The sequence below is a fragment of the Canis lupus genome, chromosome 33 (assembly GCF_011100685.1).
Source record: "Canis lupus familiaris isolate Mischka breed German Shepherd chromosome 33, alternate assembly UU_Cfam_GSD_1.0, whole genome shotgun sequence".
In the NCBI taxonomy this organism is placed as follows: Eukaryota; Metazoa; Chordata; class Mammalia; order Carnivora; family Canidae; genus Canis; species Canis lupus.
In genome coordinates this window covers 3,494,519-3,638,697 of record NC_049254.1, presented here as the reverse complement: position 1 = coordinate 3,638,697, position 144,179 = coordinate 3,494,519, and positions in this window count along the sequence as shown.

Here is a 144,179-nt window from a genome sequence, read left to right as displayed (position 1 = left end):
CAAAATTTCACTTGAAAGCTCAAAGTTTATTATCACTGACAAGTGCTGCCATTTTTTAAGCAACAGATTTATTTTGTTCATTTTCAAAAAAAAAAAAAAAAAGAAATCTGCCAAATAGAAAGCCTGGAAAGGCATTATTATCACTCATTCTTTCAAGTAAAAAATGATACTTCATGGAAACAAAACAAAAAAGTTCATCCGAGAACACGGATCATAAAACAAATATTTTTTATTCTCGGCAATCATAGTTTTAATACAATAACTCAAGGGATATTAAAAATAGGTGTGCTTAGGTTGAGATTTAATAAAATAATAATTTTACTGCTTCCCAAAACATATTTTATTTTAAGTAAAAGTTTTAAAGTAATTTTAAATAATTTTTTTTAACTGAACATGTGGCATTAAAGAATACAATGACTGCTAGGACACTTAATTATCCCCCACTTGATTTGTCCATGGCACCAGCTTTTAATCTACTATTGTTTATGCCTCATCAAGGCAAATGGCAACAAAATAAAAAGGGCACATATGTTTCTTTGAAGGTAGTGTGATGAGACACCTGGACTAGACTCACCATTTTGCATTAAAAGATTTCTTAGGTTCCATGCTCTACTTACATAACCAGAAACTCTGAGCTTGCTAAAAATTCATATTCCTTACTGGATGTGCCTATAATTAGTGTCTTATGCTTATAACTCTGGCTGGCTTGTAGGAAGATGATCTTTATTCTGGCGTCCTGCTATTTTGGAAGGCAGTGAGGAGTATCATGAAGGAGGAAACAAGAGGGCAGGAAAGGTAGGAGCTCTTATTACAACTGTCTCCTTCTTCATCCCAGTATCCTTAGAATTTAGACTTTAAGAAGCTTAAGGGTAGCAGGTTTAAAGTGTTCAGACATATCTTTTCACTGCTCAAGAAACTAAGTGTAGTTCTTGGTGCTGAGCATGTCCTGTTGTGTCAGATATCACTGACAAAGTTGTTGCTTCCCTGCTTTCTCTCTCTCTCTCTCTCTCTCTCTCTTTCTCTTTCTCCCCTTCCTGATCTCCAATTGTTATCAGAATGCAAGGTTTCTGGGTACTATACAAGAGAGATGTCCCTAGATACTATTCAGTTTTCCCTAAATATTCTGGAATACCTTAAACTATTTCTACTAAAAAGATCCCAAAGTGAGGGATGCCTGGGTGGCTCAGTGGTTGAGCGTCTGCCTTTGGCTTGGGGAGTGATCCCTGGGTCCTGGGATTGAGTCTTCTCCCGTGGGGAGCCTTCTTCTACCCTCTGCCTATGTCTCTGCCTGTTTCTCCTGAATAAATAAATAAAATCTTAAAAAAAAAAAGAATATCCCAAAGTGACTAGGTTTCTGGTTTACTAAAATCTACTCTCACCAGACTTTCCATCTTTAACATTCTTGGTTAATGTCCACAGGAAGACTCATTTTATGTCTCTACCCTTGATTATCCCCATATTATTTTTACTTGACACACAAAAAAACTGTCATTGCCTTTTATACAGAGATCTTCCTTTCAGTGAGGCCATTTTCCAACTCTTTTGTCATTATGCTCTCTGCTGCCACCATATTAGTCTATGGTGTGGTGTATGGTTAGGGTTTTTGTTTGTTTGTTTGAGTTTTTGAGTTTTTATTTTTTCCTTTGGTCTCCTGGCTTTTTCCTAACCCTTTCCTTTCTCCTACACTGGCCAGCTTGGGCCTTCTCTCCAAGTCATCGCCATAGAAAGGGGTGTGTGCCCAGGCCCTCTGTCTGCCTGTAGCATGCATTCAAGGACAGAGCTCAGGTCTGCAGACTGGGTTGGCGCCTCCTCTGCCTCAGGAGCGTGGGAGCTGGGAAAGGGGTTTTTAAGAAATAAAGGAAAAAGATAATAAAGTCTTTGGCAGTTTCCACCTCTCAGATCCTCGAAGGTTAATAAGGTTTTGAACATCTAGAGTCATTAGGAATGACTCCTTGCCAGCCATGGCAGAGACAGGCCTGCTGAGAGCAGGGGCCCTCCCAGTCTCTGGGCTGCCACCACCCCAGGAGGGCCTTGACTTACAGAGGCCCAGGCCAGAGGCTGCAGAAATCTGAGGCAGCCATCATCAAGAAGCCCCTCTCAGGGGCCAGAACTCCTTTGCCAGCGTCGATTCAAGTTGGGACTGCATAACGAAAGCAGTTGCAGTTTTATTTTTTTTATAGCTTTTTTTCCAAAAATGATTTGTAGTTGTGTGTGAAGCACCTTGCCCTGATGGGTGTGCTCTACAGTAAAAACCAAATCTAACATAAAAAGCCCCTGTGTCCTCAACCTCTTTGCTAACTAGAATTTCTGCCTTCTTACATAATGCTTACATTACCATTCTTCTTTGACTGCTTCATGGCCTCTTCTTATCTTTCTCAAGTCAGACTCATTTACACCCAGGGTTTTAAAAATAGCCCATGAGCTAATGCTGAGCCCAAACATGGTTCTTGATTTCTAGGACCATATACCCAACCACAATATCCAATGCTCAGATAATCATTACCCTCGGAAACTTGCTGTACATCACCATGATTAGACTGGGTTAGATGTCATTTATGTATTCATTTGCTCATTCAGCACAGATACACTAAGTACTTACTTTCAGCTATGTCTTATGCTAAGAGATAAGGAAATAAGACCCATTGCACTCATAGGTTTATTGCAGTGTTGATAATGATTTCTATGTAAAGAACTAATTTCAACATAGTGTTACAGAACTATGAAAGATCAAAGATGGGTATGGAGAGAACTCTAAGTTCATGACACATAGAACATTTAATTACATCTGAACAGATCAAAAGAGTTTTATGGAGAAGAATGGATCTTGAGCCGTATCATAAAAGATTAACAGGTTGTAGCCAGATGGATGGAGGTGGGGGGAATGTGGAATCACAGAAAGTGTTTAAACTGCCATTGTCATATCATGAGTAAGATTCCATCCTTGTACTTATTAAGATGTATTTACTCACTCTTCCCTCCTTTGACAGAGACTGAACTTTTGTTTTTTATTTTTTTTAAAGATTTATTTATTCATTTATGATAGACATAGAGAGAGAGAGAGAGAGAATGAGAGAGAGGCAGAGACACAGGAGGAGGGAGAAGCAGGCTCCATGCAGGGAGCCCGACGCCGGACTCGATCCCGGGTCTCCAGGATCGCGCCCTGGGCCAAAGTCAGGCACTAAACCGCTGAGCCACCCAGGGATCCCCTGAACTTTTGTTTTTTAATCCCCATGTGTGGCACAAAATCTGACATAGATTAGGCATCACATAAATGTTTGTAATGAACTAGTGACTTCTGGCAGTTTCTGAAAGCTTTTAATAGAAGAGCCAGCACCAAAATCTAAGCCTCATTACCTCAGTTGGTTTTTTTAAAAAAAAAGTTATATTGTACTTTCTACATTTGCTAGGCTACTGATAAAAAATATGTGACATTAGTGTTAACCGTCTTCTTATTTGGCCTTTAAATGGAGGTTTACAAACTTCTACCAGTAGATGAGTGCCAGAGATTTTGCCCTAGTGGAATTTAATATATTCTTTGCTACACCTTCGAATTAATTATTTATGAAATTGTCATGAGAAAGATGGAAGTTACACTCCAAAAGAGAATTTTTATCATTGATGGGAGCCTCTTCTCCCTTAACGAAAATCTGTAATATAAAGCATTACATGTAATATTTTCCAATCACATTTTTAGATGCATTTACAAACATTTATGAGTATAATGCTCTTCAGCTTTTTGAATCAGTTTCTTTGTTCCATGCCTGCTCTCATAAATGGTTTTCATTTATTCTCTGTCATGTACCTTTGGCTTGTGGTGATATTTATAATGAGTCAATCAGCAAAGGTGACTGACTGAATTGATTTATGCCAGATGGACTTATCCCCTTCACATATAAATGGCATGAACTCCATAAATCTAAGTTCTAAAGGTGTTACCCAGCTTTAATGAAAGCAGAGACATTCACCCAAGAGGAGTGAGCAATGACTTTCCCCTCTGTTCCTTTAACCTGTAAAGAGCAAGAAGAGTTCTAATATGTAGCCGACACAATTTTCTGTTATTTCCTGGTCGCCATCTGTTTTATATGGCTTACATGTTTTAAACTTTTGAATTTATAAATATTTCTCAGAATTATTAATATTACAGACTCTCATAAATTAATTAGTAGATATGAATAATATGACTAACAGTCATTGCATAGCTGCTTTATACCATGTATTGAGGTAAGGGATTTGAAATTTCTTTTATTCTTCAAAAGAACCTTTTATAGCAAGTAGTAAAATAGCCAATATCATTTAGCATTTGAAAAAACAAAAGCATTAGGGAAGTCAAGTTAGTTACTCAGTCATACCATAGGTAAGGACTGGAGCAAGGATTTCAAACTTTGCAGTCTAACTCCAGAGCCCAAGCTTTAAGCACTATATTACATGACCTCTTGTCTGTTACAGTCAGGACACTTCATGGATTTCTAAGAATCTTATATTCTAAACTGAAAAAAGTAAAATATAATTTAATATATATTGTTTAAGAGGAAAAAAGCATATACATTTAAAAGTTCAAATAATTACTGGAATAAAAAAATGTGCCCATTATCAGCAGAAATGGAATTAGAAAAATACTAAAATAATCTAGGCAAGAGATGAAAAGGAAGTATCAAAACAATGAAGTTATCTGGAAGTTGGTTGGAAATATGAGTCTCATGAAGATACTCATTCTTTTTTTTTTTTTTTTTTTTTTTTTTTTATGATAGGCACACAGTGAGAGAGAGAGAGGCAGAGACACAGGCAGAGGGAGAAGCAGGCTCCATGCACCGGGAGCCTGACGTGGGATTCGATCCCGGGTCTCCAGGATCGCGCCCTGGGCCAAAGGCAGGCGCTAAACCTCTGCGCCACCCAGGGATCCCGAATATACTCATTCTTGTAACAAATAAGTATGACTTGCTAAGTTTAATTTTGCTTTCTGTCTAAGAAATGTTAATAACTGGAAATAATTAAAATGATGTTTAATCATGGCTGTCAGCTTTGAGAATCTCTTCCTTGTAGCCATGTCTCATAAATCAGTTAAATGAGAAAAAAGAGACAGTCTGACTCGAGGAATCTTAGGGAATATTATCAGCAGCATGTTGCAAAGTATTCACATTCATGAAAATATTATATATGAATCTTTTATTTATTACAGTAACATTTGTCTTCCACAACTACTCATTACTATCTTGCTATAACAACTCATTAGCCCTAATATTTCATAGTTATTGAAATTCAAAATGTATATATGTTCAAAATAGGAAAATTCTGATGTTTGTCTTTTGGGGATTATGAGCAATTTTCTAGTACTTCTTAATGAAGCACCCTCTAAAATAGCACTTAAAATGTCCTGAGTTGTCATCTTGCTTTTAAATGCTTCTGAAAGCTAGTTACGTTATTTTAAGGTCATACATATTTTCCCTAATTTTAGCATATACAATGAAAAAGAAAAATTATCAGTTTTTAGCCCTTTTCTTGTTATAGAGTCTTTAACAAATGCTAATATAGAATACGAACATGTTTTAAGACCAGGGCTACCACATATAGCTATACAACTTGTGCAGTTCATAACTCTACAAGATGCCACTCAAAGCAGCATCCATGTGCCAGCCCCACAGTAGATGGAATATTAGAAATAAGGCACCAGTTAGGAAATTCATACTTGGAGAAAAGAAGAAGAAAATGACATATTTAATGTGCTTACACACATCAGATTCAAACTTTAATTCTCTTAGAATCTGGGGGTTTACGTAATGACTCTTGGTCTCCTTAATGCTAACATAGATTTTTGTCAAATGGAGTACCTATTCAGGGACATAGACCCATGCCAGCCTTTAATTCTCAAGATGTGCAATATATCTACATAGATAACCTAGGAGAGTGAGGGAATTATAAAATATATTATATTCCAGAGGAGTGGTTGATACTTATGAGTGTGTTTTATTCCTATACTTTGAACAATAAGTAATAGTTCCCTCTTATTTTTTATGCCCTCAATTAGATACAATGGTAATGAAAAGAGCTTTATATTTGATTAGGAAAATATTAAAAACTATGAGTCTTTCCATTTAAATTCCACTAGAGCAGCTAGTGAAAAATAAAACAAAAATCTTTGTAAATAGCTGCCCTTCTAATTATTTGAAAATATCTAGAGCTATCTTCAACATTTACAAAATGCTTTAATAATCAAGCAGTCACATATCTCAGAGCTCAAGAGGGATATAAACTGTAAACATTACTTACTTCATGAATATGAATACAAAATGAATACTTCATTTTGACCAGAATAAATATAAGTTATTCTAATGGCTACTTAAGTAAGACCAAATAATTACATGACATCTGAATTTGCGTCTGTCAGGCATTCATTTATGCCCTTTACACTAATGTTTATTTAATGCTTGATTGTCTGTTGTTGCTATTTTACTTGAGAACATAAGCTCAGTATTAAAAGGGCCATTTTAGACTAGTATAAAAGTGTTTTAATAATGTGGATAATGGGGTTTTACTATTATTGATTTGAATAAATACATTTTGGAGGTAATAAAATACCTTCATTACAAGAAAAAATGGTATGTAGTTAATTATATTACATATTTTTCTTATTTCTATTATACCTTATCATTAAAAAACAAAAATTCTCAGCACAGAGAATTTAAAATTAAGGCAATTCTGATTTCGAAAAACATTTATGCCAAAAAACTTTATTAATTTGCTGCATATCTCTTCTAGTTTCAGCATCTTGGGTAAATTCACTGGGGGTTCTACATAGAGAAGAGAGAGAAAAAGCATCAAGAAAGACAAATGTGTCCTCATTTGGCAACTTTAAATAATACATGTCAAAATAATATGGTCTGATAAAGATATTCACACAATGTGATGGGAATCAAGAAAGGTGGCATTACATTAAAATTACAGAGTCAAGGCAGGATTTGAAGAATAGATAGAAATATGAAGAATAGAAGTTGGATTCAAAGAATGAATTGAAGTTAGTGTCAGGTGAAGATGTGTGGAAGAGAGCTGAAACAATGGAGGATGAGAGGCCAAAGAGTTTTAATTAGTCAGATGCAATGGTGTGTGCCAACACTGCTATGAAACTTGGAACCGTGGGTCTGTATCACATATGTAGGAACTATGAAGCTAGGGAGATAGTTGTATTAGGCTTAGAGTTCTTGGTTGAATTTTAGAACAATCGTTCTAATTGCAGTGATGAGGATGAAGTAGGGGAAGGTTCAAAGGCAATTAGATGTAAAGATTCAGGGGGATGTTAAATACAGTATCTCAGATAAGGAACAGTGAGGTTCTGGACTAAGATACTGGCATTCATAGTAATAAGGCCAAGAACTAATTTGAAAAGTAGAATCAACAGGACTCTTCTTTCAACAGAGATTAAAGAAGCAAGAGAAAAGATGGCTAATAGAGCAGAGTCACCAAGAACATAGGAGGGCATGGACTCCAAATAAAAACTAGGAATTATCAAATCAATTGATTGATATCTAAGGCAAGTGAAATGTATAATGGAGTAAATCCTAAGAAGCGGAGTGGAAAAGTAAAGGAAATTTCATTAGTATCTTTCATTTTCTTAGTTAAGTCGATGGCAAAACTAATCCATTGCAGTCAAAGAGGGATGAGAAAAGGTGTTAAAGGTGATTGGTAATTGTGTAGAATTACTGATAAAAGTAGTGGGAGAAGGAAATAATTGGGGATTGCTGAATACTCTTTAAGTCTCACAACTAAAAAAAATTAATTTGTATATTTTATTTTTGTCTACTTTTCAAAAACATGTGGTTTAGTGCTGAGTAATAACTAATCTAAATGTGACCAATTGTCATGGGTTGCAGAAAGGAGGAGGAGTGGTTACTGGATTCAAAGAAGCTCAGGAATTTTAAAGGTAGAGTTTTGGATAAGTCATAAAGTAGATATTTACTTATAATCTAAGGGAATCATTAACTCATAAAAGTGGGGTTTTTTTGGTATTTGTAGTATATTATACGTTATGAAAACATGAGAAAATATGGATTCCTTCAAGAAATTTAAAATCCTATGAGGAATATACTATATACTTATCAAAGACAACATGAGAAGTTATATATCAAAGACAACATTTGAAGTTATAGTAGTAATTTATGTTATTGCAGTCATATCTAAAGTATTTGGCAATTCACTTTACTTTTTAGGCAGTGTTGCCTTTATTGATAGAACCACATTTCTCCTATCATAATACATATATATGCATATTATATGTAGAGATATATATTTTGATTTGCCAAGTCATCCTGCAATGAGATACAATATTGCTGATATTTTATATTGACATGATAGAGAATGATTTTGAGTAACTGTATTTCTGTACTGCGCATAACTATGGCTAAAAGTTGAATCTTTCTACTCTCAATGAATAGAAGGAATTACTACTAAGTAGTAAAGTGATTAGAATTGACTTGGAACAAACATTCTTCCAGATTCTTTATTAATACTCATCAGAAAAGAAAGATATACTGAAAACATATTTATCCTGTTTTTCATAAAATGGACCAAGATTGACTGAAATATTTCTAAATTATCATGATTATTGTTCTAGACCTGAAATTGTTCAAATAAAATATTATAATGTGAGTTCATATTCTGAGTACACTGTGCATTTGATTACATGGTCAGTTTTAAATAATACTTATACTGCAAAGAATAGTAGAAGAAATAGAATTTGAGTAACAGAAAGGTGTCTTTATGTCAGCATTTTGCCTTGAAGTCATCATCATAGAATATGAAGTTCTAAAAGAAATCTTTTTATCTCAGAAGTAAAGAGCCTTTAGCCACATTCATAAATAATATGAGCATCCCAATACTGAGGGAAAATTCTTTCAATCAGGGCCTAAAATGTCTCCCTTAATTTGAGCAAATCTTGGCTTCCTCTTTCTGATCCTTAAAAGGGTCAAACCCAAAAGAAACATAGTATAACAAATGAAAACACTGGAAGACAAAATATTCTCTCTCTCTCTCTCTCTCTCTCTTTTTTTTTTTTTTTTTTTGATGAAATTCTCTGGAAAATGAATCACCTACGTAGCTAATCCTGTAGTGGCATGTAGCGGCCACTCAAATGTGCTGCATGACACAAAAAGGGCTTTCTTTTGATATTAGACAAACTTGGATGACTAAAAAGTTCTGTACCAGTGAAGTTTTCTTAACTTTTGAATTCACAGATATTGGGACAATCCTATATTTCAACCAGAACAAGTAGGAAGAAAGGCAAGTTATATAGGGTTAACTGCTTTCTTGTGAAGCTTTTAGAAGGATTTTATTTTAAAACAAACTTACAGAAACCCAATTTCCTAAAAACATTAAATTTCTCTGAAGAAATGATGAAGATTAAAATCAGATATGCTTGGAATGCAAAATACAATGTCCTCTTACTCCAGCACAGATGGGTTAAATTTGGGGACCTGAATGCCATTGTGGAACTTACAGTCAGATAAACTCTGGATTTGTTTATAAAGTCCAGAAACTTGAAAAATTTTAATAGGTAATTGGAGCATGTCACTGAAACAGTACAGAAATTGACATTCTCAAAGGGAGAGAAATGCTGGCTTACCATGGTCAAGCTGTAGGAAATACTTGAACATCAAGCAATACAGAAGTTCCGTTAGTGAAATAAACCACCATACTGCTCTAGAAAGAGCTGATGGCAAAATGGACTTCCAAGTCATTCATATGCTAGAATTCGTAACCTCACTTCAGTATGAAGGTAAAAAATATCTTATGTATATTTTCATAGTGGAAGAAGTATCCCCAAAGTCCATCCCCAGATAGAGTAAGGCTTAGGGTGTAAGGAAGAGCTAGGATCAAGTTCATGAGGGACCAATTTGCAAACCTGATGGCTCAAATAGCTATAAATATCACCACTGGATTCTCTCTCTTGGTAAAACTGATAAGACCCGAAAATGAGGAAATGGCAGCTCTAAATGACTCTCTCTGTGAATAAAGACATACTTATATGATCCAGATCCTAAATAAAATTGCAAACTTGGGGAGCCAAAAATGACGCGATGATGCCGTTAAGCAGACTCTGACAATGAACTCCTGGTGAGTTCAAAGAATTATTTCCCCAACCACAGTTGTGATAGTCACTAGAGTAGGGCCTCTCAAGATTTAATGTGCATGTGAATCACTAAGGGATCTTGTTAAAAATGAAGATTTTGATTGAGTAGGTCTACGATTCCACATTTCTAACCAATTCCTAGGTGATGCTGATGCTGCTGGTGTACAGAGAAAACCAAATAACATGAACGTGGTCAGAGCCAGCCTTGGCATCAAGTCGGTATCTGCAACACTTAATTGGTTTCCAGTGAAGCAGAATATGTCAGCAGTTAGACGGCTGTGATTGCTAAATCACACATTCTCTGGTATTTTAAAGATTGCAACAAGATGGAATAATATGGTACTCACCCTAGATTGCTGAGAAATATCATGGTTCAAGATAAAACCATGTTCTATTTAGCTCAACAATGGCAGCCTTTGACGTATTTGTCTTAAACACTAACGAGCTTAGCTGGGCCCCATCCCAGCTTAGTTAAGTCAGAAATTCTACACCATATTTCAATGTGAAGTCAGCTTGGGTTAATATCCAGTTGTTCTCATTCCCCTTACTAGAGCCAAACACTTAGAGGAAAAAAGAATAAAGACCCAAGACCTCATGTCTCCTCAGCAATTTTCTTTTCTCAAGTTTTAAGTTAGTGAAAGAGACTTTGGTGGGCACAGAGAGACAAGCTAACCTGGTAATGGCACAAAGAATGTCAAACAGTATGATCATCTAAGCAGAAGAGCAGAGACCTCTCAAGGACAAAATTTGAAAAATCAGACTCTACTGTCCCTTCCTTGCCCTCACCCCCCTGCCCCAGCCCACAGTAAGTTGATACACATTTACGTAAAAGAAACTGCGATAAGGATGAAAGAAAACACATTGAATTATAAACTTTTATTATCTTTCTTTACCAACTAAGGAAAACTATTTCTTTGACAGCTCTGGCTCTCTTTGGAATCCCTCACCTACAAAGAGAGATAGGTGTTAGGACAGCTGGCTGGGCTAGAGGTGTTTGTCTACATAACAAAAAATAACAAAAAATAAGGGAAGTGAACAGCACCGGAGGAGGAAGGCCAATGGGTATATCCACATAGTGGGGGGACTCGCGGCATCGTTAAATCTCTCTGTGAACTCGAATTGGCTAGACCACGCAAGCAAATTCTGGACTTACAGAATTTTTATGTGATGAGGAAAGCTTTGACTTGCTGACTAACTCACACTTGCTTTCATAAATAAGACATATTTTTTCTTAAATTAATAAACAATATTCTTTCAAGTCAAAAGTGATAACAGGATTCTAACGTGTGATTTATTCAGTTATTTTTAATGTCATAATGATAAAATGAAGTGGTATATTTTCTACAATGCAAATTTGTGAAAGCCTGTTACAATTCATATTATTATCTATAATCCACTCAATTCTAGTCATTGTATTCAAATAATTTGCTACTTCCCAATTTACATAATGTTATTAAAGATTAAATACATATAGAAGTTTTAAATTGGGCTTTCCTGGTTTAATTAGTAATCAGTCAGGTAAATGCTTGATATTTATATTTTATAGACACATTCTGAGAGTAAAAAATGAACACTTAATAAAACATTACTTTGAGTCAAATAAATGATATGTTATTAGGTTTTTTCATCTATTTTCTTAAATTAAATCTCATGTTTTTATTAATTCATTTGTTAAATTAAAAAAATCTTTTGTATGTGACTATGTCTTTGTGTAGTTTTGTGTAGAGAGAAAGACTGGCTTGCTACATATGGAATGCCTTACAAATCTACATATAAAATGTACTACTAATTTCTAATTGCAAATATGTTCTTTATTTTCTATTGTCACTTTATGCTTTAGACACCTGCTTGCTCCCTATTATTATAAAGAGTGAATTTTAATAACTATTGCTTTTTACATGTCTATTATACTCTATGCTCAGTTACTAGAAACTATCATTTGGCTCTTGCAAGTGAATAGCAATTAGAAAACTTTGGCAATTCCCTCTAAAATACCATGTAATAAGCTGCTTCTTTATTGTACTAATAAAACATCTAAAGGGATTTTTAAACACTACAACAGTTTCTTTGGAATCTGTTTAGTTGTTGCATCATATGCTGCTGTCTTATTTATCACAATGTAGGAAATTGCATGGGGAGCAGGGATTGGATGGCCAACAGAGGCAGGTTTGCCTTTAATAACTATCTTGCAAAGCATTTTATAAGGAGAAGTGATTGACATTAGATCTTCAAGACATAATTGAAACTAAACAGAGGTATATCATGAATCCAGGTAGTCAAACAGAAGAAATAATTCTTCCATGGGAAAAGTCTCAACAGACTAATGACCACACCTGTTTTTATCTTGTCTGGTACTTGTTATAATCAAAAAAGAAAATAAACTTGAATACTGTTTTTAAAAATATATATAATCTATTTAGAGTCTAACGATGCTCTATGGAAATGTTGAATCATTGTATTGTACACCTGAGACTGACATAACACTGTATGTTAACTAACTGGAATTTAACTTAAAGCTGTAAGAAAATATATAGTTAATTTAGAATACTCTACCTTGAGTTCAAACTTCTAGAGAGCATTCTAGTTGAATATTTTCTACTTTGAGAATGAATTTAAATTTTCCCACAATATTACTAGGATATGTATTTATTTATATATATTTCTCTCTAGAACTTCTATTTTAATATTTATATTCAGTTTTTAAAGCTGGGGAGGCTTAGAATCATGTAATCACACTGTATTATTTTGTAAATGATAAACCTGAGACTTTAAGACTGAAGTGACTTTCTCAAGGTCAGACAGAGACAAGAAGAAAAATATGAATTGATCCTAGATTTATTGATTGCAGATATGTTTGGTGGCATTGGAGAGCTTTCATATACAGATGCGTATGGCTGACTCTTATATTTGACCATTCCATGACTGGGTTACCAAATGTTTCCTTTGTGGAGACTGAATTAACAATACCATATTTGCTTTTTAAAACAAAGCACATATATCCTAGCCCTGAGTAAGATGATATGAAATATAACTTCATATAAAACTTATTTTGAGAATCTTAAGTATTCATTTATATTATGGAAGCATGTTAAAGCATCCCTAAAACTAGATTGTGTATTATTGAATTATAGTAATTTCCAAAGATTTTAAGTAGAATGACAGTCTTTTACCTGTCATTATTCTTTTGTTGTTACTATTAGTGTTTTCTTTGAAGCACAAGCTTATGCTTCTGGAATCTATGAATTAGCTAACAACTATATTGAAATATGCATGTGGAGAAACAAAAAATAAATCTCTCTCTCTCTCTCATACACACACACACCCCTCAAATGATCATATTAAACCATGTGTTGAGACATAACCAATATATTCTGAGTGTCAAGCTTAAGAGGTTAAATAAAATTTCAAATACTATTTCAGTTTGTATCGAGTAACTTCAATGTTCATTATCAGTGATCCATAAGCAGTACTTTTAGCTTCAGAAGTCTGTCACCACGTTAATATAATTATGCTATTATTGCTGTCAATAAAAGCTAATCATTGAAAACATTCTTGTTCAAAAAATATTCAGGCACCATTTGTATTAAAATAATGAAAATCTCCTAAGGGAACGCAATAACAGTACCTTTCTTCTATACAGAAATCAGCCAGAAGAGACTGAAATTCAAAAGGTTATCTTTGAAAGAAATAAGAATAAATTAAAAAGATATTCATGCAGTGTAAAATTTTAAAGACTAGTAAAAAAGAGTAGGATTATAACTGGTACTTTCTCATTCATCCTATCAAGGGAAAAATTCCCAACTGTAAGTGCTTTTTGTTTATTTTGTTGAAAATCACTTAGGTCTGTCCATTCTGTGATCCAGAAATAAAAGTTATTCAAATACTCAAGGGCTTTCCCACCAATTGCCTAAATGACTGTGAGTTATCTTGTTGTAGAGTAACTATTATGAAATTGTCCAAACTCAAATGGCTGCAGGGAGAGACAACATTTTATCTATGTGTAAGGTAAATTTTAAATATTGGCAGTGAAATAGACCTGGTGATTTTGTTTGTTTGTGTCATGTTTTTTGTTTGTTTGTTTGTTTTTTTTTTAATGTCAGTTAAGTGTATCATTCTATTGAAATCTGATCCAGAATGCAAAGAAGATCCATTTTATTTTTAATGTTTTTATTAGACCAATTTATTGTAAGGAGGACATTTTTCCATGCTTGTGGGTTGAGAGAATTAATGTTGTTAAAATTTCCATACTATACAAACTCTACCAAAATTACAATGGCATTTTTTTCACAAAAATATAAAAATACAGTCCTAAAGTTTCAGTGAAGCCACAAAAGATCCCAAAGAGCTATATCAATTTTGAGAAAAAAAAGAGTGAAGCCAGAGGCAACACACTTCCTGATTTCAAACTATTACAAAACTATAGTAATCAAAACAGTCTAACACTGGCATAAAAACAAGAGACGTAGATCAGTAAAACTAAAAGAAAGTTCAGGAATAAAAACCCATGCAATAATGGTTAATGAATTTATAACAAAAGAGCCAAGAACATACAATGGGTAAAGAATAAGTCTTTTCAGTAAATGGATTTAAGAAAATTGGATAGCCATATGCCAAAGAATAAAATTGGGCCACTGTATTATGCTACACACAAAAATCAACTCAAAATGGATTAAAGGCTTGAATATAAGACCTGAAGCTATACAACTCCTCAAAGAAAACATAAAAGATAAACTCCTTGAGGGCATTATACTAAGTGAAATAAGTCAGACAGAGAAAATACGATATGCTTTCCCTTATGTGTGGAATCTAAACAAAACCAAACTTGTAGCTGCAGAGTACATATCGGTGGTTCCCAGGGATGAGAGGTGGGGAGGGGGGCAGTGAAATGTCAAGGTGGTTAAAAGGCACAGCTTCCAGTTATAAGATAACTTAAGTCCTGGGAAATATGAAATACAGTATGGAAACTAAAGTGAACAATACTGCATCATATCTTTGAAAGATGCTAAGGGTGTAGGTCTTAAAAGTTCTCATCACAAGAAAAAACAGTAACTATGTGAGGTGATGGAATGTTAGCTTATAGGAATTAAAAAAAAGATGCTATGATTGCTACAATTTTAAAAGATTTATTTATTTTAGAGAGACAGAGAGAGAAAGAGCATGAGGGGAGGGGCAAAGGGAGAGGAGGGAAGGAGAGAACCCCAAACAGACTCTATGTCCAGCCTGGAGCCCCACACAGAGCTCAATCCCACCACCCTGAGATCCTGACCTGGAGTGAAACCAAGAGTTGGACACTTAGCTGACTGGGCCACCCAGCTAAAAATAGCTATGATTGCTATTTTTAACAAATAATCTTTGAACTAAGTAAATAAATGAATTAAAGAAGAGTAAGAACTATCTGAAGAATTTTATGCAGTATAATTTTTTTTCACTTAATTAAAGGAGTATGAAAATCCAACAATTCTTTTTTTTTAATTTTATTTAAATTCAATTAATTAACATATAATGTGTTATTGGTTTTTGAGACAGAGGTCAGTGACTCATTAGTCTTATAACACCCAGTGCTCATTACATCAGGTGCCCTCCTTAATGTCCATCACCCAGTTACCCCATCCCAGTCCCACCCCCTGCCTCCAGTAACCCTGAGTTTGTTTCCTATGATTGAGTCTCTTATGGTTTGTCTCCCTCTCTGATTTTATCCTGATTTTTTTCTTCCTCTATTCCCCTATGATCTTCTGTTTTGTTTCTTAATTCCATATATGAGTGAGATCATATGATAATTAATAATGTCTTTCTCTGATTGAGCTATTTCACTCAGCATAATATCCTTAGCTCCATCTACATTTTCACAAATGGCAAGATTTCTTTTCTTTCTTTCTTTCTTTCTTTCTTTCTTTCTTTCTTTCTTTCTTTCTTTCTTTCTTTCTTTCTTTCTTTTCTTTCTTTCTTTTCTTTTCTTTTCTTTTCTTTTCTTTTCTTTCTTTCTTTTCTTTCTTTTGGCTGCTGAGTAATATTCCATTGTATATATAGATCACATCTTCTTTATCCATTCATCTGGTGAAGGACATTGTGGCTCCTTCCACAGTTTGGCTATTGTGGACATTGCTGCTATAAACACCGGGGTGCAGATTCCCTTCTGGATCACTACATTTGTATCTTTGGGGTAAATCCCTAGTAGTGCAATTGCTGGATCATAGGGTAGCTCTAATTTTAACCTTTGGAGGAACCTCTACACTGTTTTCAAGAGTGGCTGCACCAGCTTACATTCCCACCAAAGGTGTAAGAGGGGAAAATCTAGCAATTCTTGATTTTTCAAATATTACTGTAGATCTATCTGATCTCTCATAATAGTTTCTAATCTCTTTTTGTAATTTCCTAATTGTTATTTAATTGTGAAAATTTTGCTTATGTATGTCAACTGAGGTACAAAGTCAAAATAATATTGTACGTAGTTGATGAAATTTTCTAGGCCTTTTTCAACACTGATACAAAGAATTGGAAAGAAGTACTAAGAAATAAAACAATTTGATTACTTTTGAAATAGGTATACCTAGTTATTTTAAAATTTGCCATTTGTCTATACTGAATTGCATATTTTCTGTTTTTATTTGTCTTTAATTTCTTCTTTCCATATTATTTCCATCCAGATCATATTATCCTAGTATATGGTGTGATGTGGACAAAAGCTTTTTTACATAGGTTTATTTATAGACTTATTTTATGGAACTACTAAAATGCAATTCAGGAAGGGAGTAGGACAAAAATTATTACATAAGTTACATTCATTCATGGAAACAGCATTCGGTTAGAATTTACAATGGAAGAAAGAACCCAAAAGTTAGTATTACCTGGAAAAATAATAATATAATTTTTCCAATGTTAGGATAGCATTATTTAAAACCACAACAATACAGTTACCAAAATAACTGAAAAACCAGCTAAGAGAAGCCTACATAAAAATGACTTTATTTTTCTAACATATTGGGGCAGCCCCGGTGGGCATAGCGGTTTAGCGCCGCCTGCAGCCCAGGGCCTGATCCTGGCAGACCCTAGGATAGAGTCCCACGTCAGGCTCCCTGCATGGAGCCTGCTTCTCCCTCTGCCTGTGTCTCTGCCTCTCTCTCTCTCTATGTCTCTATGAATAAATAAATAAAATCTTTAAAAAAATTTAAAATTTATTTTTCTAACATATTAAACACGTAACATATGAGCTCTCTAGGACTGGCTCAACTATGCCAGCAGTGACTGTAGCTCTTTTATTCTTTCTGTTTCACTATGTGAAGGATGTGTCTTCATTTGCATAATTAACCTGTCTTCACAGTCAAGTTGTTGTAGATCAAGCAACAAATCAAATTGTTCAGTGCACAACAGACACACACATCACATTAGTACATAGGTTATTTAAGGACATAATGAAATAGTATTTTATTCTTCAATATACATTCTTCAATATACAATATACATAGCTACTAAATTAAGACCATAAACACATATATAATTGGGACTAAGTACTTAATAAACAAAACAATTATGGGTGGTTGGGTTTTTTCGTTTTTTGTTTTTTCAGTATAAGTATCCTCAAAATATTACAGAGGCATTAAGAGCATCATAAATGAAGATAATTTAGAGACTTTTTCTATAAGGTCAACTTTCTACGGAAGAGTCCGGTAAGTCAAGTTTTTACTTTTTGTAGACGCAGTAGAGGCAGGCCAAAAACAGGGGAAAGTGAGGCTTGAATACTTTCCCCTCTTGGTGCTGTCAGCCAATCTCTGTATACCTCAACTTATTTTCCTATTCACATATTTTATACAATTGAGGTGAAGATCTGTTAGTAGATTTGTACAGTAAGCAAGAGAGGGACTATCTTGTGTTGCATCTGGACATACCATCATTTATCAAAGAAGATATTTTGTCACTGAAAAATAAGATAGAATTATATCAGTGGCAAAAGGATACTGTGTGTTTGAAGAAATCATAAATATTTGACTAATGACAAACACGGTTTTGTTTTATTACAGAAAAATCTGCATCAATTCATTTTAATTAGCCTGAAAATACAGTAGTTTGTATATTGAATATATCACTTGTTTGATTTTATATTGCTAAAATAAAGGAAAAGCGTTTTTAAAGATTTTATTTTTAAGTAATCTCTACACCCAACATGAGGCATAAACTCACAACCTTGAGATCAAGAGTCACATGCTCTACCGACTGAGCCAGCCAGGCACCCCAGGAAACATATTTTTATAAAGACCTAATGAAACAATCACAATAACAAGCGTGAAGTACATGATGAGCATTTGATGTTTCGGAGTTCTGGCAACTACATCACAGACCTATTCAGAAGCCTTGGCTGCCCCTCCGCAGCAGCCCATCTTTCCATTTGCTTTCATAATAGTAACTATGAGGCTTTTATTTTATTTCGTCTGCTGAGCTCAGAAAACATGTTTAACTTTCAAACATTTCAGAAAAATGCCAAGGAAAACATTTGCTATCTTCTCTCCTAGAACTATAGTGCCAAGAATTATGTAAAAGAAACATTCCATATCTGCTTTATATTTTATAAGATTAAAAAGTCCATTGTGAAACTTCATCCTGCCTATTGTTACCATAATTCACTTTTAAAGGACTTCTGCATGCAGATATGGCTATGATATCATGCCTAAAAATAGCCATTTTTGTATAAAAATTAATGTTCTCATTTATTCCAAAATGCTCTTATCTACTCTGTAGTTGCTTTTCAAGATGGGGATAATTCTTTAATGATTCAGATAAGTTTAAGCAGCCTAAATAATGTTACCTTACTTTTACATGGTGTTTTTGCATTTTTCAATGTGTTTTCTATATCTACATTCATATTTTATCATTAGTAATTTTTCATTATGAGATTTACTTACTACCCATACTTAGTTGCAAATATTTCTCATCACAAATACTTCAAAAATATGTTTTGTTAATTCAGAGTAGTCATATATTTATTAGCATTTCCTCAAGTCTTCCACCTTCTTTCAAAATGGATTAATAAAGCTGTTCCATCTCATGCAATGAATCTTAAGCTGTGGTGACTATTAAAGTGATCCAATAATAGTCTTTCACTTTTTATTTCCCATTTGTGATAGACACGACCCAGATCTCTGGCTGAACCCAGGAAAGAATATGTAGGCCTAGGTTTCCCCATTTCAAAGGTCTATTCCTTTGTGTGTGTGTGTGTGTGTGTGCCCCCTAGTGAGTTGGATTCAAGGAGGCTGGAGAATAACCTTGCACACATCAAACTTACAAGAGACACTGGTAAAAAATAGAATACCAGTAAGTGTATTTGTAGCAGCAAATATAACTAACAAATAGGTCAGCATACCGCCAACCTTCTTGCTGTCGACCAATCACCACATTCTCTTCATCTCAAAAAGCACACACACAAACACTCCATATTATCATTAGATGTTTTCTTATGAACACAGAATCACAGAAAAAAGAGTTGATTACATGGAATCAATTTTTTTTGGAATTATTTTTTTCAATATGATAATCACTTCTTCTATCAATAACCCTAATAAGGAAACAGGTATTTTCTCCTCTGCTGAACACCATAAGTTCCTAGTCTCTCTCTCTTTTTTTTTTTTTTTTAAGATAACAATGCAATGGTATGTTGGAGCTGGCTGTGATAGATCCTGGAAAGAAGATTGCTAAATATTCAGAAATTTTGCTAACTCCTTGTTAAAGCACCTTGAAAGTATCCAGGGTAGCAGTATTTAAACCATGGGAATTGTCAAATGCTGTATAGCAGAGCTTTTTCCTGATGCTCTGGGAGATCCAGTTTACCATCACCATTGGTATATTACTGTATCTATTGATTAAGCATAGCTTAAATATTTCAATACAATCAATTCTCTGACTAAAACTTGGTCATATCAATTGCATTTTGGATTTTCCTAAAATTCTGCAGGCATAGATTTATATTACTTATGATGGGTCAAATCTTTGAATTTCACAGGCCTCCAGTGTAATATGGCATGATAATTGGTTATAATTTAATTCAGAGAAGATAAACTTATCAAGTTTTTACAATCTTTAAAGATTGTATTTATTTATTCATGAGAGACACTCACAGAGAGAGAGAGAGAGAGAGAGACTGAGAGAGAGAAAGAGGCAGAGACACAGGCAGAGGGAGAAGCAGGCTCCATGCAGGGAGCCTGATGTGGGACTCATTCCAGGTCTCCAGGATCATGACCTGGGCTGAAGGCAGCACTAAACCGCTGAGCCACCTGGGCTGGCCACTTATCAAGTTTTGAGGGCATGTTGTTACCATGCATTTACTACAAAAGTCACCGAAACAAGCGATAAAACAGAACAGACTTCATCTGTCTTTGTGCAAAGATTGTAAATTACTTCCTTCTTGAACTATTGTGGTGCTTTCTATTAGCCTCTCAATTCTCTCTGTTCTGTTCAACTTTTTTTTTTTTCATGTCAGCTCTCCTGAAGTAGAATTCTGACCATGTTTCTTCCTTTTTAAAACTTGCATTTGTTTCCCCGTTGCTCACAGAACATATAACCAAACCCACATCATGGCATTCCAGGGTCCTGTGGTTTCCCCCAGTCTATACATTTGCAACTTCAATTTTTCTTGCTCTCTTTCAGAGACTGACTTAATATCTAACCATTTAACTAGCTGAATAAGTAAATAAGTCTGAGGAATATATCAAACAGGATATATTTTTTAAATATTTTATTTATTTATTCATGAGAGACAGAGAGAGAGAGAGATGCAGAGACACAGGCAGAGGGAGAAGCAGGCCCCACGCAGGGAGCCTGATGTGGGACTCGATCCCGGGTCTCCAGGGTCAGGCCCTGGGCCACCCGGGCTCACCCTGGCGTCCCAAACAGGCTATTTTCAGACACCCTCATCCTCAATGCGGCTTTGAGGTACCACATGATCTTTGCTTCCTGCTAAGATGGCTGAATTCCCAGAAGCCCTTTACTGTGATTCAAACAATGAGGCACACCGATAATTTCTTGAAAAGGCCTGAATATTCCAAATTTTCTTGAAAAGACTGGATGTTCTGTGCCTTATTTTCAAAAATCTTGTTTGAGGTTATAACGAAAGAGTGTAGAGTCACACACTCGGCTTGTCCTTTTGCCATGCATTTGACATTTGTTTCTGATTTTTAGTATCTTTTGTCATGGGGGAAACTAAGAATTTCCCCCAAATCTTCCAGTCCTGGTTATTGTTTTTAACAGATTTTCCCCCTCGCTTTCTCTCTCTCTCCTTACATTTTACCCTAAACAACAAGGGGCATCCAGGTAGAAACCTTCAGCACTGCTTAGAAGTCTCCTTCGCTTTGTATCCAAGCTGCTAGCTTTCAACACCTATTTTCCACACAACTGCAGAGCACAGTTTTGCTCGGTTTCTGCCACCTGACAGCCAAGATCTCCCCTCTTCCAGGTTGCACAAACATGGTCCTCAATTCCTTCTGGGCCCGCACCAACAGTGTCCTTAAAGCCACATCCCTACGAACGCTCCGCCCAAGGCTCTCTCTAACATGAGGTAGGCTCTCACCGCCAAGGTCCTCACCATTTTCCCCGCCTCCCCAAACTCTCCAATTCCACAGCCACTCCTGAGTGTTTAGGTGTTTGTGAAGGTGGTACCCCACTGTCAGGACCAAAAGGTGTAAGCGTTTCCTACTTCTCCATAATAAATTACCACAAACATTGTAGGTGAAGATTACACACACTTATTATCTCACGACTCCCTTAGTTCGGGGGTCCACATGTGGGTTAGCTGGCTCCTCTCTGGGGGGGTCTCACTCAGCCAGTTGCATCTTTATCTAGAAGCTGGATTGTGGAAAGATCGTCTTCTCAGCTGGCTGGACTTAGCAGGTTTCACCTCCTTGTGGTTTTCTAGCCCTGTGTTTTTTTTTTTTGGGGGGGGTAGCTATTGGTCAGAGACAACTCTCAGCTATTCGAGCATTCTTGCTTTTTGGCACATGGCCCTCTTCATAATGTCAAAGGTTTCTCCATCAAGGCTATGACGTTCTTCATAATGTCAAGGTTTCTCCAACTATGCACTGTTGCTTCAAATCTCTCAACTCTTTCCAACTTTGACCTCTAGACCTACTTTTAAAAGACTTGTCTGATTAGGTTAGTTTCACCCAGGATAATCTTCCTTTTGATCTACTTAGGATCAATTGACTTGAGACCTTAATTACATCTGCCAAACCTCTGCATATAACAAAACATGAGGGATGCCTGGGTGGCGCAGCGGTTTGGCGCCTGCCTTTGGCCCAGGGCGTGATCCTGGAGACCCGGGATCGAATCCCACGTCGGGCTCCCGGTGCATGGAGCCTGCTTCTCCCTCTGCCTGTGTCTCTGCATCTCTCTCTCTCTGTGACTATCATAGATAAATAAAAAAATAAAAATAAATAAATAAATAAATAAAAAACAACTTATCTTTAAAAAAAATAACAAAACATAAAATCAAAGGAGTGATTTCCCACTGTGTTCACAGATTGTCTCTACTCAAGGGTCTAAGGTTACACAAGGCATGCATATCAAGGGGTGGGAAAGCCGAGCCATCTTAGAATCCTGCCTATCACATAGAATTATGTGTCTCTCACAGAAGAACAAACACAATTAATGTTGCAATGTTAACTGAGGTCATATTAGTATTAATTTGCAGAAGCAAGAATTCAAATCTAGAATGCCCAACCCCAAATACCTTGATCTGATTTGTTTACGTTTTTATTTAAATTTCAGTTACTTAACCTACAGTGTAATATTAATTTCAGGTATACAATTCAGTGGTTCAATATAATACCCAGTGCTCATCACAAGTGCGCACCTTAATCCACATCATCTGTTTACCCATCCCCCCCCCCACTTCTCTCTTAGCCATCAGTTTGTTTTCATAAGAGTCTGTTTCTTGGTTTGTCTCTGTTTTTTTTTCCCTTTGCTCATTTGTTTTGTTTCTTGAATTCCACATATGAGTGAAAACATATGGTTTTTGTCCTTCCCGGACTAACTTATTTCACATAGCATAATAATGTCTACTCTACCTACGTCATTGCAGAAGGCAAGATTTCATTCTTTTTTACGGCTGAGTAACATTTCACTGCCTCTTCCTTATCTATACATTAGTCAATGGATATTTAACCTCTTTCCATAATTTGGCTGTTGTACATAATAGTGCTATAAATATCGGGGTGCATGTATCCCTTCATGTATTTTTGTATTATTTGGGTAAATACCTGGTAGTGCAATTGTAGGTCATAGGGTAGCTCTATTTTTAACTTTTTGAGGAACCTCCATACTGTTCTCCAGAATGGCTGCACCAGTTTGCATTCCCACCAACAGTGCAAGGGGTTTCCCCTCCTCCTCATCCTTGCCAACACTTGCTGTATCTTGTGTTGTTGATTTAAGTAATTCTGACAAGTGTGAGGTGATATCTCATTGTGATTTTGATTGGTATTTCCCTGAGAATGAATCATGTGGAGTATCGTTTCACGTGTCTGTTGGCCATCTGTATGTCTTCTTCAGAAAAAAGTTTATTCATGTCTTCTGCCCATATTTTATTTGGATTATTCGTTTTTTGGGGGTGTTAAGTTTTGTAAGTTCTTTATAGATCTTGGATACTAGCCCTTTATCAGATAGGCCATTTGCAAATATCTTCTCCCATTCTGTAGGTTGTCTTTTAGTTCTATTGATTGTTTTCTCACTGTGCAGAAGCTTTTTATTTTAATGGGGTCCTAGTTTATTTTTGCTTTTGTTTCCCTTGTCTCAGGAGACATATTTAGAAAGAAGGTGCTATGGCCAATGTCAAAGAAGTTATTGCCTGATTTCTCCTCTGGGATGTTTTTTTCAAAGATTTTATTTATTTATTCATGAAAGACACACAGAGAGGCAGAGAGGTAGAGGGTAGAGGGAGAAGCAGGCTCTCTGCAGGGACCTCGAAGTGGGACTCGATCCCAAGACCCAGGATCATGCCCTGAGCTGAAGACAGATGATCAACTGCTGAACTACCGAGGCATCCCTCCTCTGGGATTGTAATGGCTTCCTATCTCCCATTTAGACCTTAATCCATTTTGAATTTATTTTTGTCTATGATGTAAGAAAGTGGTCCAGTTTCATTCTTCTGCGTGTTGCTGTCCAATTTCCCCAACATCATTTGTTTAAGAGACTATCTTTTTTTCATTAGTTATTATTTCCTGATTTGTTGAAAATTAATTTACCATATAGTTGTGGGTTTGCGTCTGGATTTTCTACTCTGTTCTATTGATCTGTGAATCTATTTTTGTGATAGGACCATACTGTTTTGATCAATACAGCTTTGTACCACATCTTAAAGTCTGGAATTGTGATGCCCCTAGCTTTGCTTTTCTTTTTCAAGGTTGCTTTGGCTTTTTGGAGTCTTTTGTGATTTCATACAAATTTTAAGATTTGTTTGTTCTAGCTCTGTCAAAAATGCTGCTGGTAGTTTGAAAGGGATTGCATTAAATATGTAGATTCCCTTTGGTAACATAGACATTTTAACAATATCTGTTCCTCCAATCTATGAGTATGGAAGGTTTTTCCATTTCTTTGTGTCCTCTTCAATTTCTTTCATCAATGTTTTATAGTTTTCAGAGTACAGGTCTTTCTCCTCTTGGGTTAAGTTTATTCCTAGGTATCTTGTGGGTTTTGGTGTAATTGCAAATATAATTGATTCCTTGATTTCTCTTCCTACTGCTTCATAATTGGTATATAGAAATGCAACAGATTTCTGTACGTTGGTTTTGTGTCTTGTGACTTTACTGAATTCATTTATTAGTACTAGTAGGTCTTTGGTGGAGTCTTCTGTGTTTCTACATAGAGTATCTCATGTCATCTGCAAATAGTGAAAGCTTCATGTCATCTGCAAATAGTGAAAGCTTTAATTCTTCTTTGCTGATTTAGATGTCTTTTGTTTCTTTTAGTTGTTTGATTTCTGTGAGTAGATGTCCAGTACTATGTTAAATCAGTGGCAAAAGTGGATGTCCCTATCTTGTTCCTGACCATAGAGGAAAAGCTCTCAGCTTTACCCAAGTTAGGATGATATTAGCTGTGGGTTTTTCATAAATGGCCTTTATGATGTTGAGGTACATTCCCTCCAACCCTACTCTAACCCTACTTTGTTGGGGGTTTTCATCACGAATGGATTGGATGTCATAAATTGCTTTTTCTGGACCTATTGAAAGGATCATATAGTTCTTACACTTTCTTGTATTTTTAAAAAAAAGATTTTATTTATATATTCATAAGTGACACACAGAGAAAGGCAGAGACATAGGCAGAGGGTGACTCAGGCTCCCCACAGGAGCCTGATGCGGGAGGATCCCCGGGCCCCAGGATCATGTCCTGAGTCAAAGGCAGATGCTCAACTGGTAAGCCACCCAGGCATCCTTACTTTCTTGTATTAATGTGATGTGTCCACTGATTGATTTGTAAATATTGAACCACTCTTGCAACAGAAATAAATTCCACTTGATCATGGCGAATGATTCTTTTAATATACTGTTATATTTGGTATACTAGTATTTTATTGAGAGTTTTGCAACCATGCTTATCAGGGATATTGGATATAGTTAACTATCATTCCAAAGGTTTTTGATCTTGGGATTTGTGTATACCCCAAAGTGCATTGTTAAAAAAAAAAAACTGAAAATATTCCTGTAATGAGAAATTATATTTTATATTAAGGAATTGAAAAAATATATTGAGTTCTGATATCAATCTCTACCGACATCAGTAGAAGCATAGTGACAATCCTTAACCACAATTGCCTGATTTATTCTTGCCCCAATCATCAAAACTATGCTATTCTCTCTCCCATTCACTTTTCAGTATGCCATTATTATTTAAGACTCTCAATCTAAACTGTGTTGTGTCTGTTTAGAAACTTATAACAGTTTTAAATTACTGAATATTTAACACTGATTCATACAGAATTCTCTTTTATTTCTGTGTATGTTATTTTTATATTTGGTCCCCTTTATTAAAATGCCTCTGATTTTGTAGCTCTGTTCCCCTAACCTTATAGACTTTATTACTATATATCCTTTATTCTCTGTCTTCTTTTACACACATATTCTTCTGGGTGCTATAAGGACTGATATAAAAAAAATCTGGGAGTGATTTTTTAAAAATATTATCGGGCTGGAAGAGTCACATTATATGTTCATTATGGGCAAAAACTGATTTCTCACTTGCTATACCATATCAATATTCATGTGACACCACAAAACATCCTAAACAAACAAACAAAACAAAAAATCCTAAACAGGTAATTAATTAATGGTATTATCATTATTGACATCAATCATAATTTTATGCAAAAGGTCAATATAAATCATGATGTCATATGGTGATTACTAGTTTTTACAATAATTTAACATATAAGAATTAAACATTTGATGGTTGTTTTAGTCAACTTGAACTGCTATGACAAAATGCCATTGGCTGGGTGGCACAAACAACAGAGGTTTATTTTTCACAATTCTGAAGTCTGGGAAGTTCAAGATCAAGATGACAGCAGATTTGCTGTCTGATAAGAACCTACTTCTTGGCTTGTAGATGGCTTCCTTCTTCCCGTATCTTCACATGGAGAAAGAATACTCTGATTTGTCTTCCTCTTTTTAAAAGAGCAGCAATACCATTATGGGGACTCCACCCTCATGACCTCCTTTAATCCTAATTAATTCCCCAAAGACCCACCTTCTTATACTATTACTTTGGGAGTTAGAACCTCAACATATGAAATTGGAAAGACATAAATGTTTGGTCCATAACAATTATCATAGGGAGCGTACATATAAGAAATTGAATTGCAGTTAACCCTGAAATCTGCTGGCTGATCTGGGACTAAAACTAGACCACAGTGTTCTTCTGCTAAGGATAAATAACTTCACCGAGCAACAGATAAAAACACAAGGTTGTTCTATAAGCATGTCTGGTCACATGCAATAACAAAAACCCTTTGCAAATCACACATATGACTAAAAAACTTTTTTTTCCAGCTAATTTGTTACTTCTTTGCAGATTGCAGCTTTAACCTCACTCCATTTCTCCCATCCACTGAATGAGACTAAATCAACTGATGATAGAATTATTCTTACTTTCTGAGAGCATTCAATTCAGCAAACAAAAAGCAAAAAGCAAAAAGCAAAAAGCAAAAAAAAAAAAAACAAAAAAAAACAAAAAAAAAAACAAGACAACAACAACAAACCCACTAAAACATCACTTTTTTGAATCATCTCCAAAATTCACCTGCCACACGTTCAAATCCTTTAAAAACCAGCATGGGAGCCTCGCTCACTAATATTCCTTCCTATTCCCCACAGTGTGAAATCCTTCTTGTTACAGAAAGTATTCAACCCAATTGCATTTGGCTAACCATGTGATCCTAGTGGTCTTTAGTTGACAGACACAACACTAATAAGTAAATAATTTATTACACAGTATTATACTATACAGTGCCAAATGTAGTCCAATAGAGAAACAATTAAAGCCATTCTTATACTTTCCTTACATTGATATTATGTGAGGACAGAATTAGCCAGTTGGGAAAAGGTCATGTAAAGTGAAACAGCTTCCAGCCATTAGAAAATACCCTGCCTCATCTTTTTTTTTTTTAAATCAATGTTCATTTTAAAACAATGAATTGTCACTTTTATCATGATATAAGGCCTTAAAAATAATGAACCATATACATAATCCCCCTTTTAAGAATCATAAAATATAATGGCATAATTCAACAATTGCAACCAAGGCTATTTGAAATATATTGTCCTGTGAAAAATATTTTCTTTTTAAAATTCTAGTAGCTAAGACATTAAACTGACACAAATAAATAGCTTATTTGTCTCAAGTGTCCAAATGAACTATATAGAAAATCGATTTTGGCTAAACAAAAAACAGATGGTAAATAATGTGATTACATTAAAATGACTATGATGGTAGTCACCACATAAAAATAAGCACTAGGTTTCATTTTCTCAAGTATGAATGCTGTAGACTAGAGAAAAGAATTATCACAAGGGAATGAGAGTAAGTCTCATGTAATTTCCTTTTATTACCCTCAGAGAAACCAGCATTATCATTATCATAAGCAGATGAGTAAAATAGAGCTCTACAATAAGTCATAATAGAAGATCATTTAGAGAAAGCAGTAACATTGTCATTTTCTTTGAAATCCTTGAATGTGAATGAAAACAAAGGAGGTCTAATGAATATTTTAAATGAATAGCTTATTTAGTTACCTGAACACAAAAGATCTATTATCCAATGGCTTAATTGACTGTGTGTGTGTGTATTTTTTAACAGCCCAGCTTATTGCTATGTTGCTGCAAGCATTCTTCTGCAGACTTTAAGTTGTATTTCTGATACTTTTGATTGGAGTCTAGCTCACCAATGTCTCAGAACTCTAAGCAGAGAAATAACTATTTCTCAGTGGAAATAAATGGAACGAAATGAAAACAAGACAAAATATTGTCACAATGTTTATAAAAATATGCTTTTCCATATTCTCATAGTTGCTTAGGGGATTACTTGGGAAAATAATTTAACAAAAATTTAATTATCCTGAGCAGTCAAAAATTATCATGATATTCTTTCATATTATATTGAATTGGTAATATATTCCTACATTTCTGAACTTCTTGTTACCTTGGATTGTATCAGTTCTTTTTCATCTTTTACTTCCAAAAAAAAAAAGAGGAGAAAGAAAAATAAAATAAAAGAAGAATAATAAGGAACATAAAGAATAATGAAGTGATCCTTTACAAAAATTTAAAAATAAACTAAGCAGTAAGACTTACATAAAAAAATTAAATTACGTGCTGTATATCTTTTTCAGGCATGCAAAGCTACTATCAACAAAAGAAACAAAACACAATCTATCATTTTATTTACAATAAAAAATCTTTGCAATTAAGAAAATTCAAAACACCAAAAGAAACAAAATTTATCATCATCATTCCAGGGTGTTACCATATATCTGGTTATAATTGTGGAAGAAGGGAAGTTGGTGATGAAAATCAGAGCAAGACAAAAATGAAAAACAAAAGAAAGTTATGTCTTCACTTATAATTTGACTACATCTACTGATTCTTTGTCATTTTTTCTTTACTTAAATTACAAATCATTTACTTATTTGTTTTTGACTTCTTTTATATAAGACATGTCAAACTACTCTTTCTAAATACGTAATTTTTTCTTTGGCTACTTTTCCGGAAGAATCTTTACTTCAAATACATCAACACAACAACTTCTCTTCATACATTTTCACATCTACTTTTTTTGTGCATTTCCCATGTAAAGTCATTTCCTTTATTTTGTTATATGCTTCATAATGCCAGTTATTACTACAAAAATTTTTCTGTCTCATCTATTCTGAACATCTATTTCCCTGATTCTTTTTTGCTTCATATTATAAAAATAACATCATAACAGACCAGCTAATTATTTAACTAAACCATTGAGGGAGAAAAAAAGCTGTATTTAATACTGTCCACTCTCAAACACTCTTCAAATGTAAGTATCCTAACTTTCAAATTAATTTTTTCAGAGTTGTTTGAAGGGTAACATGGAAGTTTTTTTATAGTAAACCCCTGTAATCTATAATAAAGTTATCTATTCAGTTACAGATATAGAATAGAAATATATTTGATATACAGATTTGATATACAGATTTGATATATTTGATATACAGATTTGATATACAAATCTCTTTATGGAATATCTCTATTTGGTAGGAAGGGAAAGATATGCTAAAAGCACAAAGAGTGATTTCTTCTTCATTTTATGTATCCTTTGTAGTTTGGCTAAGAGGTTGGATCTGTAGTCTCCCATCTCCATGTTCTGGGCTGAAGGGAATAGCCACCAATTGGATTATTGCTGAGAAGGAAAAAAAAAAAAGAGCCATGGCGTTTCATGTCTGGTTCCTAAAGCTTCCACCAGGAAGAATCACATTTCATGGGTACTTACATTTTATTAACTAAAGCAATAAAGGTCTGTCTAACTTCAATGGGGGAAATATAATCCCATCACTTCCAAAAAAAAAAAAAAGATTTTGAAATATATGACATGCAGCAAATACTTAGAGCCTGATATAGTCCCTTCTATGGTTAAAAATTTCTTGATGTGAGGCAATCTAAGTACACATCTAAGAAATTTTGTTCTATACAAATCTAGATAATATGTTTAGGACATTTAACATAAAAATAGCCACTAGGATGTGACACCTGGGTGGCTCAGAGGGTTAGGTGTCCAACTCTTGGTTTCAGCTCAAGTCATGACCTGCCACAAGGTCATGATCAAGCCCTGTGTGGGGCTCTGCACTCACCAGGAAGTCTGTTTGCGATTCCCTTCCTCTTTCTCCCTCTCAGCCCCTCCTCCTCTCCTCTGTATGTTCCCTCCCTCTCTCTTTCTAAAATAAATAAGTAAATAAACAAATAAATAAATAAAATCCTAAAAACAGTGCTACTAGAAAAAACTGTTTTGTTTGAAATGTAATTAATGGCCACTTAGAAGAAATTGAGAAAAACAGAAAAATACAAATACAAATGCAAAGATTACTCACAATTTGTAACCCCCCCAAAAAAATGATGTTAGCATTTTGATATATATTCTAGAATTTTTAACATATGCATTTTCATATATTTTTCATTAATGGCTTCAGACTTTCCATACTGTTTTTTGGATTTTTTTTTTGGATTTTTTTATTTAAAAGACATCTTTCCATGCTGCGTAGAATTCTTTCAATAGCTATAAAATGGCTAACCCTTGTCATTTAGATGGACTCTAATGGAAATAAGTAGTGAAAAATCCAACCCTCAATGTGATGGTATTAGGAGGTGGGGTCTTTCTTTGGTAGGTAATGAGGGCTTAAGTCCTCATGAATGGCATTAGTACCCTTATAAAAAAGACCCCAGAGAGCTCCCTTGCCCTTTCCCATGTGAGGACACAGTGCATCTATGTTCTAAGAAGTGTGCTGTCACTAGACATTGAAACTGCTGGCATCTTGATCTTAAATTTCCCAGCCACCAAATCCACCAGATTTCTGTTTTTTATAAATTACCAGATCTGTTGTATCCTGCTATAGGAGCCTGAGTGGACTAAGATACAGTCTATTTCTGGACCTTCTAATCTGTTCCCTTGATCTCTTTGCCTAACTTTAGATAAAAACCACACTTTCCTAATTACTGTTGTTTTGTAAAAAGCCTTCAAAATCAGGTAAGATGAGTTCTCCATTTTAGCCCCTCCCCCCCTTTTTCCACACCAGTTTGTCCAGTGTAGTTTATTTGCCTTTTCCGATAAATTTAAGAGTAGTTTGTTGCAAAAAGTCCTGGCAGGTTGATTGTGATTATGCTGGCTCTTCAGGCTCTTTGTTGCAAGAGACAGCTCAAGGAGGGCAGTAACCAGTCTGGCAGAGGGAAATATGTTTGATCATCAGGATAAAGTTGAGTTAATGTTACATAAAGGGATAGACAGGGAAATATGTTTGGGCCCATGGAATACCTCTTGGGATTTTACTGACCAATTTTGATGGTTAAGGAGTAGGTGTGCCAGCGAAAGCCTGAGAGAGACTCAGGGACTCAGATCCCACATAAGGCACCTAAACTAGTCAATGTGCAAGTTGATGCTAAGGGGCTCCAGAAGGGGTCATAAAGGAGAAAATAATAAATATCACTTACATTTTACTGCCAGCTGCTGAGACTGAGGCTATAGTTTGTCTCACTATTTTTCCCCCTGCAAATTTCCCCAGGTAAGAGATAAACCAGAATTTTAAAGACCTGTGCTCAAGGCCAGCTTGCTGTGTGAAGTGGAGCTGCATGAGGTCTAGGCTATAGTGGATGCCGTCTTATACCACAAAGATCCTCTCTCAAGGATCAAGGAGGATCCCATTTACTAGGAATGTTGCCAGCTAAAGTTTTACAATTTTGTTTCTCTCCAGAAATAACTCTCAACTAGCGGGATTTAAATCTGCCTGTCTCAAAGGCAGCACCATCTGAAAACGGAGTCATGTGGGGATAAAAAGGCCTGACCCCATTGCTGCAGTTATGAATTTATCCGAATGTCTGGCTACTCTCGCTTTACAGCCACCTGTCCTAAGTCTTGGTTGCAAATGCATCATAGTTCACTCTTTTGTAACCCAATCCTATTGTCCATATATATTTTTTTACATGTCTTGTTCCTTGAAGCATTTTGCAACAATCTCCCTCCATGTATATCTTGATCTCAAACTATTTTATAGGGATTACGGTCTGATAAAATCTTCTTGTCACAGTTATTTTGAGGACTAGTCAAAATGTGCCAGAAGTCATATAATTAACACATGGCGGCTAGCATACAGGAGTCACAAAGGAGATGGTAGCTAGAATGAAAAAACTATACACATGCACCCCACATGCATATATAAACTTTCATTAATTTTATTCAGATATGTTATTTAGGCCTCTCAACAATATTTGAAAAGTTACTATTTCTGTAAAATCTGAGGATTGCCATTGTCCTCATTTAGTTCAAGTGTCTTATTTTATAGATTATGTTGCAATCAGACATTTATCAAGAGCCAATATTTGTAATTTTTCTCTACATTTGAAGACATTTACAAGTGTAAATCCGTACATCTTCATAGTGATCCTATGACCTAGAATATATCACTGCTCCCATTTTACAGATGGTGAAACTGGGACACAAAGAGTTTTAAGCAACTCACCTTAGGACATGCACTTAGGAAGGAGTCTGATCTTGAAACAGCACACTAGATCAGAAGTCAGCAAATTTTTTTTGTAAAGGACCATACAATAAATATTTTACATTTTGCAAGCCACATACAGTCTCTGTCACATAGTCTTTTAATTTTTTTATACTACACTTTAAATCAGAGCAATATGGTCCTGGCACAAAAATAGACACACAGATCAATAGAACAGAAAGCCCAGACATGAACCCATTACTGTATGGTCAGTTAATCTTCAGCAAAGCAGGAAGAGTATCCAATGGAAAAAAAGACAGTCTGTTCAACAAATGTTGGGAAAACTGGACTTCAACCTGTTAAAGAATGAAACTGGACCTCTTTTCTTACACCATACACAAAACAAATTCAAAATCAGATGAAAGACCTAAATGTGAGACAAAAAACCACTAATATCCTATAGGAGAATACAGGCAGCAACTTCTTTGACATTGGCTGTAGCAACTTCTTGCTAGATATACCTCCAGAGGCAAGAAAAACAAAAGCAAAAATAAGACTTCATTAAAATAAAAAGTTTTGCATAGCAAAGGAAACAACAAAACTAAAAGGCAACCTACAGAATGGGAGAAGATATGTAAATGATGTATCTGATAAAGTGTTCATATCCAAAATTTATAAAGAACTTATCAAACTCAACACCCCCAAAAATGAACACTATAATGAAAAAATGAGGGATCCCTGGGTGGCGCAGCGGTTTGGCGCCTGCCTTTGGCCCAGGGCGCGATCCTGGAGACCCGGGATCGAATCCCACATCGGGCTCCCTGCATGGAGCCTGCTTCTCCCTCTGCCTGTGTCTCTGCCTCTCTCTCTCTCTCTGTGTGACTATCATGAATAAATAAATAAAATCTTTAAAAAAAAAAAATAATGAAAAAATGAGAAGACATGAATAGACATTTTTCCAAAGGAGACAAATAGACACATGAAAATATGCTCAGCATCACATATCATCAGGGAATTATAAATCAAAACTACAAAGAGATGTTACCTCACACTTGTCAGAATGGCTTAAATTAACAAAACAGGAAACAACAAGCATTGTCTAGAATGTGGAGAAAGAGGAAGTGTCTTGCAGTGTTGGTGGGAATGCAAACTGGTGCAATCACTGTGTGGGAAACAGTTTGGAGGGCCCTTGGAAAGCTAAAAATAGGGGTACCTGGGTGGCTAAGTCGGTTAAGCATTTGCCTTGAGCTCTGGTATGATCTCAGGGTCCTGAGATTGAGCCCCACATTGGGGTCCCTGCTCAGGGGGAAGTCTGCTTCTCTCTCTGCCCCTATTCCTTCCCACTGCATGTGCCCTCTCTATCAAATAAATAAATAAAAATATTTTTTTAAAAGTTGAAAATAGAAAAAATAAAAATAATATTTGGTGTATGGTGTAATAAAAAATAAAAAATATTCTTTCAAAAAAGTTGAAAATAGAACTATCTTATGAGTCAGCAGTTACACTACTAGGTTATTTACCCAAAGGACACAATGCAATGTTTACAGCAGTATAATCTCCAGTAGCCAAATTATGGAAGCAGCCCAAGCGTCCATCGACTGATGAATAGATAAAGAAGTGGTGGTATATACACATGGAGGAATATTACTCAGCCACGAAAACAAAATCTTGCCAGTTGCAATGATGCAAATGGAGCTAGAGAGTATTATGCTAAGTGAAATAAGCCAAGCAGAGAGACAAACACCAAATGATTTCACTAATACATGGAATTTAAGAAACAGAACAAATGAGCAAAGGGGTAAAAAAGAGGCAAATCAAGAAATAGACTCTTAACTGTTGAGAACAAATTGATGGTTACCAGAGGGGAGGTGGGCCATAGGATGGGTTAAACAGGTGATGAGAATTAAAGAGGGCACTTGCTATGAGCACCAGGTATTGCATGGAAGTGTTGAATCACTCTATTGTACGCCAGAAACTAATACTACACTTCATGTTAATGGGCTGGAATTTAAATAAAAACAAAAAAGCCCAATGTGGCTTTGGGATTAAGTCTGAGCCATAATATCAACATGTGGATGTAAAAAATAAAGAATAAAAATGAAAAAAAAAGTAACCTTTTAAAAATAAAACTAGAGACATTTTTAAAAAGAAAAAAGTCTACTATTGTTTAAAATTTTCAAAATCTTTCTAAGTTCTCAGACTACACAAAACAGGCAGCATGCTGAATTTATCCTGTAGGCTACATTCTGTGACCAGGTGCTAGACTGAAAGAAACTAGCTTCCTTCCCCTTGGTTACCTGATGAAAAAATGATAGAAGAGAATATTTGAACCTCCTTATTGAAAGTTCTTGGTACTAAATTATTTGTTGTCTCTATACACTGGAGATAACACTATCATTAAGTGGTCTTTACTTATTATAAATATAACATTTTCAAGTAGACAATATTAAAATGCATCTTGAAGTTCTTAGGCATTAACAATTAAATGATTGAAAATCACTTTCTCAAAATAAAAATGGAAATATGAATCTTTCCATTTATCTAAGGGATAACTTGATGTTGAATACATAAGACAGATTATAATGTGATCTTATGTCTACACAGAGATAGATTTTTAATCAGAGAAATCAGCAGTCCCTCAAATTAAATGCTTTAAGTACCATTTTCAATTAGCAATAACACTCTATAAGTGTCCAATTAAATCTCAGTTAAATCTTTATTTGAAACACTAAGTGTGATGGAATGTCCTGTAGGTAAGATGTAATATTTACAGAGTTTGAAGATTTGTGCTGGCGAAAAGAAGTATCTTTGTGCTATGAAAAATATTTTTTTTTGCAAATTTTGTTTTATGATTCTAATTTTGCTAGGGATATAAGTCATGCTTACTCCTAATTGATATGTACTAAATAAAAATATAATCAAGTAGATTTATATATTTCTATTATATATTTATATGCATATATACACTTTCATAGTTTATATTTATGGATATATTTATTTATATGTTTTCAATATATCTTTTTTTTAAGATTTTATTTATTTATTCATGAGAGACACAGAGAGAGAGAGAGGACACAGGCAGAGGGAGAAGCAGGCTCCATGCAGGGAGCCCCATGTGGGAATTGATCCCGGGTGTCCAGGATCACGCCCTGGACTGAAGGCGACGCTAAACCACTGAGCCACCCTGGCTGCCTGTTTTCAACACATCTTAAGAGACTTGAACAAAGTCTTAACAAAGTTAAGGCAGCCTACAGTGAATTTGCCACAATTTGTCCTATGAACCATGTCAGGTAAAGAAAGTTATTGTTTTGCAGTAATATGTAAAGTGGCAAATGAGTCCTTTATATAGCGTGTATTAAAAGAAAGACCTTGCAAATCCATGTTGAATAAATATACTGGTGGAATCATAACCCAGTACTATGTTGGAGAAGAAGTCTAGAAATCATCTAATATAAATGTAATATCCAAGTGAATTCTTACAGTCTTTTTTTTTTTTTTTTGCAAATTCTGTTCTTTATAGCCCAAAACAAATTAATTCACTGAAAAACATATCTGTAATCCATAAAGAGGATATTACATACTGGAAGACAGTAAAACAAGCCTAGTCCTTTCATATTACATCCTCCAGCTTCATTGGTAATATCTGGTAATATTGAAAAATAACAAAAGAATAAAAAGTATCCATTATATCTTTATTAACGCAATCTCAGGAGATGATGTAAAATCCATGCAATATTAAAATTTTGATCAAGATTGTGTCATAGCAAGATTCACATATAAAGAATGGAGAAATCCGGATTTTGGGAGTGCTTTGTAGTTTCATTAGCTACATAAATCCCATCACACCTACTTGGTGAGTCATCATGCATAAATTTTGATGAGTCTTAAACTCTCTAAAAATTAATTTTTTATCTGTGAAGAGATGACATGAGATTAGAGAATCTTTATAAAACTTTTCAGCTCAGAATTCCCAGGGAGGTAGATCTGAGTTAAAATTCACGAGCAAGTTTCTAATGAAAAAAGCTCTCAGTGTGGTTGGGGTATCTTGTATTTGTATTCTGTATGAGCTCGTAGACAAAAGCTGAATCTAGGTGTCAGCTCTTCCTGCATCAGCCTGATTAGATCTCTACGGTCTTACCCAAATAGACAAATAGGTGTGACCATGTAAAACGTTTCTGGCAATGACTCATTCAAAGGTTAGCTCATGCTATCCCCATGTCTGAAGAGTTTATTGACAATTTAGGTAACGAATGCTGTTTGGAAATATCTAGATGTATCATTTTATTATAAATATTTCTGTTAAGATAAACCATAAAATATATAGTATTGCATATAACTATATTCAGATCTAGGATTCTTTATGCCTGTAGCCCAGAAAGGATTAGAGTATGTAATGTTTCATTGGTGGCCTTCGACACCAATCCTACCTACTATATCTCTGACTTCTTACGTGTGAATCTAAGTTTTCTCTCTTTTTAAAGGCAATGGCGTGTGCTTAGAACATGATTTTGAAATTGCAATTATATTCTCAGATAAGACTTTTAATCAACTTAATCATATATCATGACTAATGGAAAAATCAAGATTTATATAAGAAAACCATGAAAGCCTTGAAATTCCAATAGTTAAGTTAAATGTCAGCTACATGCTAAATTAGAATAGATTTACATAGTGTTTACTTTCAGAATAGAGGCATTTGAAGGACACCAATACAAAAACCTTACTTTCATAAAACTAAGTATCACTTTTCTATTAATATTATATGACTCTCTGAAAATATATTTTATTTCTCATTTCTAAATAGAAATATTGATAAGAAAAATTTTGATATATTACAGGAAGCTTTTTTCCCAAAAGATTGAAACTAATCAAAAGTATACCAGAAACTACACAGACTTTTATATGATTTTACTTTAAATATTTCAAGTTTTCAATCTCTTGCCTAGACGATGCTGAGTATTATTCCAATAAGATCACAATTTTCTTGATTGAAATAATGTCATTTGTGATATTTAAAAAAAGGGATATATTTTATTCAGGAGGATATGACTTGCTTCTTCTTATCTTTTGGTGCCCATTATAATCAGACTCACTGGTGCCGCCATTTATAAAATATTTATAACCTAAAAAGCAAATTCAGCAAATTCTGAGTGACAACTACAAGAAATTGTCCACCAAAAAAAATCTTCTGTTTATTAACCCCATAAGTAGGGCTGGAAATAAGATAATGACCAAAGAAAGATAATATGATTTCTCCAAGCTATTTCTCATTAATAATTTTTACTAGTGGGTTATTTATTGAAGGATAACATAACAGTACATTAGACTGAGGATATTTTGTCATAAAAATCTCTTAGTAAAGACAGAAATTCATGATTTAAGTATTTTGATAAAAATTTTATAAGTGCTTTATGATTTTAGGGAATTACATAAAAATGTGTAAAACGTACAAATTGAGCATTATTACATTCCGTATATGTTAATATGTTAACATATGCTACATAATATATGTAATATTGCTAGTATAACATTGGCACAGATTCTAACACATTGGAACCAATTAGTTTTATCAAATAGCCTAAATTAAGACTTGCCTTAAAGTTTTTTGTGAAATATTAAGTTTTCCTGCTAATATGGGTTAAAATAAGGCTAACATACAACCATTTATTGATTTATGTATAGGAAATAAGTTAGTTAAAGTGTTGAGTATGGAGAGAAAGAAAAAAAGGAATTAAGCAAAGGAGAGGTATCTGATACTGACATTTTGCAACATTAGATACCATAAGAAGTAAATCTCGACCTAGAAGGAGGAGTAGGTTGACCAGAGGATGATCAAGAATTAAGACTTCTAAGAGTCTAAGCATCACAATTTTAAGGTCCTGAGGAGTCTGGCTCCTGACTAAAAACCTGCATGTGATTTTTTTTTTTTTCAGACTCAAGCCTTTATCTGCCAGGCTTCCGAGGAGAGAGCTACCCTCCCCACATTAGGCTCGAGGCACAGCCAATGCACCATAGTCTCTGAAGGGAGCTGTGGTCAAGGACTCAGGGACCTCTGGCTGCCCATGCTCCTATGCATATCTTCATTCCTAGCCCGGGAGCATCTCTTTGGAGGCCTCTTCTCTCCCTCCCTCCCTCTCTCTCTCTCTCTCTTTGAGAGGGACCAGGCATGTGTGGGTGTAGAAGTGGGGGGCGGTGGGCCGAGGGGGAGAGAGAGAGTCTTAAGCGGTTCCACACAAGCCCAAATGGGGGCTCAATCTCACAACTCTGAGAATATGACCTGAGTTGAAATCAAGAGTCAGATACTTAACTGACTGAGCCACCCAGGCGCCCCTATTTGGAAGCCTCTTTAATGGGGAAAGGAACTCTTTGCCTTATGCAAACATTCCTATCAAAGCTTCTTATTTGGGAGAGAGAAGAGAACTTTGAAGACACTTCTCCAGTTTTCTACTCCTAGCCTCTCCCCCTTGTCCTTTTCCTGGCCTCCAGGTCCATGAAACCACAGGAGCCTTTTGTTTGGGGTTCTCTCTGCAGTGAGAGGATATCTGTATCTGTTTGTGCTGATCCAACTGAACCTTGATTAGAGTGGTACCTTTGGAAAAACAGAAATGGGGAAATGGAATTGGAACAGTATCCAGTTTAGTCACTTGCTTATATTATTGCAATAAATGATTAAAACTTTGACAGTTATTTTCACTGTGGCTTGTTGTCTTAACAGCTTCTCCAGTCCCTGGCAGCTCAGCATCAGCTCCCTCCAGCTTAGCTGAGCCCTGGACAGGCATCACACCAGTAAGCTTGTATTAAAAGATGTGTGCTATGTTTAAAACTTTTCACATAGATGCCTGGGGAAAATGAAGATATAAAGCTCTGATTAGAGTGTAGTTGTGCTTGGGAAACAAAAAGCCTGATACCAGAACAGTAGTATATTTGTCAATGAAGAAGATGTTATTAATATGTCAACTATCTCAATGCCTAGCGGATAACATAGTACATGAGGACCGTGGGAAGAGCTCATATGCGACACGGAATCAGGTGGGAATAAGAAGTTTCTTTTCACACATTTTTTCATGGTGCAAAACCATAAGAAGCAGAGAATAAATTAATTTGGGTGCAACTATTAATACATTTCAATATGGAATTGTGTTAAATGAAAAATGATTCCAATATAGTAGTTCCTCTTATCTGTGGTCTCACCTTCAATGGTTTTTGTGACCTGAGGGCAGCCGTGGTCTGGAAGCAGTTATCTTTCCTTTGACATATGGTCAGGCTGACAGTAGCCTAACACTATGTCACACAGCTTATGTCATTCACTTCATTTCATCTCATCACTGAGGTATTTTATCATTTCCTATCATTAGAAGAAGGGATGAGTACGGTACAAGAAGATATTTAGAGAGCGAGAGGACCACATTCACATAACTTTTATTACAATATATCATTATAATTGTTCTATTTTATTTGTAGTTAATTTCTTACTATGCCTAATTTATAAATTAAAGTTTATTACATGTGGGCAGCCCAGGTGGCTCAGCGGTTTGGTGCTGCCTTCAGCTGGGGGCATGATCCTGGAGGCCCGGGATCGAGTCCCACGTCAGGCTCCCTGCATGGAGCCTGCTTCCCCCTCTGCCTATGTCTCTCTCTCTCTCTGTCTCTCATGAATAAATAAATAAATCTTAAATAAATAATAAAGTTTATTACATGTATGTACATTTTTTCAAAAAGCATAATATATATAGAATTTGGCACTATCTGCAGTTTGGGGCATCGACTGCAGGTCTTCGTATGTATCCTCACAGATGGGAGAGACTACTATACATTTAACAAGTAGGAAATCTATTTCTCTCTGCAATATACTTTGGTTAAACATACTCTTATGGGCAACATCTTCTTTGATCCTTCTGGAAAATTTGAGAAACGTCTCAGTAAATTGCATCAAAGTTACTCTAAACTGTTCACAAATTAACCTACCCATCTGTCTCATTTTCCATGTTTTGAACAAAAGACAAAACACAGCAAAACACACACACAAATAAAAAGTCATGATTGAACTACTAGACTAGATATTCACAAGTAATTGAATATATCTCTTCTTGCCAGTTGTTCCTCACAGTGTCACAGAATTTGGACCTGAAGTCAACTTAAATACTAGATTTCTTTTCTTTTCTTTTTTTTTTTTTACACTAGATATTCTAAGCTACCTTTTGATCATTCTTAGCTAATTGTTATGGAGATACAAGCAAGGACAGAAAAATAGCCAGGTAGAGAAAAGGAAGAGACTGACGAATTTTAGTAGAGTCAATGAAAAGATGCCTTTACTTTCTATATATTTTTAAAAAGATTTTATTCATTTATTCATGAGAGACACAGAGAGAGAGGGAGAGGCAGAGACACAGGCAGAGGGAGAAGCAGGCTCCATGCAGGGAGCCTGACGTGGGACTCTATCCCGAGTCTCCAGGATCAGGTCCTGGGCTGAAGGCAGGCACTAAACCACTGAGCCACCGGGGCTGCCCTACTTTCTTGTTTTCTTTCTTTCTTTCTTTCTTCTTTCTGCTTTTTTCTGGAGGTATTTGCGTGAGGAGGGAGGGGGGGAGTAGAGGAGGGAGGAGGCGGGGGGGAGTCTGTAGGGAGTGTATTTCGAATTCGTTCTCTCTTCTAGTTGTCTTTCTGTCTTTTCTTTCTTTTATTCTGTCTTTTTCTTTTCGTTCTTTGCTCTGTCTTTCTTTCCGGTTCTTGTCTGCTTTCTTTCGTTCTTTTCTCTGTCGTCTTTATTTGCTGTACGGTCTATCTTTTTCTTCTTCTTTCTTTCTTTCTTTCTTTCTTTCTTTCTTCTTTCTTTCTTTTTCAAGAGTTTACAGGAAAAAAAGAGAAATAAGGGAGGAAAAGGAAAGATAGTTAAATATAGCATTGATTGCACCTGCCAATATTAAATTCTAAAGAAATGATTAGACACTAGGCAAAAAAAATCCACATTATTTGCCTTCATTCTCCAGCATCCACTGAAAGTCTGATGGTAAAATGAATGAATGAATGAATGAATGAATGCATGAATTATAGAATGAACTAAGAAATACAATTTAAGGACTTCTTTTAAAAAAGAAGTAATTACTGAAGTCTTTAACGTAGTTGTAAAATGTTCTAGGGAATTTGTTTCCTGCCTTCCTCTCCCGCCTAGTCTTTTATGCTCTCCTGTTGAGTCTCTAGGCTCTCGTCACAATGGCGCCCCTCAAACCATCCACACAGCCCTTATGCAACTCTGGAATTGGCATGCCATTGACCCTGCAGCTTCTCTCCTAATCATATATAGGAAGGAACTCTTGCAGAAGATCAGTGATAGGGAGAATCCTGAGATTCCCCACCCCTCCCTGACATATAGGCCTGCACGATCCCCAGAACTGTGAGTTAGATGGAGGCACTACCTTGACCACATTATGCTTTGGGCAAAGTTGATCTTAAATCATTTGAATGGGCCTGACTTAGTGGCATGAGCCTTCTAAAAGCAGAAAATGTTTTTTTTTTCCCAGTTGGTCAAAGAAAAGGAAGTCAGAGACTCCCTTCGCTGTCCTGAAAGAAAGCAAATTTAGGTGTTATGAACCATTAGGATTTGCTTTCAAGAGGCAGGTTGACAGCCTGCAAGATGCTGTGGATCTCAGCCCTAAAACCACAAGGAAATGAATTGTGCCAGCGGCCAGTGGGCATGAAAAGGAACCCAGGGTCCCAGAGGAGAACCGCAGCCCTGGCCAACATTTTGACTTTGGCCCAGGGAGACACTGAGAGGAGAATCCAGCCTTGCAGAGCCTCTAGAGACTGCAAGAGGATACCTTTGTGTTGCTGTCCTGCTTGTTAGGTAACCTGCTCTACAACACAGAAAATAAGGGAGAGACGAGAGAACCGCATCAAAGTCTTAAAGACAATCAAATATTCCTGGAGGAAGGAAAAGAAAAATACAGAGGTTATCGCTGAGCTCTAGGTAGAAATCAGGAATATCAGACTACAGTTTCATGAAGCAACATGGATCATAAAATAAAGTACTAAGTGGGGAAAAAAAGTAAAAGTGTGCATATGTATATATATATATCCACACTAGCTTATGTAAGACACACTGGGACATGTACATGGAGAAGATTGTTTATGAAATATCCATGCACGCTTTAAAATACAACATCTAAACAGAAAAAGGGAAACAAGAAGTCTGTGTTCCATGAGGGAGGGACGGGGTTTCTCTTATCCTGCTCATCAATCATAGTGCTTGAAAAAAATACATTTCAAATGAATTAGTGATTCAAGGAATGAATTACCGTGACCTGGAATGAGTCAAAGCAGTTTCTACGTCCCCTTTTCAGAAGGAAGTGATTTTTGAGCCTCAAAAGATGAATATGTGGAAGTGATTTTCATGTCTCTCCTGTGTTTTATCTACTTTAATTCAGGAAAGCCTTTCTCTGACCGACAAATCCGTTCTGAAGCTGAAGATTTAAAGCGATAGTTAATGGGCCATTAACCCATTGACACCCATGAGGAGTAGTGTTTGACTCCCTGTCTTTTTTTATGATGATACTGATTTTGGAGCTAAAAAAGGCCGACTTCAGGTCATTGCATCCAAAATTTTAAACATATTCTCATGAATATATGTTTATAAATCTGTCTCCGTTTTCTTTTGTTTTCTTTACACTAGTACACCCTCCTTCCAAATGAGTATTTTCCTGATAGCTTTTTGTTCTTTAAGATTTTATTTATTTATTCATGAGAGACACACAGAGAAGCAGAGACACAGGCAGAGGGAGAAGCAGGCCCCATGCAGGGAGCCTGACGGGACTCGATCCCGGGACCCCGGGGTCATGCCCTGGGGCTGAAGGGAGATGCTCAATCGCTGAGCCACCCAGATGTCCCTCCTCATAGCTATTTATATCATTTCTGTCTGGGTTATACAAGAGTTCTGACAACTCTAGAAAGTGCATTTCTTCTAGAAATGATGGTTGAATAAGAACTGAAAGGATGTGTGGATGGATGGTACATGTATGGAACACGTATGGATGTTTCTACTTAAAAGCTCTGTTATTGCCTACATTGGAAAATAATCATTTACACCATTGATCATCCATTATTTACTGCACCAGAAATATTATCAGTAATATATATATTTTTTTTCTCATTATTCCATTTATAATTGTACAGGTACTTCTCCCCCCCCCCCCAAAAAAATCAATGAAATAAAGTTTCCAATTAAACAAAATAAGAGAGAAAAATTCTGGGTCACTATCTGGCTTCAGAAAAAAAATGAACATTTTTTTTATTACCTACTAAGGAATTTGGTTACAAAAAATGTTAGCATAGCATGAAAACAATGAAAAGCAATTGTAATAGATTATTACTTTTCTCTTACAAAAAGTGATTGAATTAATCACTGAAATATAATTGAATTTATGACATAACTTTCCTCTTAAAATGCTAAGCCATAAGAAATTCTCTTTTATCAGATGTTTATCTTTCTTTTCTCAGAAAATCAGAGAAAGCAAATTAAAAATATAAAGTAAAACAATCCTTAAAGAAGTGAATAGATGCTTTGAGAGCATTCTGTATTCTATGTTGCATTTGAAAGCTTCTTAGAGCACTTTAGAACATTCTATACTTCTACAATTTTATAGAGACTTCAAAATGCTTACGAATGTACACTAACAAACACGAAAATTAATTTTGTTCAAAAATTGAGACCCAGGATGCTTGGGTGGCATAGTGGTTGAGCGTCTGCATTTGGCTCAGATTGTGATCCCGGGGTCCTGGGATCGAGTCCCACATCGGGCTCCCTGCATGGAGCCTGCTTCTTCTCCCTCTGCCTGTGTCTCTGCCTCTCTGTGGGTCTCTCATGAATAAATAAATAAAATCTTAAAAAATACCCTGAGACCTTAAGGAGGAAGGGAACTCTTACTAAGTAACTACTCTGCTATGTTAGCTAACTGTAACTACTCTGCTGTGTGTCAATTAATATTCCAACCACCTTGGCCCTAGTAGACATCCTCACCCTATCTGGCCAATGAGGAGAAGGAAGCTCATATTATTTCATCTGTTGAAGTTAAATGAAGCTGGGACATTTCAAGACCACCATTCGACCAAGAAGCAGTGTTTGCTTCCCTCTAAGTTGTTCGTATCTTAGTCTCTGCGATTATGCATTCAGTCAACAGATGTTTATTGAGTAGCTACTGTGTTTAGTGTACCGTTCTGGTCACCAGGGTGGCAGAGAGAGTGAGGAGTCTTGTTTACAGTCCACCTTCTGTCTCTTGAAATTACAGTTAAGTAATTCTTCTTTATTAATGATCATGCCCCCTCAAATTCGGTCCCTCTTCTGAGCAATTGTGGTCTCCTGTGTAGTCAGAAAAGCATAAACAGGTACATAATATTCGTTTTCCCCTTACTGAATATATTTTATTCACTCTTAATGTAAATCAGATGATTGTCAAGAGAACACCCACCTCTCCCACACTCGTGGGGCAGATGTGGATCATTACACACCTCTCTAATTTTATGTTTCTGAGTAGCTACAAATTATATAACAAGTGCTCTCTGTCACTGGAAATGTTAAAATGTGCCTCAGAAGGCCGCCAGGTACAGGGCTTTTAGATTGCAAATTGATATGGCGTTCTCACTGTTCAAATTGCTTTGAAGTTTTAAATGAAATAGAAAAATAAGAAGAGCCAGTTCACCTTTAATAACCTAATGGTTAAAAGTCTAGTGTATCCACAAGTGACTGTTGCCCAAAGGCCTCGTGCCGTAAATCATCAAAGAGATGCACCTTGGCTCATATGCAGGCCAAAATAAGTGCAGGCCAATGATCTGATTTTAAAAATGGTCCTAGGTCAGTTACCTGTGAATAGAAGTTGGGATTCTCATTCATGCATGAAACATAAATTATCCATCTGAAAGCTTGAGAAGAAATCTTTGTATTATCAACTCAAAACCAGATTTATATAAAGTATACATTTTGTTTGGAATCTAGCTAGCCATGGCTTAAATAAAAAGCAAATCCAGACAAATCCCATTACTTCTCAGATTACGTGTTGAACCATTTGCTTATTTCATTTTGGTGAGTTAAACTATATAGAAAAATATTGCAACTGGAGATAAGCAACTTATTTTCTACATGTAAAATTATTAGATATGTTTGACATACCTCAAAGATATTTGCTTTTCTTACATTATTTGATTGACAGTTCTTTTAACACATCACAGTGCCAACACCAAATAAAACTATACCTACCTGATGGAACAAAAGAACAGTGACAAAATATTTTTAAAGCGAGATATAAAATAAATTTCATAATTATTATGGCAACCATTTCACAACATCAAAACATTCAGCTACATTTAAAAGGCCAAGCTCTTAGGACTTTCCCAGCATCTGAGTATTAAAATTGATAAGAATGCATCGAAATTCTCCAGATGAGCTAATTATAAAAGGCAAAGGAGGAATTTATAAATGTAGGACTTGACCTGATCTTAAGTAACCAATTAAGCCCATAGCAATTAACTTAATATCAGAGTTTGTGTTCTCTCAATTTATGAACAATCAAAACTTCATATATAAACTTTCAAGCTGTTAGTACATTTCCTCATATTTTAAAAAGCACTGTCTTTGACCTCATGCTGATTAGTTGGTATTTTTTGGTGGTTATTTATTTAGTATTTTATTTTTCAAAGCATTTGAACCTATGCCTCAATGTAGGCAGGTGTTCACAATTAAAATATATCTCCACCGAAATTAGTCTGAGACATGCCTAAGGCAAACCTCCCTCTGTATCTCTGAACGTTCCAGATCTCTTAGACTTTATTGATCCATATTATTAAATGTATTTTTAAAAGTAACTTCACCCACATTCCCCCTCCCTATGCCTCTATTTCTGTTAACCCCAAATTAGCTTTCATAGGTATATGAGTACATATCCACATCAGCAATCATTATATTGTAGCTCTTAGTACGTTTTTTTAGAAACAAATAGTAATCACTATTGATGAATTATATTTGAAGACCAAAAGTGAGGTATAGTGGCAATACCTTTAATATTTGATGATTTTTAAAATGAAGTCCCAATAGTTTATTTTTGCTTTTGTTTCCCTTGACTCAGGAGATGTGTCTAGAAAAATGTGCTATGACTGATGTCAGAGAAATTCCTACCTGTGCTCTCTTCTAGAATTTTCATGGTTTCAAATCTCACATTTAAGTCCTTAATCCATTTTGAATTTATTTTTTGTATCTGATGTAAGAAAGTGGTCCAGTTTCAATCTTTTGCATGTAGCTGTCTAGTGTTCCCAGCACCATTTGTTGAAGAGACTCTCTTTTCCTCATTGCGTATTCTTGCCTCCTTTATCAAAGATTAATTGACCATATAATCATTTTCTTATTTTGGGGTCTTCTGTTCTGTTATATTGATCTATGTGTCTGTTTTTGTGCCAGTACCATACTGCTTTGATCACTGTAGCTTTGTGGTATCTGGAAATATGGATTGAGATATCTCCAATTTTGTTTTTCAAGATTGCTTTGGCTGGTTGGAGTCATTTGTAGTTCCATACAGATTTTGGAATTGTTTGTTCTAGTTCTGTGAATAATGCTGCTTGCATTTTGATAGGGATGGAATTTTTATATTTTTTACAGTGCCTTCTCCTCCACACAAATACTTTATGTGAACTGTAATATTTCAATAGGAAAAAATGAAAGTGAACTTGCCAGAATATAGAGGTAGGAGCATTGAAAATTTGTCTCCTCAATTTCTAATTTTAAAGCTTTTATAAATTATTTTTAAGCAACCATATTAAAAAATATCAAAAAATATTACTGATATTTGCTTTGGGCACAGTCTATAGAAAGAATTATTTGGACACACATAGTTCTGTATTCTTTATTAGGAAACTTGGTGGCATATGGTTCACACAAATTAGTTTTTAGTTGAGAATGATGAGAAGATCCTAATTCTTCCTAGTATTTTATAAAGGAAGTAATGCACAGAATTATTTATCCTATGTGATAAAGAAGTCCAGTAAAAGCTGGCTTAAATCGCAGCTGGTTCTGAAATTCGATATATATTATCAGGATAGTATTTCTGTACGTTCCTTAGCTCTACTTCTTCTCTCCCCATTCCCACTCCCTTCACCTGATTCTCAAGTGGACTGTTTCCATTCAGTAGGAAAAATGGAGACAGGCAGCACCAAGTTTATATTCTATCAGGTAAGCAATTCTGTAAAAAGTGCGTGCCTTTTTCCTACAAGCTCAACATAAATCCATGTATGACTTTATCAGTTCAGGGGGTCACCTAGAGATCTAACCATTCTATCAAAGGAGATGTATAACCTAACCTAAGCTGAACCGAATGCATTAAGAGATGGAGAAGCTCTATAATCAGAAGGGGAAGTGGATATCAAAAGATAAAAGCAAAAGATGTCCTGGATCCTATCAGACCCAGGATGTCACCGGGTTAAAGTCCTATCTTAAAATTACTAGATAGTGGAGTGTTCTCACATATCCAAGAAATTGATTGGAAGCCAGGTAGAAATCACAAAGGAGAAATCCAGGAAATGGAAGAAGGTGGTCAATGTATATTGACTCTCTCTAAGTTGGTGTGTTTAGTCTTATAAGGAAAAAGTGCAGTTGAGTGAATCTGACAAGATTGAAGCAGTTTTTTTTCTTTTCTTTTTGAAATTTCTAAAATGATACTCATTATCAAGTCTCTTAATCTTTGTTCCCTTTTCTCTTTATGTACATCAATGTTGACAGTAACTTACTTATTTTCAAATGTATAGGACTTGTAATAAGTGGTGAGATTATTTATTTTATAATATAAACAATAATAGATTGTTTATTCATATTAATTCATTATTTTATTTATCAATTCATGTATCTCTTTGGCCAATATATGTTAATAATTGCTGACCAGGTGTTGGGAACTATTCTTAAGATAGGGTATGCAAAATTGGTAGCACTTACTTTCTCTTCTTAAAAGTCTCAATGTCTAAATACAAATGATAAAGTTAGAATATCTCAGCAAGGATTATATTCCACTATAGTCACCCTTATTATTTTTTTTAATTTTATTTATTTATTAATGAGAAACACAGAGAGAGAGAGAGAGGCAGAGACATAGGTAGAGGGAGAAGCAGGCTCCATGCAGGGAGGAGCCCAATGCGGGACTTGATCCTGGGACTCCAGGATCATGCCCTGGGCCAAAGGCAGGTGCTAAACCACTGAGCCACCCAGGGATCCCCCACCATAGTCACCTTTGATACTACATGTATCTCACACAATATCTGGCACATAATAAATGCTCCATATCTTTCATAAATAGATAAGTAAATGCACAAATGCATATTATTATCAAACATACTTTCTGTATATATGAATTGAAAAATACACAAAACATTTAAAATACATTTCAACCAAATCATATTTTTCCTCAGATTAAAAGGTTAGACTTAATATTAATTTATGTAATTAATTATTTAATTAACCATAAATATTATGTTTTAGAAGGAATTTCATGGAGTGATTTGTTAGCTTTTTTGACTTCAAAAATATATACTAATTTAAAATGATGAAATTGTTTTATAAGAAAATAAATGTTCTACTGATATATAAGATATTAAAATAATTTTATTATCCCTCCATAAAAATTATTACCATAGCATTTATTTATGGACAACATCACTGAAACCTCCCCTTTGATGGTGGAGAAAACACAGATATCTGAAATTTCACATGTTGGTTTCGATTTCTCTTCATACCACTTACTTGACTTTAAAAAAATAAGTGATTAAAAAAAGTCATTCAAATTAGATGAATTTGAGTTCAAGAGATTGTTGGGAATTAACCACTTTACTTTGATAAGGTTGATAAATGTTTGTGCATTATATGTATTTGCCAAAAACATTCATTATGTAAAATTTGTACTTTATCCAGAGGAGAGATCTGGGGCGCAACAAAAACAAACAAATAAATAAATAGTTAGAACTTAGATGTGTTCATTAGATCTCACTGAGAAGTGGTAAGGTAAAATTTGGAGTGCTGAATAGAAGAAAGTACAGAAGTTAGTTTGGGATATGAGAAACATTCTAGTTATACACAGCAAACAACATTTTTAGGGGGTATATATTTGATTGGGCTTTCATCACAAAATACCGCAGACTACAGGACTTAAACAACGGAAATGTATTTCTCATCATTCTGGAGGCCGGAGAGTCCAAGTTCAAGGTCCAGCAGGGTTTGGTTTCTGGTGAGGTCTCTCTTCCTGGCTTGCAGACGGCCACTTTGTCCTTACCTGGCCATTCCCCTATGTAGGCACTGAAGGAGAGAGGTTGTGGGGAAGCTTGGATTGGGGCCCCACCTTATGACCTCATTTACCCTTAAGTACTTACCTAACGGCCTTATCTCCAAATACAGCTATAATGGGTGTTAGGGCTTTAACGTTTTGAGGGTATACATTCAGTCCATAATAATGTGAGTGAAACCTCAGGATAAAATACTCATTTTATTTATATTCCTGTTTTTCCTTTCCTATGAATTCTTAATGTGTTTGCTCAGTCTCAAAATAATTAAGGAAAATCAAGTTTTCTATAGTCAGCATGGTGACTGTAGTGAATAAAACTGTATGGCATATTTACAAATTGCTAAGAGAGTAGATCTTAACAGTTTTTGTCACAAGAAAAAAATTTGTAACTGTATTGTCAGAGATGTTAACTAGACTTACTGTGATCATTTAGCAATATGTACAAATATTAAATCACTACACTGTACACCTGAAACTAATATAATAGATGTGAATTATACCTCAATAAAGAGAAATAAAACCAAAGTTTATCATTTACCACACTGAATTTAAGAATTACAATTTTATGCTATTTTTTAAACCAAAATTGCAATAGGAAATACTGTCAATTTCATTTATAGAATGATATTTAAGTCCATTAATACTATTTGCAGTTTTTCCTTAAAACTTTCCTTAAAAAAATATTGGAAATCATTTCTGGAAATTTGAATTTGGACACCGAATAATATTGTCTGCTGGGGGAAAATGGAGAACATATATTGGCTTCTGCCCCTTAGTTTCTAGCAGAACTTCTGAGTCCCTTGTAATTCCCTAAGTGATGGGAGCTCTAGGGGAATCTTTGTTCTAATACTTGGTCTCTGACTCCAGTTCCTGACACAGAGCTTCTAAGACCTTTGTAGTTTCCTAAGTGATGATCTTTTGTTCTAGGGAGGTGACTCTGGATGGGCTGTTGGCCCCTGGATGGCTTCTGGAGGGCTGGTCATTAAAAGACTAAGCTAAGCCATGGTCAGAAGCTTAAAGATTTCAGCCCCACCTCCCATTCTTTTGAGAAGTGATAAGGGCTGAAAATGGAGTTAATGACTGATGCCTACCTGATTGAGCTTTCATAAAAATCCTAATAGTATGGGTTCAGGGAACTTCTAGATGGGGGAACGGATGGTATAGAAGCTCCCATACACCTTGACCTACTCATGTCTTCCATTTGGGTGTCCCTTTTTTTTTTTTTTTAATTTAATTTAATTTTTTTTGGGGGGTGTCCCTTTATTACATCCTCTTATAATAAACCAGTTAAAGTAACTAGAATGTTTTCCTAAGTTTTGTGAAGCACTATAGCAAGTAATGGGTCCTGAGGAGGGGGTTATTGGAACCTTCACTGCATAGCTGGTTGGTCAGAAGTCCAGGTGACAGTCTGGGTTTGGGGCTGCCACCTGAAGTGGGGGTGGAGGATAGTCTTAGGAGACTGAACCCTTCTCTGTAAGAGTGTTAGAATTGGGTTAAAATAAGGTCTCCCATCTGATGTTGTAGAGAACTGTGTGAGTGATACAGGAGAGCTTGGTTCTTGTCTCACGGAGGCAAAGAATGAATCTCATGGACATGGGAGATTGAGTAAGGAAATAGAGGTTTATTAAGTAAAGATACAGAGAAAGCTTTCAGGGGTGAGAGGTGTCCCGACAGGCTTGCTCCTGAGGGCTTGTAGGGTAAAGCCTAATCAGGGAACCTAAATCCCTTTAACATTATCTACTGATGTCACCATTGAGTAAGGACTAGTGACAACCTCTTTAATGGTCTACTTCTTCTTTGGGGTCTGGTTATTCTTTGTTGGTCACCAGTAGCTGTTAAAACAAGACTCCCTCCCTGCCCACACCTTAGGCCAGGGTGGTCTGGCCTGTTCCTTTATCTCTGGTGTCCTTACACCTCAGCATTTTGGGGATTTCTGTGAGCCTGCTTCCATGGCCCTCTCCTAGCCTGGCCTGGTCCTGTTTGTCCCTAACTCATGGGGGGAAAACTTCCACATATTGGTGGCAGAAGTAAAGTGTTTTGTGTGAGTAGTAAAGGAGACTGACAGGAGAGAAAAAAATGTAGGAAGGAAGAACTGTTTTCTCCTTACACAGGAAAGAAAAGGCTGAGGTTTTCCTTTTCATCCATATTTTATGTTTTTATACAAATTTATAATTTCTCCATCTTCTTGGAAAATGAAGATGTCTTCACATCTTGCACAGAATACTTGAACTGACAATCAATAAATACAATTTTCACCATTAGATTTTGTACCTTGAAAAGTTTAGCTAATTTCTTAGCTTCCTCAGTTAAACAAAGAAGGTGAACATACAAGATATATTATCTCTTTATTCTCTGGTTTTCTGAAATATACTTATGAATTTACTTCAGCTTTTTTCTTTCTTTCTTTCTTTCTTTCTTTCTTTCTTTCTTTCTTTCTTTCTTTTTTCTTTCTTTCTTTCTTTCTTTCTTTCTTTCTTTCTTTCTTTCTTTCTTTCTTCTTTCTTTCTTCTTTTACTGTTTTCTCCTTGTTCTATTCCTTAAAATTGCATATTCCAAAGATAATTTCTTATAGGATCAAGTAAGCCCTGATTTTTAAAAGAATATTAACAAGATCAGTAGCCCTCATTGCCAAGCCAGTTACTTAGACCAAAGTGATACTTCTTGAATATTAATTCAGTGGGTCCAACTGCTGACTGATTCTGGATTTTTCACTGAACCATCTCTTTCCTAATCCTTCCTTCCTGAGTAAAACTTTGAGATTTTCTACTTGCATTTGGTCCTTAGACCTTTTGATGGAGAAAAGAAGGATTTAGAGGTGTAAATATTCATTATATTATTATTATTATCTTCATTATATTATTATTATTATCTTCCAAAATATATGATAACCAATTTAATTAAATTATCTTTGAATATTTTTCTATGCCATTTTAAAGATAAGTCATAGATGAGGAATTTGAATATCGAAATTCACCAAGTGTTGGGATGAAACTTTAGATGTACCTAACTAAAATCCATACTCTGTCCTCAAATCATGTTGACATCCCAAATAGAATCTACACTCTCTTTAGTAGGAATTCAGGATAGTGGAGTTATTTTCTCTGATCCATTACTCTGTTTTACATTTCTCTCCTTAGTTTCTGCTGCATTGCTGACCACTAGAGGTCTCACCACTTTTTGGAAAACCAAAATCCTGCCAAAATCTTGCCTTTCTGGCACCTGATCTCCTTTCTCGCTTCCTCTATTTTCAGCAGTGCAGAATCATGTGGTGAGTTGATCCTACTCTTCCATCCATTTTTCTTCCAAATCTAGATTAACCAACCGATCTTATGGGTTCCCTGAATCTTCCTCTAAATCCTGAATTTTATGAAGTCTGAGGCTTACTCAACTACCAGCGGTCATTGGATCCTGGGATCAGCAGCGATATCTAAAAAACTTTCATTCCCATACCTCCATTTCTCAGATAAAATCTTTACAAACAAGTCTTTGTCTTTGGAGGCACTGGCACTCTTTCTTTCCAATTTTCAAGGTGTAGGCAGTTTCCCCAAACATAATCATATTCAATGCAATGATATAAAACTCCAAATATTTGACCTAGGTATTTTTTGTTTGTTTGGAGTATTATTTTTGTGTAGTTATCAACATAATCCTTTTGTTGTTGTTGTCATCATTGTTGCTGAAACTTTTCTCTCTTTCTGGGATCAGTCACTTGCTTGGCAGATGGTGGGAAATCTATCTTCACATTAAGAAAGATTAAAATATGCATGGTATATTTTATACTACATATATATCAATAATACTTAAAAATAATTAAAAAGTACTTGGTTTTAGAGCTTTTATTCACATTGATACTTTTAAATATTTTTGTACTGTTTTATGACTTGTGATATAATTATAGGTAAAAGATAAAACGATTAGTTTTTCTTCCAGTGTTATTCATATCTTCTTTGTCTTATTTTATAAATTAGGCATTACTTAGTTGTGTGTACATTTTTTTGATTTTGCCATATATTCATATTATTGGAAAGGTATAGACCCAGTGTTAAGAGATGTTTATCTCAGGAAAGTGGAATAATATGTAATAAATAAATTGTCTACTTTGTACCTTACTATAATTTAACAATTGGAATGGAAACATTGGAAATGGATTCCCTTTCTAATTAGCAAATAATATGTAGTAATATTTCAATATGAAAAAACACATAAGAAAGTACTTTTTGATAAAATAATTTGTCATAGTTATATTTATGTTAAGATGAAACAATCATCATACTGTAACATATTTGTAATCTTCAGTATGTGTTTTAAGGGAAGAAGACCTAAAAATACTTGAACTTCCTGACTAGATGAAAACGAAAATCTACTATGTAGCTTTACAGAGGATATTTATCTTTATTAGGTAGTGATTCTTTATTCCATGCCCCTTGGCTGAGAAAAAAAAGATTTTTTTTTTCCATTTCAAAGCAAGTTGATTTTTATATTTTCTAGTAACCATAAAGGAGTTTGTATGAGATACCACAGAATGAATACATGATGGATCAGAAAAAAAAAAAGAAAGTAAAGAAAGCAAAAGGTAACTGTCATCATACACTGCCACAAACACAAGAGACATTTATTTTATGCCACACTGAGGATCATATGTTGAACAAAGAATGTAGGATCTTGCAGAGCAAACAGCATTGTAGAACAGCATGAATGTGAAAGTACATGGAATGATCACAGAACTTAAACATTTCAGGGTTCACAGATATAATATAATTCAGTTTTGTTACTCAAGCATAGGCTTCTGGTTTACAAGTATAGGCATCATTGATCATATTCACTGAAGAAAATATTCTAAGTTTTCAATGAGGAGAGAAGTTCAGTTTGCATAAAGTGGTTTGCGGTTGCTGATTGGCTAAGAGTAAAAAGATATCTAATGGTCAGCTAGAAATATTTTTCAAACTTAGGAAGAAATGGGGAGTTGTAGATTTGGAAATCTACAAGAGTGTTTTTTTAAATCCATATAAGTGTAAGTTTGCCCAAGATGATACACCTAGATAATAGAAAAAGAAAGGAAATGCCAGCATCCTAAGGAATTAAAGAGCAAGAGGAAGAGAAATAGCAAATGATAGAGACTGAGAAGTAGTCTTTGGTCAATGTAGAAGCTATTTGGGCAGACAATAGTGTTTGAAAACCAAAGGAGAAAATTTCAGAGACATAGGTCATTGGTGTTTTTAAGGCAAAGTGGATATAAACTTTCACCATTTCACATACGTTAATGTGCTATGTTTTCTGTCAATAAATATTAATAATTTATATTCTACATTAAATATACTCAAGTGGAAGGAAATAATTCAAGGTGTTAATTGATATTTTTTATGTTATATTTTACCCGAGAGGGTTAGTAGCTCCAAGGAGTTTCTTTTTTTTTTATCCCTTTGGAAGAATATCATAGCTAGTATTTACATGGAAAATAACTTATCACTCAGAAATACAACCAAATTTCATCTCTCACTACAGAACAGTTTGGAAAAAGCTGGGGTTCAGAATTGATCTTCCAGGGTTGTCAGCTTTGGAGCTAATTGTATTACAGGGGAGCTTTGGAATAAAACTGTACTAGGACTCTGGGAGCGTCAGCATTAATGTGCAGGGACCAAAAAGGTAGGTGATAAGTTTTCAAGGTCATACTTAATTATTTATGCACAGAAAAATGAGAGTTTACCTAACTATATGTAAGTTTAGCATGGATTAGGGAAAACAATGCTGAATAATTAAAAAAAAATGAACAACATATGTTGTTCAGATTTTCAGCCAAATCATGAGCAATATACACACCTTTAGAACAAATGAATCCTAAGCTGCTAGTAAGAAATTCTGATGAATATATGGATTTAGGGAATGTAATAAATGAGAAGTTTATACAATAATTATCATTTGGTAAGTGTGTCTTGCTTTTTTCTTCATTGCTGTACCGATAGATTTTTTAAAAATTAACATTTCACAGTTCTGTTGGAGTTAATTAAAGCCTTGACTCAACTATTGTTAATGAAATAGAAATATACTAGATAGTACAAACAAGTGTTTATGTTCTTGAATAGCAGAAGAAACCAAAGAGAATCATCAAAACGAAAAAATTAGATTGACTTTAAATGATCTTTTTTTTGAAGATCTATAATAAAAATCAAAAGGTTTTCTCCCTTTGTCATTTGCTTGAGGTTGTCTTATAAGAAAAATAATCAATATGAGAATATTAACAGAATATGGAGCTATAATAAAGAAAAAAATAAAGTCAAAAAATAGAAAAAAAAACGTATCTTTGGGTACATAGATAGATGCATATACCCATTTTAAAGGTATAAATTTTCTTTTTAAATGTTACTTATACGGTGCCTGGGGGGCTCAGTTGGTTAAGAGTCTAACTCTTGGTTTCAGTTCAGGTCATGATCTCTCAGTCATGAGATCAAGGCCCCCATCTCACCACTCAGCCCAGGGTCCACTTGAGATTTTCTCTCCTTCTCCCTCCCTCTCTGATTCTCCCCCAGTTCATGACTCTCTGTCTCTAAAATAAATAATAAAAAAATTTTTTTAATGAATTTATTTATTTATTTATTTGAGAGAGAGAGTGTGCAAGTGGGTGGAGGGGCAGAGAGAGAGAATATCAAGCAGATTCCCTGCTGAGCTTACAGCCTGATGCAGGGCTCAATCCCACCACCTCTGAAATCATGGCCTGAACCAAATTCAGGAGTCAGACACTCAAAAGACTAAGCCACCAGGTGCCCCAATCAATAAAATCTTAAAAAGAAAAAAAGTTATTTGTGTTATTTCATGCAGTAGTTATTTTATGAATTTACTTAATAGTTACTTATTAAAGTTCTTTTATTGTGGAAATTGCTCCAAGTTATACAAAAACTCAGGGACCTTGTGGGAAGTTTATCATGTACACCATGTTCATCACCTTCATGGGACAGACGCTGCTTGTCACAGGACCAGAGCTATGTGAGGTGTCATGAAACCCAGCGTCTCTCTATTAGATTGGAGAAGTTGAAAAAAATGTGGTTGCCACAATAGGTTATAGGGCTTAACTATCCCAGGGACCTAGGTAGATTGAGCATTGGTTGAAGGGACCCTGTGCTGTAAAAGCAAGTGTTGACAGAAAAACTGTGCCAGTCAGAAGAAGAACTTATATGTCTTCTCAACACAACATTGATGGGCATGTTCAGTCTAACAAGAACAGAGGGTCTACTGGCATCAGCTCAGGAGGCGTCTGCTCTGGGACCGGGGGTCCAGCAGCTTTGTCAATGCAGGCTCCCTCCACTCCAAGAGCCACTCTGGATCTGTTCTTCCTCTAGATTTTTTTTTTAATATTTTATTTATTTATTCATGAGAGACGGAGAGAGAGAGAGAGAGACAGAGAGAGAGACAGAGAGAGACAGAGAGAGAGGCAGAGACACAGGCAAAGGGAGAAGCAGGCTCCATGCAGGGAGCCAGACGTGGGACTCGATCCCGGGACCCCAGGATCACACTCTGGGCCCAAGGCAGCTGCCCAGGCGTCCCTGCAGTAATTCACTTTGGAAGGCATTTGTAATTTGTGTGAAGTGGCTTTTATTTCCAAAATGACTAGGACATTTGAAAGAGAAAAATTCTCCAACCAGAAGAGCAATAACACCCTGTTAGGAAATACTGAAAGAGAGGAGGCTGCTTATAGGAATTGTAAAGAAAAACACAGCAGTGCTTTTTGCGGAATTTTCCCCTACCTATCACAGTAATTTCCAATATAATGGAGAAAACCAAAACACCTTAGAAATCATTGTAGGTAGGATAATTTGCAGAGCTTAGAAGAGGTAGAAATTCACCTGCTTCATCTAATAGAATGGTGGAACAGTTTACGGAAAGTATAAATTTAGAATGTTGTTGGTAAATAGAGAAGTATCTTGTTTTGTACCAGGATAATGATGAGAAACAGAGGACATGCTTTGCAAACAGAGATCCTGCTGATTGTAGGTATAATTTTTTAAAAGATTTTATTTTTAAGCAAGCACCACATCGAACGTGGGGCTCAAACTTACAACCCCAAGATTAAGGGTCGTATGCTCCACTAACTGAGCCAGCCAGGTGTCCTAGTAATTTTTAAAAATTGCATGCATTAACTAATACATATATTATTAAGTTTAAGTTCTGGTGTGCACACATTCAAGTGAAATGTTTCTAAGTTTGTAATATAAGACTGAAAAATGTGTAGCATGATATTTTAGAGAGCTATTCCTCTTTGTAACTAGCTATTTAGTGTACTTGCTACAAGATGTAATATTCTGCTGCTGCTGAAATTTTTCTTTGTATTTCTTTTCCTTTTATTTCTCTTCTTTAAAAGAAGTTAATCTAGCTCTTTCTTTTATTGAGGTTAGTTTCCAGATATTGAGTAGTTGGTTAATTACTCAATTTGCTTTTTCCTCATTTACATCAACATGCTTAACACTGAAATAATTTTACAGCATAAGTTAGATTTGGAACTTTCCAGATCAAAACTTTATCAATTAAAAAAAAAAAGAAAACATTTAGGACCATTAAAAAAGTGAGGTGCCAAATGTACTTTTATGGAGGACTATCAGCAACTTGATTGTCAAACAAACAATGAATCCTTTCAAAGGTAGACTGTAGGAATAGATTTTGTTTATAAACCAAAAGAAATCTTTCTGGCTGGTTATGGTTTCTTTATGTACTTAATGTTTAATATTCCTAATTGTGTTACCATACTTTAGCAAATTTTAGCAAATACTAGACAACATAGAAAAACAGAAAAAAAGGTCTGTAACGTGTAAGATCTATACTGTAGTTTCAATATCACTATCAGAAGCAAGGAAAACTGAAAAGAAGCAAAAAATTACAATGTTTTTGTAAGAAATAACAAGATGGAGAAACAGATGTGTACTAGGAATCAGGCCGCTTGGCTTCCCATCTGGGATCAGTCAGTAACCAAACCTTGACTTCATGCTTCTCTTTTGTAAAAGCATGTGGAAATACGGGCACCTGGGTGTCTCAGTTGGTTGAGGTCTTGACTCTTGATTTCAGCTCAAGTCATGATCTCAGGGTTGTGAGATGGAGCCCCACCTCCTCTGGCTCCACACTGGGCATGGAGCCTGCTCAAGATTCTCTCTCTCCCTCTCCCCTGTCACCATGTACCTGCATTCTCTTTCTCTCTCTCTCTAAAAACAAGTTTTAAAAAAGTATGTTGAACTAGAGAATGTCTCAAAATCTCTCCTAAGACTGACTGTTCATGCTTCCATACTTAATTAATTATAACTAATTGAAAAGAACTTGAATGACCTGAATATTCTGGACTATGATGGCACATATTCATGAAATAAATAACACATGAGTTAATTTTACTCTCTCATTTGTCACTTTATTGGTTTATAATTCAAACATAATATGTACTATAATTATTTTTAGCTGTTCATTTACTCTCAGTAGATTTTGAGTTTCTTGAGGGCAAACAGATCATCAGTTTATTTATTTCTAGCACAACAGCGTATAGTAACTGCTTACTCAAAACAAACTGGACTAGTAATCTTAAGAACTATACTGGAGTCATGGATGAAAATAAAAATTATTCTCAGGTCGAGAACTTGGATATTCCTTGACGATCAAAATTTGCCTACGATTGTGGTAATGTCTTTCTTTTTTTTTTTTTTTTTAAGGTTTTATTTATTTATTCATGAGAGAGAGAGAGAGGCAGAGACACAAGCAGAGGGAGAAGCAGGCTCCATGCAGGGAGCCTGACGTGGGACTCGATCCCAGGACTCCAGGACCTCGCCCTGGGCTGAGCCACCCAAGGATCCCTGATTGTGGTAAGTTCTATATCAAGTACCACATGGAAGCTCTTTCTCTTTTGCTGGTGTGTTTTGTTCGTTTGTTTTGAAAGAAGAATTCAGCACTTATCTTGTTAGTTGTTTCGTAGCAGTAATGGAACACTGAGATCAAAATAAGAAGTCGATAAGCTAAAGAGAAGTCTACTACATCCACAGAGAGATTAGGATTTCAGATTGTTGATACCCATAGGAAGATAGGAAAAGGGCATTGATTATCTGGCAATGGTTTGTTTGGAAGCCATTTCCCTAATACATAGACATTTGTTTACACAGCTTGTTTTGTCCTTGTATTTTTTCCTGAACCAAAATTATATATCAAAAGCAGATTGTTGCAGCATCAATATATTATTATAAAGCTTGCTTTCCAGTTTTGGTAATTGTAGGACTTATTTCTAGCTCATTTGTTATCATAGCAACACCCATCACTAGTTTCCCAGAAATGGAAGTAGGGCTGGCAAAGTGTTCACAAGTAATTTTATTCTTCTATTGAATATACAAAACACAGTCTTACATTTTAAACTGCTATAATTTTACTATAATTTTACCAGAGTTGTCACACAGAGGCTTTGATATGGGAAGGATCTTGATGAATGACCCCATGTTGAAAAGAAATATTCACCAGCTGCTGTGAATATTGACATATCTTATTAACTTTAACCTGTAAAAACACCTCTATCTCTGACACTCAAATTGGAGATCCTCATGTGTGGCAAGATGGAGTGGAAGACAAAGATTATGAGCAGAAGAGAATAATGTGCTAACCCCAAGCAAATATTTTAAGAGACATTGTGTATTTTTGGCAGATCCTGCTGTTTTCTTAACACCACAACAGTAGTATGTCCCCAAAAAGGAGTTCTTTGATTTGGACCCTGGAATAAGACCAGTGGGACAGAGTAGCCAGTCTGCAGCAACTGATATGCAACATAAAAAAAGTACTATTTGTTGCTATAAGCCACTGAAATTTTGGGGGTGGTTTATTCTTGCAGATGATTCTGACTCAGATTTGAGTCAGATGACCTGGATTCTACACATTATGACAAGAGGGGCCAACTTATATTGTATAGATATTTCCTTCAGCTTCCACTAGAAGGTACAAAAAGGAAAAAAAAAAAAGAAAGAAAGCCAAGAAAAAAAAAAACACAAAGAAATATTTTTTTTCCCAAGATTTTTCAATTTCTATCCATGGAAAAAGGAAGGATGGAAGTTTGAGGGCCTGAAAGTTTGAGGCCTTGGCAGTCGAACTAATGAGATAAAGCCCACATAATATCCAAGACAAATAGCAAGATTTGTATTTGTATTGTCTTTTATGTACATGCTATGTTTTCATTATTTTTTAAGTTTTTATTTAAATTTTAGTTAACATACAGTGTAATAATAGTTTCATTATTTTTTTCAAATGTGGTCTAATTTTCTTTTTTTCTTCTTTTTTCTCCTAATTTCTAATATAACTAATTTAGATATAGGTTGTTTGATTTCTAAATATTTGCAATTTTAAAAAATCTTACATATTTTGTTTCCTAATTTAATTCCTGATGGCAAGAGAATATTTCAATTAAAAAAAATTTGTTTTATGGCCGCAGGTAAAATCTGTCTTGATGAATGAATGATGTGTGCAGTTGAAAAGTGTGTATTCTACAATGGTTGACTGTATTACCTGTAAATTTAAGTTAGATCAAAGTGGTTGTTCGTATCTTTTATATCTTTACTCCTATCCCTCCCTCCTTTTTTTCTTACTGAGAGGGGAGTACCTCAAATCTCTATTGTGAATTTGCTTATTTTTTTCTTAAATACTTTTAATTTGTTGTTCATGTTTTTGGAAGCTCTATTATTTGGTACATACACATTTATGATTGCTAGTCTTCCAGAAGTGTATTCTTTTATTATTATGAAGTATTAAATTTATCTCTGATAATACTGTCTTGAGGTTTATTTATATAATTCCATTATTGCCATTGCAGCCTTCTTAGGCTTATTGTTTATATGGTCTACCCTTTTTTATTGTATTTTCAACCAATGATGATTTTATATTTAAGGTGCATCTTTTTAACCCCAATGACTGCTTTATCTATGTTTTTTTCTTGACAAACATTATTTTATACTCTTCAAGCTAATGCAGTTTGAATGTAAGGGTTAGTAATTTATAATACAATACTAGAAAAACCCTAGTTGTAGGACAGACAAAACAAAACAAAACAAAAATAAAAACAAGGAAGTATTAATGTTCTCTTTTACTTGCCCAGTCTTTCTCTCTTTCCCTCTCCAACTCTTCCTCTCTTTTTCTCTTTCTCTATTTCTATCTCTCTTTGTCAATGTGATTCTTGCTTTTAGAACATTCCTGAATTTAGAAGGAATTCAGGGCTTTGAAAAGAATCATATCCAGAAATATTTTGGCATACACTCAGCTGTCACTAGTTGGTAATGTGATGATTCAATTGTAGACATTTTGTGGATTTATGTACATTTACTATTTTCCTTTTCCTTCATGATAAATCTTGTGTATCTGAAAATATCAAAAGATTACATATATGTATATTAAGTATATATCAGATAAGAGTATATAGACATTTCACTAAGTGCATTTTACTTTAAAATGAAATTATTTCTCAATTAATTAATATTGTATTAGCCTGGATATTTCATTTTTCTGAAATGAGGTCTTTTTCGCGACATTCATTTGAGATCAAAAGGATATTTCTAAGTAATATTCATATTTCAAAATAATATGCTAATATTTCCACTTACTATTTCTATCAGCAAATGCTGTTAGATGAATATATTTGAATGAAAACATTATGTTTTGTGGCTTTATGTTATATTATGATATTGCTTTTGGCAAATAGATATGCCTATGGAATTTCTTATTAACTATTTTATAGTGTTATTTATTACTGATACAGCCTCAGTTGAATTTACATTTAGCTCATGTTACTTTCTTGGTAATAAAAATGTTTCAAATGTTTTCTTCCTTACATGTTCTAAGTAAAATTGCATCATGTGGTTCATGCATAGTTAAAGATTGGCCTTTCAAAATCTTTTCTATGAAATAGTATCTGCAATGCCAGGAAATATGTTTTCTATTGTAATGGTATATTTGTGCAAGTGATGTGAATTTAACAGCTCTGAATATAAGCCAAAAAGTGACAAATTTTATAGGCAGCTAATTTGACTTCTTGTATTTTCAGAAGTATAATCCAGTAGTTGTTTGATTTGATTTTTTGTAGATTAACACTGGTATGATTACCATTTTATAAGTTACTGAAAGCATTTTATAAACAGATTGGTATGGGATATTTTTGATTGAGAGATTGATGCTGCAGTTATATAATTATTACCCTGTTTCTTAAGACATTACAAAATCATTTCTTAGTCAACATTGTATTTAAAAATTTTTACAAGCCCAATTATTTCTTATACTCCGATTCAAAAGGCATAAATTAATCTTTCAAAATAATATAAATCTTTTAATTTCCATATTTGTCTTTTTCAGATATGTAATTAACAATTTGAGAATAACGCTTGTCCATGGATCTCTGAGTAGCCCTAGGATATAAAGATCTATCAGGTCTGTCTGCCAAATTCTCTGACTTTATCTCACTTAAATCAGTCCCTAATATGGTTTTTAAATATGTTTAAACAAAAACATTATTTATGCTTCAATTATAACATCACTTTTCTTATAAATTTGAAGTTTTTATTCAGAACTTCCAAAACTACTAGTACCCAGAATTGATTTTTTTTGTTTTTTCCATCATGATTATCCTTAATAGTGAGAAGAACAACATTCTCCTACATTTGACTTCATTAGTGTTACTTGACTTACCATCAAAATAATGAACCATTTGTAAACATACCTATTTTCAGAATTAATAACTGCTGATTTACTTGCCATGATAACAGTAAGTCTGAGATCACTGAAAAATTGCTGAGTTGCAAGCCTGTATTTTTTCCCGGTGATCTGGCTTGGTTTGTTAGAAGAATGCAGATACCCTTCAGATCCCAGACAACGAAATCTAACTTTCCTTGGATTAAACAGTAACCAAATCCTATCAAGAGGGTCAATTCAAAAGAGTTAAATCAGGACTCCTGGGTGGCTCAGCGGCTGAGCCTCTGCCTTTGGTTTAGGTCATGACCTCTGGGGTCCTGGGATTAAGTTCCACATCAGGGTCCCCACCGGAAGCCTGCTTATCTTTCTGCCTGTGTCTCCTCCTCTCTCTCTCTCTGTGTCTCATGGATAAATAAATAAAATCTTTAAACAAAACAAAAAACAAGATTTGGACCTCGAAGCACAAAACTACTATGAAACAAGTGAATAGAAACCAAAGAATGCTCATCTTAGTTTGCATTAAAAAGGATAGAAGGTACATTTTGGAAAAAGTTTAGTTGCTGGAATGTGTAAAGAAGTATTTACAAACAGGAATGGGGACAATTCGTGGCAAGCAGAAATTTGTTTACAGTATACTTTAAATCTTCTTTAGAGTAGGGAAGGTGTTAAGAACCCTAGCTTGATTTTGAAATAGATGAAGTCATAATTTAACCTAGCATACCCCAAAGACATTATAAATGCATATTCTGCAAAGGGAACAATTGGAAACCGCTTGGTAAACTTAATTGTCAGAGAAGTCTCCTGAAAAACTTTCCAGAATTTCTTCTTGAAATACATTTGGCATTTTTGAGATTACTTTTATGTATTTATTTCTGAGTTTAATCCACCAACATGAATGTAAATAACAAATAGAGTCATATGGGTCTGAAAATAGAGGATGGAGGCCATAAGAGAGGTGAACATTTTAAACATTTGTATGCGATTTGAAATGAAGTCTTGTGAACAATATTCAACATTTGACTTTAAGTCAACAGATTAGAAAAGAGAACTGGAAAAGTCTTTAAGTATTTCAGTTCCAAAATGAGTTATTTTGGTTCCAGCTATAACAAACCTGCCTAAAAATATTTAGTTATACAAAAAAAAAAAAAAAAAAAAAAATTCCAACTGGATATCTAGTCAAAAATCAAACTTATTTGTAATGGCATGGTAAATCTTGAACTTATAAATAAATCTAGTTTATTTATTTATTTTTAAAGATTTTATTTATTTATTCATGAGAGAGAGAGAGACAGAGGCAGAGACAGAGGCAGAGGGAGAAGCAGGCTCCATGCAGGGAGCCCGACTGGGGACTCAATCCTTGGTCTCCAGATCAAGCCCTGGGCTGAAGGCAGTGCTAAACCGCTGAGCCACCCGGGCTGCCCAAAATAAATCTAGTTTAGAAAAACAATTCAAATAGAAAAATTTATAATTATACATTTCAAACAAACTTTATTTCTTTGCTTTTTCTACTGCTAAATTAAACTTAAGTGGAGTACTTTTTTAAAGGAAGTTTTAAAATAAACTACCTTAAAAAAAGTACTCTAAATTCATTAAAATGAATAAATATATATCATTCTAATGTAATTTTTTCAACTGCATTACAACATGATATGAAATATGTTAATGGCAATAATGCTATTATTAGCAATGCCTATTTTATTTTCAGTATAAGTGCCTGCAAAGGCCATAGATCAAAATGACAATTACCAGCTTTTCACATTAAGAGGATGAACACTTATGACAAAATAAAAGAAGAAATGTCCCCAAATATAAAGTAAATTACTTCTATCTTACAAACTAATAAAGGAAAATGACTTTTAAATCACTCCAAACCCTTAAATTACTTTTCAGTGTCCACTTCACACATTACATCGTAAGTTCATTATCACTGAGACATATGCTCTGCTAATTGCAATATGAAATAGCCTTTAAAATTTATGGTAGAAACTATTTGAGTTACTGTGAATATTTTGCTAATTGATAATATAAATCTAATTATTTCAAAGAAGTATAATTTTTAAGTTGTAGTGTAGGTGATACTTAAAGTAGTAAGACTTCAATTTAAAAAGTTCTCAACAAAAACTCATGTTATACTTTATTAGATTTAAACATATTCTATTTCCTGATACAATTGTGAGAAGTCATTCTGGTTCATACTATCCCTAAACCAAATATTGTTAAAACTTTCTCTAATCTTCAAATGTCATATTTTAGTTTTATAAAAATATTTTTATAAAAACAATAGCATTATTAAATATTAAGTTAAATTATATTATGTATATATACCCACAAGTAGAGAGAAATATTTAATTTTCCCCATTTGAACATTTAAGCAAATTGCCCAATGCTATTATTTAATATTTATCATCTAGCCTCATAATCTATATGTTTTAGAAAGGCAATTGGTAATGTCAGTGAAACTGGATATTGGTGAAACATTCTTTTCTTTTTTTTTTTTTTAAAGATTTTATTTATTTATTCATGAGAGACACAGAGAGAGAGAGAGAGAGAGAGAGAGAGGCAGAGAGAGAAGCAGGCTCCAAGCAGGGAGCCCAATGCAGGACTCGATCCCGGGTCTCCAGGATCATGCCCTGAGCCAAAGGCAGGCACTAAACCACTGAGCCACCCAAGGATCTCCTCTTTTCAATATATTTATCGTCTGTATACATATATTAGAAACAGAATAATCTCATATACCTGTGGCAATTTTGATGTATTATTAAGGAAAATATTGGAAGACTCTCCAAGAATATCTTGCTGATTGTTTTACTATTTGTTACAGTATATAAAAATTTAGTGTAGATTTGTATTGTCATTCAATATAACATTTTTTTTCCTAGAAGGAGATTATCTTTTGTTTACCAGCATCCTGAATACTTGAAGAGTGGGTGTATCACTCAAGTTTTAATATTACCTTAAAAAAGCAATACATCAAAATTAAGGTCTTAAAAAAATATTTATTTTACTGAAGAATGTACTAAAGTGATAAGTAAATGTGAGGAGGTATTTTTCAGTTGAAAATCAACAAATAATTAGTTTCTAGAATAGATGAGTAACTGTTGAAGATCAGCAAGAAAAAGAATCCTAAGAGAAAAATTATACATGATATGAGTAGGAAATTTTTAAGACCCAAATCTAAAAATACTGACAAGACCTTTTAAACCGTTGCTGTAGTGGGATGAATAATGGACCTCCCAAGATATTTCCTTGTCCTAACATCTGATGTTATTAGAGGGGGGAAAAAAAGCTCTTTGTAAGTGTAAGTATATTAATAATCTAGAGAGGTGATTGTCTTGGATTATCTGGATGGCCCCTAAATTCAATCCTTAGAAGAGAAGACACCCCAGAAGAGAAGGCCATGTCAGGAGGCAGAGACTGGAGCTATGCAGCCACAGAATAAGGAATGCTCAGGCTACTAGAAACTGCAATGCAAGGAAGAGATTCTCTAGTAGAGATTTAGGAGGGAATGTGGCCCTTTCCAGCACCTTGACTTTGCATGTTCGCCTTCAGGAACTGAGAGAATGAATTTCTCCAGAACTGTGTTGTTTTAAGCCTCCCAGTTTGTAGTTGTTATAGAAGCCCTAGGAAATGAATACAATTGGTAGCCAGGAAAATTAAAATGTAAAATAAGTAATTACGCATATTAGACTGAAAGAAAAATGAGTGTCTAGATAGTTCCACATGTTGGTTGATATGTGAAGATATAGGAATGTTCTTTAAAAAAAAAAAAGATTTTATTTTTTTATTCATGAGAGACACACAGAGAGAAGCAGAGACACAGGCATAGACACAGGCTCCCTGGGGGGAGCCCCATGGGGATTCAATCCCAGGACCCTGGGGTCACAACCTGAGCCAAAGGCAGACACTCAACCACAGAGTCACCCAGGTGACTCGAGGAAAGCTCTTTCATACATGATGGGAATGTCAACTGGCATGGCAATTTGACAGCAACCTGCTGTATAGTGGATGTTCTGATTCCACTTTGGGGCTGAATATCTCAGGAATTTGTACAGATGTCCCAAAGTAGACAAATGTAAGGCTTATTTTTATAACATTGGTCATAGTGGTGCAGAGGTTGCCGAGTTGGAGGTAACTGAAATATGCATCACTGAGAGAATGGAAAGAGACAACATGGTGGATGCAAATAATGAAAATACACTCACAGAGATATATACATATTTACACATATATGTGCATGTATATCTAGTTAACCCACATAATGTGCAAAGATGTATTCATATAAAAATATAATAAACACATGAAAGTGGCTTCCCACATGATAGAGGATGTGAGTGGATTGTGGGAATGACAGGAAATTAATGAATCAGTATATAACTGAAAGGGACCCTGAACACATCTAGAAAATAATGTCCAATGAACAGCTGAAAATTTAGAATAATTCAACCCTCTATACCTCAGGTTTTCCCAGAATATTGTACATAAATATATAAAATTCACGAATCCCTCTATACACAAAACATTAATGTGTGTAGGTTATGGTTACAAATATCAAATAAATTACAAAAGCTTACAATCCAGTGGAGGACACAGACACATATAGGAACATATTATGAATGGGATTGTGATTGAGTGAGGTGATCACAAGGTGATCGATTGTGCAAGAACGGAAAAGGGAGCAAGGTGATCGATTGTGCAAGAACGGAAAAGGGAGACTTCATTCTCAACTAGTGGTTTGGAAGGTTAACCTAGGAAATGTAGTCCCAGCAGCACCTTCAGGACAAGGTAATCTTCACAGAGAAGAAGATGAGAATGAGTAAAAATGCTGATGAGTTAAGTGTGTCCTGGGTTGAGGGGTGTATCTACCGGAATTAAACAGGAAGTAGGAGGTGAATCGCAGGGGTATTTAAGGTTGACTTCTATTTGGGAGGTTAGTGTATGTCGGTCCAGAGTATCACATTTCTGAAATTATCCATTACAAAGACTTGACTGGATTGAGAAATATTTATTCAGGGAGCCAGAGAGAAAAATGTACAACAAAAGCCCAAAAAGGTAATGTAGTATGGGTTAGATTCAAAATGGCAGACAATGCCAGGAGGATCAAAGCAAAGCAAAATCTGAGGACCAGGTGGGGGTGCAATATTAGATGTGTTCTAAGCATTTTTTTTTTTTTTTTTTGGACTAAGACTACCAAGCTTAAGAATGAAGAAAGAGGCTTAAGTGGAGAACAACACTGTGAGACTGAGAAGTGAGTGTCTTTGTCTAGAAAATCCTATGCTGGGGATCATTGGTCCAGAGGCTACTGCTATTTATGAACCTCACTAGTCAAGTTGTGACCATAAAAATCACAGATGGCCAATCTCTGGAGATAAGCCTGGATTGCAAATTCTCCATTGAGCAAAATACCAACTGCAAGATTTATAAAATGGATTTCTTATAAATCAACAATTTTATATCTCAGAAAATAATATTGATATTTCAATGTTGTGTCACTAATACCAGCCAGTAGAGATTGAAATAATTTAGGCAAGAAAGAATATTCATTTTAATGTAACTCAACTTAGAAAACTAATAAAGCCTCAGACGGTTCAATATGTTTAGATTACTTTTTATTAGTCTCACCGAGAAGGAGAGTTTAATTTGAAAAGATCAGATGTATGGCTTAAAACATGGGGTTCCATGTATTTAGAAGAAGATTTCTCTTTCGTGTGTTTTAGTCACAAAGAAGTTTGATTTATCGAAACCAGTTCCTCCTTTCAGTAAAATTTTAAAAATGGAAAATTTTCCAAAGGGAAAAATTTCTTTGCAAATATAGAATGTAAAAGTAAAAAATAAGCTGTAACATTTCTCTGTGAAGAGCTTCACAAAATATATATGTATCTATCATCTATCATCTCTGTATCTGTCTATATCATCTATCCATCTTCACATGAATAAACATCTATCTGCAAATTGAACAAAGGTGAAAATTCAAAAGGGGTTCTTCATTTGCTGAGAAATGTTTAATCTGAATAATAATAAATATGCTATTTATTTTAATAAAAATTAGTTTACAGGTGGCATAATTTTTCATAATTGTATTGTTTTTATCCTTTGTATCTTTAACACATTTTTAAAATATTTTGTAAATCCAAATAAGTCAAGTTTTCTTTTTTTCTTCCTCAGACGGAGGACAGGAAGGAAGGAGGCCGGAAGGAAGGAGGAAGAAGAAGGAAGACGGAAGAAAAATTCCTCAGGGGAGGGAGGGGAGGGGGGAGGGGGGGCGGGGGCGGGGGGCTGGTATTTTTGTTCTGACTTTTGTTTTTATTGCTGTTTTAGTTTTTTCTTTTCTTTGCTTGTCTGCTTGTTTTCTTTTCTTTCTGTTGTTTTTTGTGTTGTTTTTCTTCTTTTTTCTTTATCTTTCTTTCTTTCTCTTCTCTTCTATTCTTTTCTCTCTTCTCTTCTCTTTTTCTCTTCTCTCTTCTATATTCTCTCTTTCTTTTCTTTTCTTTTCTTTTCTTTCTTTTCTTTCTTTTTTCTTTTTTCCAGTATAGTTGGGATGCCTGGGTGGCTCAGTCAGTTAAGCATCTGCCTTTGGCTCAGGTTGTCATCCTAGGATCCTGGGATCGAGCCCCACATCGGGCTCCCTGTTCAGCAGGAAGCCTGCTTCTCCCTCTCCCTCTGCTGCTCCCTCCACTTGTGCTCTTTCTCTCTCTCTGTCTGTCAAATAAACAAATAAATAAAAATCTTCAAAAAATAATTACAATATAGTTAACATACAGTATCATAGTTCAGCTGGACAGTGTTGCAATCCAACAATTCTACACCTTGCTCAGTGTTTATCATGGTAAGTGTACTCTTAATCACCTTCACCGACCTCCCCTCCCCTCTGGTGACCATCAGTTTATTCTCTGTAGTTCAGGGTCTGTTTTTTTCGGTTTGTCTTTTTTTTTTTCTTTCTTCAACTTGTTTTGTTTCTTAAATTCCACATATGAATGAAACCATATGGTATTTGCCTTTCTCTGACTGACTTATTTCACTTAGCATCATGCTCTTTAGATCCATCTATGTTGTTGCAAATGGCAGAACTTCATTACTTTTTATGGCCAAGTAGTATTCCATTATACAGATACCATATTGTCTTTATCCATTCATCTATTGATGGACATTTAGTTTGTTTCTATACTTGGCTATTATAAATAATGCTTCAATAAACACAGGACTGCATATAGCTTTTTGAATTGGTGTTTTCATATTCTTTGGGCAAATACCCAGTAGTAGAATTACTGGATCATATGATAATTCTATTTTTTTTTAATTTTTTTGAGGAAACTGCATGCTGTTTTCCACTATAGCCTCACTAGTTTGCATCCCCACCAAAGTGCATGAGGATTTCTTTTCCTGCACATCTTTGACAATGCTTGTAGCTTTTTTGTGTTTTTGATGTTTTCCAGTCTGACAGACGTGAAGTGACATCTCATTGTGGTTTTGATTTGCATTTTCCTGATGATGAGTGACATTGAGCGTCTTTTCATGTGTCTGTTGACCATCTATATATCTCTTCTTTGGAGAAATGTCCATTTTTTAATTGGATTACTTGTTTTGGTGTTGAGTTGTATAAGTTCTTTATATATTTTGCATACCAACCCTTTACTGGGTATGTTATTTGCATGTACCTTCTCCCATTTGGTAGATTGTCTTTTAGTTTTGTTCATAGTTTCCTTTGCTGTGCCGAAGCTTTTTATTTTTATGGAATCTCAGTAGCTTGTTTTTGCTTTTATTTCCCTTGCCGTAGGAGACTTATCTAGAAAACTGTTACGGCCACTGTCAGAGATATTACTGCCCTTACTCTCTTCTAGGATTTTTATGGTTGAATAAAAAGTGGTGAGAGTGGACATCATTGTCTTGTTCCTGATCTTATGGGAACAGGTCTCCTTTTATAACCATCGAGTATGATGTTCTCTGTGCATTTCTTATATGTGACTTTTATTACGTTGAGGTGTATTCTCTCTAAACTAACTTTATGAATGTATGTTGTACTTTCTCAAATTCTTTTTCTGCATTTATTGACATGATCATGTGGTTTTTATCCTTTGTCTTATTGATGTGATGTATCACTTGGATTGATTTGTGAATATTGAACCACCCTTGCATCCCAGGAATAAATTTCACTTGATCATGGTGAATGATTTTTTAATGTATTGTTAGATTGGGTTTGCTAACATTTTGTTGAGGATTTTTGCATCTGTGTTCATCAGAGATATTGAACTGTAGTCCTTTCTCTCTTTTTGTAGTTCCTTTTTCTGGTTTGGTATCAGAGTAATGCTAGCCTCATAGAATGACTTTGGAAGCTTTCTTTTCTCCTTTGTGTTTTGGAAGAAAGAAGGATAGGTATTTACCAGTTCTTTAAATGTTCGGTAGAATTTTGCCTGTGGAATCATCTGGTCCAGGATTTATGTTTGTTGGGAGTTTTTTATTACTGATTTGATTTCATAGGTAATTGGTCTGTTCAAATTTTTTCTTTCTTCATGGTTCAGTTTTAGGACATTATCTGTTTTTAGGAACTTATCCATTTCTTCTACGTTGTCCAGTTTGTCGACATATAATTTTTCATCATATTCTCTTGAAATCCTTTATATTCCTATGGTATTTGTTATAACTTCTCTTTCATTTCTGATTTTGGTCATTTGAGTCCTCTCTCTATTTTAATTAATCTGGCTAAAAGTTTATCAGCTTTGGTGATATTTCAAATAACCAGTGCCTGGTTCATTGATCTGTTCTATCATTTTTTGTTTTGTTTCGTTCTTTTAGTTTCTCTTTTATTTATTTCTACTCTGATCTTTGTTATTTCTTTCCTTATACTGGTTTTGTATTTTGCTTATTCTTTTTATAATTCCATTAGGTGTAAGGCTAGGTTGTTTATTTGAGATTTATCTTTCTTCTTGAGGTAGGCCCATATTGCTATAAACTTCCCTGTTAGAATCACTTTGGCTGCATTACAAAGTTTTGAATCATTGTGTGTTCTATTTTTTTTTAATCTCCATGTAGTTTTTTTTTTATTTCCCCTTTGATTTCTTTCTTTCATTCAGTGTTTAGTTGCATGCAATTTAAACTCCATATATTTGTGTTCTTTCTAGATTTTTGTCTTGTGGTTGATTTCTAGTTTCATAGCATTGCAATATGAAGAAATGCATGGTAAGACATCAGTCTTTCTGAATTTGTCAAGGTTTGTCTGATAAGCTAATATGTAATCTCTTCTAGAGAATGTTCCATGTGTATTTGAAAAAGGATGTGTATTCTGCTCTTATATGATAGAATATTCTGAATATGTCTGTTAAATCCATCTGCTTCCTCCAGTCTACTGTTTATCCCATTTAGTGTATACTTTCAATTACTGAATTCTTCATCTCTGATTGGTTCTTTTTTATGTTTTCTATCTCTCTGTTGAGGGTCACCCTGAGGTCCTCCATACTTTTCTTAAGTCCAGTGAGTATGACTATTACTATGAATTTATGACATTACATTGAAATTTCTATCATGGAGATCTGCTATGGGAGGGGTCTGGAGCTCCTTTAGAAAACTACAGCTGACAAGTTGGAGGGGAGGATTCTCAGAAGAGCATAGCATGAGGCATGCTGTTAGGAAGGTAAGTGAAGAGTATTGGCACTGTACACATGTATGTAGGCTGGAGTGTGTGGAGGAAAATGCACCTGCCAGCTCCTTTATTCCTGGAGAGGTCTCCTAAAGATCCATGCTCCTCCAGCCCTGGCTCTGAGATTAGTAAATGCATCTTCTCGTATACCCAGGTGTTTTTCAAAGTATTGTTTCTATACTGTATCTCATTGGGGCTGTCTGTTGTCCCATCTCTTTAGGGTCAGAGACTCAGTTAGCTAAGGCCTGCTGAATTTTGAACTTCTAGGTGTTAAGCCCCACTGATTATAAAAGCTTGTTTAATTAGACACTCTGGTTTCCCAAACTAAATGTAATGAAGATTCATCTTCCCCATGTAGATTTAACATGCCTGCGGCATTTGGTGTGAGAGTCTGTTTCTCTCCCCTCTCCTCACCTTCAGAGTCTCTCCTCACTGTGGACAGTCCTTCAGGTCCATTTAGCTCCCAACCACCATATCTCCACTCTTCCCTCTTTGATGTGGCTTCTACTCTATATTTTGCTGTGGAGAGGCTTTTCTGTCAGTCTTTGGGTGGTTTTCTTGGTTTTCAATGGTTTTCTGTGTTATCCAGTTGTATCACTGGGATGAGGTGAACTCAGAATCTTCCTACTCCATCTTCCCAGGAAGTCCGGGGCTCCCTTTGGTTGGAGCCATTTTGTTCTCTTTCAGCATGGTGAGTCTGTATTTCCCAAAGAGAATCTGCCTTTGCTACCTATATAATTTTAACTGCAAAATATTAAACATTTTAGATGTTAAATAAATAAATATTAACCGATTCAATCTGAATATATACTTATTTTCCAGATTCTATCTTGTATTAATTTAACAAAACTATCAATCGAGTTTGTTTAAAATGTTTTAGTTATACATATATACATACCTCTAAGTAAATAAATAATATTTATTTATTTTGAGAGAGGGAGGTAGGAGAGGGACAGAGGTAGAGGGAGAGAATCGTAAGCAGACTCCACGCCCAGCATAGAGCCTGATGCAGGGCTCGATTTTATGACTCTGAAATCATGATCTGACCTGAAACCAAGAGTTGGGCACTTAACTGACTGAGCCATCCAGGTGCCCCTCAGTAAATAAATATTTCAAGACTTGGAGTAAATATGTACCCATAAACACAGCTAAATTTAGAAAAAAAATGTATATATAACATAAATAACATTTCTATATGCTGTATATATGTTTGTATGTGTATATATCAATATATATCTCTATGTAGATATGTAGATATTTATATTTATAATGAGAAATAGTGAATAAAATTCTCCAGTCATATCTTTTCCATTATAGCCATATTTATAGTGATAATAGACACTTCTGGAAGTATCTGAATTTTAGATATTCTTTAATCTTTTTCTGAGACTAAATAATTCAGTTGTCAGGTAGTATTTAACACTTTTCTCATGAACAAATACCATACAGCTCTATATAATGACAAATGTATTTCAATAACATATTTATATGTTATATAAGAGAAATGTTATTTCTTTTAATATGGTACTCCAGTTGTCTATATTAACACTGTGAAATAAGGTTTGCAGTACAAATGAGATCCACATGTTTTTCCATGGTTTATTCTATATTTTTTATTTATATTTATCCCTACTGCATTAAAAATTTATATCTGGACAAAAGTATTTGTATGATTGGCTGTCATACAGCCACTGCAGAGTTGAAACCTAAGTAAAGATTCTTCCTTGATTCAGGGAATACAGATCTCTTTTGCTAGCCTCTTCTACTTTTAAATATATTTGCCTGTGTTGTACATCCAAGAGAATATGTTTGTCTGGCTGTGTATATACTGCTTATTTATTGAACTGTGCTACCAGTCTTTCTTATATACTATGTTCCTTAAAAATTTAAATATTTTATGTTTTGGTTATTTTAATATGTTTTATTAAAATGACTATATTGTATTAATATATTATAAGCAGTTTGTAGTATATTGGGTCATAAAAGAAATATGATTGATGACTACAGTGAAATAATTGGATAATAAAATCTAAGAGTTAGAAATTCAGTCATTCATCTCTTATTTTATTGGTCTCTAAAACCTTCTCTGAGTATTTTTTTAGTCTGTTTTCAAAGACTACTACTAAGTGGAATTACATCATCTTCCAAGGCAGTTTATTCTCTTTCTCTTGTTTGGTTCCAAATTTTACTTTATTTTGACCCAAAATTTATATCCGAGATGATTCCAGACATTAGTAATTATATGCAATTCTTGTTTTCCCTCTTTCACTTGATGATCTTGCACGTATCTGTAGAGAGTTACCAATGGGCCCTCAGAATCTAGAATGCATAGCTTTTATGCAGACGGTTCCACCCCTACCTCCAACATCATCACTATCAGTCTCCATCTTTTCGTCTCTGTCCAGAGGCCACCTAAAATGTAGTAGTATAATTAAGCATTTATAGTTCACTATTCTGTATAAGATTGGTACTCTTAGTTTTTTTGTGCCAAATGTATCTCATTTATTTTTTCATCCAATGTCAATAAAGTTAATTCATGATTTTCTTTCTTTATATAATGGATATATAGATATATCCTATAAAGAAATAAGTAAATACATAAATACATAGCTCACAGGGAATATATATGTTTCCGTGTGTATATATCTCACAGAATTTGTGTTAGTTTTCTATTACTGCTGTAACAAATCACTGCAAATTTAGCAGCTTATAAAACACAAATTTATTATCCTACAGTACAGTGGGATAATGAATTTGTATTTTATAAGCTATTAAATTTGGTCAGAAGGTCAGAAGGTGAAATAGGGCTCATCAGTTAAAAGTAAGTATATATTGGCAGGGCTGTAGAACTTTCTGGAAACTATAGTGGAAAATCTGCTTCCTTGAACAATGCATTTGTGGGAAGAATTCAATTCCTTGTGCTTGCAGGACTGAGATCCCAGTCTCTTTGCTGACTCTCATTTAAGGGCCATTCCTAACTTCTAGATGCCACCAATATTCCTCGGCCCATGGCACCCTCTCTCTGCATTTTCAAATCCTGCAATGGCAGATCGATGTTGCCTCACTCCTTAAATTGTTCCTCCTATCAGTCTTCCAACAAATGCCTCCCTCTTCCAGTTTTAAGGACTTATGTGCTTGATTAGACCCATTCATATAATCTGGGATGATTTCCCCACCTCAAATCTCTTTATGATATGAAATAACATATTCAATGGTTCCAGGATTAGTATGTGGACTTTTTTTCCCTCCAATGTTACATTACTTTCAAGTGTACAATTTAGTATTTAACAAGATTATATACTTTATGCTGTGCTCACCACAAGCGTAGCTACCATCTGTCCCATTACACCACTATTACGCTGTCACTGACGGTACTCTTTATGCTCTACCTTTTATTCCCATGACTTATTCATTTCATAACTGGAAGCCTCTATCTCCCTCTCCTCTTTACCCATTTCGCAGAACACCTCAACCCCTTGTCCTGGCAAACATGTGGACATCTTTATGGTGGCATTATCCCACCTGCCACAAAGTTTTTTCTAAGAATTAAATAATAAACACTGATATTCTTTGAATTCTTTCTTACTTCATGTCACCATATAACTGGCAGAAATTAACAGGTACAGACTGACAAAGTGTTTGAACTAAATAACTCTAGTGAAACGTTCATTGTTTTCTTTCCAAAATGGATGAACCATTAGTTTACTCCATAGAATTAGTGTTAAACTTTTGTGACTATTTTGTCATCAATGTTTCAATTTCAAAGCCAGTGCTCCCCCCCCCCCTTTTATCTAAATCACTGAGCTCAGTGTTAATCCAAATTCTTCTTCAGTGAGATATGGATAATGAAACCAGCTAATGTATTTTCGATTCATGTATTGCAACTCTCTCTGTTGAACATCAACTCCATTTTTAAAAATCCTGCGCAGTGAAAAGAAACACATTTTATGAAAATATTTTAAAAACATCTTTCCAAAAATAGTATCTCTGAGGACACCTAGATTACTCTCACCTTGAATTATTAGTGACCTTATTTATGGAAAGCAATGATATTCAAATTTGGTCAGCACACAATTACTAATAGTTTCCAAGTGTGGTGATGTCAGTTATAATTGTTCTAGGGCAGCCCCACTGGCTCAGCGGTTTAGTGCCGCCTTCGACCCAGGACGTGATCCTGGAGATCTGGGATCGAGTCCCACGTCGGGCTCCCTGCATGGGGCCTGCTTCTCCCTCTGCGTGTGTCTCTGCCTCTCTCTCTCTCTCTCTCTATCTCTGTGTTTCTCGTGAATAAATAAATAAAATCTTTTTTTTTTTTAAAGAGCTATCAAGCCTAACCTGAAATTGTACAGAAAATCTCTTCATCCATCACTCAGGAAGTGAACTGTGTCTCTGCCTCTCTCTCTCTCTCTCTCTGCGTCTCTCACAAATAAATAAATAAAATCTTTAAAAAATATATTTTATTTATTTCAGAGAGAGAGAGGTAGGTGCACACGAGTGGAGGGAGGGATAAGAGAGGGAGAGAAGTGGGCTCCCCACAAAGTAGGGAGCCTGACATGGGTCACCTCCCAGGATCCTGAGATCAGGACATAAGTCGTAGGCAGACACTTAACTGAGCCATGCAGATGACCCTAAGACTCTTTTAAAAACAGTTATTATAATCAAAAAAAGAAAAAAAATAGTTATGATCAAGCTCCACCTCAGATTATTAAAATTAAAATCTTTAGGGAATTTGATCACATTCATTTTATCCATTTCCTAATAATGTTATTATAGATTTCAAGGGCACTTTTCCTTGTAAAACATCTTCCCACAATATCATTCACGTTACAATAAACACTTCCATCATACACGCAATGCAATATTTTTAATAAGAATGTTCATATATTTTATAAAAGGATTTGACATCAAAAATACAAATTCCCCCTCAAGCTCCTAATGTGCAGATGGACAGGGTGACTCCACACAGCTGTGACAACTAGAACGAGCGCTTTAGACCCATAGTAGAAGGGGCATGGAATTATTAATGACTGACTGCTTCTAAAACTATTGAGGCAGCTAAACTGGTTTATCTCTGAGCAAGATTTTTTGTTGTTGTTATAAAACAAAGCCCTATTGAATATTTTATAAAATATAAACTAAAAGACTTATTATCACCTGAATTCGTGTAATCTTCAGTATTTGTCTTGGTCTTTTTTAAGACTTTCCTTGGGATTGTTAATTATTTATAAATGATTTCAGCATTTGGGGAAAAAAATCATATTCTTCCCTTTAAGCCACAATTAATTTAAGTTGATAAAATTTTCAATTAAAAAAAAGAAGAAATTTTTAGAATAAAATAAAATACACATAATCTTCATGTGAGGAAGAACTTCCTCAGCATGTTTACAAAAGCTGAATAATCTCTGGTTTTGCAGAAATGCCTGTCCATACCATAGCTTCCTACTTGGTGGCTCATTTCAGTTAGGCAGCGACAATGCGATACAGTAGTTCAGAGGAAGAAACCAGTCAGACTGACTTGAGACCTAGGGTATGTGTCTCAGTTGACGCCTCTCAGAGTCATCATCTCTGATGTAAGGATAATAAGAATATTTACTTCCCAATGTAACTCTGAGAGGGAAAAAAAAATGATGCCTGGTACACCTCACATGCACCCTAAATGTTACTATTGTTTTCCAACCACACTAGGATTCACTGAATTTATCCATCAGGATAAACCTCTGGATTCTACTCTCAGATATAAGATGCTAGCTATTTATGAGGCCATTCTTTGACCCAATCCAAGAATTTGATTGATAATATAATTAGGAACTTCAGACTGATTGAGGGCATAGACTAGCTAAAGGTACCCCTAAATCTTAGAAGTGAATAAAGAGACAGAAACATTCATAAATTATACAGATAGCGTTAAGCACAAACGTAGTAATAGTATATGCAGTATTAATGCACAGAAGATATATATATATATATATATAACCAGTTTTCCTGCGTGAAATATTTCATATTCAATTTACTTCTTTGAGACTTCATATCTAAGTATTTTGTCCTTGGACTTTTAAAGTATCAGTGAATGCCAGTTAATAAAGAATAAGATTATCCAGATGTTTTGTAGCAAATTAACGTATTGCAGGTTTCAACACATTGTCCCTTTTCATCGTAATTTTTTTACATATTTTATTTATTTATTCATGAGAGACACACAGAGAGAGAGGCAGAAACACAGCAGAGAGAGAAGCAGGCTCCATGCAGGGAGCCCGACGTGGGCCTTGATCCCAGGTCCCCAGGATCAGCCCTGGACTGAAGGCCACACTAAACCGCTGGGCCACCCGGGCTGTCCTTTCCCTCCTATTTAGACAATCAAGCCAGGAGACAGAGCAGCGTGGGGATCCTGTGACACTGATTCACACATGACAGGTTATTAGGGTCACGAGGCTGAAAGCCAATGGTATGGGAAGGAGGGGAGTGTGAATGGGGCCCACGCAGCCTGCCTGGGCTCGCACGTCCACCTGCCTTAGGAAACGGGAGTCATCAAACCAAATTAACATCTGTAGAAATGCTTCAAAACAATGAGGTGAATTAATGTCAGCAAAACCCATGACTGAGGATTGTGTGACTTGAACGGTGTTCATTAAAAGTTCAGAACTCTTGCTGGAAACACAGACAGTTGGGATTCTCTGTTCATTTATTTTTGTTGGAATTTATTGCTTATTTGGGTCTCATGTGAGATTTGTTGATAAAGATATTAGCACAACAGCACGTCAAAGAGTCAAACACAGCAGTTAGAGGAGCCACCGCGCTATTTTCATGGTGTTAGGCTTCATGGTTGGCTTAGTCCTCTGTAGGCTCCACCAGTTCCCAGCGGGCACCAGCCCTTCTCTGCCTGACCGTGACCCGACTGTGACCCCACCGTGACCCCACCGTCCTCTGGGCGTCCTACTGCTACGTTGGCCTAAGGCTCTCTGTACGACCTCTGAATGCTTCTATCTCCTTATTCACTTCTAAGATTTAGGGATCCCTTTAGCCGGTCTATGCCTTCAATCAGCCTGAAGTTCCTAATTATATACAAATACAAATACAAAGAAATTTAGACACAATTTTCTGTTGTTTTAGCAGTTATAACTCATCTAAATAAATATGTTATGCCCCTCAAAGGAACTAGCTCCATCCTTACATGATTGCAAAAGCAATGATCACGTGCGTAGCATACACACACACACACACACACACACACACACATCTTTTCATCTATTTTTGCAACATATAGGAGTAGGACCAGCATGACGAGGACTCCCCGAATATCCTTTGCTCAGCCTCTTGTATTAACATTATTGTAATCATGGAACATTCATCAAAACTGAGAATTTGTTCTTTGGACGATATTGTTCACTAAAGCTTAGAAGCTATTTGGACTTCAGCAGCTGCTCCACTAATATCCTTTTTCCTATTTTCCTGAATCCAATACCAGATTCCACATGACATTTCATTATATCTTCTCCGTCTCCTCCAGTCTATGATGGTTCTTCACACTTGTCTCGTAGTAGTTTGGCACTTTGAAGATGATTGGTCAGTTATCTTCTCTAGGGTAGACGTCATTTGGATTTCTGCAGTTGTTCTCTAGGAGAGATACCTAGCAGGATTAGAGGGTCACATGTTTAACTTTATTATTATTTTTTAAAAGATTTTATCTATTCATGAGAGACACAGAGAGAGAGGCAGAGACACAGGCAGAGGGAGAAGCAGGGTCCCCATGGAAGCCCAATTCGGGACTCGATCCCAGGACCCTGGGGTCATGCCCTGAGCTGAAGGCAGATGCTCAACGGCTGGGCCATCCAGGCGTCCCCATATTTAACTTTATAAAAAACGGCCGGATTGTTTTCCAAAGTGACTGCACCATTTTACACTGTCTGCAGCGTGATAGGAGAGTCTCATTTGTTGTCCCTCCTTCTCAGTACCTGGCATTGTCAGTTTTGTCAGATTTTAGACATTCCAACAGGTGTGTACTCGTCTCCTATGGTGGCCTAAAATTTTATTTTTTAAACTAACTAATTATATTGAATATGCTTTCATATACTTACCTGCTGTGTATTTTTTTAGTGAAGTACCTATCTGGATCTTTTGCCTACTTTCTTTTTAATTTTTAATTTTATTTTTTGCTTCTATATTTTTGAGTTTTGAGAATTCCTTGTATTTTTTTAGATAGAAATCCTTTGTGACAAATAATATGGGCAAATATTTTATCCTAGTTTGTGACTTGCCTTTTCATTCTGTTACCACTGTCTTTCTCGCAACAAAAGTTAATTTAAAAAAATATTCATAAAGTCCAATATGTAGATTTTTTTAATGGCTCAGTGTATTTGGTGGAGACAATTTTTCAGTTAGACTCTTAAACTATGTGTCATATGTGAGACCAATTTTGTTTTTTTTTTTTTGTTTTTTTTGTTTTTTTTGTTTTTAATTTATGATAGTCACACAGGGAGAGAGAGAGAGAGACAGAGACACAGGCAGAGGGAGAAGCAGGCTCCATGCACCGGGAGCCCGATGTGGGATTCGATCCCGGGTCTCCAGGATCGCACCCTGCGCCAAAGTCAGGCGCCAAACCGCTGCGCCACCCAGGGATCCCTGAGACCAATTTTGATGTTCACTTGGTATCTTCCAAGTGTATTTTTTTCCTTGCCTTTTTATATAACTTGTAATGTTTATTGTTTTTAGAAGTTGAAAGCTAGACATCTCATATGGAACTGTGATACTGAGGTCAATGGGTTTGATCACTGGATATGGACATGCCTTTTGATTGGGCATGTGAATTAATCCACCTAGAAGGTGTGGTGGGTTTGGTGTTGTTTTTGATATGATGACCTTCATTTCTCCTCAGGTTTCACAATTGTGTAGAAAAAGCTTGTATTTAATAAGGCAGCTGGCTCAGCACAGCAGGGCCTGCTCCTTCTGAGTTTTGGGTCTTTCCTTTGCTCTGAGCCTCAGAGATAGTTTCTCTGCATGCTCTTATTCCTCTCTTGTCCCTCTCCCAGTCAAGTTCTGCCATTTGTTGTTACTCAAACTTTGTTAGCTGGGCGTTGGGATGGTGTTGATGTGTGCAGTCTCAATGGTATTGATTAAACCTTAGTCTTTGACATGCACCTTGTCCTGTTTCTCAAGGGATATGGTCCTCTCTACCGCCTGCCCTCGCTGTAGGGCTCAGCATGGAATTCTGACCCTCCCTTTAATAACCTTTATCATCCCCATGTTGTTCCCATCTTCCCAGCTATGATGAGTTTTCATCAATATCCTAGGAGAGGGAGTGCTCATTGCCTCCCATTCCCCACCCCTCAAAGGATTTTTGTTCCTAATAGTGGAGACAAAAGAAATAGATTTGGGTCAAGGGCTTTGTTGCTCCCACAGGCACAATTGTTCCTTTAACCCAGGTTGACATCACAGACACTTCTAAGGGCTTTTCCCATCTCTCTCTTGTGAGCACCCAGCAGGGTTTCTAGAGAGTCTGGTCTGTAGCACACATGGCCATCGTCAAATGTCAACTTGTCTGGTGAAGTGTTTAGTCCTATCAAGTGTCTACACTAGGTGGGCACATGCTTACTCTTCTGTTCTCCCTGCACAGGTACAGTCTTTTTTGTCCTTGGGCCATTTGATGGTTCTATAGTAATAGCTCTCCAGTAGGTCAGAAAAAATTGTGATTTTCAAGTTGGTCCACATCTGTTGGGAAAGGCAGTCATGCCGGTCAAGTGAACCTCCTGGTGGGCTGCATGAGGGTGGGCTTGGGCTTAGAACATCTCTGACTGGCAGGAAGGAGCCCTCACAGCCTGTGCTGTGACAATAGTGTGGATAGCTTCCCCCATTTCAGACTCACTGTGCTTTTTTTTTTTTTTTTTTTTTAAGTGCATGTCAGTGACCTTTCGGCACTCCTCAGCTCTCTGTATTTCAGACCTGATCACAGGAAGGGCCTACGTCCTGCCACTGCAGCAGGGGGTGAGGTGCATGGCTGCAGAAGGGGACCGCTGGCCATGGAGGACTGACACCTTGCAAGGGGCTGAATCATATATACAATCTCTCTTTGCTCTACTGTAAGTCAACCCTGTATCTCTTGAGCCTAAAGTGTGAGTTGTCTATTCTCAGCGACCTTACATCATGCCCTGGTTTCTTCCCTGGGTGGGACTTATCTGCCTCTGAACCATGGCCATGGCCATGTGATACTCTATCCTGTAGCATAGCTTGAGTGTTCAATGAACAGTGAAACATCTTTTTCATTGTACGCTGAGAGCAGCACATTTTCCTGCTTTTTACATCCAGGGTATAGAATTTTGGATTCCTGGCATGATACTCATGGTGCCCTTTTTTCTTAAATACAGTAAATTAAAGTTTTCTTCATTATAAAATTGTAATTATCCCTTAAAGTTGTTTATTTAGTACTAATTAATATGGAATTCAGCTTATGATCTGAAAAGGCACTGAATCTGTACAGAGTTTTTACTTTCAAATAGAATTGTCATTTTTTATGGTTTTTCAAAATTAACATTTAAATGCAATATTATGGAAACAAGCCCAGTTGGCTCAATTGCATAAATCAGTTTAATTATATGGAAGTGTTTTCCTAACATAGTAATGATCACGCATTTCCCAACTCCACTCAATTAAACTGACAGATGTGACTCAGTTTGCAGTCACCCCTTACTTTTATCCTTCATGGTCTTCTCTGGATACAGTAAAGTTTAAGGAAAACTATCTTCAATTTTGCCTTTGAACTCCCTTCTAGAGCTTTAATTTCTCCTTGAGTGTCTAGGACATTTCTTAGCACATAGTAGGCTTCCTAAGACATTGAATTAATGACGCTGTTACACACAGACAATTTATCCGTGATATGATATTATAGGTCTAAAAAATCCTAGTTGAGCTAACTGGAGTCTGGTAGAAACGTTATGAGATTTACATTGAGTGAGGGGCTCCTGGAAACAGAACATTCAACATTGACTTTATAAAAAGAGCATTGAAAAAAAAAATTGGGCCATAATCAATAAGGAAGCTAAACCATGCAGGGAAAAATGGTACTCAGAGTTGGATTAGAGATATAAAACCAGATTGTGAAGAAGAAAATGAGACATAAATTAGGATTCTAGGGGAAACGGGATCTGGAAATAACAGGTATCATGAAGGAGGATTTGTAGCCTTCCACACCAAGGCTGTTCCATTCTCATGTCTGCTTTGTTCCGCTCTCATTTGGTATCAACTGCATGTGACAAATTCAAGACTAACAGTTTATAAATAAACAGCACCGAAAAAGACATGCATGCTCTCAAAACAGGTAATCTTTCAATCTCCCATGAAACTTCAAGTAAGAATTAAAATCAGATGAATTAAGATTAACCTTAAAGTATCATTTGACATTAACTTTATGATTTTTTTCTGAATTCAGAATATAATTAGGTTGCTATGCATTCATATCTTTATCTAATTTTACGAATTGGTTTAAAAATATCTTTGGGATTTTGGAAACATATTATTTACAAATACCAAACGAGAATCCAAAATGAATTTTATTTTACCATTAAATGACTTGTACTTTTAATATTCAGCCAAAAGTTAAGTGCTAAATGATATCGTTTTCTTATTTTGGAAGCATTTTATAAGCAATTGATTTAAAAATGTCCAGATTTTTGAGACTCATAGTTTCCATAATGATACAGTATATTAAGCACTCAGTTCTCAATACTGTTTCATACGTATTATTTAGATCTAGAGTTTGTCTCTTCAGTATTGTACATTCCTCAAAATTTCTGTAGAATTTTGTAGCACAAAAATGGCCTATCTACTTGTCTGTATATTCTAGAATTAAAGTAGGAAAACAAGGATAAGGGTAGTTCAAAGGCCATTGATTGGGAAAACAAATTTGTATTAAAATATGAATGAATGATCTCTGCCTTTAAACTACTATATAATGAATTGGACTGGATAGCATTTAGAAAGCTATGTACACCAATATGGGTATAATTCACATTTTAATATTGATGGCAAACATTTTTGCAGTAAAATATGCATGAAAAAAGGAAGAGCCTATTAAAGATGTATGTTAAAAGAAAAAGTTGAAGACATTTGGAAAATAGCATGTCAACTATGATTTTATTAGAAAGCTTTACCTTTTAAACTTGAGAGTAAGAATGAGAAAATCAGATTACAAAAAAAGATTACTTTCTGATATGTTTTAAATTGTTTTGATGTCTTTAAAAAGGAGAATCTATGTTAGACATATATATTAAATAATGAATGAGAGAAATGAAAGAAAATGTAAGATAAAGGATTGAAAAACCAACATAAATGATAAATTACTTCTCTAAACATTATTAAAAAATGCTTCTCCAGGGTTAATGGCTATACTGGTTCAAATAACATACAAATAATAATTATAATATATTTTATTTTTCTGGATAAATTATTTAATAAGATGAGTTTGTTGTGAGCGTTAAAACATAGACTCATTAAAAGATGGCATATTCTTTAAGATATAGATGAATATCTCAGTAAAGGACAGGATCCTACAGATTTTTTGGATGCCTCCTACCTAAAATAATTTTTACTTCCTTACATTATTTTATGTTTATGTGTAATAATATTATAAGAGGTATTACAATTTATTTACATAGTTGTAAATCCTATCATTCCCAGTGTATAGTTTGGATATTTAAAAATAAAACTATTATGTGACTATTTAGTATATTTTGTGAAATCTAAATATACTAACCATAATCCATTTTTAAAATACATGAAATGAATAACATTGTTTCTTAGAGCCAAAATTTTATTTCATGACATTTTTTCATTGAATTCATAATTCTGTGAATTTCCTGACGGAACTTTCTTCTAATCTATTTTTATTTTAAAGCTCTTTTATTAATCACCCTGCTTTTCTTTTCCTGCAACAACCACCCGAAACTAAAATAATTATATTTTCCTTTCTTTGTTATTTTTAGGATTTTTTTGCACACAATTTATCAGAGTAATCTAAATGCAGTATATACATTTTGATGAATAATTATGAAGTACAAAAAGTAAATTCTGACTACAGATGTACTTTAAATAACATGGATGGGCTTATAATTTTATATTGAAATACATTCAAATTAAAGAGATGGCTACAAAAGGATGTTTCTGTTCTTAGGTGTTTTTCTAAATTTAAAAATATCATTCATTGCTTTGAATTCCTTCTGAGTAATATGTTAAGAAGCATGTGGTGATTGATCATGAAAATTATTTATAACAATGTTTCCTGACAATTTAATTACTTCTTTAATTTTGTTGATAGCAATAAAATAAAACAAAATGAAAATGTAAAGCAAATCATCTGATCTATTTATTGATGGATTTGTGACCTTATCATTAATCATGTTCTCAAATGAACTTTGTGTCCTGGACCATCTGTCTTTGTTGTTATTTTATTTCTTTTTAACAGTTTCATTGAGATCTAACTTTCATACCACAAAGCTTACTTATTTAAATTGTAGAATTCAGGGGTGCCTGCGTGGCTCAATTGGTCTGCTTTGGGCTCAAGTCAAAATCTCAGAGTCCTGAGATTGAGCCCCATGTCAGGCTCCCTGCTCAGCCGGGAGTCTGCTTCTCCCTCTGCCCCTTCCCCTACCCTGCTCGTGTGTGCTCACTTGCTCTCTCAAATTAATATTAATTAATAAATTAATATTAAATAAATAAAATATTAAGTAAATAGGGGCGCCTGGGTGGCTCAGCAGTTGAGTGTCTGTCTTTGACTCAGGGCGTGACCCCGGGTCCTGGGATCAAGTCCCGCATCAGGCTCCCTGCAGGAAGCCCGCTTCTCCCTCTGCCTGTGTCTTTTCCTTTCTCTATGTCTCTCACGAATAAATAAATAAATAAAATATTTTTAAAAGTCTTAATACATAAATAAATAAATCGTAGAATTCATTAGCTGTTAGCGTAAATACAGAGCTGAGCAACTGTCACCATGATCTAAATTTAGAACATTTTCATCACCTAGGACATTGAGAAAGAAATCACGTGCCCATCAGCGGCCATCCTAGCACAATGTAGCAGTGTAAAATCAGTTTGGGGGTAAGGAAGTCTCTAATTGGGTTGTGATTTGCTCAGACAAGGGAGAGAAATTGCCTATGTCCAGATCCTTCTCAGACAGTTATTAAGAATAGAGTCCACATAGCAATTGAAGATATGGGGGAGGGGGGTGCCTCAATGGTTCAGTCAGTTAAAGCATCTGCTCTTGATTTTGGTTCAGGTCATGACCTAGGGGTCCTGGGATTGAGCCCCCACCCTGGGCTCAACATGGAGGCTGCTTTTCCCTCTCCCTCTGCTTGTACCCTCTATGTGTGCACATGTGTGTAATGGTGTCTCTAAAATAACTAACTAAATAAATAAATGAAATCTTTAAAAAATTAGAAATTGAAGATATGTAAAAGGATTCTCATAAAATTCTCCATGTTCTAGTTCTTTTGGGAAATCTTTTTATATGCCTAGAAATGTGCATGCACAGAAGATACCAAGATATAGCGAGGTGTTATTTGTTTTTGAAACCTATTCATCTATTGAGGAATAGATAATAATGTCAGCGTATAAAATTTCAGTGAGAAAACCTATAGGTAGAAACGTAAATTATGCCAACAGTTTCTTTGTTATGGGGCCTAAAAACTAGTAGTTCAAAAATTTTGTTGAAATTACTTGTAAATACTTCCAGCCAAAGCATGGCTGTCCCTCTCTGAGTGGTTGTATAACCTGTGGATGATGAGCACATTTTCTTGCAATATGCTGCCAGTGATAGGCAAATGCTAAAATTCATGTATTCCAGTTATTTTTAAAAGTATTTCACCCTCCTATAAAGGTTTATAAAACTCTTGCAGCTGTACCTTAACATCTTCTGAAGCATTTGATGATATGACTTAATATTTTGTGACCGTATTTATGCTACATGCTGAGGGCAACTTACTGAGTGTCAGTTAACATAACAGGGCTACTGGGGGCCTCAAGAATTAGAACTTGTCATTTTAACTCATTAGACGGAATAGTTAGCTTATGTTTTATTCAATATTTTTCCAAAATGTATGGACTGTTAGCATCTAATTTATTACTACTATGTGACATTTGCACAGTTATCTGAGAAAAAAAGCAGATGCACGGTTCCGATCTCATGTTTCTTTGGAATTATTTAGTCAATAAAATGATAGTAAAAATACCAATTTAACTTGCTTTCTATTTTTTAGCTCCAACTCATGCTCTCTCTTTAACGTTATGTCCTGTGGTTTTATAGAAAGATGTTCTTAAAGGGATATTCTTTTGTACTCTCCTGTAGAGTTTCCTTTTTTTTTCTTTTCTCAAGTTTTTATTTAAATTTTAGTTAGTTAACACAGTGTAATATTAGTTTCCAGTGTAGAATTTAGTGATTCATCACTTACGTACAACACTCAGTGCTCAACACAATTGCGGTCTTTAATACCCATGAGCCATTTAGCCTATCACTCACCCACTGGCCTCCACCAACCTTCAGTCTGTTCTGTATGGTTGAGTCTGTTGTATAGTTTGCCCCTTACTCACCCGATGTTCATCTTTTTTTGTTTCTTAAATTCACATGAGTGAAATCATATTATTTGTCTTTCTCTGACTGAGGTAGAGTTTCATGATGTCCATACATATGATCACTTTAGTAAATTTGGTGAAATATTTAATCCATAATCAATTCCCTTCTATGTAATTAGTTCAATCTCCCATGCAATGCTGGAATTTAAAAATGCATTCACTCTCTATTAAAAGATGTAAAAGACATAGTCATAATAAAATGCACTATTTTAAGAGGCAGCACTTCCCATGATTGTTACAAAAACTTTCCTTGTTTTAACTTAATAATAACAAATGAGTAATTTCATTCTCTTGGACTTATCACCAACTCATAGGTGAATATAGGTAATTCCTTGGAAGCTAAATTTATAATTTAAAAAAAAAGGAAAGGAAAAAGAAAATCAATCAAACTAAGAATTATTGCATTATTCTAAGTTTCTAAGATTATTGAAATCAAATTATATGTTTAATCTAGCCACTATAATAGCTGTAAGGATAGCACATAATTTTAATCTATTTATTTAGTTAGAAAACATTTATTGGGTGCCTGTTACTGTGCTTAGCTGTCTTTTTTCTATGAGATAGCAAATGTAATTGGATCCTTGATATTTTTGTTTAAAAAAAAAAAAGCAGAGAAAGAATAAGGAGGATAGAAGAAAGGAGAGAAGAAATGAAGGAAACATGTTTTTTCTTCCCCTACATGACAGCCATGCAAGTTATATACTATCTTAGACCAACCAAATTTTCTTATGGGAAATTAAAAGTTACAAAATAACTGCAAATCCAAACGGATGTAATATAGGCTAAGTGAAATTATGGAAAATGTACAATATTACAAAGAGAAAATAATGAAGTCATTATTTTATAAATGAACTGAAAGTACTTTAAAGAAATAAATGTTGGAAATTAGAAAGATATAGCAGAAATAAAGCAGTAAACAATCAAAAATATTTTGGGAATTAAGCAAGGGGCGAAGCGTTCTTTGCCATGATGACAAAAACAAAAAAAACAAACAAAAACAAACTATGGCAAACTAAAAATTATTCTAAATAAGCAAAAATAAAAGTTGAGAGTATAATTTTTGTTTCCTGAGATGAGAGTAAACTGACATAGCATGATTATCTTAATGCTTTGAGTAGCTTCTAGTAATGTCAACACTTCACCAGACTTTCTACAGTTCATATATTATAGTGAGCCACCTCAGAATCAGAAAGTTGACTACTGAAATATGATCATATCTTCTACTTCAAAAACAGATTAATTATAATTTCATGAGATGTATTTATAAATCAGAATGCAAATATAGCTAAAACAAGAAGCACAGAGAAATATCATGTTACATAGATAATAATTGAATGTATAATAATTTATCAGAAATCCAATAATGTTATATATTAATAAAAATGTAAAGACTATTTTAGTTCCAAAGCTTCTATTATATAACATATAAAATACAGCTTGATAAAAATGCTAATTATAAAATTACATTTTTGTAGCTATTAAGGTAGCTACATTTTGTAGCTATTAAGATATTCCTATTAAGGAATATCTCCAAGGATCATGACAAAAGAAGACATTTTAAAAGACATAAACACTGATTTTATAAAATAAACATTAAAAATCAGAAAATGTGAGGTGCCGGGGTGGCTCAGTTGGTTAAGTTCCTGATTTCAGCTCAGTTCATGATCTCAGGGTCCTGGGATCAAGCCCTGGATCAAGCTCGGCCTTTGGCCAGGGAGTCTGCTTGTCCCTCTGCCCTTCCCCCAACTCATGCTTTTTCTCTCTCTCTCTCTCTCAAATAAAATCTTTAAAAAATCAGAAAATTTAAGTTTACAAAAAATAACATAAAATGAAAATAATAGATTGGCAAAAATGTGTCTGCATTATATAGCATTAATAAATGATATAGGCATATAAATGCAAAAGATTCTAATAGATGAGTGAACAAATACCGTCTTGGTCAATGGTCTGCAAAAAGACAAAGGCACGATTTTATTCAGTGTTGTATGCTTATATTTTGAGAACATGACAATAGATAAGCACTTATCACATAATTGCTGAATACATGGGTGGGTGGATCATTCAATGGATAAATACTGAGACTTCATTTTGTCCTGCTCTCTCTGATGAAATTGGATGAGGGTAAGTCAAGTTTCTGAATCTTTCAAGGTTAGGCCAAAATCATGGTGATTTACTCCACTTATGTGACTGTCTCTTGCCTGACGAATTACTTGAATGTGAATTTCAAATTTGACAATAACCAACCAATAAGAAAGGTATGTGTGTAAAGAATAATAACAAATGTTTCATAAACAAAATAGATTTAAGGTAAAGATACACCCTGATATTTTGCATCCTATTTTATTTCATTTCAACAAAGTTGATTGCAAGTAACCAAAAGTATTCAGACTTGGTAATGAGACACAACTCCAATTTAGAGCAATCCCCAGATTTTGCAGTTGAGATTAGGAGAAGTACATAATTTACCATAGTTTATTCAGCTCAGTAATGTGTCATAACGTAAGGTTTTTGATGCCTAGCAGAGCGCATTTCCATCACTATATTCAAAGTCAGTATTTATATCCAGTCTTCAAATAAGCAAATAATGTTATAACTAAATAGGAATTACATCTCTTGCAAACCCTTAAATATGCATACTTAGTAGGTAATGCTAAAAATGTTTAACTGATTTTATTAAACATAATATGTTATTATGACTAAAGCAAATTATCCAAAAGTCCCTTTATATTTGTTCACATTTTGAGCAAAGCTGATATTTTTTTTTGTTTTTAGTTTTTTTTTTTTTTTTTTTTTTTTAAGGAATTTACTTCTTTCTTTTTTTTCCCTCTTTCTCTCAACATTTATTCGTCATCTCACCTTTATGGATCCATCCATACAGCCACACAAGCCTACCTCAAAAATGCCAAACAATTATTTAAATTTGCAAACCACAAATGTCTATTAAAAAACTTCTGATGAATCCAGAGCTCTGTATTTCTCATATATGCTGATGTATGTGTAGTTCCTCAATATGAGAAACAGAATTTCAGATAAACCATTTGGATTAACAACTTTATTTAATAAACCATAACATTTTCAAAAAAGGTTATTCATGTAATCCATGCACTTATTTAAACTTGTCTTTTAAGAATGAATTAAGCCAGTAGACATTTCATTAGTATTTCATAAATTTTGACTTCTTAAAAATTTAGATATTTGATAAAGATATAAACTATATAATAAACCTATATTACATACCTGATATGATAAAACTATATTAATATACCTAAATAAGTAAAGTATCATAGTAGCATTTATTGAAGAATGAAGTTTATTGAATCTACTTACTTAAAGACTAAAAATATGAGAGATTCAACCGAAGTTTCAGTTTTATTATTATGGGACTATAACTAGACTATCAAGATCTATTGTTTTACTGTTCAGAGAGTTCATTTACTATCAATATGAATTAACTTTTAAATTCTCGACCAATCTAAAACCTAACGGCAGCTTGGTTACAAAAATTTTAAAGTAGGAAATGAGACAGTTTTACTATTCGTATTAGTAAATAGACAGAAAATCTAATTAAAATAACATGAAGAATGGAGGCCAATTATACTATTATATAACATACCTTATTGTACAACTCTATAATGTGTCCATTATTTCACTGTGTTCTAAACAATATTGATTATATAATTATCTGTACCTTAGACATTTAAAAATATTACAAGATCATTTTTTTTTTATTTTTTTTTTTTTATTTATGATAGTCACAGAGAAAGAGAGAGGCAGAGACACAGGCAGAGGGAGAAGCAGGCTCCATGCACCGGGAGCCCGACGTGGGATTCGATCCCGGGTCTCCAGGATCGCGCCCTGGGCCAAAGGCAGGCGCCAAACCGCTGCGCCACCCAGGGATCCCCCTACAAGATCATTTTAATAAAAGCCTAAAATATTTAATGTGCCTACTTATCAATGTAAAGTCCTTACATTATTTCAGAGGAAAAAAAAAAACAAAACCCACTAAGATGGTTTCATATAATTTGATTATATTTGTATAACTGTGCTTTCAGTAAATCTTAAAATTCATGAGGCAAATTCTTATTATTTGATGATATTTTCTATCTCTAAGAACCAGGGTATTTGTGCACTTTGTTGATGGGAAATTTCCTGAGTCTAGTATATGACTGTGACACATTCTGCTCTGCAAGATCATCTGTCTAATAAGATAGCAAACTCCGAAGAATTGAGAAATTGATTTTTGTCAAGTTTTAACTTAATGAAAACAACCTGGTTTCAATCACACTGGAAGGTGAAAGATGGAGTTGCTTATTAAGACTTAGGTACATGGGAAGTCAAGGAACTTTCTGTATTTAAAGATAAGATGTAGCTGAAGAGAACAGTTTAAAACAAAACAAAAAAACATATTGACAGAAAAGGCATTGTTATGCCAACTGTGTGTCTTAAAATTTGCCAATAAGGAAATCACATAGGAAGCTTCCTATTATGTTTATTTTCTAGGTCAGCAAAACAAATGACAGTAGGTTTATTTGCATCTTTCTTTGACACAGGAGAAATTTCTGGATATTCAAAATTTTTTCCTTTCTAAATAGTCCACCCTTCTTCTGTCTCTCCCTCTCTCCAACCCCCCTTACCCTTCCTTCCTCTCCTCCTCTTTCCACTTAAATGAAGTACAAGGAAACCTTGACGTATTAGAACCTGATCAATGATTATGTTGTAATGATAAAAATGTTCTAGATTTTTGTCTCTACTTAGTTGATGAAAGGAAGCCGCCTTCTCACCAAGTCTGTTTCTCCTGAGGAAACATATTGTCATTTTTTTATGATTCTAGGAAGTTTAAAATACCTTCACTAACTCCATCTGTATACATAGACTTTTAACCACCAGTTATGCTTAAATAAAGGGATAGAAGTAGGTAGTTATATTGCTAGAGAAAACCATGCTTCTTAAGGTTTACTGAATCCAAATATTGAGACAAATCCTTTGTCACTTGGTAAAAACTTAGCACCCTTGTCTTTGGGCTTCTGTAGACCTTTCATGAAAAAATATCAACATAATGAGCAAAGGACGGCATGCTAAATTACTTAACTTAAAGCTATATTGTTATTAAGAACAGAAATAGAATTTAACCTCCTTTCAACTCTTTTCTACCCAGAATAATAACATTATATTCCTACTTCAAGTTAGTTAAATTTTTGAAAGATTTGTGTCATCCTATAAAAAAGAGATTGGAAGGGAGTTCTTGGTGTATTTTTAGTATTGCATGTCTAGTGCTTTTGAAAGCCAGGGATTCTTTGATAATTATAGATATGGCAATATTATTTAAAAAGAGATACTGTAAGTCCTTTATTGACATATGTATCAGGAGTTTTGTTTTGTTTTCATTTGACTCTAAATTTTGAGATTCAATGAAAGGTGAGAAAAGTAAGCTCTGATAGGGATTGTTTAATGCCCTTAGATATCAAACCAGGTTTAGCAGCTATAACCCTATTCAACAATAGACCAGTGATTACTAATCACAGATAAGAGACATTCGGGGTATAAAATGGACCATAAAATAGACAACTTATTTGTTTTACAAGAGAAGTTAGTTAACACATTTATTAGCCACCTTTTTCTTGAGTACCCTTCTCTGTGTTAAAAGCTGGATGGGAGCTGACAAAATTAAGAAAAGAATACTATTATAAAGGATATCAAAGCTTCTCCTAAGAAACTGTGTCCATAAGATCACTAAACTTCTCATTCTAATGAATCTATTACAGTTGCTTAAGGACAGAAATACAGGCCCTGTGTAGTTTGCGGTTTTGTTCAATATTTCTTAACGTCACAATCAATTAAGATAAGAAAGATTAATTACTACGTTCTTGAGATACAAAATCCAGTATATTCAGTGTATTTTAGAATTAATTATTCCTTCTTTATTTTTTTTCCCTAGTAAATGTACAAAGACACAAACGTACTGAGATCAGAATATGACCAATAGTGTTTTTCAAATTGGAGAAGTAGCTCAAAAATGTTGAAATCAGGGGCACCCAGGTGGCCCTGTGGTTGGTGTCTGCCTTCAGCTCAGGGCATGATCCCTGGGTCCTGGGATCGAGTCCTGCATCCATCTTCCCACAGGGAGCCTGCCTCTCCCTCTGCCTATGTCTCTGCCTCTCTCTGTGTCTCTCATGAATAAATAAATAAAATCTTTAAAACATTTTTTTGAAATCGTAAATTAGAATTTCACTGTATAAATTACATTTTGCCTATTGTTCAACCTTTAACTAAAAGAGAAGAAAGGTATACAGACACATATGTCTCGAAACAAAGACTAACCCTCTTATTAAGTGTTGCAACACTAGGTCATTTTGTGCAGAATTCAGAATGAAGTTCATTTGCATGTACTTTGTACTTTAAATATGTTATTGATTTGAAAGATTGTTGCTCTGCACAGGTATTTGTTTATTTGCTTATTTTAATTTAAGCTTAGCCACTTGCATTAAATCATACAAACTGACTACATTTCTACACATGACACCCTGAACTGCATACTAGGTAGGGTTAGCCTATCTACTCCGATATGCTCTTGAGAAATAAATGTCACAAAATTACAACTGAACTTCAGATATTATTAAGCAGTTTGGGATTGATTTGAAGAGACTGATGTTATATAAATTATTAATAATAAAGAATGAGAGTTCTGGTTAGGTTTGTAATTAAACTCTAAGATAATCATATTCTTCACTATTGTCTCAGATATCAGAACCAGTACAAATAAAGAGAATTCTGGGACTTTTTGATAAGCTTAAAAAATAGTTCTCATTTAAAACTTTTTTTCTGTACAATTAAGGAATTTTTACATGAGTATGTCATCAATATAAGTACAAAAATGAATTAATTGCTGACTTTATTATAAAGTTTCAACATTCATTCCTAACTGCTGACATAAATAATATCTTCCTCTAAAGAGCTTTATTTTTATTGCTGATTGCTTTATAAACGAGTAAACTAAATTTATAAGAGTTCAAGTAATATTAATAAACTATACCACAATGTCTGTTTATGTTTTAGTCACTAATATTAACAAAAAACCATAGACTTTAATTTTACTTTGAAATTAGGATTCTATTATCTACAGATGCTGAAAATAGTTCTTTATTTAAAGTATTTACACTTCATTTTTTTTGCCAAAAACTTTGTGTATCTGTAGGTAAGCTAAAATACAATTTTACTGATTTCTCTATAAGCATACATATTTTATTTGAAGTTTAATCAATGACAAATGCAATGCTGCCTTGTCCCTAAATGAGTAAAGTCATATAATTAAAAATAAAATATAAAATAATATATACTTAAAATATGAAATAAAATAGATAAAAATAATAAGAATGATAAAATATCATTTTATCATATTATCCAATAAAATATATAATAGTATACTAGAAACATTTAGAATTAATTGAAATAGAAATGTTTATATATCTATGTATTTGTATTACTGGATACTTATGTATGAATATAATAAATCATCTGTCTTAACCGTTCACTTTTTATTCGATTCACAATATATAGCTAATAAGTACCTACTTTTATGTTATTTAAAGTGCTTCTAAACCATACAGTTTGACTGAATTGTATTTTAGCATATGTCATAACTTATTTTAAAAATACCCTCTTTGGGACAATTAGGTTCTTACTTTACATGATTGTTAAAAAAAACAAAACAGTGTGATGAAATATTTCAGCACAGCCGTGATTATTTCTTAAGAACAGAATTTGGGGTGGGGTGGGCCTGGGTGGCTCAGTTGGTTAGGTGTCCAACTAGTTGGTTTCAGCTCAGGTCGTGGTCTCAGGGTGGTGAGATGTGGGTGAGACCCCACATCAACTCCACGCTCAGTGTAGAGTCAGCTTCAGAGTCTCTCCCTTTGCCTCTACCCTGCTTGTGCACCTGCTGTCTCTCTCTCAAATAAATTAATAACATCTAAAAAAATAGGATTTTGGAAGCAGACTGATGAATGGAAGAATATTAGGTGTTTAAATGTAATACTAATGCACATATCCATTCATACATTTCTAGGAGCCATGTTTGTGATCCTCCTTTACTCTAAACCCTAGCAAACATCAGTTAGTGTATCCCCTTTTTATTAATTTTCAGTTTGCCAAATTAACAGAACTTCATTTCAAATGTATTGCACTTTTCTTGTGAATTTTTTTTTGTACATATCACGTATAGGGTATTAATCATTTACATTTTATATGTATTTTAAAAATTTCTCCTAACTCTGCTATCTCCACTATGTTTTTTTGTTTTACCATTTCTAAATTAAAATTATTAAGAATTGTATGTTAAGCAATAATTAATATCATCTTTAGAATTGACTCCCTCACAGTGAGAGTATAAATATTTAGCTAGTTTTTCTCCCATTAGTTTTTTTTTTTTTTTTTTGCAAAATTTAGAATGTTAATTCCTCTAGGATTAATTTTGATGTATAAGCATAAACCATCTTTCCCAAGTGGTTACCCTTTTATCAACTCAATATTTCATTGAATTATATGCCTTTTATTAAATGATTTATCATGTCAGCAATGATAGCATCCTTAGGAATGTTTCTGAACTTAGTCATTATTGATTATTTAATATTTTGAACTTCAGAATTACTCTGTTAATCAGGAATTTAAAGGCCTGATGTTTATTTATCAACATGGACATATAGAATAACATCAAAGAATATTGAGTACCGCCATCCATGTATCATTATTTTCATTCTTTCTTTCCAATATTTATGAAATGCCTGCCCACTCTGAATGTGGTTTCTGTCATACGGCATTTCCAGCGCAGGAGAATTAAATACTTGTAAAGATTAGTAGAACAATTACCTAGGAAGGTTGTAATGAATTTGCTGGGATCCCAACACATATGTGCCTGAGGGCAGGATGCATTTTAATTTGATGGGTGTCCTGGGAAAGACTTTCTGGGGATGCAGAACTTAAAGAAAACTTGAACCTGTGCTCGAGTTGGCACTCAAAGAAAGTTAGTGATGTTACAGAATTCCTGGCAAAGAGAGCGGCCTACAAGGGAGCTTGAGGGTGGAGAAGAGCTTGGTGCTGGGAAAGCAAGGTGGCCAGTGTCTGTTTAAGCTTAGTGGGCACAAGGAGACCTCGACTGTCGTTGGAGATGTATGAAGATGCTAGACGACACGGAGTCTAGATAAATATGCGGAAGTGTTTATATATATATATATTTTTTTCCATAACATCCAATTAAGATTTGTAGCTGAATGTCTTGTTTTGGACCGCCCCTTCAAAAGAAGTATTTTCCCATGATGTATTTTATAAAGTTGACCTTAGCATAAAGGATTCTTACTAATTTTTGTGATTTTTAAATGTATAATAGACCACCACTTTGAATATGATACATTACCAATAGCTTTGAAAACGATAATAGAGGAATCCCTGGGTGGCTCAGTGTTTGGGCGCCTGCCTTTGGCCCAGGGCGGGATCCTGGAGACCCGGGATCGAGTCCACGTCGGGCTCCGGCATGGAGCCTGCTTCTCCCTCTGCCTGTGTCTCTGCCTCTCTCTGTCTCTCTATCATGAATAAATAAATAAAATCTTTAAAAAAAAAGAAAAGAAAACGATAATATACTGTCAGTGTCTTCATTCTGTTCTTCACTTTAATAGAAACGGCCTTTGTGTTTGATTATTATATTGATGTTGAATGTTGGTTTGAGACATATGTTTTACAGTGTTGAAAGGTTTTTTTTTTCTTCCCTATTCAGAATTTAATGATGAATTTTGCTAAATTCTTTTAACCCCCCAATTGATGAATCTTACAAAATGCATTTTTAGCATCTACTGAAATAACCATGCCCAGTCCCTCCTGCCTTTTGGTTTATTGATGTCTTTAGTGCATTTCAAGTAACAAGTAATTATCCTTTTCTGGAACTAAAAAGCTCTAAGTTACATTTTGTTATTCTTTAAATGTCCTTATGAGTTTGATTTCTGTTAATTTCTTAAGGTTTTTGGTGTGGGGCTTGATCCATTTGTGCTGGCCGCTCAGCCTACAATACCGTTCGTTGATCTGTTCATCTCATTCTGTTCGTATCATGAGATTTGCTTATGCTTCTGTTCCTCCCACTCTGCTTTATATTCTGGGAGCACCTTACTTTGCCTTTCTTTTCACCGATGCTGGTTTTAGAGAAGCCATTCTGTTCAGCATCTCTGTTATGGCTCTCAGTTGTATTCGAGTTCTGGCTCCTTATCAGTTTTGATTTTCCTTTCATATCATGCTGTTTTGATCCCAGTTACACTTTTCGTGTGACTTTTCACTTGTGTTTCAACACTTCTGTCTCACAAAGCAGATGTCTTATTACACTCTGCTGGAGATATAAGACAATTACCTGCCTTGTATCTAGTAAGTGAACAGTTTATTTTTTCCCTTTAGTCAATGAATTGGACAACAGTGAATTATTTTTAAAAGTGTGCTTTTCAGATCCCCAGTTACTCTTTTTTCTCTCTAGTTTTCAGGATATATTTTGTGAGTCCCAACCTGTTTCATTATTTTCTCCTTCCTTACCTTAACTAAAATGAGATTATTTCTAGACTAGGGGGTGATTAGAGACTTAATCAGTGAGATCCCCTTAATAAACAGACTTTCCTTTTGAACATGGATAAGTTTCCTTCTCACGGTTTATGCTGGATCTCAAGGTACTGTGAACAGCTGTCAAAACTTTCAAAATCCCCAATTATCAATAATTTTAGATCTAGGACTAATCTACTCTCCCATGTAACATTTTCTAATAACTTATTAGACTGACTCTTAATGTTAGGAGTAAACAGGATGTGAAAAACACAAATTGCCTTTATGTAAAACCGTTCAAAATGTCTACTACTTCTGCCCATTTACTTTAGGAATAACCATTCTAGACTACTACAATTTTATCAGGCAGTCTTTTTTTCCGCCATTTGGTTTTGCTTTGTTTTTGTTTTCTTTGTTGGATTACTAGATGATAATAGGTGGGTGGGGAAATCCAAAAATATGTCACATACTTGTGTAAATTGTAGAAAAGGACTACAGTAGCTCAGTTTTCCTGATGATATGGTCTATGTGACTCCATGTGGGGTATATGGTTTCTTTTTTGCATGGTGCAAGGGCTTTTTCCTTATATGCCATGGGACTACCATAAATTTAACCTTAGGGAGATTTTTCTCAATCTATTTCCATCTATCTTAAAAGTACTGTGTGTACCATCTAGATTCCAGGATAGTGTTCACCAGTCTTCACTTTGGGTATAAGTGTTCTTTTTTTTTTCTTTTTTAAAATCTGTATATAAATTTAAATAGGAAAGTTGGAAAATGTGGTTTTAGTACTACTGGCTGAACCAGGGAATGGTTTTCTCAGTCATTGAACTTCCTAAAATAGTTGCTAGTATATTTTTCTGCATGATAAAGATTGCAATATTTATCAATTAGCATGTTTATAACTCTCCCTGAATTTGAGTGGCTACACGATATTATCTGAAAAAATAAGCAATCAATGTTTCGTTAATAAAACAATTAAGACTTCAACAAGACATCATCACCGAATCAGAGACCCCACGTTCTAGGAGGGAACTGGGTTTCTGCAACCAAGAATAAAATTCAGGAGACTTTAGGTTAGTGAGGCCATAAGTTATAGCATCAGATGAAAGTACTTCTTACTGTCCTTGGAGTTTGTTGAACACTATGAGACTTTGAATATGGAAAAGAAGACATGTGTTTAAATTCTTTAGATAGTTCATACCTGGCAATATAGTAAGTGGTTTTATATAACCCCTCTGATTCAGTATTGTAAGAGAGGTGTCACTTCTAAAAACTTTCTTCAGACTGCCTAACCCAGTGAGCACTAAACCCAACGGTTGCTATCAATACCTGCTGATCTGAGAGTTTCTCTTTGGTTTTCTCTTGTATTTGTTTGGCTTGGTTTATATCCTGCTTGTTTTCTGAATGGCATTGGCTTTCTTTTCCTCTGTTTATTAGCTGTTGTCCACTCCTCCTTTATTCAATGAACTGCCTGTTAGTATTTGATCATTTTTCTAGTTATGATTTATAAGAACTATTTCTATAATGAAAAGAAATAGAACTTAACAATTCATTCTCAGATGTGTTGCACACACTGTTTCTTTTCTGACTTTTGACTCTGGTTACAGTATTTGATTCACACAAATTTTTATGCAGAAAAACTAAAAATTCTTTTCCTCAGTGCCTCTGGGTTTTGCTTAGAAAACCCTCCCCCATTTTAAGATAATAAGCTACATGTTATTTTTCTTTCAGTCATTACATATTTTATTTTGTTTTACTTTAAGTAGGCTCCATGCCCATTGTGGAGCCCACCATGGGACCTGAACTCATGACCTGAGATCCAAACCCTGAGACTGAGACCTGAGCTGAGATCAAGAGTCAGACTCTTAATTGAGCTACCCAGGTGGCCTTACATAGTTTGATTTTTATAATAACTAAACATTATCCCATCTGAAATGGAATGCTAATGAAGATGAAGGAAAAGGCTATACTGATTTTATTATTTGGTGTAGGCAATTTGAATTTTTGTACAATACTTATAGTACCTTCCATTGGTTTGTTTTCAGCATTTTGATTTGTTCTAATGAAAATATTTATTTGAATTTTATTACCCAATGTAAAACTCTGCTGCAACTAGGGACACCTGGGTGGCTCAGCGGTTGAGCCTCTGCCTTGGGCTCAGGACGTGATCCCGTGATCCCGAGGTCCTAAGATCAAGTCCCACATCAGGCTCCCTGCAGGGAGCCTGCTTCTCCTCCCTCTGCCTGTGTCTCTCTCTCTGCCTCTGTGTGTGTGTGTGTGTGTCTCAGGAATAAACAAATAAAATCTTAAAACTCTGCCTCAAATATAAAAATTGTTTGCCTGATTCTTACATTCCTAGAGCATTCAACATTGAAAAATCGCAGTGAAAAAAAAAAAAAAAAGAAAAATCGCAGTGAAATACACACCAAACCAGCTATTGGGAAACCAGGGTTCTAGCTCTAACCCTGCTATTTGCTAATTGTTGGCCAGTTCCTTCTTCTCTTGGACTTGGAGTCCATGCAGCTTATTATCAGTAAGCCTCCCCCAAACCTGGACAGGACAGTAGTTCTTTAAAACTGTCTTGTTTTGGGGACACCTGGGTGGCTCAGTGGTTGAGCGCCTCCCTTTGGCCCAGGGTGTGATCCCAGGAGTCCCATGTAGGGCTCCCTGCATGGAGCCTGCTTCTCGCTCTGCTTGTGTCTCTGCCTGTGTCTCTGCCAATCTGTGTCTCTCATGAATAAATAAGTAAAATGTTTAAAAAAAAAATTGTCTTGTTTTACTATACCTTAAAAATCATCAATTAGTAGAAAATTGGCTTCTAGCCTGTCTCTATTGTTGGAGTGCAATTCCCCAAGAAGTGTACTCTGTCTTGCTACTTCTGACACAGGGATTCATTGGTTTCAAACTCAGGACAAACTCAGCCGCTCAACCCTTACATTATTGCTTTTTGTCTGTTTCATGACTTGCTTCTGGCAGTCTGGCATCTCTGGTTCTGGCTTTCATATTGCTTTATTTTTTTTTTCTTTTTTTTCTTTTCTTTTTTTTTCATATTGCTTTAAATTGCCAATGTCTCTTTTGCTAAGATCTCCATTGCGTGCCGAACTTGAATTCTGGACATTACTAAGCAACTGAAGGCATTCTGCTTCTTTCAGTTGACCAACCAGCATTTGTTTTAGAGAATTATGCCCCACATTCTCCAAGTTTTCTTTGGATTTATGTGAGTAAATATATCAGTAGGGGTTGGATTAGGCAATTTTCAAGCTTCCTTTGGTTCTGACAAAGTATGATTTTATAAATCTGTATTTAAATAAGTTTCTCTCTAATCTTTTTAAAAGATTCATAGACATTTTCTCTAATGCAACTATGATTTCATTTTCCCTTTAAGGAACATAGCTCATCTTGGACATTCCTTCGCTATAGAACCAAAAAGGATGACTTTTCAATCACAGGACTTGCATTCTTCTAAGTTTCATTGTGTGTTAGTAATCTTACCCACTCCAGTTAACACAATTAAATGTATAGGAATTCATTGAGTGCAAAAGCTCATTGCTAGTATCCTTGGAAATAAAAAAAAAATAATTGAAAGATACCATTTAACTTTAAGGTTATAATACATTTAACAACCCAAAATTAAATTATTCTTATTATTTTATGTATTATTTGCAATTTGCTTTTCTATGTCTAGAGCACTGCACATATTCTTTCATCATGCCATTGTCTTTATCGTTTTGCTGAAGATTACCTCACTCTATCTTTATTCTTATAACAATCCAGTTAAATATAAACTTCTTGTAGTTCAAAAGGAAGAAAAATTATTGATTTGAAATTGGGCTAATTATCCCAAGTGTGTTGTTCTTTCATATGAAATTCTTCTAAGGCTGCTAATACTTGTTTTGTGACTCATGTTAGCTAGAACACAGCATCACTTCATGGCTGTAGGACCATAGTAAATAAGAAATTAAAGAAAGAGAAGGGGAGGGGGCCGGGGAGAAAGGAAAAAAAAAAAAAAAGGAGAAAGAAACACTGGAGGATATTGCCAAATTCTTGAATAGAAGACAAGAAATGTCATTTCATCTCCCTTAAATTTTATTTTTGTTCCTAAAGTTAACATAGAGCATTACATAAGGCATACTTCTTAAACATAATAACCTTGACTATGTGTCACAAGGTTTTTCTTCCTCTTTATAACAACAAAAGAACTTCAGAGCTCCTTAAATTTGATAAGAAATTTAATTATATTTTGTCATCAGTAATTTATGGTTCCAAATTATACTAAATTGGCAGCTGCTGATGTGAGGTGCAAGTGAAATCAGGCCAATTCTAACCAAATCAGGCATAAAATCATATTTTAATAAACTTTGATTCCACTTCCTATTACCCTTTTCTCTTTATCATGCATGCCTGAGCTTCATGTGTAATTTGTGTACACAGATGCTGAATTTTATTGCTTTGGTAATTTAGAAACCTGACTCTTGAAAAGAAGCTATTAGTATATATAGGCAGAAACTAATGAAAGTTATACAGACATACAGGATAGTAATGGAAATCTGCTTAAGAAAGAGCTGAAGAAAAAAAAAAAAGTAAAAAGAAAGAGCTGAAGAGCCAAGTAGAAGAGACAATGTATGCTTTTTCAGTCTCTCTGTATTTCTTTTGTTGGATTGAAAATTTGGATATCTGCTAGCTTTTGCACTAATTATTTATATAATAGGAGGAATTAAGGAGGCACAATGAAGAATGTAGCTTTTAGGCCAAAGAAAAATGGTAAAATAAATTCCACAGGTCTTTCAATAGAAAATAGGAATCTGGAACTTAATATCAGAGAATACCATCTTTAAAAATTGTACGTACCAGCTAGGAAGGGTTAATGGCAAAATTAACGGTGGCTGGATAAGTTCAAATTTCTCACTGTCTGAAATAGAAGTAGTAATAACAAACAAAACTATGTAAAATCTGTGCCTTTGGTATAACTGAAAAATAATAACAGAATTTGAATCACTATAAGTAGAATAATACATAACTATCAGAGTTACCTCTTATCCTTCTGACCAAACCTTTGATTCTTAGATAACCTCAGGTAATCTTTAGCTAATGAAAGTGTAGGAGAGTAAATTGCAGAATTAAGATTGACCTAAATTCACTAACAGAAAGAGGAAGCCTCTTTTACTTATAAAAATAAAGAACATTTTGGTAGATCAGAGGAGCCAATAGGGGAGGAAGTGCAACGTGTGTATGGAACTTCAGCAGAAGGCAGTATTTAAAAGCAAGCTTCAGGGGGGAACAGAGGGTATAAAGGAAGGGAGAATAATTATTTCAAAAATAAAAAGATAAATTTAGTAGCATGAAAAACATGAAGGCAACCTAAAACTTGAAAGGCCTAGAACTCTGCCATTCTACTGCTCCTGCCTCAAAAAGTCATTCATAAAGAAGCCATGTTTTGGGGTTAAAAATAATTTGTTGATATTTCTAAATCTAGCTCAATTCAAATGAAAATGCTATTGTAAGAAAATGTTTGGAAAGTTTAAAGGAGATTTTCAAGACCTGCTAAAGATTTTATTTATTTATTTGAGAGAGAGAGAGAGGCAGTGCAAGAGAGATAGCAAGGAGGGGAGAGGAGGGATGGGCAGAGGGAGAGAGAGAAGCAGGCTCCCCACTGAGCAGGGAGCCCGAAGCTGGGCTCAATCCTAGAACCCCGGGGATCATAACCCAAACTGAAGGCAGACACTTAAATGACTGAGCCACTAAGGTGTTGCTTATTTTTAAAATATTAAGAAATAAATGTAAGTTTTTCCTGAAGAAATAAAAAAGCCATGTTTTGTTATAGTGGAATGCTCTCATCAAGATGGTGCTTTGTAAACTGCCCGAACCGTAAATCACAGAAATGCAAAGGGACAAATACATTTTTCTCTAAAACTCCTATAAAAAGTAAGCAGAGACTAAAAAAGAAAAAAATACAATTTACAGGTTAAAACTACATAGCCAATTACATTACTTCACCAAGCCTTTGGGGGATATATACAAAAAAAAGGGGGGGGGATATAAATAGAAGAAAAACAAAAAATAAATAAATAAAATTGAAATAAATTTAAGTAAACAAATTGAAGAAAAAAAACAAAAGAATACCTGAAATGATTAGTAATTGTAAGTTTTAAGTAACAAATAGATCTAAATGAAAACTTAACAAGGACAATTATAGAAAAATAGAATAGACAAGAGAATGATGTGAAAGAAAGAAATAAAATATGGTCAGAGGTCATTCTTAAAATGGAAGATAGACAAAAAAATCTAGCATATGTTTAATTGGATTTTTTGAAGAAGTCAACAAAATAATTGAGTAGAACTAATATTGAAAACTGTAATTCAATGTTTTGTTTGTTTGTTTGTTTGTTTGTTTCTGGAAACAAAACAATACCCAAAACTATATACTGAAGGCTAGGGAAGTACCAAGGAAAATTAACCTGCCAAAATTGATTTTTAGACATTTTATAGACATTCTATTAAACTTCGTTATGTTTTTTAGAGATTTATTTATTTATTTGAGAGAGAGGAGATAGCAAAAGCGAGAGCAGGGGCAGAGGCAAAGGTAGAAGCAGACTCCCTGCTGAGTAGGGAGCCCGACAGGGGGCTCAATCCCAGGACCCCAAGACCATGACCTGAGCCAATGGCAGAAGCTTCACCAACTGAGACACCCAGGCGCCCTTAAACTTTGTAGTTGAAGAAAATGTCCTTGGGGCCTCCTGGCAGAATAACAAACTACCTAAAAGAACAGGAGATTTAGACTGACATCAGATTCCACCAGTGATGGAGCATTTTACAAAGCTTGTTTATGGAAAGGTGTTATCAGAGATTTGAAACTAACTTAGCAGTCTTCCAAACATCAAGGTAGTAAGACATTTTCTTCACTCAAATGACCAGGAAATTCTCCAAACGCCAGTCCTTCTCAAGCATTCTCTTAGAGCAAGAGTTCCATCCAACCAAGAAATGACTGGTGAAACTTCAGCAGGAAGACTAATTGTGAACATATATTTAACTGAAGACTAATTTAAAAAAATAAAAATTGGTCATTGGTGAGATGATAATAAAGAAGTGCTTAGACAGAAATGTATAGCATCAGATGCTTATATTAATGAAGAAATATCTCAAATTGATAATCTAAGTTACACATAATCAACTTTGAAGAAGAATAAAACAAATTATGAGAAGGCAGGAAATAATAAAGGTAATAAAAGAGTGGGGAAAGAGTAAAAATATATGTTGTATGCTGTACAATATACCATGTTTAAGTGTTATGACACAGCAAGAAATAGAAGGGAGACAGAGAGAGAAATGGGGAATAAGTTCATGAATTGCCATATAGCTAAACTATTGGAGTTATATTATTTTAAGTTGACAAGTTGGATTCTCGAACAGATTGTATTTAAGATATACATACAAAGGTAACTGCGAGAACAAAAAGATCAAGCCATCCTAAACGCAAAAAAGACATTTCAGTTAAAGAGCAAAAAATCACATAGATAAATGCAAAAGATACATTGTACCATAAAGATGACAAAGTTGACATCTAAGTAAACCACTTTCATATTAATAAACCTAAATAGATGAAACTTGCCTATAAAAGAGAGAAAAGATAATTTTAGCTAACAAATGAAAACCTGACTGTATAATGCATAATTATTTTTAAAAAGAACATAAAAGGCTAAATAGAAAAGGATGATAAATTATTCCAAGAATTGGAAACAATAGTAAGTCTGAGGTTGTTATCCTAGTGATTTTAAAAATTAGAATTTAAGCACAAAACTTAATTAAGCAATTTTAAATCAAAGAGACGCAATTTAAGGGCACATGAGTGGCTCATTTGGTTAAGTGCCTGCCTTCTGCTCAGATCATGACCCCAGGGTCCTGGGGTCCTGCCTTGCTCAGTGGGGAGCCTGCTCTGGTCCGCCCCTGACCCCTCACCCTGATCCCACTTGTGCTCATGCTGTCTCATGCTCTCTCTCTCTCAAATAAATAAATAAAATATTTAAAAATAATAAAGAAATAATAGACACAATTTATAAAGAAATAAAACATTTTAAATGCCAGTGCACCAAATCACAATTACCTTATAAAGCAAAAAAATAGAAGAAGAAAAGAGAGAAAGAAACACTATGAATTGCAGAAATTAAGAGCATTCATAATATAAGTGCAAAAGATTAAAAAATCTTATATTTTATAACTAAATGACAATCGATCTTATCATTTATAATTAAATGACAATCAATAATATAGATATTATTGACATAGATATAGATAGATATGGATATATGTATTATTTATATCATAAAAATAAAGAATATAATTTCTCAAGTGTTCATGAAACTTTATATATTAAGGCACAAAGAAAATAGAACTATGTCCCTTAAAGTAGAAGTAATACAAACAAAATTCTAATCAGTGAAATAAAACTGGAGGTTTTAAAAAATATGAAAGGCCATTTCATCTTGAATTTTGAAAGCGTTCTATTAGACAAATTTGGCTAAAGTGAAAGTACATCTGAAAATTGAGACATTCTTAAAAATAGTACTGATGAATACTCTCTCAATACATATGGACTCAAGCATATGGACTCATACATATGGATCAAGTCTTTTGTGAAAGTTTATAACTACAATCACCTCATGCCCACAAGGTACTCTGTGGATATCCCTTTGGACAAAACTGTCATCAACAAGGATGTCTTCAGAGACCCTGCTCTTAAACGCAAGGCCCGACGAGAGGCCAAGGTCAAGTTCGAGGAGAGGTACAAGACTGGCAAGAATAAGTGGTTCTTCCAGAAGCTGCGGTTTTAGATTTCTTTCAGTCATTAAAAATAAATTAAAAAAAGAAAAAAAACAGGATAATGTCATAGTACTAAATATTTTTGTCAATGAACATAAATGAAAATAAATGAACTAGATTTACAGTTTTTAAAAAAGACTAGAAAAAAATGACAAAGTAAGCTAATAGTAGGATGAGGGATTTATAAAGGTAAAAACAGGAATAGATGACACTGAAAAATAAAATAATTATGTCTTTTGAGTGAAAAAAATTTACTAAATACACAGCAATAGCTAACTTAAGAAAAACAACAATAGAATTCCACAAATTTAAAAAATAGAAATGACAATGTGAAAATTATTATGAAAATAGAAGAAAATGGAAAAATAAGAATACTCTCCTAGCTTTCTGCAAATAATATATTCCTAGGGAAAAACAATTTAGAAAACAACAATGAAGGTAAAAAAGAAAAAGAGAAAGCAGGAATGGATTTACTTACTTGAATATAAGGAAATGTTTTCTAAAAATGACTCAAAATAAAGATGTGATAAAAGAAATGATTGATAAATATGAGCACATAAACATAATTTCAGTAATTTCTTGCATGGTAAAACATCATAAAAAGGCCCAAAGACAAGTGACAAGCTGGAGAAAATATTTGCAGCATATATCAGAGGGGAAGGGCTAATATCTCCAACATATAAAGAGCTCCTAAGATTTTTAGGATAAAAAAGACCAACAACCTCATACGAAAACTGAAGACAAGCCAAGAACAGACAATACAAATAAAGATGCAAGAATAATTCTTCAACATATGACAAGATGTACAACCTACTTCATAATTAAAGAAATGGAAATAAGCCCTATACTAACTAACATTTTATATATATGAAAACATTCTGTTGACAAGGCTTGAGAAAGCAGAAATTCTAATTACTGATTGAAATGCAAATTTGACAATTTTCTTAGGAATTTGTGAACATGTAACAAAACCACAACATACACATTTACATTTTGACTAACATTCCAGTTTTAGGAATTTATCCAGAAAACATGCCTCCAACAATATGAAAATAGATATTTTATCATAGCATTATCTGTGATTGTGAAATATTGCAAACAACCCAAGAGCACCTATACACACAGCCTATTGGTTGAATTAACTGTGATATATCATACATTGCAGAAAAATCCTCTCTAAAAAGATTTGTTTGAACTCATGGTGGGTAATTTCTAGGCTATATTGTTAGATAACAACCAAACTATGAAAGGGAGTCTATAGATGTTAGCTTTTTACTAAGAGAAAAACCCATATATTTTCTCATTTGCATAAAACAAACACGGGAAAAATAAGCCAGACAATAATAAGGTTAGTTTTTAGCAAGGGAGGTTAGAATGAATAAAAAGAGCGGGTAATTGAGATAAATAGAATATATGGGGAAATGACACATTCATGAATATTATATTTTGCTTAGTTTTGACTTTTAGAGCATTGTTTTTTACATGCTCAAAAAATAAGTGTCATTAAGAAGGATAAGAAAAAATGGTATTAAAAATGATGCAAATCAGCTCATTTCAAATGACTATAATAACCACACTGAAGGAGAGAAAAAAAAAGAGCTAATCCAACTATCTCTTCAACACAATATCCTCTCTGGCTAAAGGCAAAAGAGCTATAAATAATTATATAACTCTAGATATTAGTTTTGTTTTTGACACTAATACCAGTTAGTAATTCTGAAATTATTTGATGTGTCTTCAAAGAAGGAGCAATAATGAACACATCGTGGGTATTGCATCACTGATGAGCACTTCATGGAACTCCTCACGGAGTGTAAGGTCACTGAGTAATTTTAATTTAGTCTTTGAGAATTCTCCTGGCCTTTGTACATAAATCCCTTCTTAGCCAGTGAAAACAGTTGTCATTTTTGCCCACATATGATAGCACTGCCCTAGTGGAGTACCCGTAGGGATCAGATCAACCTTTGGGAATTGAAGTATACATGATCAAATTTATATTTAAATATCCAATAATAAAAAAATCCAATAACAATACTGGTTACATGCTGATACCTGTTTCCAGTTGCAGAAGAATGACTAAATTCAGAAATTGCATTTCTTAACACTCTACTTTTTGAAAACACATATAGTAACTTAGTTTACGCAAGAACAAATAAATCAGATTAAGTAAAATTAATTTCAGTAATATGCATCAGGGTTTCCAAAAAGTTCAGTACAATCAATTGGCAAATTTACTTTGCAAGTTAAAGTGCTTGTGCTAGTTTTTTTAAATGATGATATATCACAAGGAGTAACTGAATAAATTAGGTTTAATGAATCTGAAACGTTATACTAATTACGTTCATTTAAATAAATGTCTTTATGATGGGATTTTCATAAAAATATTTATGAGATTTAAATAATCACTAAAATGCTCTGATTGTTAATGAACTTTGAATCTACCTGATGTAGTGCATATTTTCAAAGGCATGAAAAGGGAAGGCTTGGAAGACTTTCTTGGACAAAAGAAGACTTAGTGGGTAAGTTTAAAAAAATCATAGAAACTCCGCACTGTCGGGTTGATGGGAAGACAGAGTACTTGTAATACTACGTATACTTTCACAGAAAATCATAAAGCCAAACACTGATACATGCCATAAAATTTTCTTGCAGAAAGCTCTGATACCATGGATACTTCAAGTTCTCTGGTTAAAAATGAGTCTTTTGAAAATGTATATTTATGTGCTAAACTGTTTCCTCAAATAAATGGCAAAAACCCCAGTCACACTTAGAGTTAATCTGTTATGGAGTCATGAGTTTTCTGGGTAGCTCTTTGTAGAAATTATTATGAATGGTTTCCATAGGAATGCAGTCATAACTCTTTATTTATAATAAATATTCTGGTCTGAGTTAAGATCTATTTGCTATTGTTTTCCATCTTTATTCCAGAACATGTCAATAAATCATGGGATTCTTATCCCTCTGGCATTCTGCTTTGGTCCTGTCAGCAGCATCCCTATCCTTCACTACAGGGGACGTCTGTTGTTTTTGCTTGCCTAGCAACTTTAAAAAATATATATCTCTTTTTTTAAAGATCTATTTATTTATTTATTTGAGAGAGAAAGAGAGAGAGGGAGGGAATATGTAGGAGTAGGGGGCAGGGGGAGGGGGAGAGGGAGAAGGAAGCAGATTCCCCGCTGAGCAGGGAGGCCAGTGGGGGGCTAGATCCCAGGACCCACCATACAATGACTTGAGGCGAAATCAAGGGTCGGATGCTTACCGACTGAGCCACCCAGGTGCCCCTCAAATATACCTCTTGTCTCTTAGGAAGCCCACCTTCCCTCCAGAATACCTGCAGTTTGTTACCTCTGGTGAGACCAACCGCACTTTTCCAGAATTGGCCACAAGACAGCACACTCTTTCCATGGTTTATGTCCACTTTCACCACAAAGTAAGTTTACCTCATCTGCAGAATAAATTCACTCTCATTCTCCAAGATGTTGGTAGTTCCCATTTGCTGGAGAAACTTACAAGAGGCTCTTGAAAAAAATATTTGCAGTCTCCACCATTACAGCTGGCTTCCTTCCTCCACTGCTCCTTCTAGATTGCCGTCACCTTTGAATAGCCTCGCTCCTCAGTGAAGTGATGGGTAGGGGGTAACCAAGATCTACATTTCTACATGGTCTACCTCTTTGGGGGTCCCTGGTCGCCATGCTTTGCAAGGACTCAGGATGCTATACTTTTTAAACTTAAGGAAAAGAACCCCAAGAGAGGCCCCAGTAGATGATCTGGAAGCCAGATGGGTTATTTTCTACCCTGTTTTATAACAGCGCCCTTACCTCTTTCTGAAGAAGCGTCTTTGCCCCTCCCATGACAGGTTTCTTTTCCTTTCTTGCTGGTCTCTCCAGACAAAGAGTCCAAGGCAAAAGGGCTGTAGCCATGACTTAAAGTTTAAGGGAGTTCTTTCTATTTCCCCTAATGTGATTCTCCCTCTGTCAGTAGGACATCTAGACCCATGTAGCCTAAGGTTGTGGAAACAGGAGGCACAAATGCCTAAATTGGTCATGAAGAGTGATGGATGGTAAGTAGGTTTATTCCCACTTCAACTTTTTGGTGCTCAGACCCATATTTTATATCTCTAGGAGGCAAAGGGGACCACAGAAACCTTGTTAGTGTTTTTAATACTAATATAGCTTAGTTTTGAAATAGGAAGAATAAAACTTATTGTAATACCTGTAACGGGCCAAGGACTGTTCTAACTGCTTCACCTATAAAATCTTTAATGCTCAAAACTATTTTTGATTATTTCATTCCTCCAATTTCTGTCTAAGTTACTTTTCTAAATTCTCATAACAAATAAGTAGTTGAATGTGACATTTAAACTGTCTAACTCCAGAGATCGTGAACTAAATCACATTATACTATCTCGTAAAATAAAGTGTTTTTGTATTATTATTCTGAGAATGATAGCTATATTGTGGCTGTATTTGTATTATATAAACTTCACATATATTCATAATGGAATTGATAATGTTCTAAATATTTTAAGCATGTATTTTAGAATATCAGTCAACAGTATTCTCATTTTTATGAGGATATACAATAATAAAAATGTTTTATAAAAATAGAGAGAGGGATGCCTAGGTGGTAGCTCAGTTGGTTAAGCATCTGCCTTTGGCTCAGATGATGCCAGAGTCTTGGGATCAAGCCCAACATCCAGCTCCCTGCTCAATGCAGAGTCTACTTCTTCGTCTCCCTCTTCCTCTCCTTCTCCATGCTCTCTCTCAGCAATATCAAATAAACAAAATCTATATATATATATATATATATATATATCTTTATTTATATATATAAAAATAAATAAAATCTTTTATATATATATATAAAGAGAGAGAGAGAGAAGATACTGTGAATTTACTGTTGCTTTGTTAGATTAGGGAAGTGATTCTGTGTCCCTCACAGATTTTGAAAGTTCATCAAATATGTATGACAGAAAAACTGAATGAGGCATTATTTATAGACTCATATCACAAACTTTAATGTACCAATGACAATATGGTGGAATTAATTTAAAAGAAAGCCCTAATCCCTATTCTGTGTACATTTGTGAAGCTTCCATTTCTCAAATCTCAATATTCTTACAATCAACTGTGAACACTGTAGAAATTCTCATATTTGGACCCCAATCCACAATCGCATCAGTTGTCCTGGGGGGAAGGCAGGGCAGTCAATACTTTTAAATGGTTTCCAGATGATTCAGATGTGCGAGCAGAGTTGAGAATCCCTGGTTTATGACACAATCCAAACATTTAAGATTTTAACGTGTCTTCTATGATCAGATAAGAAATATTTCATTCTAACAATGAACGAAATATTGAATACAGTTGAATATCGGAAAGTGCAATGTTACTAATTTGAATGTTATTACATAGGAACGAAAGTTCTGCACTCGTTGAAGCTTTAGTATTTTTAAAAATATTTTATTTATTGGAAAATAAATAAATAAATATTTTATTTATTGGGACAGCTGGGTGGCTCAGTGGTTGAGGGTCTGCCTTTGGCTCAGGTCATCATCCCAGGGTCCTGGGATCGAGTGCACCACATTAGGCTCCCTGCAGGGAGTCTGCTTCCCCCCCTCGGCCTATGTCTCTGCCTCTCTCTGTGTGTCTCTCATGAATAAATAATTAAAATCTCTTTAAAAAATTATTTGTTTATTTGAGAAACAGAGTTAGTGACAAGATAGCACAAGCTATCTGGGGAGAAGAGGGAGTGAGGCTCCATCCCAGGACCCTGGGATCATGACCTGAGCTGAAGGCAGATGTTTAACTGACTGAGCCACACAGGCACCCCCAGTTGAGACTTTAAATTATGAAATACTACCTGGCAGATGAAAATGGCAAACCTAAGATACTACTGAAAGAAATATGATTAACCTGAAACAATTATAGGGTGCTAAATATATCTGTGAGATTGAAAATAGTTAAATGATATGAAGAAAATGACAAATTATTCCTAATGAATACAATGAGCTTGCTAATTAAGTAAATACACCTGACTTTGATGAGAATCCAAACATAAAAAATTGTGAGTGGAATTCTCTTAGGAATATATATTTCGGTAAATTATTATTCCTTGCCTATTCCACTTTGGGAGATTAATGGGACGCTTTAATTTTGAGTTAACTTAAAATTGCTCATCTCTGCTGACCTTTTATATAGCTCTATCACACACGCAATTCTCTGGGAATCACCTGCCCATAGTCGGTTGGGATTGGGTCCAACCAAGTTAGAAGCACCCAACTAAGTAAAATGCAGGAACCATCTATGTTGCCCTCTTTAAAAGTCAGTCTGAATATTAAGGATATGATACTTGAGACATCTAATAACTGAGCTGGATTAACACTAGGTGTGTTCATCCCAAACTTTAAATTGTAAAATTATCTTTTGTTGATACCTTTGATTTTCTTCTCTTAGACATTTCTAAGGCCAAAATTTTGATTTTTTTCTCCATATCTCTCAGCCATAGAAAACCTTTTCTAAAACTATTTAAAGTAATCACAAAGTGCCCAAATAATGTTTTTTTTCAAAGATCGAAATTAAATAATGTTAAGTAATGTTTATTCTTTCTAAACTCGTTTCCTAATTTGTAAAGCAAAATACCTACCTCATATAATTATTTTAGGTTTTCAGTGAAAAAGATATCTGGTTGGTGAGAAACTTTTCTGTGTATGTATTAAAGGCTTTGCCAGCTACCTAAGCTATTGGTAAGTTTAAAATTTTAAACATTTCAGATGCCTTTAAAATTAACTTTGTATTTGTAATTCACATGTTCCTATAAATTTTTGCTCAGTTTGGCTCAACTCTTGCTCATAAGTCTAAAATAAAGCAACTTCAGGAAAAAGTAACATTAAAAGAGTTGGCATCTTAATATTCCTTAAGAGTTAGGCTAGTTTTAAAGTATTAAAAGTAGTTTTCACTTCTTAAAAAATAATTATTTCTAGAAAGTTACTGTAGATTCAAATTATAACACTACTATAATTATGGTTCAGATGGTACTGTTATTCTTAGCTCCTATTTTCATTTGTATATAACCATGACAAGTACCTTTTCGGGCTAGAATTTCTCACACTTTTCAAGCAAAAAATAGAATTTTTTTCTGTAGATTGTTTGAATAAGCAACAATTCACCAACTGCTAGGATAAAAAGAGTGTTTTAGAAATACTGTGGAAAAGTTTTCTTTCACTTGTTTTTTCCTAACTTTAACTGTTTTTTTCAATTTATATTGACTTTACACTTTTATACATACTTTAAACTTTTTGTAATCTACTACAAAAGTAATATGATGAATTAAAAACATACTGTAGGAGGCAATTCAATGATTTTTTTTAAATTAAAGATTAATGAGGTTTTATATGATACCCATATTTTTAAAGAAGAATAATAAAGCAAACTCCTTATAGAATTTATTTGCAAACCAATCTGAAATTATATCCTTGGTTAAATTTTATGATTACTGATCTTGTCTGGACTGTTATTTTCTGGAGAAACAACTCATTTGTGGCAAAACTCTAAACATAGTTCAGGATGGTAGTGGAGATGGCAAAAGCCCAGAGCTATGGCATATGGATAGAAGACGAAATTTTGGGTTATAACTATGAATGCTCTATTAAGAGATAAAAAGTTGTGCCTCAAGAACTCCACAGTCACCTTGTGGGTACCAGGAGCCACACCTGAATGTCAGCCACCGGACACTCAGTGTTCGTGACAGTCAAGCACCCAATTCTGTGAATGGAAAAGCACAGTGGGTAGGGAAGTTGAATCTGCTGATGTGCTTTGCACTTTCAGCACTGTCATAGCATGTGTGAAGGGACCTTCTAGACTTTGTCTTGCAAAAACTGCCCTATATTTAGTAGTTGCTCTGTGTAGATTGTGCTTATATTTGCTGTTTTACATGTTTGTCTGCAGTGAAGCATTTGCTTTGAAATTCAGATCACCTCTGGTTCTTTACAGTTGGAATCATGCTGTCCAAATGCTGATTCCTCTGTTTTACGTAGCCATGTAGCCAGACTCTTGGAATGGGTGGATGACCCCATCATGACCATCTAATCAAATTCTGACCACCTTGTCAAATCTCCACTGCCGAGGGCTGGTCCACCTCACATGTTAATAAGAATAAAGACAATAATAATCACAACAATAATAACACCCAATTATTAAGTACTAACTCTTTTGTCCCAGTATTTAGCATTGTTTGTGCCTAGGATCTATATTCAAATGGTCCTTGGTTCACAACCTGTAGTAGACAGAATGATCCCTACTCCCAAAGATGTCTGCATCCTAATCCTGAGTGTGTTATGTAACGTGACAAGGAAAACTTGAAGTGATGGATGGAATTACAGTTGCTGATCAGCTGACTTTGAGATGGGGAGGTTATCTTGAGTTATCTGGGTCGACTCATTGTATTCTCCAAGGGTGATGGGAGACTCAGTGTCAGAGTGATGCAGCAGATGAAATCAAGAGGCTATCTCTGGCTTTGAAGTTGGAAGCAGAACCAGGCAGCTTCTACAGGCCAGGAAAGGCGAGGACATGGATTCTCTCCCGGAAAGTGCAAAAGAAACTCAGCTTTGCTGACACCTTGATTTTAGCCCAGTGAGATCCACTTTGGACTGCTGACTTTGAGAACTGTAAGAAAATCAATTTAGTGTTACTTTTAATCCCAAATGAAAATTTGTGAAAACTTGTTAGAGCAGCAATAGGAAACTAATACTGCTTATCTCCAATGTGCTTATTAATGGGCATAATGGAAGCAAGAACAGATTGTAGGAGAACATAACATTTCCTTAAAATGATATTTGGGTAGCTTATTAAAGACTTGATAGGATTGGAATTGTGTGTAGACTGAGGAGGCATTGATGACTGTTTCATGGAAGGGGGGCAAGGTACAAATTGAGTCTAAACTGAGGGAGTTAAAGAAGAAATAAAATATTTGAGGTTGTGAATGGGTAAAAGGAGAAGATAAATCAGTCTCACAATCGTGCATGTTTTGCTGGTGCCATACACTCTATATCATTTTTCCACCTAACTGCTGAAAAACAGGACTTCCTCAGAGTCCTGCATATTTGAAGAGATGACACCATTGTTGAAGTTGGGAAAGCATGAATATGGCACATATTGACTGTTGAATTGATTGATGAATGCTTTAGTAACATGGTTTCATTGCTAGAATGTGTCTGAGTATTATAACTCTGATCACCAGAGTTGACTGACTTATGTTGCTCCCCAGTTGCTCTAATGTGTCATTTCTACTTCGTGGCAGCAAATTTGATGCCGAAGGTTAGAACCCAGGTGTTACAGGTTGAGTTGTGCCAATCTCAAAATTCATATGTTGAAGTGCTAACCCTTAGTACCTCAGAATGTGACTGTATTTGCAAAGAGGTCTTTAAAGAGGTACTTAAGTTACAATGAGGTTATTGAATGGGCCCTAATCCAGTACAAGTGGCATTCTTCTAAGAAGATATTTGGACACAGACATATAAAGAAAGACTATGTGAAGGCACAGGGAGAAGATGGTCATTCCATACACCAAGGAGGTGACGTGGAACAGATACTTCCCTCAGGGTGGTTGGAAGAAAGTCATCTTGCCTACACCTTGATCTCAGACTTTATAACCTCTGGAACTTCAAGAAAATAAATTCAGTGGTGTGTGCCACCCAATCTGGGGTACTCTGTACAGCAGCCCTACAAACCAATACACCAGATCAAATTCTGATCACAGTCAAATTTCTGTGGCTGTCTTCCTTTTTCAATGAAGTATTGTTGACATACAATATTGTATTAGTTTCAGGTGTATATTGTAGTGATTCAACAAGTCTATGCATTGTAAAGTGATTGCAAACTAGCTGTCTTTTTATTTCCTTCTTAGTATCTTTGAGATGTGTATCGTGGAAAGAGTAATCAGAAACAGATAGTGCTAATTAATAGTGGACTTGATTATGATTGTTACCTGCCTAATGGAGCCGACAGGACCTAGAGTACCCAAAAAAAGTTTATGATGGTGCCAAATCAATAATAGAAATTTAAAGAAAGGCAAAGTAAAAACTGGGAGGTAGCAACTAGGTCTTTGCATAGTTACGTAGAGATTAGAACGTGATGTCCTTCAGAAATTTCCAGAAAGCCCATTTAGAGAAAGGGCACAGTAGCTTAGAAAACAGAAGGGAAGGCAAGTGCAGACTTCCAGCCATATGTCTGGAACTGATGGAAAAGAGAATTAGCCTAGAGGGGAGAAAAAGTGGCAGAAGCAGCATCCCCTCATGGAGGAAAGTTTCTTTTAAATACTTTACTCATTCCAATAATTGTATTCTAGAATGCTCTAATGTGCAGCCACTACACAACTGTGAAAGCCAAAGATATGCTGTATTTACAGCACGTAGGAGCATGCCAGGCTTCTTTACACAACGAACCAGCAAAACCAAATACTGATTGGTTTTGTTTCACTTTGCTCCTGATTATTCTTCATAGTGTGTTTTCCAACATTAACACTGCGATACCTTTATTTTCTGTGACGCGATTTAAAGTGTGCGTTCGCTGAAATCAGTACTCATCTTTAGGATGATACTTGGTCTCCTGCTTACCACTGTGAGTTTTCTTTGTAAGGTAAGGGTCCAAGGTTCTCATGCCAGGAGAAAATTTATGTATGATTTGTTCCTCCAAAAATATTGCGTAGGGTAATAATTAACACTAGTTTATCGAAGTCACACTATAGCAAAAGATATAAAAATAAAAACTAACATCCTTTCTCGCTTTCCTAAATTTAATTCTATTCACATGTTAATTAGCTTAAGAAAATTTTTTTTAAAGATTTTATTTATTTATTCATGAGAGACAGAGAGAGAAAGAGGCAGAGACACAGGCAGAGGAAGAAGCAGGCCCCACGCAGGGAGCCCGATGTGGGACTCGATCCTGGGTTTCCAGGATCACGCCCTGGGCTGAAGGCAGCGCTAAACAGCTGAGCCACACAGGATGCCCCGCTTAAGAAATTTGTAACCATAATAAAATCTTCCATATTTTTATGGTCTTTTTATTTTTAAACAAATCGTAGTATATAACTGTTCTACAGTTTTCATTTATGAAGATGTCTAATGCATATTTTCATTGTAATTACTTATATATCCACCTTATTATTTTTTTAAAGATTTTATTTATTTATTCCTGATAGACAGGCAGAGACCCAGGCACAGGGAGAAGCACGCTCCATTCAGGGAGCCTGATGTGGGACTCGACCCCAGGACCCCGGGATCCGGACCTGAGCCAAAGGCAGATGCTCAACCACTGAGCCACCCAGGTGCCCACCTACCTTATTTTCTAATGACTGTTTAATTTTATTAGACTGATGTAGCAGAATTAAAAAAAAAAAATAGACATGTTTTGGTAGGCATTGAGCTATTTCCAGTTGTTTTCTATTACCAAACATTGTGTAGTACATATCATTTTATATACATCTTCATTCACTTTTGCAAGTCTATTTGTAGAATAAATTTGAAGGAAAAAACATGCTACTGTCTATTGCTTTAAAATATATCCAGACTATATTCCCTCTGAATGCCTCTACTGCCTGCAGCTCTCCAAGCCACCGCCTTCTCTCACCTAGGTCATTGTTGTACCCTCTCAAATGGTACCTTCTTCCCTATAATCTAACCTCAGTCCAATTCCCAGCATATCACTCCTCTGCCAAAATCTTCCAAAATCTCCCCATTTTATTCAGAACTCATCCCCTATGCATCTTATTCTCATTTGGTCCACTTCTTCCCCAGGAACTCTCTTGCTGTTTCTCAAGCAGGCCAGGCCACAGGGCCATTGGATTAGCTGTTTCTTCTGCAGTGAATCAGTTGCCCTATACGCCCTATACCTTGCCCTCTGTAAGTCTGTTTTCAAATGCCAGATTCTCAGTCCTGCTCTGACCACCATCCACATGAAAAGTTCCCAGCTCTTCAGTCTCTAATCCTCATCCACATTCTCCTATTCTTTTTTTATTAAAAAAAATGTTTCACACTGTGCTTGTCATCTTCTAACCAAAAACTTTATAGTTTACCTATTTGTATAATGTTTTTTCTGTCTCCTCTCACTGGATTATGAGATTTAGAATAACGGGAACTTTTGTCTGTTATATTTCCTGATATACCATGAGCATCTCAAAAAGCCTAGTAAGTGCTCAGGGAGTAAATAATGTGTTATTAATGGGTCAAATGTTGTGTTCATTTTAAATGATCATTTATCTACATTTGCCCATTAAAAGTCTTTAAGGATACAGTTATTCCCATTCACTCATGAAAATTGTATCTTACTGAATATTTTAATCTCTCCAGCTACAAGAAAATGGAGAGAGGCCACTTTCAATATAAGGATGAGCTATGATGTATGATCATGCCCACATTATACATGAATGAGCTTGCTACGATGGAAAACTGCCTTCCTATAAAATATGATAAAATCAGCGCATTGGAAACTGATTGTATTAGTTTGCTAGGGCTGCCATAGCAAAGTTCCACAGACTAGATGGCTTAGACAACAGAAACCTATTTTCTCATAATTCTGCAGTCCAGAAGTGCATAACCAAGGCGTTGGCAAGGTTGATTCCTTCTGAGGCCAATCTCCTTGACTTGTAGAAAGGCGATATTCTCTGTATCTTTACATAGTCTTTTCCTGTATGTGCTTCCACATTTCCTTTTTCTACCAGGACACAGTCATGGTCCTGTTTTATCATGACCTCATTTTAGCCTAATTACCTACCTCCAAAGAGAGCTACATTCTGAGACTCTGGGGGTTAGGACTTTAGCATATGAATTTTGGAGATAACTCAGCCCCCAAAAGTGACTTATGGAATTATTTCTCTTTCTTCTTCTGGGTGCTTTCGAGGATTCTTTCTCTGGAGAGTGACACAACCTTTATAGTGGGCAAGAATTGTAAGATGATCACCAGGGACCCACCCTCCTGTATAATTCCCTTCCCCGAAGTGTGGTGGCATCTGTAGCTTGTTTCTAGACCTTGGAATATGGCAAAGGTGATGAGATAGACAACACCTGATTGGTGTAAGCAAGGGTAATAGGAGAGTTATTTCTACAATTATGTTGGATTATGTAAGACTTTGAGAGCAGAAGATTCCCCTGAGAGTCACAAAAAAGGACACTCCCATGACATCTACGGCCACAGGGAAAAACTTGTGCGGAGAATCTGAGGGAGCTTGGAAGCAGAGCCGTTTCTAGTCAGACTTCAATATGAGAACACCATTCAGCTGACACCTTTACTTTGCCTTGTGAAACTAGGAGTAGAGACCCCTGGACTTCTGACTTGTAGCAACTGTAGGACAATAAATGGGGATTTGAAGCCAGGGGGTTTGTGGTAATTTGTTATGCAGGATAGAAAACCATACACCCTTGGTGAAGTGAAGACCACTAAAGAAAAGAGGTCCTAGGGGGCACGTTCGTGCTGACCCCCTCTCATAAATCAAGTCCTTTTCAATTCTCCTTCAATTATTATCTTTCAAATTAGCCTGACCTAGTCCTCCTCCAGAGATGCATGAGATATCCTAGTTTTTGGTTTGCTGAGTAGCTTTCTAATTGGTTTCACTGCTTAGTCTCACTACTTTATGATTCCTTTTGTCAACTTTACTCACTCAAACTTCCCACTGGACATTATTTAGTATGGTTATAGATTGGGGCCTGTGGCTACTCCGAGGCAGAATTTACATCTTTTTTTATTTCTCCAACATCTCATCCCAAATGAATTTTATTTTATTTTTTTGAAGATTTATTTATTTATTTGAGAAAGAGAGAGAGAGCAAGAGAGCAAGCACATAAGTGAGGAGAGGGGCAGAGGCAGAAGGAAAGAAGCTTATTAGTTGTGTGTGAAAGAGGAAGGTGAGATTTCATAGTCTTCTTGATGTCCATCAAACACAAGCTGGGCTGCTGACTTACATGCGCTGTGGATGGTGATTTTCTCAATATGTCTTTGCAAAATTTTTTGAGTAATTGGTAAGATGATGTAGGGAACACTGATTGATGCATTATTCATAATAAAAATGATCCCAATCCCTGCAAGTTCTTAGGGTACATACTTCCTCTGTCGATGCTCTGTTGATTTTTCCAAGCTACTCAGAGATTTCAGGCTTATAAAATTATCATTGTCTTAATATTCTTTTGGATTTCATTTGTTGGCAATGCAATGAAATACTGTTTTTCTTCTATCTGTATTAAAACACTCATCTTGTTTATAACTTATAATATGAAGGTTTGTACTTAAACGTTCAATACATAGTGTCTGAGGATTTGATGTACATTGGTAAATTATTTCTTCATCAAATGCTGACTTTTAATTTTCCATGGCATTTACCAGTTTTTTCAAGACTATTAGATATTAAGTCAGATATTTTCTTTACTGATTTCCAAGCTTCAAAAGTCGATATTTAATTTCTGTAATGAATACATAAATAAATACTACATATATAAGACATTTATTTTTTGGCAATAATATTCATTCTGCTTATTTTAATTAATGACATAGGGTTGTATAAATATCTGTAGCTACATAAACAACATATGTTAAATTTATAACATATAGAGGAAATTTTAATATGATGGCTTTGACTTTAGATATATAGCAAGTAGAAAATAAGCTTGGTACTGTTACACAAATGTGACCTTACTTTCAAACATTTTAATATTAGTGTATTTTTAAAGAAATTACTAAGAAAACCAATACATTTCTTAAGATTAAAACAATCTATTATGAGCTATCCATTGTGAACCACTTTAAGTAAATATAAAAATATTTATTCATTGTAAGTACCAAAACAATGTTTAAATACCACATATTCAGTTAGAACTGTGTTTTATGTTGATCATATTAAGCTCTTATTAAATTCCATTCAATTTAATTAATATTTTATCAATAATACAGTATTTTGGTGAACAGTTTCAATTATAAATGATTATAACTTCTATTGCATCATATTGACTAACAAAACTTTCTGGAAATGCCATTAAGTAAATGTAGATATATCTTCAGATTACATTTATACAATTACACTTTCAAAACCAATTATTCTGTAACTAATTTTTCTATAATATACTTTCTATTAAAAGGACTTGAGAATATATGAGGTTATGCAGTTCAAAAGTGAAACATAACTTATCAGTGAGGAAAATATATATGAATGAATATAGTGACATAAACCACAGGACATTTGTATAAGGGTATTAATGCCTCTAGGCTTTAGGATTCTAAGCCTACCTTTTCTTTAAGTATCTGTGAGAATACTTCATGTGCATTTTATCAGAAGCTTTCTGCTTTGAAGTAACATAATCCTTGTTAGCTTTCTTTTCAGCTACAGATGAAAGTAACTCATACTAGACCAAAGCTAACCTAATGTAATTAAATAAACTTTAATTCAAAATCATAACATAGGTATAATGGCATGTCGTGAAAAAGGAAAGAGGATTCCAGTAAAATTTCAAAATAAAATATTTAAAAAGCTATTCTAGATTTTATTTTTACAATCCTTTGGCAAAACATTAAACTATTTATGCTTTTAAATGGAATTCTTAGATTTTATACTTTGTTCAATTGCTATTAAAGCCACCTCCTAGACATTCCCAAGTCTTGTTACTATTTTAAGGACTATCCCTGCAACTCATCTCTCTAGTTACTTTTCATTATTGGGATTTCTAACTTCAAAGGCAAAAACTCATTTCATTCTTTGAGGTTTTTAAGTTTTTACATACAACGCCTTCAGTAAAACCCCCAGATTTGTGATTATTCCTGGTAGCAGAAAAACATGAAGCTATATTTCTACTGTCTGTTTTCTGTTATGATCATAACATTTGTTAGATGCTTCCCAAACCTTAGTTTGTAAAGCAATTGTAGAATCTGTTTCTGCCCCAAAGTCACTTATATCAGGATGCCTCTGATTCCTTTTAAATCATAATCACTGTTTATTGACTTCCCTATCCAAGAGATATGATTAAAAAGAAGGAAATGAACAACCTCTGCAATTCTTCATTATACTGTGCTCTCTTACTTCACTTTCCAGGCCTAGATTTATTCTGAGCTCAAGGCCTCTCAGGAATCTGCACTAGAGCTTGTAGCTAAAGAGATAGGGTAAAGGAGATGCCAATAAAAATCAGCCATCAGTATTGAGAGTCTTTTCCATTCTCCTTAGCATCTTCCTCTGATCATAGCCAAGTCAAAGAAGCTTGTAGGGTTCAGACCTGAAGACAGTAGGCATCATTCTAATGTTTACTGTAAGGAGGTCCATTTCGTAAGATGATTACAGAAACACTCAAAGATACAGCAACCTAGTGTTTAAAAATTAAAACCTGAGTTTCCTAAATCATTAGGATCAAAATAAAGAAGTTAAAATATTTCCTACAAAATGGTTTACAAACAATGCAGTGTTTCACTGAAAGTAGAGCAACCATTTTGTGTCACTAGAGCTTGGTAGCTTTACAGTAGAATGGATCTTCATATTTATTCCCATTTTTAAAAACACATTATTTAAGATAATCTACCCTAAATCCTCTGGAATAGACTGAGGCTTATCTTGCTTACTGTATCCCAAATCCTGAGTTTTAAATAATTTAGTATGTCCTTTCTTGTATCTCCAGTGACTCATACATTTTAATTTAGCAATGTCTCCTTTATTCAATGTTTATTGAACACTTACTGTCCACAAACAGTATTATTGTTTTCAGAGTGGAAAATATGAGTTCAAGTAACAAGAGTAAATATCTAATATTTAATTAATGCTTAGATATTACTTTTATATTTATAATCTTAAAAAAGAGTTTCCACAGGACAATATGAGCAATTGTAGCATTTAGATGCTAACCAAAGATATTTGGAAATTTGTTGTTTTTGAGTTAAATTAGTTTTTTTTAATAGGTCAGATCTACAGCATGGGCAGTGTATGTATTTTCCACTCTGCTAAACTCTTTTTAAAATGAGAAAATGTTAATTAAGTATTGTCACTCATTAAAATTTACAGGTCATGAAAGAGATAGTGCCAAATATCTTATTTGTATAACGTTACAAGTTTATTAGGAATTTTGCTACTGTTGATTTGATTCATATGTAAATTGCCTCAAAGTAAAATTAACCTGTCACTCCCATATTATTAATTATGCAATTATTTTATAGGCAAGCAACAAAAAATAAAAAGAATATTAGAGACATATAGCACCAGAAATCAATTATAATATTATTTACGATACAAGTAATTACGGTTTTGATCTCCATATATTTTACTGTAATACTATATTATCAAAATATATAATTAAATTTATTAATCATCCATTACATAAGGGAAAGACGCATGGAACAGCTAAATTAAGGAAACCACAGATCATGGCAGTGTTAATTTCATAATGTAGTAATAACCTCCAGTGTCACGAGCATGGTCTTTGTCTTCCTATGCAGCTCATTTATAGCTTTGTTTATGATTTACCATCTAATTTAGGACATCTCAAACACAACAATTATTATTTGTTTTTAAGAGAAAGAATTTAAAGATTGCGAATAATTCTTTAAAGCATACTCCCTCCCCTTTAAGAACTCACTGTTTTTATAAATACAATCTTGATAAGAAATGCTTTTGATGACCTCTAGCAATCATATCCTGAACACTAGTTGTGGCATATGTAACAAATATTTATTATCTTATTGGAAATTATAAAACATCAGTGTGCTGGTCTAAAAAAGATGTTCCCAAATGCAGCTCAAAGAGCATGGATAGTCACATCAACCTGGTTTCAACACAGGAATTTTCATTTAGTACCAAAGTGTTACTTAATTTGAGCCTCAGCTTTCACAAAAGGGATAATAGCTTCAAAACAATTTTAATGAAAATTAAAGAAAAGCATAGGGACTTAAAGAATAATAACCAGTAACACTCTTACTATATTAGGATAGCGTAGATGACAAGTGTACAAGTATTGAAATTTAGCTGGGACTCTATTGAAATATACTACAGGAAATCTAAATGTTTATATATACTAATTGTATTCAACTTGCTTTTGTAATAAAATGTGTGTACGTGTATGTGTGTGTGCACGCAGCATGAAAAGAAATATAAATATAATAAAGGACATAAATTTTAATTAACTCTGAATTTGAAGGTACATTGTCTAAATTAGTTTTCAGTAACAGATTCAGAATCTTTTTGAGGTATATTTTCCTTAAATAGAACGGTTTCATTTCTCAATACATTTATCTTCTGTTTATGGTGCCCAGTTTTGTATTAATGCAATTCTCTCAGATTAGAATTACATTGCCTTTGTGCTAATCTGGAAATGAATAAGGCTCTTAACTTCAAACACTCATCTTTAAAGATTTATTGACAAAATCAATATGTGAAATTATACTTCAAATGATTTAGATTGTGGAATTCTATATTTGTTGTTTATAAAGGTAATGCAATATATATGACCTTAAACTTTCAAAGTGGTATAGTGGATAATTTTTCCACAACCAAGGTTTACCTAAACTTTGATTTCCTGAGATCAATTAATTGTGCATATACTATGCAATTTTTAGATATTATTTGGCACCTAATTAGGGTGATTTACTTTTCCTGATCTACCTCTGTGGTCAGCATAACTAACAGAGTATGTGGACTGTAACTTAAAAATTTCTCTTATGCAGTCAATAAAGAAAATATGATAATATGTAGGTATAATATATTAAACTTATAATGTATTGCAGAATACTATTGCTTATTCCCAGAGGAATATGAACACTTTTTTTTCCAAAATATTATGACTTAATTTTTCTTTTTTTTGATTACTCATCCTGAAAGAGGGCACCCTGGAGCAACCCTGGACCTCAGAGCGTCTTCCTGAAATATGCTTGGCCTCCTTGAAGGGTTAAAAGGATTCTGTTATCCCAGGATATATTTTTCAGTATATTCACTATTTAATTTAAAGAATCAAGGGGGAAATGCACTACTTTTACCTTTTATTTTCAGGTATTTGTAATTGGAAGAGACTCCATGCTTAAGACATTCATACAAGTTTAAATATCAATATATCCAATAAATATAAACATGCTCTGAAGAGATGAGTAGCTAAATAATAAATGAATCAAAAATGTATTGGAGCTGTGTTTTAAATTTTATTCTTCAAGTCAATGACTAATTAGCACTGGCTGCAAGAAAAGTGTTACTTAATTCAGCACATAATTTAATGATGTCAACAGTTTAGATTTCCTTATCAAACTAATCACTTTGATATTTGACATTGAGACTATACTGCTCCACATTTTGAATAGCAAAATTCTACTTAGTTGAATAAATGCATAATATTAATTGTGAACATGGGCATTACACTCTGTCTTTTATTCTAATGAAGCAATGAAATAGATTAAATAGTTTCACATGTAAAAATCTGAGAATAATCACATAACCGAAATATGAGTGAGGCTTTTTCTTACATAAATCTATCTTGAAATTTGCCCTACAATTAAAATTTAATTAATATTATTGTAAAAATACTAATAAATATGTTTTGTTTAGTCTCATCTAATGTAAAGAGGAAGTAAAACAGTATTATTTAGAGCTCAGTTCTATAAATTTAAGAGCAATAATAACCTTAGTACATAAACAAAAGTATTAATATTCTTAATTGCTGATAATAGTAGCATTAATTATGTTATAAAATGATATTTTTATAATGTCAGTATTGAATAGTGAATAGGCTGTGGGAGTCCCAGTTATGAAGCTTAATTCTTAGTCTGAGTTTATCACTAAATTATTCTAGTTTATTTGTAAAATAATGGCACTGAACAAAATAATGTTGAGTCTCCTCTGGTTCTAGATTTCTAGATTCTGAGATTTATTCATTCAAAAAACAGCAACAGATTATTTTTACAAACATAAAATATGCAGACAAAGATTATCCTAAATAAATGATAATTTAGTTTAGATGCTATATCTGTCAGTCATGGTGCTGATAATGGCTTGGCCATTAAGAGACAGTAAACATATTTTAATATAAAATTAGCTTCCTGCTTGTGTTTACCTATCCATTATTTCTTTTTAAATGCTTTTATATAGCATGAATTATAATGTACACTTATAAATAATTAAATGTTTATCAGATTTTTCTGTGCCCATGTCTGTAGTGTAGAAGCGTTTAATGTCAATTTTATAATATTAATTATGAACGAAGGCACCAGATTGGCTACTAAACATTTATATGGCAATTATCTTGCATGGATGGATACATTATAATTAGTTAAAAATTTACTGTCAGAAGTTAATTGTGCTTATATGTGAAATACAGAACCTAAGACCTTATTTGAATAATGTGGTAGCTTGAAATGGTTGTAGTTATGTTAGACAGATGCACTATTAAATGTCTGAGATAGATAATTCCTCGCCATTATAATCGTGTTTGTGTGTATCAGAGGCCTGAACTTGATTCTAAACTTTTAGAAAAATCTGTGCATCGCGAAGAGTCTAATAGAGTGTCAAGTAAAAACACAACAAAATGACAACACAGAAACAAAAACCTCAAGAAGAGAGGAATTGACGCAAAAGGGCTTGAAGTATTAGAAATCGGAACTGTTCATATTAAGTCCAGAAATAGATATGTCAATCACATTGTCCTCTAGCCAATTTTCATCAGATTCATACCTGAGACTTAGGATGAAAGGGCTCATAGCATTTTTTTTTATCATAAAATCTTGCAGGAATAGTGAATGCATATTTACTAACCTTGGATGCAGAAGTCTTAGTAACTTCAGTGTATAAGTGTTGTCAAAATGTGTGTCCTTCACTCAGGCGGACACACAGGCTCTTTCCCCATTGGGAGGCATTGACAGCCCATCTTGGAGGTGCAGAAACGATGTTATCACCTTTAATGGACACAAATACAAACTGGAATCCATTTGATTGCTGGAAACCTGCTTATGTATATTATTTTGTTTTGTTTTTTCATAGCAGAAGCAACATAAATTACCTTCAGAGAAAGACGGATTAAGAAGAGTCAGATTCAACAAGGAAGTATAGCCGATGGATCAGAATGTCAAGTGGATCCCCACACACTTGACCTCCTTTATGGCAAAGCTTGCTTATGTAGGGCTTGGAAATGACACCAGAGATACTATTCTGTGACTGTGGTACTTTCAAGCTTAGGCTAATGTGAGTTTGGTGGGGAGCAACTAGTTAAGTATGACAGCGGTGTAGCCCAACGCTAAATGGAAGTGATTAGGGAAGTTGAGTTTAAAAAAAAAAAAAAGTTTACTTGGATAGGTAAGAAATTCAGGAAAGTGTGTGTGTGTGTGTTTAATAATATTTGAGTATAATTTACTATACTTAATAAGGATTTTCACATTTAGGTGTTTCAAAATCCTTTTGGGAGTTTAAATCTATATGTCAGTAAACAAGAATGTGATAGGAAATTTTATTAGGGTTACATGGACATGTTTAACCACATTTTGAAATCTCACTATAGACGATTCTCCTTATTGGGATGTTCGAATAAAAATACACCTTTATTGCCCCCTCATACCCAGAAGGAAAGTTTTCTTTGCAGAGTAGACTATTTTCATGAAATAAGAACACATTGCTGTGTTGCCCACAACGGCAGAAGCTTTGTTTTCTCCACATGAGCCCCAAAAGTCAAAAACAGCAAAAAAAAGTACTTGTGTATATCCTCACATGAAAGAGAATATTTTTTTATCATGAGAGATAAGATACAAATAAATGTATCTTTAAGTTTTCTGATGAACCATTTGAAATATGAGCAAATTAAATCAAGGAAGTCTTTTTTTTCCTTTTGGTTTGGTTTGATTTTTTTTTTCTAAAAATCTCTAGGTAGAAAAATACTCCTTAACGTTTCCTTTACAGAACATTAAATGGAAGCTTGAATTATGCATATTCTGACATGTTTGTTTATCTAATAGTAAAGGTGAATACTCCTCCTTGGTTTGTTTCATTTCTTAATGACCTCTCCCAAGGAGGTTTTTAGCAACGAATAAGTGTAGAACTTTTAAGGCAAAACAGATCTCTATTAGCTTATTACCTTGCTTTTAGCTCCTGTAAGTACCTGGTCATGTGTTTGTCTTTCAAAAAATATTTTTTGATAGAATAAAACAAAAATTACATGATGAGCAAGACTGGACCAAATTCATATTGTCCAGTGTAGGTGGATATTGGTGACATCTCACTGATGCAGATGAGAAAAACTGTCAGGAACTGGGTATTTTATCATTTATATTTAGGAAACTGTGTGTTGTCTTCTCTCTGTATTATTTATCCAAGCAATTAATGATTCACTTTTATCGTTGTTTTTATATTTTATATTCCAAAATGTTTAAAGCAGATATATTTTGAAATGGCAAAAAAACCCAAGCATATTCAATTCTTTCCCAAAAGGACAATTTAAGTCAGATAATAAGTATATAAACATACATAAAGAAATTTGCAGACATTTGTGCAACCCTAAAAAACCTATAGTCAGGTAACATTAAATAGAAGAGGGGACGCCTGGGTGGCTCAGTGGTTGGGCGCCTCCCTTCAGCAGGGGTGTGATCTGGGGTCCCGGGATGGAGTCCCACATCCCACATCAGGCTCCCTGCATGGAGGCTGGTTCTCTCTCTGCCTGTGTCTCTGCCTCTCTCTGTGTGTGTCTCTCATGAATAAATAAATAAAATCTATAAAAAAAATAGATGAGACATGAGCTTTTACATGAAACTACTTGAAAAGTTTTTGTTTTGTTTTGTTTGTTTTTTAAGTGATTTGCGGGAAATTTAATTCTTGACATTTCTGGGAGGACCTTACTAAAGCCGAGTCTACACAACAACTTTATCTAACAATATGCACCTGCTAATCAATATTTTAATGGGTCAGTCAATAGATGAAAATCTAGACACCAGGAACTTTGGGATTTGTCTAGAATGCCAATACTAACTTTGATTTGGGATAGTATTGAACCCATAGGAACTATTTCCTTATCTTTAACTGTGGGCTTTCATAATACAATGTCACCTTAGATTCAAGACATAGGTTTTGTGCGAGTGTGTGTGTGCACGTGCTCATGTGCACAAATAGCAAATGTCACTGCCACATAACTCATTGCCTTGAGCTGAAATGTATATATATATATATTTTATGGTATTTCTTTCTAAATAACAAGAACTCATATTGGGCATTCAAATCTGAACATTCAGATGTTTAGTTCTATGATCATTTTAACACTTCTCTTTGCCTTCACGTTTGTGATATCTTGCACCAGGCTTACAAAGTCTAGGTAAAAGCTTAATGATATACAAAATTAAACAACAGAATCCATATAAAGTAATATAGATAATATAAAGTAATGCCATCAATTTAGTGACTATAATTCAGCCTTAAATCGTATCAGAAAAAAAATCATTAGATTGTGGTTTTCTATGCTTCTAGTGGATCTATTGTCTACCCACCCCACCCCTCCCGCCCCGCCCCGGGGTAAAGGAAAAGATGCTGACAAATCCATTATGAGAGTTCTTACATTGTTGAAATAGGCATGACCCTTAAATGTGAAAAGAGATTAGTTTTAATAATATCTTGGGTTTATTAGAATTATTTTGTTTTACTTTTTGCCAATCTTTTGGAGAGAAATGCTTCTTAGAGAATACTGAAGGTATTCTTTGACAGATTTAACATTTGGGCTACCACTCGGAAAAGCCAGCAAAAATACTTCATATCTTTTTGAGCAGGTGATTGTGCAGCCTTAAAAATTAATCTGCTTAGATCCCATATTTGAATAATCTTGCAGATGATTCATGCTAACAGAAAGTTGATATATAAAACCAGAATGCTAATAGATTTTTTTAAATCAAACTATAAAAGTCCAGAGAGCCTGATTCTCTTACAGTTTTTTTTTTTTTTCCTGTGAGTGAGCTACATGGACTTTGAAGGTTACTTAGTGATAAATCATGATATGTAGACATATATGGTTTAGATTAGTGGGTATCAAATAAGAAACTGGAACCTTGCTGGGAAATCAAATTTTCAGACTCCACTGCAAGCAGATGGGTCAGAATGAATTAGAAATGGAATCAGAACCGAAACAGAAATTCTGGTTAGGTTCTAAGAGTCTGTGTTTTGGCAAGCACTCCAGATTATGCTAATCCATGCTGAAGTTTAGAACTAGAGATTTAGGTTGTCAATACCCGAATCCGTATCGGTCTAAGAATCCATCTTCACAGTTGTGGTGCAAGTTATAAAGGGATTGACTTAAACCTGGCCTCGTTTGCATTTGATCGTCACCTGTAGCTGCTTGACTACTAGGCAAAGGTACCCTTTATATTTTGTCATTAAATGTCTTAATAGATTCACTCTATTTGCAGTGAATATTTTATATCACAACATCTATTTTACACCTTTAGGTGATTGAATATCTCTGGTTATATCCAGTGTATCTTGATTTATAGATGACTGCCAGGCTAATTTATTTTTTCTATGTCTAATGGGTTATGCGAGCACATCATTGGTAGTCTCTTTATTCTATCTCTCATTTCCTACAATTGTGGGCTGTTGAGGAACTGATGATCTATAGTTAATGAACTCTGTTTTGCAAAAAAAAAAATTCATGTAAAAGACCTTTTATAATTTTTAATCAAAAGAACCTTGACCATGCCTAAGCCTACAAAGGCATTTTGTAATTATAACAGCCTTATATGGACAATTTTTAAAAGTATTCTGAGTAATTACAACAGTGGCCTTGACTATAAGTACATTTTTAATATGGCCCCTGAAAAAAAATGCACTTTTAATACAAACTGGTATATGTGAAGATGCTGAATTGCTGGGATGGATGAAGGTCAGCTCCTCAAGGCCAACACAAATAAATATAAAAGAGAAAGCAATTTCAAAAGAATGCTTCATTCCTATGAAAGTACAGCTTTTTAGCTCCTCTTATATAGATATTTCTGTCAGATTTCACCCTTGCAGGGTAACCATGCAACCCATCTCTACCCTTCCACGAGTTACTAAATGCATTAATACTTTATATATAATTATTTCATATTCATTTAAAGGATGAAAAATGTTCCACATATAGTAATTTTAATATTTGCATATATGATACTAAATTGTGCTTTTGTCCCAAGTGTTTAAAAGTATTTTTTGGTGTTCCTAATATCTCATAATAGAGCCTATACTAGAAGAAAGTTTGCATTGTTCATGGGAATCGGACATGGACCAAATCTATTTTACTAATTTATCAAATTATTGGTATGTGAGTTAAAAAAAATAAAGATAGTCTGTTAGTCTGATTTTATAACCTTGGCAGCACCAGTTTTCACTGTTCTTTATTTGGCATTGGTATTATGGTAATAATTTTGAAAAAAAAAGTAATTACTAAATATCTGTAATTAGAAAGCATGACACTAAAAAAAAAAGCATAACTAGGTTTTGCGTGATGACAAAGAACAGTTATATTGTATATTCAACCTAAGTTGTTTTTTGAAACCATTTTCTTGATGAAATTCAATTGGACCTGTTAATCAGTTTAGATAGAGCTGCTCAAAAATGCAAAGCTCACTGCGTAGGTAATATATGAGCCTGTAGATTCGGATTTCTGACTCTTAAAAAAAATCTGTGCAGTATTTTAAAGGCATGTCCAGGAAAATAAAAGGTTTGTTCTTGAGGGATAATAGAGAGTTTCCCCTTTGAAGAAAAGTAGATTGTACTTTGAGCCTATCCTTTGGGATGTTTGTTTGAAATGTTAATTAGAATAACTGGTTTAGCAAGGATTAGGACAAAAGCTAAACACCACTGACAGCAAGATATCTTCTCCTGGGAATCTTTCTGTTTCAGTGACTGCCATGGTGTTTAGAGTGGATGAAGTTACTGCATCCTTGCCAAGAAAATTGCCACAAAGATCACACCGTTTCTCAGTGTGCCTTAATATTCATTGTTAAACCAGAACATTCTCACTTTTAAAATTACTCGTGTTTGAGAAAGTTCAAAAATGTAATATGTGAAGGAGTACAGTACACCAATGCCTCTTAATTCATGATGTGTTTGTAGATCATGAAATTTCCTCATCTGAGGAGTGCCATTACTTTATATTTCTTTTTCCTGCAGTGTATCTGCAGATACGGTACTTTCTTGATTGCTGAAATTCAAATGTGCAAACTCTAAAAGCAATTCCAAATATTTCATTATTCATGGGTTCATTTAAGAATTATTGAGACTTTAATTTGAAAAGTATAAGACATGGGCCCTGAACCTTAAGGAATTTACACTTCAGTGAAGGCAAAGGTACAGTTATAATGTTACTTGATGTGTGCTTAAATGGAACTAAGGAGAGAGATACTATGTATGAACATAATGGGGAAGTGTAAAAAAAAGTAAGAAATTGATTATTTGAGCCAGTTTTTATGATGCGAGCTGCAAATAAGTGTGTTCCAGTGCTATTCACTGAAATAGGGAAATAGAGAGATAATTTAGGTGGAGATATAATTGAAACTATGTGAAAATATTAAGCCTTAAGTGGCTGCTGGATATTTAGTAGGGGTACACAGTAAGCAGTGATATATTATAAGAGCTTGGAACTCAGAAAAAAATAGTCTTTATATGTAAACAAGGAGAATCAGCATCATTAAGATGTTATTTAAATACCATGGAATAATTGAATAACTTTGGCATATTTGACCAGTTAATATATTAGCGAACCAAATACAGCAATGAGTTAGAAGAGTTAGAAGAGTCTTAGAAAAGTGTAAAGAAGAGGCCAGGATAGGAGGCTAAAATGAACAGAGATTGACTATCTTCATGGAGTAAGGCTTAGGCTGAATGAATGAATGACCTATACAAACTAATGGTTCATAACTGACCCAACTGGTGTGATTATTGTCCAAGGGGACTTCCTTAGTTCTCCCAATAAGTGCTTGGAACTCCAGGACAGCTGGCAAACATTGTGGAGATACTCAGCCCAGCTGTGCACAAAGATACAGCTATGAGGGGGGTCGGGTTATTTAGTGTCTCTCCCGAGACTCTTGGTGCTTGCCTGTATTCTTTTTCTTTCCCTCTTCTCCACTGATTGCCTTTAAATAAAAGTCTCACATAAATATATACTGTGAAGCTCGGTGAATCTTGTCAAATATCCAAACTGGGGAAAATGGTGCCCTTGGAATCTACTATTTTTACTGTTTGGTATGGGAAAGGAAGCACTTGCTAGGTCAGTAACTTCATGGCACTTATCAGGAGCTACAACGACGTTTTCCAAGAATGGTAACAAATCCGGGAATGCAGTTATAATCAGCCTGTGATAAGCATCAGAATTTGCCTGAGTTTGTGATCACCTATAAGCCTGCACAATCTAGCTTTTGCACTAACCCATCAGTGGTACATAGTATATATGGTAGGAATTATCACCCTTGCAACTCTTGAGTATTTGATCTCTGGAATGCTCCAAGGAATGTATCATTTATTTCTTTTTACTGTCTTTGTAGAATGAGAAGAGTTCATCAGGGCTTCCACATGGTCTTTTTCATAATATTATCTCTCAATCCATGGACCAGGCAATCAACATAGGTTATCTACCAATTAGTTACTAATGGCATTTATTTCCCAGTGTACATTCTGGAACTGGGGAAGTGAATAGCAAGGTTCCACAACCCCACGAACCCACTGATCACTTGGGCAAAATTGAATACTGACCTCCTAGCTCCGTACTCAGGTCAAAGTACTATCATGTGGTTGTGGATCTCCAGGGTGTAGGGTCATGTCAAGGACAATATCCAATAATCCACATTACATTTGTAAGACTATCCATGCCGTAGTGCAGCATAGCTCTGAAAAATGAAAATAGGAAACTTTAGGAAGATGAGAAAAGAGTCAGGTTATTACTTTGACCCATTGCAGGCCACTTTGACAAAGTAAACCAAGAGGGAGGCTCTGGCGCTGTGAACTTTGCTGAACTATTTGAGAGTAAGTTGCAGATATCATGAGTCTTTAAACCACAGGAGGTTCTGTTTATATTTCCTAAGAACAAGAATATTCTTTTAGGCAATGAGTATGAAAATTTCAAATTAGTTATATTTGCTGCTTATCCTTTGCTGTTATTTAATGTACAGGCCATAGTTAAGAGTTTTACCAGTTGTCCTGGTATTGCCTTTTTTTTTTTTTGAGCCTGGATCCAATCCCAGAATCACACATTGCATATATTTGTTATGTGTCTTTAGTTTCCTTTATACGGAAAGAATTTCTCAGTCTTTATCCTTTTAGACATTGAAATCATTGAAGACCGCAGATCAATTGAACTATTTTAGAATTTGGGTCATTGTAACATGTTCCATAATTTGTGTGTGCTTACCTGCTCCTCATGAACAACCATGCTGTGATCAGTAACACAGTGGCTGAATTCATTATCCGCATTTCCCTTGTGCACTCATTCTTTAGACCTTATTCCTTACAGTAAGGCTGCGGGTTCAGACATTTCAACATAAAAAGAAAAAAAAAGGGATCCCTGGGTGGCGCAGTGGTTTAGCGCCTGCCTTTGGCCCAGGGCGCGATCCTGGAGACCCGGGATCGAATCCCACGTCGGGCTCCCAGTGCATGGAGCCTGCTTCTCCCTCTGCCTATGTCTCTGCCTCTCTCCGTCTCTCTCTATCATAAATAAATAAAAAATTTAAAAAAAAGAAAAAAAAAAGGCAGCCACTGAGTACAGGTATCAACTAGCTTCCCAAACAGATCCTATAAATTAGTCCCTGATGAGTGAGTAATAATATTAAATTGATTATCAGTAGATCAGGACTTCTATTCTCCCTGCCTTTGTCTGGCATCCTTAAGATCCAGGTCTGTCTGTATATCCTGCCTAGACATCGGCCAAAGAGCCGGTGACACATTCAGGATACAGGCTGTCTTCTCTGAGAATTCCCATTGTGCTTCTCTGTCTGGGATTTATTGGACACTAATTGTCCTTATAAGCCTGGAGTCAATGAGAGACTAGAGGACTCATTCCCCGGGAAGAATAATCATCATTTTGTGAGAAAATTGCTTGAGGCTCAATCATTGCAGCTTTAATGCAGGGCAATCAGGTTTCTTTAGAAGGTTGAAGTGTGTACTCATACTTATTCCAATGAAATACCATTTCCTCCTTGGCTTCTCCAGTTTCATAACTGCATCTCCTTGGGATTTTGTTTGTTTTCGTTTTTGTTTTTTGTTTTGTTTTGTTTTGTTTTGATTCAACAATTCTGTAAATAGAAATTTACAGTGCTCATCAAGATAAGTGTACCCTTAATCCCCTTTATCTATTCCATCCATCCCTCACCCACCTCCCCTCTGGCAGTTTCATTGTTACATTTTCTTTTAAATTTCGCTCCTTACCTTAGATTTACCTGGACCTTAATGGTATCCTACCAATATAGATCCAATGGATCCAGAATTATCTCCCCAAAGAAAATCAATCAATAAGTGTTACAAATTATATCTGAAATGTTGAATGTATTTTATTTGATAAAGAATTTGTAATCACCAAACTCATTATTTATAATTTGTCATTTGAAGAGGATGAAAAGCATATCGTATTATTTATTGCCTATTCAAGAAGGATTTTTGTTTGTTTTTTAGAATATCTAATCAGTACACATTGCTACTTAGAATTCTAAACTAAGAAATTTATCAACTGATATAATTGCAATCATTTGTCCAAACTTTTATTTTCTATTATAAAATTCATTACTATTTCTTTAAAGATAATGCCCATGCTTTTATGCCATAAAAGTTTTGCAAGGCAAAGTATGTCAATAATTATCTCCAGATTCATGCAACTCCAATAGATGAATTAAAACTAAATGTATGTCTTTTTGACAATGTTTCCCTTAGCAGAAAGAAGCCATAGTTGTAGGTATTAAATTTGGTAACTTCTATGGAGTCGGCCTATTTATACTGGTGTGTCTATCTTAGCTATCTTTGGTGTAGCACATAAACTCTGTAAACATATAATAAGATGATTATTTCATGTTTGGTTAAGTAAGGAATAAAAAATACAGGTATAGGTAGGCAACCAAAAACAGTCAAACAACAAAGAGATTTATAAACTCTGCATTGGCTGGGTTTTAAAAATTCTTTGAATCTTACAAGAAAATACTGTGATTTGACATATTATGGTAGAAAGTATTTCTGAAGGCTAATTTTCATATAGCATTAAAATGTACCTTTCCACTTTGATAAAATTAAGTTATAACTATCAATATGATTATCCAGTAAGTATCTTGAGTATTTTTGTTGGATTTTTTTGCATGCTAAGTCATTTATTTTTATATGATACATGGAACAACATTATAGTGATAACTCATTATTTTTCAGTTTATGAGGTGTCCTAGATTTATTCCTACATGTAAAAAGCCCATTCCTGAGGAAAATGAATATCTTTATTAATAATTTTAAACGTGGATAAACCATTATATTTATTATTTTTAAGTTTTTATTTAAACGCCAGTTAGTTAACACAGTGTAATGTTAGTTTCAGTTGTACAATGTAGACATTCGGCACGTCCATACAGCACCTGGTGCTCATCACAGCAAGTGTCTCCTTAATCCCCATCACCTATTTCACCCACCCCACCCCACCCCACCTCCTTTCTGATAGCCATTGGTTTAGTCTCTTAGTTTGGCTCTTGCTTTGTTTTTGTTTGTTTGTTTGTTTTTGTTTTTCTTTTTTTACCCTTTGCTCATTTTTTCTTTCTTAAATTTCACATATGAGTGAAATCATATGACATTTCCTTTCTCTGATTGATTTATTTCGCTTAGCATTATATTCTGACAGGTGTGAAGGGGATATCTCATTGTAGTTTTCCTTTGCATTTCCCTGATGATGAGTGATGTTGTGAATCTTTTCATGTGTCTGTTGGCCATCTGGATGCCTTTGGAAAATTGTTTTAATTTAGATTATTCATTTTTTGAGGGTATTGAGTTTTGCAAGTTCTTTATATATTTTGGATACTAAACATTTATTGGATACATCATTTGTAAATATCTTCTGTTCTATAATCTGCCTTTTTGTTTTGTTGATTGTTTCCTTCACTGTACAGAAGCTTTTTATTTTATGTAATCCCAATAGATTATTTTTGTTTTTGTTTCTTTTGCCTCAGAAACATATTTAGAAAAGTTGCTACAGCTGATGTCAAAAAAGTTACTGCTTGTATTCTCTTCTAGGATGTTTATGGATTTCTGTCCCACATGTGGACCTTTAATCCATTTTGAGTTTATTTTTGTGTGTGGTGTAAGGAAGTGGTCCAGTTTCTTTCTTTCTTTCTTTCTTTCTTTCTTTCTTTCTTTCTTTCTTTCTTTCTTTCTTTCTTTCTTTCTTTCTTCTTTCTTTCTTTCTTTCTTTCTCTTTCTTTCTTCTTTCTTTCTTTCTTTCTTTCTTTCTTTCTTTCTTTCTTTCTTTCTTTCTTTCTTTCTTTCTTTCTTTCTTTCTTTCTTTCTTTCTTTTTTTTTTTTCATGTGGCTGTCCAATTTTCCCGATACCATTTGTTGAAGAGACTGTCTTTTTCCCATTGGATGTTCTTTTCTGCTTTGCTGAAGACTAATTGACCCCACAGTTGTAGGTTCATTTCTGGGTTTTCTATTTTGTTCCACTGACTATGTGTCTGTTTTTTGGGGTGCCATCCCATGCTGTCTTGATCACTACAGCTTTGCAATAGAACTTGAACTCTGGAGTTGTGATGCCCCAGCTTTGCTTTCTTTTCAAGGTTGCCTTGGCTTTTGGGTCTTTTGTAGTTCCAAATTTCAGGACTATTTGTTTTCTGTGAAAAATCCTGTTGGTATTTTGATAGGGATTGCATTAAATGTGTAGATTACTTTGGGTAATATAGATATTTTTTAAATATTTGTTTTTCTAATCTGTGAGTATAGAATATCTTCCCAGTTTTTCATTCTCTTACATCATGTTTTAGTTTTCAGAATACATGTCTTTAACCTCTTTGGTTGGGTTTATTCCTAGGTATTTTATTATTTTTGATGTGATTTTAAATGGGATTGATTCCTTAATTTCTATTTCTGCTGCTTCATTGTTTAAGTATAAAAATGTTTAACAGACTTCTGTACATTGATTTTGTATCCTGTGACTTTACTGAATTTGTATATCAGTTCTAGCAGTTTTTTGGTCAAGACTTTTGGGTTTTCTGTATAGAGTATCACATCATCTGCAAATAGTGAAAATTTGACTTCCTCTTTACTGATTTGGATGCTTTTTATTTCTTTTTGTTGCCTGATTGCTGAGGCTGGGACTTCCAGTACTGTGTATAATAACAGTGGTGAGAGTGGGCATCCCTGTCATGTTCCTGACAGTAGAAGAAAAGCTCTCAGTTTTTGTTCGTTGAGGATGGTATCAGCTGTGGGTTTTTTGTATGTGGCCTATATTATGTTGAAGTATGTTTCATCTAGCCCTACTTTGTCGAGGATTTTTATCATGAATGGATGTACTTTGTCAAATGCTTTTTCTGCATCTACTGAAGTAATCACATGGTGCTTATCCTTTCTTTTATTAATGCAATATATCACACTGATTTGTGAATACTGAACCACCCTTGCAGCCTAGGAATAAATCCCACTTGATCATGGTGCATCATTTTTAAATTTATTGTTGGGTTCAAGTTTGCTAGTGTTTTATTGAGAATTTTTTCATCTGTATTCATCAAAAATATCGGCCTATAGTTCTCTTTTTTAGTGGTGTCTTTACCCGGTTTTGGTATTAGGGTAATGCTAGTATTATAGAATGAATTTGGAAGTTTTTTCTCCTTTTCTATTTTTTTTTGGAATAGTTTGAGAAGAATACATATTAACTCTTCTTTTGCTTGTAAAGCCATCTGACCCGTTTGTTGGAAGTCTTTATTTCTCATTCAACTTCTTCAATGGTTATCTGTGTGTTCAAGTTTTCTATTTCTTCCTTTTCATTTAAAAAAAGAAACCTCTATGCCTCATGTGGGGCTCAAACTCATGGCCCCAATATCAAGAGTCACATGCTCTACCAACTGAGTCCACCAGGTGTCCACTTCCTGTTTCACTTTAGGTAATTTCTATTTCTATGAATTTATCCATTTCTTCCAGTTTGTCCAGTTTGTTGGCATATAGTTTTTTTTATAATATTATCTTATAATTGTTTGCATTTCTGTGGTGGTTGTGATCTCCTTCATTTGTGATTTTACTTATTTGGCTCCTTTCTCTTTTCTTTTTTATATGTCTTGTTAGCGGTTTATCAAGTTTATTAATTTTTTTAAAGAACCAGCTCCTGGTTTCATTGATCTGTTCTACTGTTTCTTTAGTTTCTATATACTTTATTTCTGCTCTTATCTTTATTATTTCCTTCCTTCTGCTGGCTTTAGGCTTCTTTTGTTGTTATTTTCTGGCTCTTTTGTGTGTAAGGTTAGGTTGTTTGAGATATATCTTGTTTCTTGAGGTAGGCCTGTATTACTATGTACTTATCTCTTGAGGCCACTTTTGCTGCATCCAAAGGTTTTGGATGTGTTTTCATTTTAAATGGCTTTCATTTAACTTTTTTTAATGCCCTCTTTTTCTTCCTGGTTGACCCATTCATTGTTGAATAATACATTGTTTAACCTCCATGTTTTTGTGGTTTTTCCAGATTTTTTCTTGTAGTTGACTTCTAGTTTTATAGCATTATGATCAGAAAAGGTATACGGTATGACTTTAGTCTTTTTGTAATTGTTGAGGCCTCTTTTGTGACCTAATATGTAATCTATTCTGGAGAATGTTCCATGTGCACTTGAAAACCATGCATATTCTGCTGCATTAGGATAAAATATTCCAAATATATCTGCAAAGTTTATCTGGTCCAAAGTGTCATTCAAAGCCATTGTTTCCTTGTTGATTTTCTATTTAGATGATCTGCCCATTGATGTAAGCGGATTGTCAAATCCTCTATTATCAACATATTATTAATGAGCTCCTTTATGTTTGTTATTTTTTTTAGATTTTATTTATTTATTCATGAGAGATATACCGAGAGAGGCAGAGACATAGGCAGAGGGAGAAGCAGGCTCCCTGTGGAGCCTGATGCAGTACTTGATCCCAGGACCCTGAGATCACATCCCTGAGCTAAAGGTGGACGCTCAACCACTGAGTCACCCAGGTGCCCCTGTTATTAATCATTTTATATATTTGGGTGCTCCCCTGTTGGGTGCATAAATATTTATAATTGTTATATCTTCTTGTTGGATTGTTCCTTTATGATGATATAATGCCTTTTTTTGGTCTCATTATAGTCTTTGTTTTAAAGTCTAGGTTGTCCAACTTAAGTATTGATATTCCAGCTTTCTTTTTCTTTTAAAAATATTTTTATTTATTTATTTATTTATTTATTTATTATTTATTTATTATTTATTTATTTATTTATTTATTTATTTATCTATTTATTTGACAGAGAGAAAGCATGAGCACAGAAGCAGAAGGAGCAGCAGGCAGAGGGAGAAGGAGAAGCAGACTCCCCACTGAGCAGGGAGCCCTACATGGGGCTCAATTCCAGGACCCTGGAATCATGACCTGAGCTGAAGGTAGATGCTTAATCAACTGAGCCACTCAGGTGCCCCCCATCTTTCTTTTGAAAGATGTATGATAAATGTTTCTCTATCTCTTCACTTTCAATCTGCAGGAGTCGCTAGGTCTAAAATGAATCTCTTGTAGGCAGTATCATAGACAGGTCTTTTTTTTTTTTTTTCCCACCTGTGCTGACACTTTATGTTTTTTTTTTATTAGAATGTTTAATCCACTTACATTCAGACTAATTTTTGATATATATTTGTTGCCATTTTATTACTTGTTTTGTCATTGTTTCTGGAGATTGTTTTCTGAACCTTTCTTGTCTTTGTCAGTTTTGGTCTCTCCTTTGCACTCAGAGTACCCTTTAATATTTCTTGCAAGGATGGTTTAGTGGTCATGAACTCCTTTGTTTTTTGTTTGTCTGGGAAACTCATTATCTCTCCTTCTATTCTGAATGACAGTTTGGCTGGATAGAATATTCTTGGCTCTAGATTTTTCCCATTCAACACTTTGAATAATCATGCTACTCTTTTCTGGATTGCCAGCTTTCTGTTGCAAAATCTCAAACTAGCCTAATGGTTTTTCTCTTGTAAGGGAAGAACTTCTTTTGTCTTGCTGCTTAAGAAATTTTCTTTGTCACTGTATTTTGCAAATTTAATTATGATATGTCTTGGTGTTGGCCTGTTTTTGTCAATTTTGATGCGAGATCTCTGTTCCTCCTGGATTTGAATGTCTGTTTTCTTCCTTAGATTAGAGAAGTTTTCTGTTATTATTTCTTGAAATATATGTTCTGACCCCTTTTCTCTCTCTTCTTCTGGGACTCCTATAATATGAATGTCATTACATTTAATGGAGTTCCCTAAGTCTTGGGAACTATTCTTGTGTTGCATAGTTCTTTTTCTCTTTTGCTCAGCTTCATTATTTTCTATTACTTTATCTTCTAGATCATTGATTCATTCCTCTTCTTCTTCTAGTCTGCTGTTCATTGCATCAAGCCTGTTTCCAACCTCATTTTTTGCACTTCATCTCTGATTGATTCTTTCCTTTAATTCTTTTATCTCTCTGGTAAGGTTCTCGCTGATGTCTCCTATTCTTTTTTTTTTTTTTAATTTTTATTTATTTATGACAGTCACAGAGAGAGAGAGAGAGGCAGAGACATAGGCAGAGGGAGAAGCAGGCTCCATGCACCGGGATCCCGGGTCTCCAGGATCGTGCCCTGGGCCAAAGGCAGGCGCCAAACCGGGATCCCACACAGTGATCC